Raw genomic sequence first — 144,179 nt, 5'->3', positions numbered from 1 at the left:
ATGAAAATAAAAAAGTAAAAAAATAAAAATATAGGGCCATATTTATACTTTTTGACGCAAAACTGCGCTATCGCAGTTTTGCGCCCAAAAAATTAGCGCCGGCTAACGCCATTCTGAAGCGCCATGCGGGCGCCGTATTTATTGAATGGCGTTAGCCGGCGCTAGCAGACCGGCGCTGCCTGGTGTGCGTGGAAAAAAACCACGTACACCAGGCAGCGCCGGCGTTGGGGAAAATGGCGTTAGGGTGTCTTAAAATGGGGCAAGTCAGGTTGCGGCAAAAAAATCGCCTCCACCCGATTTGCGCCATTTTTAACGACGCCCAGACGCCATTTACATGACTCCTGTCTTAGTAAAGACAGGAGTCATGCCCCCTTGCCCAATGGCCATGCCCAGGGGACTTATGTCCCCTGGGCATGGTCATTGGGCATTGTGGCATGTAGGGGGGCACAAATCAGGCCCCCCTATGCCAAAAAAGAAAAAAAAAAAAAAAAAATTATACTTACCTGAACTTACCTGAATGTCCCTGGGATGGGTCCCTCCATCCTTGGGTGTCCTCCTGGGGTGGGCAAGGGTGGCAGGGGGGGTCCCTGGGGGCATGGGAGGGCAGCTGTGGGCTCATTTTGATCCCACAGGTCCCTTAACGCCTGCCCTGACCCAGGCGTTAAAAAGAGGCGCAAATGCGGGTTTTTTTGCCCCGCCCACTCCCGGGCGTGATTTTTGCCCGGGAGTATAAATACGACGCATTTGCGTCGCAGTCATTTTTTTAGACGGGAACGCCTACCTTGCATCTCATTAACGCAAGGAAGGCGTTCACGCAAAAAAATGACGCTCATTCCTCATACTTTGGCGCTAGACGCGTCTAACGCCAAAGTATAAATATGGCGTTAGTTTTGCGCCGAAATTGCGTCGAAAAAAACGACGCAAATTCGGCGCAAACGGAGTATAAATATGCCCCATAATGTCCATGGAGAACAAAGAACACATGCAAACCTAAGGCAAGGGACACTGGCTGGATGGACAAATTGGCTGCCAGCCACATGGTCAAACAACAGCACGGAGCAAGGAGGCACTGAGTTTTAAAATCATATACCACTGAAACATTTATTTCATGCACTGATGTCTACTAGTACTGGGCCTACTGGCTAAATGGCCCTTTAGAGCCACAATGTAAAATAATATTACAAATGTTACAAACATGTAGAAAAAGACAGGAACTGAGGGGTGTCACAATTTATCTTCACAAAAGATGAAAAATCAATAAAATGCAAAATAAACAACTAGGCCCATACTTTTTGGAACTTACATTTGTGATTTCACAAAAACAATGGTGGACATTGCGAGTTTAGCGGTCCCAGGAGCGCCATGTTGCCGGCGGCAATAGCATCGCCAACGGCCTGGCGGTGAAGACTGCCAAATTATGACCATCGAGGTTTTTCCCAATGGAACACAGCCATTCTACCGCCAGTACCGCCAGTACCGCCAGTGCGGTCAGGCCACCACAGACGGCAGAAGGCACCTTCAGACCAGTGGGGACCAATCTTCTGCCTGACACATTACAAGGCTGCACACAGCCAAAGTTTCCAATGTGGTCACGCCACCACCAAAACCCTGGTGGAAACAAACTCAATATAAGGAGACACACAACTTCAGCCATGGAACTAGAACTCGAAGACCTCTCACAGCTCCTGCTCACACTATGACCCCGGAACTAGCGCCGACTAAGACAACAACCGTAACTACACCTACCTAGCACACAAAGAAGGGAAAGTCATTAGAACACATGCACACACAACACACACAGCAGGGACGGCCAGTGACTGCCACACACAACCACACACCAATATAAACACACACACAGAGCTACATACAGACACGCACACACAAACCACACACACGTACACCAAAAATACTCATACCATAGCCACACACATACTAACCACACACCACACACCACACACACATCACCGCCACTGGCTAGCACACACAACACCACCAAGTCACACAACGATATCACAACCGAAACTACACAAACACGCTGGCAAGCCATTGCACTGCATACCTACACATGAAAACATATCCTGACAACAACATGGAATGACAACTCACAACCAATCAACATGATCACACATCCATACAATGTACCAAATGTCATACCATGCCCACACAACACACAACACATATGACATAGCCATCACCACACACACAGACGCATACACAACAACCACACAATGGCACACAACACCACCAGAACATGTCGCACCATAAACAATACACAATATAGCTACACACATGCATGTAACTACGCAATCATTTTCCACACACAATACACACACATCACAGCTGGACTCATGGCAGGGCCTGCCACACACATGCAGGCCATGCACAACAGCACACACAATCAACACACATCGCACACACACAAACTAAGGACCATAAACATAAATCCAACATGGAGAAAGAAAGGTAGGACAAGCAGTGTTCGATGGATGCCAACATCGTGGCCCATATGTGTTAAATTGTGAAAATAAATAAATAAATAATAACTACGTAACATAAAAGGCCATAAGCCAGTCCAATGTCAGAGGTGCCAAAGGAAATTAGGCACCTCACTGTACACCAATTTGACTTCTGGCTGCAAAATGACCTCCACAGGTTAGGGGCATCAAGGGGGCAGGCAGGCACCTCAGTGGTGAGGGAGGAGTTGGAGGGGGTTTGGGCTTGGGGGGGGTCCTTGGGGGTTGAGTTTAGGCTTGGAAGGGGGGTCTTTGGGATTGGGTTTCGGAGGGGATGCTTGGGTCTGGGCTTAGGAGGGGGGGTCCTTAGCCTTGAGGGGTGTTATTGGCAGTGGGAGGGGCATGGGCACTATCAGGGGTTGCAGGAGAGGACTTGGGAGGGACACAGAGCACTTTGGGGTCACACAAGGTTGGAGAGGGTTAGGGAACAGGGAAAACTCATAGAGGAATTTTTTCCTGGCACACAGGGGCGGTCATGGCAAAAGAGTTTGGAAATGGAGGGAGAGGGGGCGGTGGTAAGATGTGTCCTTGTGGGTGTCGTAGGTGCAGGTGCGTGATTGGAATGCTTGTGTGTGCTGGGTGAGTGCAGATGTTTGGTGTCTTAGGAGGAGGGAGGAAGAGGAGGTGCTGGGATCTGCCATGCTGCATGGTCAACTGCCTGTTGCGGTGGTGTCAGCAAGTATGGTACATGTCCTGTATGTGGGGGTGTCAGTGGTTGTGGTGAGTGCAGATGTGGTGACTGAGGTGGATGTCTGAGGGTCGAATATTGCTGTGACTGTGGGTAAGATGGGACTGGTAGATGGATCTGCAAATTATGATGTGCTGGCTGCAGGAGAGTCCGGTGTAGTGTCTGGGAAGGAGGAGGTGGTGGGGGAGTCTGTGCAGGGAGTAGATGTTGTTATGTCTGCAGGTGGGGGTTGTCTACGTGCATGTCAGTTGTGGGTCTTGTGGTGATTGTGTTTTTCAGTGCCAACCGTGTCTGTTGAGGTGGATGCATGCCAATGTGAATGTGTGCTCTGGATGGGTGTGGGCAGAGGGGTTTGGGATTGAGAAAAGGTAGGTGGAGGGGGGACGGTAGACAAAGGGACACTGGGTGCCATCAGTGAGGAGGCCTAAGCCTGAAAAGATCTCTGGAGGCCAGCCAGGGCAGCGTGAATGCCTTCCAGGAATGCATTGCTCTGTTGGACTTGAGCTGCCTGTCCCTGGATGGCATTCACAATATTGGACTGACCCACAGAGATGGACCTCAGGAGGTCAATAGCCGCCTCAATGAGGGTAGGAGGGCTCACTGGGGCAGGGGCAGAGGTCCTGCAGCGAAGGAGATGCCCACCCTCCTGGGTGAGCAGGCATGGGCAAATGGGTGGGGAGCTACAGGAAGGGTGGTGCTAGTAAGGCGGGTTGTAAACAATGATGGTGCTGGGGTAGTCCCAGATGGGTCTGTCACCAACAGAGAGTGTCCACTGGAGGAGGATTCAAAAGATGATCTGGTAGATCCGATCTACCCCATGGCACTACCCTCGCCCGCCGTCCTCCTGGGTCCCTCGGCCTCACTGTTACCAGCTTCATGGGTCCCTTGGGCTGCTGCTTCCCCACTCACCTTTGCCCCTTTTCCTTTGTCTGGTGATGCTGATACACATGAAGAGAGATAAAGAGAGGGAGAGAGAGAGAGAAAGATAGGGTGGGAAAGGGTCGAACCCTACATCCCATAGACACATATAAACCTCTGCATCTCTTACATTACAGATCATGGCTAGGCAATTGCATATGGCAATACACATAACCAACATCATGTCATTACATGTTACTACTACCAACATCTTTGTGCTAACACCACACCTATTACAATACCTAAGTAGGACTGTACTATTAGAGTCATCCCCACGATGTCAACTAAAGGCATTTTAGCTGCCACAAAATGCCCTGGATGTTGTATCTATAGTATGTCTGAATACAGATGTCACCTCTCTGTTTCACCTTTCACCCATTAGATGGACAGCTGAAAGAACACAACACTTCTGACCTCTACAGTTACAACACCTGATTACTCCATGTCCACTGTAACATGTCAATTACACTGTAGAAAACTCCACTCACAGACCACACAGCATCTAGCTGCAATATTGCTTACCTGCCCAGTCTGTACAGTGATGGCAAAATGGAGTACTACTTGGATCCTGCCAATACAAGTCACACAACCAAGCAGTTCACATCTGAGGTGTACCATGTGAATCTCTGGCATACCCATATGACCAGGCAAACCCTATGACATAGTCAGAACAGCTGACCCCCAAAACATACATCCGTACTCAGCATACTGCTCACTGCATCAACCATGGGCCATGTTCCACATATCACACGTCCACTGAGTGGAGTGTGGAGTATGACAACTTATGTACCCCTGGAACACACATTCCACATCCTGGACCAATTCCAACGCCACCACACATGCAGGAAAAGTAGTTGGACTACTCACCATGACAAAAACAGCCACATACAAACACCATTTGACAAATGGCAAACCCTGTAACTGAGCTCAGACAACACACATCTTAGAGGGGAATATTGTGCTTTCATGTGGCACACATGGACAAATACCACAGCTTGTACTACAACTACACATCCCACTACCAAATAAGCCAGCCTGAGAAGCCTGGATTGGAAATTATAATCACATGAACATGCAATGTGTCATGGCATACCAATACCACTCCATTTCTGACACTAATTATTGCCCAAGCCAAGCTGTAATAGTCATAGGATATCAGATGTGCTCCCAATTTAACATATTGACATGATGAAGGCAGTTACTCTGCATTGCAGCATAAGAATTGCTAGGGCTTTGTTATTCATGATGAAATACGCAATGGTGAAACATAAAGAATCCGCCCCACCCCCCAGGGTACTTACCACATATGGTGTAATCCCATTGTTGAAAGGCCAAATCCCCACAATAACAGCTCCACTGACTGCATTATCTGTGCAATCTACCCTCATAAAATATAATTTATCAGTATCCCATGGTTCGTTCCCTAAACATACCCTACACTCTGTAGATTACCAATATATGCAGAGTCAGCTATCAGGGCAATACTCCTGTCCCATTGAGATTGAGGCCCTTCATGTGGTGGAACTGTAATGCCAGCCTGTAGGAAAGTACCCTCTTTCCAGCTTGGTTATCCCCACTGTTGGCCTGTTTGTCAGTTTGTTTGACTGTGTCTACTGGGATCCTGCTAACCAGGACCCCAGTAGTTATGCTCTCTCCCTTAAATTATGGTGGTTGCATACTGGCAACCCAATATTTCACCCAAACTTGGCACAATGGTGCCCCCTTATAAATCCCTAGTATATGGTACCTAGGTACCCAGGGCATTGGGGTTCCGGATGATCCCTATGGGCTACAGCATATCTTTTGTCACCCATAGGGAGCCCATGCAAAGGCTTCTACAGAAGTGCCATTGCAGCCTGTGTGAGAAGGTGCATGCATCCTTTCACTGCTATTTACACTGCACCAGGTCACTTATAAGTCACCCCTATTGCAGGCACTCCAGCCCTGAGGGCAGGGTGCAGAGTACCTGTGTGTGAGGGCACCCCTGCATGAGCAGAGGTACCCTCACAACCTCCAGGACTATTGTGCAGGACTTTGTGAGTGGGGATACAAGTTTACGCGTGTACTGGACAGAGGGCACTATCTACGTCCAGTGACATAATGTAAATTCTGAACATAGGCATGTTTGGTATCAAACATGTTGGAATTATACTCCAATGTTTTTGCAAGCATTGCTTGTATGATTTGATGTACTCTGAGGGCTCCTTAGAGGACCCCCTGTGTTGCCATTCCAGCCTTCTGAGGTTTTCCAGGCAACCCCAGCTGCTGCCACCTCTCAGAAAGGTTTCTGCCCTCCTGTTGCTTGAGCAACTCAAACCCAGGAAGGCAGAACAAGGGGTTTTCTTCAGGAGAGGGGTGTTACACTCTCTCCCTTTGGAAATAGGTGTTACAGGCTTGGGAGGGGTAGCCTCCCTAAGCCACTGGAAATGGTTTGAAGGGCACATCTGGTGCCCTCCTTGCATAATCTGGTCTACACCGGTTTGGGGACCCCCAGTCCCTGCTCTGGTGCGAAACTGGACAAAGTAAAGGGGAGTGACCACTCCCCTGTTAATCACCACCCGGAGGTGGTGGTCAGAGCTCCTCCGGAGGGACCGTGGGTTTTGCCATCCTAGATTTCAAGTTGGCAGGGAACTCTGGGAGCATCTGAGTGGCCAGTGCCAGCAGGTGATGTCAGAGCCCTCCCCTGATAGATGCTTACCAATTTAGCTGAACAATCCTCCTTTCACGGCTATTTAGGGTTTCTCTCTTGGGTCGTTCTTCAGATTCGTATTGCAAGACTCTAGCAGGGATCTTCTGCATCCTTTACTTCACCTTCTCACTGGAGAAACTGCATCTTGACCCTCCAGGAACTCTACAAACTGCAACAAAGAAGAAAATATGATTTCTGCAACATTGTATCTTCAGCTCCTGTCAGAAACTGCAACTGTTTCCCAGTCGTTCATCCTCAGAGGAAAGCCTGTCTTCAGTCTGCACCTGAATATCAAAGCAATCTCTCTTGGTGTGAAGGAGTCACTCCCTTGCTTCAGTAAGCACCTCTCTGCATCGACGACCGGTGGCGTGACAAGTTGCATGGATCCAGCATCACAGGTGGTGGTCTGAAGTGGTTCCGACGGTCCTGACGTCCTACTGTCCAACTTTGGTGGAGGTAAGAGCTTGCCTCCCCACCCAAGACAGTACCCTTGTGAAATGTGTGTTTTGCAGTTGCCAAGGCTTGTTGGGATCCTTCCATGAAGTTCTTCATGCACCCTGCAGCTCGGGCCCCCAGCACTCTTTTCTGCGATGCACAGCTTCCCGCGTGGTTCTCCAGCGGAGTGGGATCCTTTGTTGTAGTGCTGCATGGGCATCCTATTGCACCTCCTTTGTCCCTGTGCTGTGGGACTCCAGTGTGCGCTGCTGGTCTTCTGAGGGCTCTCTGAGTTGCTGAGAGTCCCCTCTTACTCCTCCTTCTGGGTAGAGTCCACCAGGTCCCTCCTGGTCCCGGGCAATGCCATTTTCCGCTAACCACGAGCTTTGCATGTGCCAGGACTTGTTGGCAGAATCAAGTGGCGCAAACCAGACTGTAATCATCCATCCGGCATGGGACATCCTTTGCACCGACCAGGAACCCGCATCCGTCTTCTTGGGTGCAGTACTGACTGTTGTTCTTCACCGGTGGTTCCTCTTTTGCACCTTCATCTTGGTTAGCAGGAGCTCCTGTTCTCCCTGGACCCTTCTTGGACTTGGTCCCCTTTTTCCACAGGTCTTGAGGTCTAGGAATCCACTGTTGGTGTCTTGCGGTCACTTATGAGTGTTGCATAATTTTCTTTCTCATGTTCTTGTGTGTTCTAGGAAAGTTACTGTGATTTACTCTTGGGCTCTGTGGTGGGTTTTATTACTTACCTTTGGTGTTTTCTAATACTCTCAGAACCCCTCTACACACCACACTTGCCTAGGTGGGAAACCGACATTCGCATTCCACTTTTTACTATATGGTCTATGTTCCCCCTAGGCCCCTTTCTAACTATTGTGATTTTCACTATTTGCACTGTTTCTAACTGTTTTTACAGCTATTTCTGCAGACTAGTGTATATAATTTCTGTATTACTTACCTCCTAATGGAGTATAGCCTCTATGGTATTTTTAGCATTTGTGTCACCAGAATAAAAGTACCTTTATTTTTGTAACACTGACTATTTTCTTTCATGTGTGTGAGTACTGTGGAACTACAGTGGTATTGCATGAGTTTTGTATGTCTCCTAGATAAGCCTTGGCTGCTCAGTTACAGCTACTCCTAGAGAGCCCAGCTTCTAGACACTGCCTACATATCACTAATAAGGGGTAACTGGACCTGGTATAAGGTGTAAGGTGGTCATTACAACCCTGGCGGACGGTGTTAAAGCGGCGGTAAGACCGCCAACAGGCCGGCGGTAAACATTTTGCAATTATGACCGTGGCGGGAACTGCCAACAAAGACAGCCCCTTTAACACTCCGACCGCCACAGCGGTAGAAACAAACAGCGCGGCGGTCACCACCAACAGACCGGCGGAAGACAATGTACCGCCCACAGTATCACAACCTACCAATCCGCCACCTTTTCCGGGGCGGATTCACTGCGGATAAAAACACGGTCGGAAAAACAGCCATTTCAAAGGGAAAACGCTCACCTCTACACACTCCACGAGGAAGGAGGGCACCATGGAGCCAGAACTTCATATTCTTCCAGCGGTAGTGTTCCTGCTCTTCTACGAGGAGCATCAACACCGGCGGCGAAGACCACAGTGAGTACTGCACCTACGACATAGGGGAGGCAAAAACACAGGGACACACACACTCAACACCCAACCCCGACCCTCACCCACTACAACACACTCACCAATGCTTATCTATACATTACAGTAACACCCCCAACCCCCTGGAAGAATGCAAAGACAGAAGGAAATGAGTGCAACCATTGTAATATATCAAAATATAGTAAGCAAATATATACATATATATATATACACAATAAACAAAATATACTCCACGATTAGTAGTGCAGGTATTGCACCATTCATAGCCCGTGGACCACTGGGCCCAAAATGCATGGGCGAGGCACACACAAGATACCCGATCCAAATGGAGAGAACACTGCAGGGGCATCAGATAGAAATACAACAGGCACCTCAGGGGGAAGGGAAGGAGGGGCACCTCGCCAAATCCACGAGGGGGGTCCATGCCCATTGATGTATCCTGGGGAGTGCAAAGCCACAGTCTCTCGAGTCTCTACAGTGTGTGGGTTGCCCACTGTACCATCCTGGGGAGTGCAAAGCCACAGTCTCTCAAGTCTCTACAGTGAGTGGGTTGCCCACTGTTCCATCCTGGGGAGTTCAAAGCCACAGTCTCTCAAGTCTCTACAGTGGGTGGTTTGCCCACTGTACCATCCTGGGGAGTGCAAAGCCACAGTCTCTCAAGTCTCTACAGTGGGTGGGTTGCCCACTGTTCCATCCTGGGGAGTTCAAAGCCACAGTCTCTCAAGTCTCTACAGTGGGTGGTTTGCCCACTGTACCATCCTGGGGAGTGCAAAGCCACAGTCTCTCAAGTCTCTACAGTGGGTGGGTTGCCCACTGTTCCATCCTGGGGAGTGCAAAGCCACAGTCTCTCAAGTCTCTACAGTGGGTGGTTTGCCCACTGTACCATCCTGGGGAGTGCAAAGCCACAGTCTCTCAAGTCTCTACAGTGGGTGGGTTGCCCACTGTTCCATCCTGGGGAGTGCAAAGCCACAGTCTCTCAAGTCTCTACAGTGGGTGGGTTGCCCACTGTGCAATCCTGGGGAGTACAAAGCCACAGTCTCTCAAGTCTCTACAGTGGATGGCTTGCCCACTGTTCCATCCTGGGGAGTGCAAAGTCACAGTCTCTCAAGTGGATGCAGTTCTCCACTGGTTCTGGAGGGGGACTGGTGCCCAGAGTGCTTCATCCTGTGCAGGACAGACGGAGTGGATGCAGGTCTCCACTGGTTCTGAAGGGGGACTGGTAACCAGAGTGCTTCATCCTGCCAAGGACAGACGGAGTGGATGCATGTCTCCACTGGTTCTGGAGGGGGACTGGTGCCCAGAGTGCAGCACTCACCCTGTGACGGTCCCAGTTGCGTCACTGCCCCTGCCGCAAATGGGCTAGCGGTGCTTTCCATGGCGGTCTTTGCCCTGTTCAGCGGTCCTTTGCCTGTTCAGCGGTGCTTTCCATGGCGGTCTTTGCCCTGTTCATCGGTCCTTGCCATGGCGGTCTTTGCCCTGTTCAGCGGTCCTTGGCCTGTTCAGCGGTGCTTGAGTTGCCAGTGTCTGACCTGTTCAGCGGTGCTTTCCATGGCAGTCTTTGCCCTGTTCAGCGGTCCTTGCCATGGCTGTCTTTGCCCTGTTCAGCGGTCCTTGGCCTGTTCAGCGGTCCTTGGCCTGTTCAGCGGTGCTTGAGTTGCCAGTGTCTGACCTGTTCAGTGGTCCTTGCCAAGGCGATCCTTCATTGCCCAGGAGGGCTGTGGCTGGCGGTCCTTGATGGGTCAGCTGGGCTGTGGCTTGTGGGGCCCTCCTGGCCAGCTGGGCTGTGGCTGGCGGTGGCCTCCTGGGCAGTGACTCTGGCGGTGACCTCCTGGGCAGTAACGATGGGGCTGGCGGTGGCCTCCTGGGCAGTGACTCTGGCGGTGGCCTCCTGGGCAGTGACGATGGGTCTGGCGGTGGCCTCTTGGGCAGTGACTCTGGCGGTGGCCTCCTGGGCAGTGACGATGGGGCTGGCAGTGGCCTCCTGGGCAGTGACTCTGGCGGTGGACTCCTGGGCAGTGACGATGGGGCTTGTGGGCCCTCCTGGCCAGCTGGGCTGTGGCTGGCAGTGGCCTCCTGGGCAGTGACTCTGGCGGTGGCCTCCTGGGCAGTGATGATGGGGCTGGCGGTGGCCTCCTTGGCAGTGACTCTGGCGGTGGCCTCCTGGGAAGTGATGATGGGGCTGGCGGTGGCCTCCTGGGCATTGACTCTGGCGGTGGCCTCCTGGGCAGTGATGATGGGTCTGGCGGTGGCCTCCTGGGCAGTGACTCTGGCGGTGGCCTTCTGGGCAGTGATGATGGGGCTGGCGGTGGCCTCCTGGGCAGTGACTCTGGTGGTGGCCTCCTGGGCAGTGACGATGGGGCTGGCGGTGGCCTCCTGGGCAGTGACGATGGGGCTGGCGGTGGCCTCCTGGGCAATGACTCTGGCGGTTGCCTCCTGGGCAGTGACGGTGGGGCTTGCGGGGCCCTTCTGGCCAGCTGGGCTGTGGCTGGCGGTGGCCTCCTGGGCAGTGACTCTGGCTGTGGCCTCCTGGGCAGTGACGATGGGGCTGGAGGTAGCCTCCTGGGCAATGACTCTGGCGGTGGCCTCCTGGGAAGTGACGATGGGGCTGGCGGTGGCCTCCTGGGCAGTGACTCTGGCGGTGGCCTCCTGGGCAGTGACGATGGGGCTGGCGGTGGCCTCCTGGGCAGTGACAATGGGGCTGGCGGAGGCCTCCTGGGCAGCGGGGATGATGGCGGTCTTCTCCGCCGTGCTGCTCCTCCCAGACTTTGGAGATTTCTTCTGCCCCTTCCTCACCTTGGGAGTCACAGATGAGTCAACACTCCCCCGAGACCCCTGTGAGCGTCTTGGCTGGCTGGAGTCTTCCACCTCTCCCGCCGGGCACTGTCCAACTTCTGGTGCTTCACAGGGGGGGACTGGCTGTGCTGTGGCTCCGTGCCACACTGGCTGGCATGGTGGCCGGTGCACTCCACATACCTGTAACAACAGGCACCACCGGTCCCCGAGAATTTTTGGCTGAGGTGCTAGTACGGGACCTATGAGTTGGACAGGGGGTTGTGGTGGTGGGAAATAGGTTAAGGGTGGACAGGAAATGTTTTTTGGAGACACTGGGACGGGTAGCTGGAGGGGGTTTGGGAGTGGAGGAAGAGGTGGTGGTTGTAGGAGGTGTACGTTTGGTGACTTTGGGTGAAGGTGCATGTGCTGGAGGCTGTTGTGAGGTGGATGGCTGTTGGGTGGGTGTGTACCTGCGTTTGTGTATCTTCGGAGGGGGCGTCACAGACACACTAGGAGAGGACACAGGGGACGTGTAAATGGTAGTGGGGGTGGTGAGTGCACGTGAGCGGGGTGGGGTGGTGGGTGTGCTGGTGCGGGACGTAGTCGCTGTAGTGGTAGTGCATTCAGGTGTGAGTGTAGACGAGACTGGGAGGGAGGAGGGAGACGACGAGGAGGGGGACACAGTGGAGGCAGTGGATGTTGGTGTGTCTGTATGTGTGTGATGCTTGCGTGAGTGCCTGTGGGATGTGTGGTGCTTATGTTTGCCTGAGCTTCCCTTGTGTGTTGAGGTGTGTGCAGGCTGGTCTGATGGTGTGCCTTGGATAGGCAGAGGTACAGGGGATTGGGTCTGGGTGGAGGAAGTTGGAGGGGGGAGGCTAGACACAGGGACAATGGCTGCAATCAGTGTTGAGGCCAGAGTCTGAACGGTTCGATGAAGGGCAGCCTGACCAGAATGAATGTCCTCCAGGAATGAATTTGTGTGTTGCAACTGCCTTTCTACACCCTGGATGGCATTCAAAATGGTAGACTGCCCAACAGTGAGGGACCTGAGGAGGTCAATGGCCTCCTCACTGAGGGCAGCAGAGGTGACTGGGGCAGGGGCTGAGGTGCCTGGGGCGAAGGTGATGCCCACCCTCCTGGGTGAGCGGGTACGGGCGAAGGCTGAGGGGCTGCTGGGAGGGCGGTGCTGGTGGGGGGGTGGCGGCTGTACCTGTAGAAGTGGGGGGCACAGATGTTGCCGCCACCACAAGGGAGCTCCCATCGGAGGATGTCCGTGACCTCCGCCTGATGATGCTAATGCACACAAGAACATGGAGACCACAAAAAGGGGGGGGGGCGACAGAAGAAAGACAGGTTGATTGCATGGCTTACCGCTACCGTTGGTAGACAATACAGACACATCAGCCCCCTGCACTACGTCATGCTGTTGGGCTCTACGGATGCAATTCCCGGAAAATGGCCTACAAGGCTATGGATGACATCTGCACACATAGATGACACAGGGACATGAATACCTGTACTTGGCACTCTTCAGAGGTGGGGTGGGGTGCCACATGGCCTGCCTTATGGAGGGGCCTTGCCTACGGAACTCGCCCTGGCCTAGGGAAACCCACAGCCCTCCTCCCCCACCCAGACACCTTCACTGCGCGCAAAGTCCGCTGAATGAGAGTTTACTCACCCCCTTGTGTCTGCTGTGATGCCCTCAAGTGCCCATCCAACTCAGGGTAGGCCACCGCCAGGATCCTGAACATCAGGTGGGTCATGGTTCGACGGGCACCCCTCCCACATTGGGAGGCCATCCCCAGCTGAGCCTCCGCCGTCTTCTTGCTCCAGCGGGGAATGTCCTCCCATCTTTTACGGCAGTGGGTGCTCCGTCTGTGGTGGACCCCAGGGACCGGACGTACTTGGCGATGGCACGCCAAATATCCTTCTTCTGGTGGGCGCTGACCTACATGACATGTACAGGGGAAGAAGAGAAGTCATTACCAACTGCACCGTCAAAGTGAGTGGCCCACATCCTTACCCTTGCCATGTGGCACATGCATTCACAGTCCTTCATGCACGCAGAACTCTGCCCCCTTCCTTCTTACAACCAGCCCTCTCCACACAGGCATAGCCCATACAACATGCTCCCTGTGTACTTACCTGTTGGTCTGCAGGACCGTTGAGTAGTGTGTACTGGGGGAGGACCCCGTCGACAAGCTTCTCCAACTCCTCTGCAGTGAAGGCAGGGGCCCTTTCCCCAGACGCACGAGCCATTGTCTCTTCCAGACCGAGGTCACAGCAGCACTTGCAGTGTAGGTCCTCTCCTGTTGAAGATCAGGTATCGAGTGATTCAACAGACAGAAAATGGCGGTCACGTCCACGGCGGTCACATCCGCGGCGGTGCGTACCATCACCGCCGGCATACATCATCATTGGCTCCTGGGAACCAATGCAGCATTGCGCCGCGGTCTTCGACCGCCCACCTCGACGGTGTACAACGCCAGCGCAGTTACCTCACATCCCATTGTCCCAGTTTAGAGGTCAGGCAGCCGCCATTTCAGGGGCCCACATGGCCTAATTACCCACTGCGTCACACATACCTAGGCCTTGTCTCACAACACAAATACAGGCCACATTTTGTGTATGAATGGTGTTCTGTGCAGACTGTGGGTACATACCTCTTAGTTGTTTGACTCTGTGGTCGCTGTTGTCCTTCATAGGCACCATCCGCTGCGACAAGTGGAGATGGCGGCATCCTCCGGTGTACCGACCGCTGGTGGACCTGTCGACAATGGAGGAAAGAAGTTTGATCATCACCTACAGGTTTGACCATGCCACAATCCAGGAACTGTGTACACAGTTGGAGCCAGACCTGATGTCAGCAATCCGCCATCCCACAGGAATCCCACCTCAAGTGCAGGTGCTATCAGTACTCCATTTCCTTGCAAGTGGGTCATTTTAAACAACAGTGGCCATGGCATCAGGGATGTCCCAGCCTATGTTTTCCAAAGTGTTGTCCAGAGTGTTGTCTGCCCTGCTGAAACAGATGCAGAGCTATATCGTTTTCCCTCAGGTGGAGGACTTGCCTACAGTGAAAGGTGACTTCTATGCTATGGGACATATCGCCAACATCATAGGTGCCACTGATGGGACGCATGTTGCTTTGGTCCCCCCCCACAGGAGTGAACAGGTGTACAGGAACCGGAAGAGTTATCATTCCATGAATGTACAGATGGTATGTATGGCAGACCAGTACATATCCCAGGTAAATGCTATGTTCCCTGGCTCTGTGCATGAAGCCTACATCCTGCGGAATAGCAGCATCCCTTATGTGATGGGTCAACTCCAGAGGCACCGGGTGTGGCTATTAGGGGACTCTGGTTACCCCAACCCGTCATGGCTACTGACCCCAGTGAGGAACCCCAGGACCAGGGTAGAGGATCGCTACAATGAGGCCCATAGGCGGACTAGGAGGGTGATCGAACGCACCTTCGGCCTCCTGAAGGCCAGGTTCAGGTGCCTCCATATGACAGGTGGATCCCTATTCTACTCACCAAAGAAGGTGTGCCAGATCATTGTGGCCTGCTGTATGCTTCATAACTTGGCTTTGCGATGACAGGTGCCTTTTCTGCAGGAGGATGGTCCAGATGGCAGTGTTGTGGCAGCTGTGGAGTCTGTGGACAGTGATGAGGAGGAAGCAGAGGAAGAAGACATTGACAACAGGGACTCAGTCATCCAGCAATATTTCCAGTGACACACAGGTGAGAAAACATTCCTGCCGACTACAAGTACTTTAACACTTCTACCTCTATCCTGTCTGTCTATTTCACCCAGTGTATGGTCACTGAGTTGTCATTTTCCCTTACGGTTTCACAGGTATGGTTTCCAACGTGTGTCATCTGCTTAGATTCCTCATGGACTTGAGCTGTGTGACATAGGTATGTTGACATTACATTTGAAAAAGCATTTTGTCACTGTAATTGCTAATACACAATTTCAAAATCACAGACTGACTCCAGATTGTTTTGTGCTTCAAGGGTGTTTATTGAAGTGCATTGCCCATATGGGCATAGGAAGTGGAGCTGGGGCAGTTCCAATATAGACAGGGTTACAAAGTGGGACAGTAGGATGACAATAAGGGTGGTCTCATTTCTTAGCGGGGGTCTTGGCATTGTGCTCTGTCTTGTTCCTGGATCTCAGGGACCGCTTGCGGGGTGGTTCTCCGTCTGCAGGGGGTGGGGTGCTGGTGTGGTGGTCCTGTGGTGGTACCGCCTGTCCACTAGCGTCAGCGGAGGTGGTGGGCAGGAGGTGGTGGTCCATGCTAGTGTGAGGGGCCCCTTGGAGTGCCACAGTGTCCCTCCTGGTGTTAAGTATTTCCTTCAGCACCCCTACGATGGTGCCCAGGGTGGAACTGATGGTTCTGAGTTTCTCCCTGAAGCCCAAATACTGTTCCTCCTGCATGCACTGGGTCTCCTGAAACTTGGCCAGGACCGTTGCCATCGTCTCCTGGGAGTGGTGGTATGCTCCCATGATGGAGGAGAGGGCCTCGTGGAGAGTGGGTTCCCTTTGCCTGTCCGCAGCCCTGTCGCACGGCAGCCCTCCCAGTTCCCCTGTGTTCCTGGGCCTCTGTCCCCTGGACCGTGTGCCCACTGCCACTGCCCCCAGGTCCCTGTTGTTGTCAGGGTGGTGGGTTATCCTGGGTTCCCTGTAGTGGTGGACACACAGCTGATTGACGTGTTCGGGGACGGAGGTATGGGCCCGCTGGGTGGGTGCTGTGCTGGTGTTACCAGAAGGTGGAAGGTCTGTGGTGGGCTGTGCCTGGGTGAGGGGAACCGACTGTCCCGAGGCCCACGATGGTCCGGGCTGGTCATCTGGATCCAGTTGGACAGAGCTGCTGTCATCACTGTGGGCCTCTTCTGTGGGTGGGGTGGAGATGTCTGGACCCTCCTGTCTGGTGACGTTGGGTAGGGGTCCTGCAGGGGTGGAAAAACATGATTATTGCATCTGCGTGTGTCATGGTGTGCAATGGGTGGGTGACCGTGTACCCCAGTGCTAGCATTCCTGTGTGGGGGCTTGTGTGATGATGGTTGGGGGGTGTTATGGGTATGTGCAGTGGGCATGCTTTAGTGATGGGTGTCCATGCTTTGTTGTGTCATGCAGGGCTTGGTGTTTGGATGTGTGGTTTGTGTTATTGGTACATTTGTGAGGAGTTGGAGTGATAGGGGAGGGGGTGAGGGTGGGGGTCTGTGATAGCATGCAGGTAGGGTGAGGGATATGGTAGTTAAAGCTTTGACCTACCAGAGTCCATTCCTCCACCGACTCCTGCGAGGCCCTCAGGATGCAGAATTGGCAAGACCTGCTCCTCCCATGTTGTTAGTTGTGGGGGAGGAGGTGGGGGCCGGCCGCCAGTCCGCTGTACCGCCAGGTGGTATCTGGAGACCACGGAACACACCTTCCCCCGTAGGTCATTCCACCTCTTCCTGATGTTGTCCCGATTTCTTGGGTGCTGTCCCACTGCGTTGAACCTGTCGACTATTCTTCGCCATAGCTCCATCTTCCTTGCAATTGAGGTGTGCTGCACCTGTGATCTGAATAGCTGTGGCTCTAGCCGGACGATTTCCTCCACCATGACCCTGAGCTCCTCCTCCGAGAACCTGGGGTGTCTTTGCCGTGTCATAGGGTGGTGTGGGTGATGTGTGGGGTGGTGTGTGTGGTGATATGTAGTGGTGTGTGGTGTTTTGTGCGTGGAAGTTGTGTGGGTAATGGTGTTGAGTGCCTCTTGCTGCTAGTTTGTGGATGGTGGTGTCTCTCTCTGGCATTCTTTCAGAATTTTTGGTAGTAGGGGTTTGTGGGTGATGTGGGTGTGTGTTTTATATTGTATTGGGTGTGTGGGAGTGGTGTGTGTATGTGTATCAGGTGTGTGTATTTTGAATTGTCAAATGTGGCAGTGTTTTGTAGAAATGTGTGTATTTTGAGGGCGGCTGTGTGTCCCACCAATGGAATACCGCGGTTGAAAGACCGCCGCGTGGATTCGTGTATCATGATAGTGTGGGCGTATTTCTTTTGGCGTGACAGTGGAGGTTTTGTTTTCGCCAGTTTATCACTGACCTTTGGTGTGGCGGACTTGTGTGGGTGTCTGAATTTTGTCGGATTTCGAGATGTGGGTCATAATAGCTGTGCCGGAATTCCGCGGCTGTGTGTTGGCGGTCTTCTGCACGGTGGTAAGCAGCTTTTACCGCCAATGTTGTAATGACCCCCTAAGTACCATAGGTACCCACTACAAACCAGGCCAGCCTCCTATACAGCCCCACAATCAATCTATGCCGGCTTTAGTACAAGATGTAGATTGCCTCAGTAATTAGAGGAGATAACACAGTAGCACATACAGGACAGCTCACAGATGGGATTGGACTTACACCTCAGATACACTACTGCAGATGGATGGAGCTGGTCACACACAATGCTTAGGACGATCCAAACAGTCACAACTACTGTATGTCTAGGATGGAATCACACATGTGGCCATATCATTGGTGCATACACATTACAGGCATGGAGAGGAATGAAAATGGAAAATGGAAATCCACTGACAGCATGTTCTGCCAGGGTAACTAATACCAATTTCCCATTGTCGATGTGCATGTAGCATTGACCACAATCACATTTTCCTAGCAGTAAGCCACCCAATCCCATTCCCATTTAAGTTTAAGGCTTGTCAAGTTCTAGGATACTAGATACCACCTTGTGGCTGCAGTGCTGCCCTCAAACGCCCGTCTACTTCAGGGTAGGACACTGCCAAAATTTGGGCCAATAGGGGGATCAGGGTCCGACGAGCACCCCTCCCTCGTTGGGAGGACATCCCCAGTTGGGCCTCTGGGGTCTTCCAGGCCCAGCACCTCAGGTCCTCCCATCACTTTCTGCAATGGGTGCTCCACCGGCTATGGAACTCCATGACTCACACTTGCTTTGTCATGCCACGCCAAATCCAGGTCTTCTAATGGGCACTGACCTGGATGGGTGACACAGACGGAAGGAGAAAGTAACGAAGACTGGCACCACATCAAAAGTAGTGGACTACGCACATCGGACGTGTTAACTGCCCACACAAATCAAAATCATATGTCTTAACTCCATGCCCTCTGCATGCATGTACTCCCTTGCCAGTATGCCTACGTCATTCACCCTGACATACACCCCTATCACACAGGACAATGGCATTGGGCTCACCTTCTCCTCTGGTGTCCAATAGAGCTGTCCATACAAGGATAGGGACCCTTCCACCAGCTTTTCAAGCTCTTCTTCGATGAAGGCTGGGGCTCTATCACCTGTAGGACGTAGGATGATGGCTCCTGGAGACAGTACACAGCTGCTCACATCGTGGAGGTCTTACTTGCAGGAGTGTCAGGAGTCAAGTGAGCTAGGCTGCAGTAAATGGCAGTCATGGCTACCGCTTACATAACCGTCAACACATGCGGTGATCATCATTGGGCCCAGTCCCCCACGTGCAGCAATATAGACTAATTAGAAGTTACACAGCAGTTGCGACCTCCTACCGCCATGACGACATACACAGGTGGACTTAGGTAACTTCCATTTGTCCAGAGCAAGCAGGACAGGCGGCTGCCATTTTATGAACAGTTAACAGCTTGTTGGACAAAATAAATGTGTCATGATAGTTATATGCCCAGAATGCTGAACAGACCTATGTTCTGCCATCCTGGTTAGGCTCATTTGTGTGACATTCATGGCACAGTGCTGTTATATGGGTGGGTGTCACATGAAGTGCATTTCCAGCTACTTGGTGCCTCATAGGCAGTGTAATTATATAGGTCACTGGCATTAGTACATACATGGTCTGTGCAGGACCCATCTGCGCACACAACATGGAACATTACACACGTATTGTGTGCCACTAACTATTGTACAGGGCCAGTAATGGGCAGCATGGATAGTGAAGATGGCGCTTCTGCATGCCCAATAAAGTATGTGTCAACTGTGAGGCATGTCTACAGTGTTAGGTGTGTGTCACAAGAAATTGTTCGGATAACGCGTGGAGTGCTTATCACATTGTACATTCTCTCCTCTCTATCTTAGATACCTTGTCATGGGGAGATTGAGAAACGCACCAGTGTACCGTCTGCTAGCCGGCCTTGCCAACCTGGAAGACAGGCACATCATCCAGGCCTATTGTCTGAATCGACTGACCATCAAGGATCTATGTACCCAGTTGGAGCCAGATCTATTGCCTGCCATACATAATCCCATTGCCGTCCCTCCCACAGTTCAAGTCCTGTCAGTGCTACACTTACTTGCCACATGGTCCTTTCAGGTTACATTGGGCTTGGCAGCCGGGATGTCATAGCCCATGTTCAGTCTTGTGTTAAAGGATGTACTGTGTGCTTTTCTGAAACACCTGGACAGCTACATCAGGTGCCGCAACCTGTTGATTTCCCCACTGTGAAGGCATGCTTTTGTGTTATTGGACACCTCCCTCATCTGATAGGGCCCATTGATGGCACCCATATTGTTTTGGTCCATCCCAGTGCAAATGATCAAGTTTATAGGAACAGGAAAAACTATCACTCTATCAATGTTCAGGTGGTGGTTCTGGCAGACCAGTACATTTCCCAAGTGAGATCCAAGTTTCCAGGATCTTTCTTTGACTCCTACAGTCTGAGGAACAGCAATGTCCCACACATGATGGCACAACTACAGAGAGAGAGGGCTTGGCTCATTTGGTATGTGTGCATTTGGACGTGTGCCTCTGTTGTGGCACCTGTCACCACAATCTTCCCTGTGGCTGTACCTGCATGGTAACAGGTCCTACCTTTATTCACACAGGTGACTCAGGCTATCCTACCCTTCCCTGGCTGTTAACACCCATGAGATACCTTGCCACGGATGGGGAACACTGTTTCAATGAGGCCCATGGCAGGATGAGGTGTTTAATAGAAAGGACATTTGTTCTATTGAAGGTAAGTTTCAGTTGTCTGCGTGTCTCTGGAGCCGCCCTCCTCTACACTCTACAAAAGGTATGCCAGATCATAGTTGCCTACTGCATGCTCCACAATCTAGCCCTGAGATGTCAAATCGCATTGCTGGCTGATGAGGAGGAGGCAGCTGGGCCAGTTGCTGGTGATAGTGATCTGCAAAGTGATGAGGAGGCAGATGAGTATGGTGCAGCTGACTCTAGGACTGAGCTGATCAATCAGTACTTCCAGTGACATACAAGTACGTTGTGTGTGTATTAACAGGTGTTATGTTTCCACTTTGGAAAGACAATGCTCCTCCTGGCCAGGTACATCAGTAGAGATGTTCAGTGTACCTATCCCTATCTGTGGGTTGTGGTAGGAGACAGATTGCACTTCAGGAGCAGTGTTACTGGTCTCAACTCTGACATGTGTTCTCAATGCAGATTAACATCTCCTATGGACAGGCCTGTAGTGTGCTATGTGTCCTGCAATCTCCTGTCCAGATGTAATTCCAACAACTAACTGTGTACTGTGAATCTTTCCCTTTCCTACCTGTTGCTTGAGCCATTAATGTACATTAGCCTTTGCTAACAGCTGAAAGGATAGAGTTAGCCCACTACAGCTGTCAGTTACAGCGTATTTGTCATTTATTTCCTGAGATTGTTGATGTAGAAGTGTCATCTGTTGTGTCCTGTTTCCTTGCCAATATTCACTGTGCATGACAAAAATGAACAGCACTGTGCTTTGAGTTTCTCCATGCCTAACATCATGATGTGTTTCCCTGTCTTGGTCTTTTGCAGGTTGGATAAGTGGATCTACTCTAGTGTATGGCTGGACTAGTGGCTCCCTTATAACTGAATTTTGGGACATGTCTGATGTACTGTGTCCCCTGCAGAGGATGCCTCCTGCAACTGTCTATTTCACTGGTTGTTTGTTAAGGGGACTATCCACACATAACAGATTGCTGACCACAAATTTGTACACATAAAAATAAAGACACAAATGTAGTTGCTATGAGCTACAGTGTTTATTGTGCATACATTGTCCAACAGTTGATGACTGGGGTCATGGTGGATGAAATCATCAGAGTAAATGGCCTAGCTGTAAGTAGTAAAGGTCCAGTGTCCAAGGGCCATGGCAATGTGGAGCCATGACATTGAACAGTCTACAGGGTGTCTCAAAGGTACATGAGGAAAAATGTTCAGGAGAGGGTCACTTCCTGGCCGTGGGTTTTGTTCTGGAATCTGCTCCAGCTGGATGTCTGGATGGATTACCACATTTGCGAGGGGTTCCTCAGCTACAGAGGGAGGGGTGCCAGTGGCCTGTGGTACCCCTGGTAGTGCTTCCACTCCACTGGCTGTTGCAGATGTGGATTGCTCAGCACATATGTGGCTAGTAGAAGGGGCCTGCTGGTGGGTGGAGGAAGCACACAGGATGGTGGCATTGTGGGCCTGTCACTGCTGCATGGCCTCCTGGTGGTATTCCCTCTGCAGCCTTTGGTTTTCCAAGATGGTGAAAATTTGGCCCATATTGTCCTGGCATTGCTGGCATGCTCTCGGGACCTGGAAGATGGCCACCTGGGCAGTTGACTCCCTTGACTGCCCCATCCTCTGGTCCACAGGTGCCCTCCTACAGCCCCAGCCCCCTGTGCATGTGCCCCTGGCATAGTGTGCCACTCTTAGGGGCATATTTATACTCCGTTTGCGCCGGATTTACGTCGTTTTTTTTTACGCAAATTAGACGCAAAACTAACTCCATATTTATACTCTGGCGTTAGACGCGTCTAGCGCCAAAGTCCATGGAGTTTGCGTCACTTTTTAGCGTGGACACCTACTTTGCGTTAATGATATGCAAGGTAGGCGTTCCCGTCTAAAAAATTGACTCCGAGGCATGTGTGCCGTATTTACACTCCCGGGCAAAAATCACGCCCGGGAGTGGGCGGGTCAAAAAAAATGACGTCCAGCCGCTTTTGCGTTGTTTTTTAGCGCCTGGTCAGGGCAGGCGTTAAGGGACCTGTGGGCTCGAAAGGAGCCCAGAGGTGCCTTCCCATGCCCCCAGGGACCCCCCCTGTCACCCTTGCCCACCCCAGGAGGACGCCTAAGGATGGAGGGACCCATCCCAGGGAACATAAGGTAAGTTCAGGTAAGTAATTTTTTTTTTTTTTTTGTGGCATAGGGGGGCCTGATGTGTGCCCCCCTACATGCCACTATGCCCAATGACCATGCCCAGGGGACAGAAGTCCCCTGGGCATGGCCATTGGGCAAGGGGGCATGACTCCTGTCTTTGCTAAGACAGGAGTCATTTCAATGGGGTTTGGGAGTTTAAAAAAATGGCGCAAATCAGGTTGAGGCGAAAATTTTGCCTCAGCCTGACTTGCCCCATTTTTTGGCACCCAAGCTCCATATTCCCCTACGCCAGCGCTGCCTGGTGTACGTCATTTTTTTTCACGCACACCAGGCAGCTCCGCCGGCTAACGCCGGCTAACGTCATTGAATAAATATGGCGCCCGCATGGCGCTTCAGAATGGCGTTAGCCGGCGTTAGATTTTTTGACGCACAACTGCGTTGGCGCAGTTGTGCGTCGAAAAGTATAAATATGGCCCTTAGTGTTACCAGGACCTTCTATATCTTGGGTGTGAAGGGTCGACTCTGGTCCCTGTACTGTGGGGCACACTATTGATTGTAAAACCTTGGGACACAGGTTTGGGAATGAGTGGTTGGCAGGGCTGTTGATGCCACTGAGTGGGGAGGGGGGGTGAATGTGGGCAGGGTGAGGCTGGGAGTGGTGGACTGACCAGGTGTCTCCGATGTGCCAGGTAAGGCGTGAATGCTCAGACATCCAAAGGCGTTGTCTTCAATGGGGCTTTCATCCTGGAGAGGGCTGTCTGTCTCTGGCAACCTCTTCATGGTGGCAGAAGCAGGGGTATCTGTGGATGGGGTGGAAGAGGGTTACATGGTGGAAGTGTGATTGGCTGCCTGTTTGTTGGATGCATAGAGTGGCTTGACTTGATTCCCAGCTATGGCAATGACAGATGTAGCACTGCAGACATTGTTTGTGGGTAGTGGATTGTGACATAAGTACCATATTCCACTGAGGGTTTAGGAATGAGGATTGCATTGTTGTCACTGCCATGTAGTGGTCCTCAGTTGAAGCATCCAGTTGGTGTAGCAGGTGCCAAATTCATACATGCAGGAGTTGAACATAGAAGGTTTTGATTTAGATGGGCTGGTGCATTTTGGGAGTTGTAGTGATAGTTATTGGCAGTGCTAGCTGTACAGAGGACTGGCAGTTCCCACCTCCTCCCCCACAACTAACAACATGGGAGGAGCATGTCTTGGCAATATTGCATCCTGATGGCCTGGCAGGAGTAGCAGGAGGACTGGACTCTGGTAAGTTAATTCTCTATTGCTATCACCCCCTTACCTGCATGCCACCACATCACCCCACCCCACCCCTACCCTCACCCCCATCCCCCTTCCACCTCACATATACCCCACCATCACATGCCACCCATCCCAATACCCAGCACTGCATGCACCACCAATGCATAGACACCACTCACAGCCCTGCATGGGCACCCATCACCACAGCATGAACACAGAGAGAGTCATCTAGCTCACAAAATAACTACTCACACAAGGCAAATCTGACAGGGCACTCACAACCATAGAGGCCAACACATCCATGCACAAGAGGTCACACGCAGGAATAATAACACTGCATTTACATCCCCACAGGTCCCACACCCAATGCCACCGGAAAGGAGGTACCAGCAACAACCCCCCCCACCCAGAAGAGGTCCACAGTGATGACAGCAGCTCTGCTCACCTGGATCTGGATGACCAACATGGTCCATAATGGATCTCTGGACAGTCAGTTTGACAGGCACAGTCACCCACCACCACAGAGCCTTCCCACTCAGGAAACACCACCATAACACCCACCCAGCGGGCCCTTCCCTCTGTCCCCAGGACACGTCAATAAGCAGTGTGTCCACCACTACAGGGACCCAGGACACTCCAGGACACCCCACAAACACAGGACGATCAGGGACCTGGGGTCAGTGGCAGTGGGCACACGGTTCAGGGGACAGAGGCACAGGACAACAGGGAAACTGGGAGTACTGCTGTGCGACGGGGAGGACAGGCTCAGGGAACCGACTCTCCACGAGGCACTCACCAATATCCTGGGAGCACACCACCATTCCTAGGAGACGATGGGCCAGATGCTGGACAAGTTGCAGGAGACTCAGCGACAGCAGGAGGGACAGTACCTGGGGATCAGGGAGGACCTGAGAGACATCCACACCACCCTGGTCACCATTGCAGGGGTGCTGTCAGACATTGCCAACACCATGAGGGTGGCAGTGGCACACCAACGGGTGTCCTGACACTAGCCATACCAATGAACAGCCCTCCACCTCTGCTGTTGCTAGTGGACCGGAGGCCCCGCCACAGGAACAACAGGCCACCAGCACCCCTCCCCCTGCAGCAGGAGAACCACCATGCAAACGGTCCCTGCGATCCAGGCAGAAGCCATAGACTATTGCCAAGACCCCTGCCAGGAAATTAGACTTTCCTTATTGTCACCCTTAATTCCCACCCTGTCACCCTGTCCACCTTGAACTGCCATTGGTCCCCTTCATATGCCCCTTTGGACAATACACCTGTGATACAAATAGACTGGACTCTATCCTGGACTATCCTCCATCATCACCCAAGCCCATTGCATATCCCCATTTACTTCTCAGCAATTAAATAAACACCCTTTGAAAAAATAAAAGTTTGTAGTATGTCAAATGATTTAAGTATGTATTCCTCAAACAATTTGTAGACATTGCAATTAGACTATACAGTAATGTATACATAGGGATGACCTGTATTGTGCTGCAGTTAATACACCAGGAGCCAGAGTAGGGCACAGATATCTGTGAATAGACATGTGAAAGGGTACTGTAAGTAGCCCTAGTAGTGGGAACAGCAAACTGCCAGTGGAAATTTATAACACAAAACTGCAATGGAAGGTGAAGTTACAGTGTCTTACCTGTGTGTCACTGGAAGTACAGTCGAATGATAGATGTTCTGTTGTCCACATGCTCATCCTCTGCCTCCTCTTTGTCACTGTCCACAGGCTCCAACGCTGCCACACACCCATCTCTAGGCTCATCCTTCTGCAGAAAAGGCACCTGGTGACGAAATGCAAGGTTGTGCAACATGCAACATGCCACGATGATCTGGCACACCTTCTTGGGTGATTAGCACAGGGAACCACCTGTTAGATGGAGGCTCCGAAACCTGTCCTTCAGGAGGCCAAAGGTTTGCTCTATAATTCTTCTTGTTTGCCCATGTGCCTCATTGTAAAGTTCCTCTGCCCTTGTCCTGGGATTCCTCACTGGGGTCAGTAGCCATGAGAGGTTGAGGTAACCAGAGTCACCTGCAAATACCGAGGGATACCTGTTAGCCAGACACTAACCCTTAGGGCCAACCCCACACCCATGTACCAACATACACTCAGTGGGGACCATGGGCTCACCTATTAGCCACACCCGGTGTCTCTGGAGTTGAGCCATTTCATATGGGATGCTGCTATTCCTCAGGATAAAGGCATCATGCACAAACCCAGGATCTCTTGCATTCACATGGGAGGTGTACTGGTCCGCCAGGCACACTATCTGCACATTCATCAAGTGAAAGCTCTTTCGATTTCTGAACACCTGTTCATTTCTCCTGGGGGGGGACAAAGGCAATATGTGCACCATCAATAGCCGCAACAATGTTGCAATGTTGGGGATATGTCCCCCTGCATAGAAGTCAGCTTTCATTGTGGCCAAATCCTCCACATGGGAGAATACGATGTAGCTGCGCATGCGTTTTATCAGGGCAGGCAACACTTTGGTCAGCCCTATTGAGAACATTGGCTGTGACGTTCCTGCTGCCAAGGCCACTGTCACTTAGAAGGAGCCAGTTGCCAAGAAATGGAGCACAGATAGGACTTGCACAAGAGGGGGGATCACAGTTGGCTGACGGTTAGAAAAGATCACGTCTGGCTCCAATTGGGCACACAACTCTTGGACTGTGGCCCTATCAAGTCTGTAGGTGAGGATAATGTGCCAGTTCTCCATTGTTGTCAAGTCCACCAGGGGTGTGTACATGGGGGGATGTCTCCATCTCCTATTCATCCTCAGTGGTTGTAACCAGGGGGCAAAACGATGAGCAACTGGTCAGTTTCCGACATTTCCTAAATGTACAATGCATTGCATGTTGGGACAGAAACAGTATGTTGATGTTTAGTCCCAAAATGTGCTTATGTCTGCTGTGACGCAGTTAGGTGCCATGGCCTGTCCCCCCATGAAATGGCAGATGCCTGTCCTGTGTGGATGTGCAGGTGGAAATGAGGTAATGCCGCTGATGTTTTGCGCCGTTCGGGGAGGCGGTTGAGTACTGCAGCGCAACTGCTCATTGGTTATCATTGGGCCCTATGGTTTTCAGTAGCCAATGGTGATATACGCCGGCGGTGACGGTCCGCACCGCCGGGGACCTGACCGCCATTTTCTATCTGTTCACTGACTTGCTACCTGACCTTCAACAGGAGAGGACCTACACTGCAATTTCTGCTGTGACCTGTGTCTGGAACCGACCATGCGTCGAGTCACTGGGGAAAGGGCCCTTGTCTTCACCGCTGCAGAGTTGGAGAGACTGGTGGATGGGGTCCTTCCCCAGTACCGAATCCTGTATGGGCCTCCAGACCAACAGGTGAGTACACTGAGAGCATGATGCATGGGGCATGAATGCATGGAGTGCTGTGTGTGAAGGCCTCATGTGGGGGGGGTGGTTGAAGGGTCCTGGGCAGCGTGATGCATGTATGGTGGGCAATGTATGTGCATAAGGGGATGGGAGGTATATGGTGGGCCAGGAAGACAGCAGAGGCCCAGCTGGGGATGGCCTCCCAACGAGGAAGGGGTGTCTGTCGAACCCTGACCCCCTGATGTTCCACATACCGGCGGTGGCTTATCCGGAGCTGGATGGGCGCTTGAGGGCATCACAGCAGCCAAAAGGGAGTAAGTACAGTTCCCAATAGACTACTTGCGCCTGGAAGGGTGTTCTCTGAGTGGGGGATGTGCGCCTGTTGGTGCCCCTAGGCCAGGTCTGACATTTCAGGGTAGGTTCCATGTTGGGCAGGGGCTGATGCACTCCACCCCCAAAACAAGCTATTGGGTATCCCATACTGGGCCGGGCTCTGTGGGTCTCAGGTATGCTGCAACTGACATAGATATTACTGTCCATGGCCTGGTGACTAGCATTGGGACTGGTAGTGCACCATCTAGTGCATCATCTAGTGCGTAGGACTGTCCCTTGTGTGTTGTGTATGCCAACAGTGGTGTTGTTGCTGGCTTTGACCAAGTGTATCCTCTGTCTCTTCCCCCCCTTTTTGTTTTGTCCCCTGTCCTTCTGTTTATTAGCATCCTCTGGCGGAGGAGCAGAGGCATCCAACAGGGCCAAGGAAGCCAAATCCACCGCCGGTGGATCCATCTCTGTTGGGCAGTCAACCATAGGGAATGCCATCCAGGGCCTAGCAGTGCATTTGCAACGTACAATTGCACTCCTGCAGGGTATTCACTCTGGCATGGCTGTCCAACATAGATCATTCCAGGCTCTGGCCTCCTCCCTGATGGCAGCAATTGTCCCTGTCTCTAGTCTCCCCCCTCCGAATTCCTCTACCCCTGTCCCATTACCCTGAACCCCATCCTATCCCAAGCACACATTCATACCAGCATGCACCCGTGACAACACACAGGAGTGGCTCAGGCAAACACTAGCACCACACATCATCTGACAGGCACTCACACAAACCCCATCCAGATGCAGATGTACCAACATCCACTGCCTCCACTGTGTCCCCCTCCTCCTTGTTGCCCACCTACCCCCAGTAGTGTCTACACTTGCATGCCCTACATCCACACCCACTGCCTCCATCACCATCATGCCATCAGTACACATCCCTCACTGGCAGTCACCTCCCCCGCATCCATGCACATGTCCCCTGTGTCCTCTTCCACTGTGTCTGAGCCACCTCCTCCTAAAGTACACAAACGCAAGCACTCAGACAGCCAACAGCTATCCACCTCATAACAGCATCCAGCCATTGCACTTGCACCCAAACACAGCAGACAGACACTTCCTACAACCACCCCCTCTTCCTCCACTCCCAAACCTTCATCCTCTCCCACCCCAGTGTCCCTAAGAAGCTTTTCCTCTCCACCCTTGACCTCTTCCCTCCCCCCCTCCCCCCACCGTCCTTCAGGTCGGGCCAGGGTGGGCAGAACCCAGGCCAGCAATTCAGTCCACGGCCACTGTAGTTTCACTACTGCAGGTGTGAGAGGCTCCAAGGAGACACCGATCAGCACTGGCAGTGTGCCTGCACCAGCTGCCAAGGGGAAAGGCAAGGAGGCACCACCAGCTGCCGAGGGCAAGGAGGCACCACCACACGGCAAGGGCAGGGAGGCACCACCACACGGCAAGGAGGCACCACCAGCTGTCAAGGGCAAGGGCTAGGAGGCATCACCAGCTGCCAATGGCAAGGGCAAAGGGCCTGCAGGCAGGAGGGACAGGAGGCCTGGTGCTGTGACAGGATCTGGGCCCCACCACCAACCATGGCGCTTCAGCCATCCAAGACTGCAGGGGAAGGGCTAGAGCCTCCTCTTACCACTGCCAGCACCGCCACCTGCACCGCCATCAGCACCGCCACATGCACCACCACCAGCACCGCAGGGAGCAGCAGCAACCCGAGTTGGCAGCCGTCCGAGGCTGCAGGGGAAGGGCTGGAGCCTCCCCCCACCACTGGCAGCACCGACACCAGCACTGGCACTGCCACCACTGTGCAGCCGTCGCGGCCGGCGGATGGACTATAGTCCTGCCTCCATGGATTATTATGCATCCTGTCCACTGCAAATCTTGTGGGTATGACACCCAGGTGAGAGACTGTGACATTTCACTCCCCAAGTGCTGTATCTCAGGGCACAAAGACCCCTCCAGAGCCAATGGAAGAAGGCATCCACTCAACCCCCCCCCCTTGCCAGGATGAAGCACACTGGGCACAAGGCACCCTCCAGAACCAGTGGAAGAATGCATCCACTCAACCCCTCCTTGCCAGGATGAAGCACACTGGGCACAAGGGCCCTTCCAGAACCAGTGGAGAAGCCATCCGCTAGAGAGACTGTGGCCTTGCACTCCCCAGCACCAAGCAGTGGGCAGACCACCCACTAGAAAGACTGTGGCCTTGCACTCCCCAGGACCAAGCAGTGGGCCAACCACCCACTAGAGAGACTGTGACCTTGCACTCCCCAGGACCAAGCAGTGGGCAAACCACCCACTAGAGACACTGTGGCCTTGCACTCCCCAGGATATCGCACCGGGCATGTAGCCCCTCCAGGACCAGTGGTGCTATACCATCTGCCGGCTGAGGTGCCCACCCATTCCCTTACCACTGAAGTGCCTGTGTATTTTCAACCTGATGCCCCAGCAGTGTTCTCTCCGTGTTGATGCAGGAGTAAAGTGGGGCCTTGGCCTATGTGATGTGGCCCTGCGGCCCACGGACATTATGGACTGGGCAGTGTCCCTCCATTTGTATATATGTAAATACTGTTTTGAATTTTGAGGATGCATTTCTAGTTTTTTTAATCTTATTACTCTCACTTCCTTTTGTCCTTGCATTATTCGTGAGGGGTACGGGGTGGATGTGTAATGTTGTTGCATTTGTTTGTGTGTATTGTGTTGGGGGTGGGGGTGGAGGTGTTGTGTGTTGCATGTGTGTGTCACTCTCTTTTTCCTCCACCCTCCCCTGTGTGCTAGGCGGCAGTACTCACCGTGGTTGTCAACACTGGCATTGGTATTCCTGGTGTAGGAGGAGGTAGACCAGCATGGGGAAGATCTGCAGTTCGAGCTCCATGGCGTCGTGGTTCTTCCATAAGTCTCCAGAGGTGAGTCCTTTGCCTTCTGTGTACTGTTTTCGCCATGCTTTTGTTGTCGTTGGTACCGCCCCGGAAAAGGTGGCAGATAGGCCGGTCATAATAGAGTGGGCGGTACATTGTCTTCCGCCTGGCTGCTGGCGGTTACCGCCCCAGTGCTTGTTGCTACAACCGTGGCGGTCGGTGTGTTAACATGGCTGTCTGTGTTGGCGGTTTCTGCCGTGGTCATAATTCCATTTGTTTTACCGCTGGCTTGTTGGAGGTAATACCGCCGCTTTATCACTGACCGCCAGGGTTGTAATGAGGGCCTTAGTCCCAAGCACTATGCAGAACTTCCCCTGGTCACAGGATAAAATGCACTAGGAGTGGACTAACATTTCTGACAAGCCGCTCCATGAGAAAGCAGTAATGGTGGCTGGATAGCTCCCACCTGGAAAAGGGTGTTGTTATGTCCTCTCCTCTCCCAATAACAGTCATTACAGATACCAGTAGTGTGGGTTAGAGTGCATTAATGGGGGGAGGGCGGTGTCACTCATCTCAGGGCCTTTGGTCAAGAGAAGAGTAGGTCAGCTCTTCCAATCGAAATGAACTTGTATCAGTTCCAAGGACCTGCTAACCTTCGCTTAATTTTTCCAGAACCTGATTTGTATGTATATTCAGAACAACAAGATCTATGTTAACCATTTGGGAAGCACCAGAGTGCTGCATATAACTCACCTGGCAAAGATTGTTGAAACATGGGCAGGGGAATATGTAATCTCTCTGACAGTAATTTATCTGCTTGGGATGGAGAATGAGCATGTAAACATTCTGAAGTGCATTTTCCCATCCTCAGTTCCATGACTCTTTGTCCTCTCTCATTTCAAAACATATAGAAGGGAATGGAGTGGCTTTAGTTAGACCTAGTTGCTTCCCCTCATGACATATTCCCTCTCTTATTTCAGACAATTTAGAGTAGGATGGGTAGCCTTAGTTGGACCAATTTCATCCCATCAGAATGCTCTTCCCAAGAAATGTTGTGCCCTTCTTTCAATTCATTAGGCACATGCTTTAGATGCAATAAGCTTCAGGTGGCCCCAGGGTCTTCTCTTTGAAGTTCCTCCTTTTCTGATAGTAAGTGAAGTTACGTGCAAAATCAAGGAGGAAAGGGTGAAGGTTCTAGGCCTATATTTAAACTTGTTTGCGCTGTATTTGCATCATTTTTTCATGCAAAAGTGGCAGAAACTTACAAAATACAATTGTTTTTTGTAAGTTTGCACCGCTTTAGCATCAAAGGTCTGCGCAAATGCAGTGCTAAAAAGGTATAAATATTGGCCATAGTTTCTTCTATTTCTTCTATTTTGTCAACTGGAAATCCAGCCTCCCTGGATTGTTCCAACTCCTCCATCTTCACAGAAAGTTCTGATCCTTTCAGAGAAGACTCTTTGTTGCCTCTCTTTGGAGGTTTGGAGGTTGAGAGGCAAAGACTTAAAGCATTGAGTTGTTTATCTGATGGAGCTACGTCAATTCAGAATTCTAGAAAGCAGAGTACATCTTTCTTTGGGCGCTGCACCCGCTTTTTGCTCTTATAATCTCTCTTACCTATTCTTTCTGTCTTTTTTCTTTTTTCTTGTTTTCTCTTTCTTTATGGTTTTCTACTTAGCCATCTTTTCTTCTTCCCAGGAGTCTGTGTTTTCTTCTCTGCATGCTTTGCTTCCTTTTTTACATCATGGCTATTATTCCATTCACTCAAATGTGGCTTTTCCCAATTCAAGATAGTGTCTTCGGAACTTCCTGTATGTCACTTTCTGTTTGCCAGTATATAAGCACAGTTGGTCTTCTGTTCCTTGCATTCCAAACACTTCCATTCTGGTGGTGCGCCTCACTCCTGTATCCGGTTATTTTTTGACTTCTCCTGTTTTTTCTTGTCTGCAGTTTTTGCTGTTTCCAGTTCATATTACACTTCTCTTTTTTCTTGCCTCTTTTTCAGGAGTTCCCTGCTTATGAGATTTTTCCCAGGATTGTGTTTTTTCCTCTGGGACTCCTTCTGGAGGTCACAGTCTGCCTGGTGTTACTCTATCAGCAGCACTGTGGCTACTGGAAAGGGTCGCCCTTACCTTGGTCAGTCCAGAACCAGCAAGAGACCAGGTGACAGACAATTGCGGTAAGAAGCATTCAGATCGTGACATATAGCACACAGAATACACCACACAGTGTTTAGAAAAAAATATAGTATTTACCTAGTAAGATGCAGGTCAAAATGATCAAGATTCAAGTATACATTGAAATATCACTGTACAAAAGATATAAAGTGTCTTTAGTCTTTTAAAAAGCAACAAGTGTCTCTTGCAAGCATAATGTACCTGGTTTGCGTTTAAACTCTCTTCAAGGGGCCGCAGAGGTGGAGATGCGTGGAAAACAGTGAGGTGTGCGTTGGTTTTTCCGGCCCACACAGACGATGTGTCGTTGAGTTTTCATGCAGGGCAGGCTTTGCGTCAATTTCCCGCACGTAGACTGGGATCCTCTTCGGGTTTCAGAGTTTTTGGACGACCCGGGGATGATGCGTCGAAATCCTGGCCATGCAGGATGAAGCCACAGGGGCTGCGTCGCTCTGGTGGGCGATGTGTGGAAATTTCTGCGGCAGGAAGTCGTGCTGCGTCGTTATGGCTCAGCTTTGTGTCAATCCAGTGGGCCGTGCTTCAAATTTCAGGTCGCAACTCTGGGGCTGCGTCAATCTTCCCCTTGCGAAGTCAGGCTGCGTCGTTCCAGTTCGGCATGCCTGTTAGACTTTTCATCCTTGGCGTGGTCTCCCTTAACTTTTTGCCTCTGTTCCCCAGGTTGGTGATGTGTGCTGGACTCTGATTTTACTGTTTTAGTTACTCTGGGCACTTTACCGCTGCTAACCAGTGCTAAAGTGCAAGTGCTCCTGTTTAAAATGTGTACGTAATTGGTTCTCCCAGATTGGCATATTTGTTTTACTGTTAGGTCCCTAGTAAAGTGCACTAGAGGTGCCCAGGGGCCTGTAAATCAAATGTTACTAGTGGGCCTGCAGCACTGGTTGTGACCAACCAAAGATCCCATTTCTAACAATGCCTAAATACCCAAATGTGCCTTTGAAGAGGGGGAGACTTCAAAGAGTGGCTTAGAAGTGCACAAGGTCCCATTTCAGTTCCATCCTGTCTGCCAGGGTCCCAGTAGGGGGTGTGGCAGTCCTTTTTGTGAGGGCAGGCTACTGTCCTTTGACATGTAAGTGTCAGGCCCTCCACCCTTCCAGCCCAGGAAAACCCATTAAATATGTAGATGTGTGCAAGTGTGACTAAACATCCTGTGTTTGAGGTTTGTCTGAGTGAATGCACAAGGGAGCTGTCTACTAAACCTACCCAGATGTGGATTGGAAGGCACAGAAGGATTTGAGTGTAGAGAAATGCTAACTTTCTAAAAGTAGCATTTCAAAAATAGTAATAAAAAATCCAACTTCACCATTAAGCAGGATTTTGTATCACCATTCTTGGCATACTAAATATGACCTGGCTACTCCTTTCAGATCAGGATCTACCACTCAAACAGTATATGAGGGTAGCCCTAATGCTATCCTATGAAAGGAACAGGACTCACAGCAGTGTAAAAGAATTTAGGAGTTTTATAGTACTAGGAAATATAGATCACACATGTTCATGTCATGCCTTTTACCTACATAGCACCCTGCCCTATGGGCTACCTAGGTCCTACCTTTGGGGTGACTTATATGTAGAAAAAAGGAAGTTTAAGGCTTGGCAATTACTTTTAAATGTCAAGTAGAAGTGGCAGTGAAACTGCACACACAGGCCCTGCAATGGCAGGCCTGAGACATGGTTAAGGGGCTACTTATGTGGGTGGAACAACCAGTGCTGCAGCTCACTAGTAGCATTTGATTTACAGGCCCTGGGCACATTTAGTGCACTTGACTAGGTACTTACAAGTAAATTAAATAATCCAATCGGGTATGAGCCAATGTCACCATATTTTAAGTAGAGAGCATATGCGGTTTAGCACTGATTAGCAGTGGTAAAGTGTGCAGAGTCCTAAAGCCAGCAAAAATGAGGTCAGAAAAAGAGAAGAAGGAAGAAAAAAAGTTTGGGGGTGACCCTGCACAAAGGCCATTTCCAACATGCAGCTAGAAATCTTCCAGCTTTCTCTTCATGGTCATACATGTGCCTCTTTAGTTTAACCACTTGCACGTGCAGGATGGCTCTAAGCCGTCCATATACAGTGTGCTCATGTGCACAGGATGGCTTCAAACCATCCTGGCACACAAGGCAGGAAATCCCTCAGGTAAGGGCACCAGAGAGATTTCCTGTTGCTAAAAATAGCCCCCCCCGCCAGCTTCCCCAGCTCCTGAGGATGTCTTTTGGTTTTCAGTGAAATGACAATCAGCTTCCATGGTGGGATGACATCATTCCAATGAAAACAAAAGTGAAATGAGTCAATTGGCTCATTTCACTTTCACTGCATCAGTGCTCAGTCAGGGGCTATCTCAACCCCTTGAGCACCGATGAAGTTGGGAGCGGTAGCATTGGAAAGGGGAGAAACTGCTTTCAATGGCGCCCTTCCCTAGTGGATCCCTGCTTTAGGATCGCCACAGGAGGGCGATCACCAAGCAGAAATTCACCAGTAGACAGCAATGAGGGGGAAGCAACCCCTTGGGCAGGGCTTTGGCTTTGGCTTTGGCAATTTATTGGTGAAAATTCAGTCTTTCTGTCCCCGGGAAGGCAGATGGGGCAAACAGCCAACTAGGGACCAGAGACTTTTTTTGTGATAGTTTATGTGTGAGCTGCCCAAAATGGGCATGCCAATGCCTCTATCGCCCAAAAAACAAATAGTAACAGCCTTTATCCCCCCTGTGGGGCAGAAAGCCCATTAGACACCAGGGATGTATTGTTTTTTGTTTTTTCAAAGAGGGGTTGCCATGCCTCCAAAGCAAATAAAAGAGGACTAAAGTCTTTCGTCCGCCCTGGGGAGCAGATAGGGGTTATTACTCCCGATCTGCCCTCCCGGGCAGGAAGCGCACTAAACATCATGACATTTTTATGTTTTATATTACAGGGGTGGGGGCTGCCCACCATGGACATGGCCATGCCCTCACCCCAAATAAATGGTGAGCGTAGTCTTTATGCCCCCCTTGGAGGGCAGATGAGGCAATAGCCCGTAGTCTGCCACCCTAGGGGTGAAAAGTCCACTAGGAACCAGGGATTTTTTTTTTAGAAAAGTCCCTACCCCCAAAGACTGGGCACCGTATTCCTACTCCTTCTGGTGGTAGATGGGGTAATTACCCCCATCTGCCACCCCTCCATCCCAGGCAAAAAGCCCACTAGAGCCCAGGAAATATTTTTTACAAAAATAGAGGGGTGGGGCTGCCCACCACCATGGGCATTGTTATGCCCTCACCCCAACTGAAGGGGACAACAGTGTTTCTACTCCCCCTGCAGAATAAAGCATCTTATCACAGTGGAAATCAAGAGGCCATTTGTCTCTTTTTGGTGTTGATTTTTCAGAAGGGCCAGGAGTGCTGGGCTAACTCCCTATATCATAAAACTTGCAATGGTGAACAGCTTCACTTTTTGTGCTTGGGTAGGCTGCCAAGTGTAAAATCTACCAGAGCTAGACACTTCTGAAAACTAACGGAGTCCAGGGTGCTGTGCTTCACATACACCCCACACCATTTTCTTACCCACAATGCCCTGAAAACCTCAGATTGCCTGAAGTTACACATTTTCCCTACATTTCTGTATTGGAAACTTCTGGAATCCGTAGGAATCCAAAAAATTCCTGCCACCCAGCATTGCTCCACCTGTGCTGATAATAGCCGTGCCCCACTTGTGTTGCCGGGTCTAGTGCCAGTGACAGGAACAGATCCAACCGAGGTCAATAGCTCCCAATGTCCGTGATTTGATCTATTCCTGTTGCAGCACTAGTCCCAGCCACACAAGTGGGGCAGCATTTTTATCGGCACATGTGGGGCAATAGTCGATTATCAGAAATTATGGATTCCTGTGGATTTCAGAAGTTTCCATCACAGAAATCTAAAGAGCATGTGTGATTTCAGGCACTGTTTGTGGTTTTCAGAGCACTATGGGTAAAAAAGAACTAATGGGATCAATACAAGTCACACCATCCTAGATTCCCTTATGTGTAGAGTTTTAAAAATTCTACAGGTTGGCTAGGTTTCCCTAGGTGGCGGCTTAACTAGGGTCCAAAAACTAGAGCTATCCACATCAGAAAAAGAGGGTTAGTTTTTGGTGAAAAAATGTGCTGTGTCTATTTTGCGTTTTGGACCATTTCCTGTTGTGGGCACTATCTACCCATACAAGTTAGGTGCCAGTTTTATCAGGAGAATTGGGGGAATGCCAGATGGAAATAAGTTTGTGGCTCTCAGTAGATTACATAACTGTTCATCACAGAAATGTGAGGAAAATGTGTTTCATTAGTCAAAGTATACGGTTTGTAAGGGATTCTGGGTGACAAAGTGTGATGAGAGCCATGCAAGTTAACCCACCATGTACACACCTAGCTGTCTTGTTTTCAACATTGGACAGGTTGGCTAGGTTTCCCTAGGTGCTGGCTGAGGTAGGGTCCAAACCCTAGAGCTACCCACATTGGAAAAAGAGGGACAGTTTTCGGTGGAAAAATGTGCTGCATACATGTTGCTTTCTGGGCTGTTTCCTGTCATGAGCACTAGGTCTACTCACACAACTGAGGTGCCATTTTTTATCAGAAGATATGAGGGAATACCAGGTGTAAGGAAATGTGTGTCTCCCTGCATATTCCAGAACTTTCCATTACAGAAATGTGAGGAAAATGTGTTTTTTTAGTCAATGTTGGAGGTTTGTCTAGTTTAAAAATGTACAGGTTGGATAGGTTTCCACAGAGGCCGGCTGAGCTAGGGTCCAAAATGTAGAAATACCCATATTGGAAAAAGAGAGTCAGTTTTGGGGGGAAAAATGTGATGCATCGAAATTGCATTTTGGGCAGTTTCCTGGTGCGAACAATAGGCCTACCCACACAAGTGAGGTACCATTTTTATCGGAAGACTCACAGGAGCATAGAATAACATTTGCTTTTACTAATTAGATTTCACTGCATTGTGCCTTTTAAATGTAAGCCAGTGTATAAGAAAGATGACATTTTGAAAGATACACTGCAAGTTGTACACTAGTACAGGCACCCACAGATTCAGAGATGTAGACATAACCACTGCTTCTTAACTCTATTTGTTGGGTTGATTAGAAATAAATACGTTTCCTTGATAAACTTTTTTCACTCTGCCAATTTCACTACACGAATTGATCTGTACTAGGAACTCAATGGAAAACCATTGTACGGTGTTGTTTGCTCTGGAAACCTTGGGTTCTTAAAGAACCTACAAATCCTAGATATCCCTGCAACCATAAGGGTATAGCAAATGTAATGGTTTATTGCTTTTGTTAATCGGCCTTGTGACAAAAAGTTACAGATAAAAGCATTGTCATAAATGCCTGTTTTTTACTACTCATTTATTTATTTATTTAGTTCAACAGTTATTTTCCTTGGCAAAAGCTTGAAGGAACTACACATATGACTCCTTGGTGAATTTTGAATTTTGTCTACTATTTAGAAATCTACAGCTTTTCTTGGTCACCCATGGGTTTCACACAGGTTTCCACCACAAACTGGAAGTAGGTTGAGAGCATAAAAAATATAGAAAGTAGGCTGTCTCATAGAAAAGTGCCAAAACTGGGATGCAATATTTGTTTTTTAAAATTTATCATGCATGTTCCTGACAGCTGAGAAAATGGTGGCTTTAGTACCACAAACCGTTCATGAATGACATTTTTAGGGGAATAAACAGACACTTTTCTCTGGAGCATTTTTCCCTATTTTTCTAAAAAAACTCAAAATATTGCTAAATTTTGCCTGTTTTCTCAGTCCCCCCAGGGGAATCCTCAAATCCTGGGCAACTTTAGGTTCCCCAGGATGTTTGTAAAAAGGGACACAGATTTGACATGGATAGCTTATATAGACAGAAAATTATGGAGACCCAAGTGAAAACTACCCCAGTTAGCTAGAAAAAGACTTAACACTGGAGGGGAAGGCCTAGCAGCAAAGGGGTTAACTAAGTCCTTCACCACCGCAGTTGTCTAAAATTGATTCACGCAGATATTTGTCAATTTCATCTACTGATATTTTGGATGGCAATATTTTCGTGTTGTGTGATGTAAACAACACAGCAAAAACAAAAATATTGGCATTCAAAATGTCGATAAAGCATAAATAGATTTTATAGGTATTTTGGATGCCAATATTTTTGTTTTTATATATCCACATATTCTATTGATATTTTGGATGGAAATATCTTTGCTTTTGCTCTGTCAGTCCTTTTTCATTGGTTCTAATGTGTTGTTGTTATCACACATGTGAGAAAGTAGATTATTGATAAGAAAGTAGATTATTCATTAAGATAAAACACAGTTTCAATTGTTCAAAACCTGGGTCAAACCACCTGGCAGCTATGACAGACTTAACTTGGCAAATGTGGAAAGTAATCCAGCAGTAACAGTAATAGTTACAAGATATATATATTATAGTTTATATAGAGAGTTTCCATAGGAAGAAAACAATTTTTTTGCCAAAAACTTTGGCTCTGCTGGACGAATCTTCACAAAATGTTTAAAACTTATACTTCAATCGGTTCAGCTGCTGTCTTGAATGTTTTGGGGTGAACCATTAGGCAGGGCTGAGAAAAAGGGGGGGTCTTAAAAGACATTTTCCCCATAGCATTTTTTAACACGGCTGCAGCCCGAACTACTGAATGGAATTACACCAATTTTGGCAGGACGCCAGATGATGGTATGCAGATTGTGCTTTTTGTGGTTTGGTGTAAATCCATTCAGTAGTTTTAGAGATATCAAAGTACAAAAAAATATAGATATTTAGGCACGCAGATACTCAATTTGCGTATTCTCTAGCCAAAGCAAGATTCTGATTGACTGGCTGCAAACTAACAAGGAAGTTGCAGCCGCCTTTCTTTGTTTATATTGGAGTACGGTCCCCGGTGCTGAAATGGGGGCTACAATAGAGATAAAAGGGTCAGGGTAGAGGTTCCCTGACACCATGTGGGTTTGTAAAAGTGTAATGAAACAATAATTATGTAGTTGAAATGGGTTAAAGCAATTTTGTTGTTGTCTGCGGATCCATCAGTGGGACCCAGCACAGCCCCCAGTGAAAATCCTTTTGCAAAATATCCAAAAAATATATAGATACTTTCACACCCACTCTCACACCTAGATACACCCTCTCACACCCACTCTCACAATCAGAAAGACACTCTGACACCCACTCTCACACCAAGACTCACACTCTGACACCCACTCTCACATCCATACAGACACTCTCAAACCTACTCTCACAACCAGGCAGACACTCTTATACCCACTCTCATACCAATACAGACACTCTCAAACCCACTCTCACATCCAGACACATTCACACCAGAAAGAGACTGTCACACTCCCACCCAGACAGATGCTGTCACGCCCAGAGACTCTCACACCCACTCTCACTCCCAGACACTCTCACACCAAGACTGACACCCACTCTGACTTCCAGACACTCTCACACACTCTTGGAGCCACTTACACACCCAGAAGGACACACTCACACCCAATCTCTCACCCATACACACTCTGTTGCACCCACTCTCACAATCAGACAGACACACTCACAGCCACACTGAAAGCAACTCTCACATCCAGTCAGACACCCAGTGACACCCTCTCACACCTACTGTCACACCCATACAATATCACACCCACTCTCGCACTCAGAGACACCCTCTCACAAACACGCTTACACCAGCGAAACACTCTCACATTCACTCTCACACCCAGAGCGCCACTCCCACACCCACTCTCACATCCAGGCAGGCACTCTCACAGACATAGAGACACTCTCACACCCATTCTCACACCCAGACACTCTTACACCTACGCTCACACCCAGAGAGACACACTCACAACCAGTCTGACACCTTGATATTCCCTTAAACACACACTCTCACAGCCACTCAAACCCAAAGAAACACTCTCATACCCACTCTCATACAACGAGAAACACTTTCACACCCACTCCCACACAGAAATACTCTCTGACACTCACTCTTACACCGAGACAGACCCTCTCACAGCCCACTCTTACCTCCAGGCTTGGACTGCAATTTTGTTGTTTCTGTAAAACAGTCCGGGGGTGGGTTAAAGGTATGCTGGAATGCATATGAAGGGATCAGAGTAGAAGTTCCCTGATGCCCATGGGTTGATAGAAATATGGCATAACAATTAATACTGTGTGCAAATTTGATAAAAAATTTGTTTTATTTGGCATTTTTTTCAGGTGAGCAATCTGGTTGGAAAAGGAAGTAGCTCTCAGGACAAAGCTGTAGTTGAATGAGGTAGATTTGAAATGAAACATAGATGAAAATGGAAGCTAGTAGTTAGAATTTGAAAGGACACTTTTTATTGGTTGTTCTAAATATATTGTTGTATAAAGGTAGGTAGTAATTTTTCGAGAAAATAAAATTGTTGTTGCATTGGGTTTTGATAAAGTAGAAAAACTGTTGATGTTTGGGATATGTCCATTATTTAAACTGTTATGAACTTGTGACCCCATTGCACCAACAAAATGTTACAAAGTATCTTACCATTGTAGCAGAGCTACAGGAGCATGGGGGGTGGAGATAAAAAATTACTAGACTGTGACTTTGTGGTTGCAGTTCTACTGAGATAAAATTGTTTTAAAAAGTGCTTTAGTATAAATAAACTTTTTTTTATTGAAAGAGGAATATACATAGCAGTATTTGACAATATTGGGAAAATGAAGTTTGTACTCCCATGCGAATCAGTGGATCCACCACGGAGTTACACGGGGGTTTCCACTGAGTGACTTGGATGACATTTTTTATTGAACTGAGCTATCATTTGGTGAGTGAGTGTTGGAAGGAGTTAAGTAGAAGATCCAGTCAGAAGATGTGTAGCAAAACCTAGATATGAAAGAGAGTTTCTGATTCGCTTTGCAACTGAGAAAACTTGATAACAAAGTTGAAACAGTTGCCATTCAAGGTTGCCTTTGAGTGAGAGTGGTGTACCATTATTCTGCTTGGTTTTTGCACACATTCAATGAGAAGAAATTCTATGTGACACTGAGAGACTAATATACAGACCACCAAACACCAAACGCACTTAAGAGGTATGTGTAGTATAATGCATTTTAATTTACAATTTGTTACTATAAATGAGACTGAATAGAATGTTCATAACAATTAAAAAAGTATACCCATAAAAACTATGTGGTAACAATAAGGAAAGGTAGAATAATCAATAAAGAAAGATTACAGTTCAGTTTTAGCACATAAGACTCAACCCTTAGCTAGGTTATAGATAGGCTATAGAGCAGGGTACTTTGTCATCAAGAGGTGAAACATATGTTTGTCAATTTAACTGAGTTACATATAGTGTTGAAAGTGGTATTCCTATTAACAAAAGTATTGGTTTACCTACACTGCCACTTAGACACTTAGATGGCTAATTATACATTCATACACACACTCAGACAACAGTTATGATTACAACAGTATTAAAGCTACTTGCACCTGTAGTTACATCTGCTTGTACTCACCATATTTACTTAAATATCTGGAAGCACATTCATAAAGGTACTGATATAGTCAGCGACATATGTGGTCAAATACTGACACAAGCTACTAAACATCCACACAAGCAGTCCTTTAAATATGACTCAGGCATACTACTTCAGAGCCTGGGTGTGAAGTGTTACTGCCAGCTCAATTTGACATTCAAAGGGATGCTCACCAATATTTAAACTATCCTTTTACTACACAAAACCGAGCACTCAGAAAGGCTGTAGGTAGACCATAGAGCAGGGTGCCTTGTTTTTAAAAGATGAAACATGTCCTTCTAAGTTTCACTGAGTTAGACATGCAGTTGCAGACTCCTATGCTGATTTATATATGCAGTGCCCCACCCATACATAAAATCAGATACCTATTAACAGAAGGATAGAGCCACTGACATGCCCAGTTAGACACTGAGAGGGCCACCTTAATGTTCATGCACACGCCCAGACAGCAGTTATGTTTTCAGCAGTATTGGAGCCTGTAGTCACTATATTTACTTAGACATCTGGTAGCACACCCCGTAGAGGTACTGATACACTCAGTCAGATATGTAGCCAAATACTGACACAGCCTATGTACCCATTCACGCAAGTACTCCTTTAAATATGTCTCAGACCTACTACTGCAGAACCTGGGTGTGCAGTTTTAATATCAGTCCAATTTGCCATTATAAAAGCTGTTTGACAATCCCTAAACTGTCCTTTTACAACACAATATTGAGTACTCTGCTAGGCTGTAGGTAGGCCATAGAGGACAGAGGTTTGTTGTTAACAGATGAAACATGTTCTTCTAAGTTTCACTGAGTTATACATGCACTTGCAGAGACTTTGCTTACTTATATATTCCGTGTCCCACCCACACTGCAACTCATATACTTATTAACAAAAGGATAGAGCCACTGACACACCCAGCCACACACTGACAGAGCCACCTCTACATTCATGCACACACCAAGACATCAGTTATGTTTCCAGCAGTATTTGAGAAAGTTGCACACACAGTTACATACCCCTGTACTTACTTAAACAACTGGTGGGACACTCAGAGCTACTGATACACGTAGTCAGCTAAGTAGCCAAATACTGACACAACCTACTCACCCAACCCCACAAACAATACTTTAAACAGAGTTGAGGCCTACTGCTGGAGACTCTAGAGGGCTCATTTACACGCACCTTCCGCCACTGTAGCATCATTTTCTTAATGCAACGGTGGAGCAGAACAGTCCCCACCCCGTGCCACATTTACAAACTGGGGCACACGTTTGTAAACCTTTGCTCCACATTATACCTGTGCCGGGTATAGTGTATAAAAGGGAGATGTTTCCTGCTATGAGACCTGTAGGATTGGCGCAGCAAAATCTACAAGATTTCACTGTGTCATTTTAATGTCTTTCTTTACCACCTGTTCAAGGGCAGGAATTAAAGTGACACTAGGCTGTTTTAAATGGGCCTTCCTGAGCTTTCCAGGACTAGTGTCAACATTTTTTACGCTAGTGCAGCAAAGTGCCACAACCGCATCAGAAATTCTGACGCAGCGGTGCTAATGAACCCCACGGTGCACTGTCTTGTAAATACAGTGCTACCATAGTGTCTTTAGGGAGGTGCAGGGTGGCCCAAGCAAACTGGTGCATTGTGATTGATGCACTAGTTTGTTGTAAATGAGGCTCTAAGTGTGCACTTTGATTGTCAGCTTGAGTTCCCATTGCAAGGGCTGCTTGACAATTCTCAAACTATGCTTCTACTACAGAAAACTGGGCACTCAGCTAGTCTGTAGGAAGGTGATAGAGCACTGTACGTTGTGATTAAACAATTAAACATGATCTTCTAAGTTTCACTGAGTTAAAGATGCACTTGCAGACTCCCATGCTCACTTACATAGGCAGTGTCCCACCCATACTCCAACTCATATATTTATTAAGAAAAGGACAGAGCCACTGACACAGCTATGCAGACTCTGAGAAGGCTGCTTATAGATCCCTACACACACCAAGGCAGCAGTTATGTTTCCAATAGTATAGACACAAACTGCTCACCGTTCCACACAAGTGCTACTTTAAACATGTCTCAGGCCTACTGCGGTAAACCATGAGTATGCTGTATTACTGTTAGCAGGACTTGCCATTGGAACAGCTGCTTATCAATCCTTAAACTCTTGATTACTACTGAAAGTTCAGTACTCAGGTCGGCTGGACGTAGCCCATACAGTAGAGTGCTTTATAGTTAAAAAATGAAACATGTCCTTTTAACTTTTACTGAGTTAGACATGCCCTTGCAGACTGCTATGTGCACTTATATATGCAGTGCCCAACTCATACTGCAACTCGTATACCAAATACCAAAAGGAGAAAACCACTGACACAGCCAGTCTGGGCGTGAGATACACACTTCTAAAGTTATGCACATACCCAGACAGTAGTTATGTAGCCAGCAGTAACAAAGCCAGTGGCACATGCAGTTACATACTATTGTAATCACCAACACATCCACTAAGCTATTCATAAATTCTCTAACAGACACATTTACAGATTCATAGATGTAGTAAAAGAGCCAGTGATATACTGTAATATTTACCTAAACATCTGGTGACACACTCAGAGAGACTCATACACTCACTCAGATATGTAGCCAGGTACTGACACAACTGGGCCACCCAAACAGACAAGTACTCCTTTACACATGGCTTGAGCTTACTACTACAGAGCCAGAATGTGCCATTTTACTGTTACCTCGAGTTGCCAGTAAAAATCAATTTGTTAAGCTTTAAAGTCTACTTTTAGTACAAATAACTTGCACCTCACTTAGACAATCAGTGACACACAGCAGTCAGACTTAGAGAGGGCCACTTATACATTCATGTATACACCGAGATAGCAGTTATGTATTCCGCAGTATTAGTGGCAGCTGCACACACAGTTACATACCCCTTTACTCACCATATATTCTTAAACATCTGGTGGGATACTTATAGAGGTACTGACCCACTCAGTCAGATATGCACCAAATACTAACACAACCTGCTCACCTATCCACACGAGTACTACTTTTAATATGCCTCAGGCCTAATACTGTAGACCCTAGGTAAGCAGTGTTACTGTCAGCAAGACTTGCCATTAGAAAGGCTGTGTGTTGGTCCTTAAATTGCCATTTTAGTGGTGAAAGTTGAGTACTCAGGTAGGCTGTAGGTAGGCCATAGAGCAGGTAGCTCCATATTTAAAAGATAATGTGAGAAAACAGGGCTGATTGCAGAGGCCCCCTAACTTTTTGCCCCCATTTTCCACTTTTTGCCGGTGTTTTCCTGACTCTGAAGGTGCCCTGGGTACTGCTAACCAGTCCCAGGGCCTGTGCTCTGTGTAAAATGGATATGCAAATTAGGCTAATTATAATTGGCTAAGTTAACCTACCTATTATATGGTAGGGCATGTAGGTTTAGGGACCACAGCATAGGTAGTGTACCCATAGGTGTACTGCTGAGGTGCCCAGTGTCATTTTAAAGGCAGGCCTGCCTTGCTGGCTGCTTTTAAATTAAATGTATATGCAAATTCGACTTTGGAATTAAAAGTAGTTCCAAGGTCTTAAACCACCTTATTTTTACATATAAGTCACCCCTAACGTGTGCCCTATGTGCCCCTAGGGCTGGGTGCCATCTAACTATAAGCAGGGACCTCATAAACATTGTTTTATAAGCCCTGGTGAGGTAAAAACAGCCAAATTTGTTTTTCCCTCATTGTAGTAAATGGCCTTCATAGGCTAGAATGGGGAGACTTTATTTAAATGTTTAAAGTCTCCTTAAATGATGCATACCAAGAGTTTGGTATCAAATTAATTGTTGTAATAAATCCCACAACTTCCAGTTGTGGGATTTAATATAACTTGTTCAGGTAAAGAGTTTTCAACTTTACCTGAAAAGTTGCCAATTTCAGCCCTGCATTATTTTTGCTGCTGTGCTCTGATTGGCCAGCCTCTAGCAGCTTGACCAAGCTGCCTTGATGAGGTGTGAAGTGGCCTGGCTTCACACAAAGGAATGTGCCTGTGGGAAGGAATCTCCCCTCAGCAGATGGTGCGGCAGGAAGGGGGAGGGCTGCCAAACTGGTCTTCAAAGGCAGAAAAGGACATTTGGAGCAACCAGCAACACCCCCACATCCTGCAACCCCAGACAACTAGGTGCCCCCTTGATTGGATTAGGAGAGGGCAGGAGAAGGGTGTGTTTATGACTTTTGGCCACACCAGTGGGTGGGCTCAGCCAGATGTAACCTCCAAAAATCAGATTCAGCAATGATGGATTTTTAGAGAATGTTGCCTCCTGGGATTGATTTTTGCCACACTTCCCAGGACGTGGTCATCACAGGGGGAAGGACCCTGCACCTGATTGGAGAACCAGGACCCCCCTGCTTTTCACCCAGGAGCAAGGATAAAACTGGCAGACCTGCACCCACACCTCAGTTCCCTATCACATCCAACAAGGAAGAACTACAGAAGAAGAAGGACTGCCCTGCTGGACCCCTGGCCTGCACCTGGAACCTGCACTCAGAAGGACTGCACCAGCTGCACACTTGGGCTTCACCACAAGAAGGACTTTGCCTGGCTTCAACTGGTTCAAGGAGGGACTCCCTGTTTGCTACAGGTGAAAAATTGCTAACCAGAGTCCCCTGCACCAACTCCTGAAGAAAGCGACCAGCTGACCACTGTCCAGTGGCCAAAAAGGAGTTTGTGCCAGGTGTATTCTGGGAGTTGTAGTCTGCACCCCCCCAAGGACCATCTCAGAACTTCTGGACCCTTGGGGTGAGCTGTGGACCTCAAAAGAACCTTAAAAGGACATCTGGGAGAAGCCCCAGAAGTTTGGAGAAGTTTGGAGAACTTTTGAAAAAAAGCTCCATAGAGGGACCGACCCGCCGCGGCAACTCTAGCCGGCTTGCCTCAACCACGACCCGGCCTGATTTGCTGGTTCGTCCCGGTAAAGAAAATCTCCAAAAAAGAGACTAAGGGGGTCATTCCAACCCTGGCGGTCAATGACCGCCGGGTTTGAGGACCGCGGGAGCACCGCCGACAGGCCGGCGGTGCTCCCAAGGGCATTCCGACCGCGGCGGTAAAGCCGCGGTCGGACCAGCAACACTGGCGGTCTCCCGCCAGTGTACTGCCGCCCTTTGGAATCCTCCAAGGCGGCGCAGCTAGCTGCGCCGCCGAGGGGATTCCGACCCCCCTACCGCCATCCAGTTCCCGGCGGTTCCGCAAGGTCACAGTCTCTCTAATAGGTGGTTTGCCTACTGCTTGGTCCTGGGGAGAATGCAAAGCCACAGTCTCTCAAGTGGGTGGTTTGCCCACTGCTTGGTCCTGGGGAATGCAAGGCCACAGTCTCTCTAGTGGGTGGTATGCCCACTGCTTGGTCCTGGGGAGTGCAAGGCCACAGTCTCTCTAGTCGGTGGTTTGCCCACTGCTTGGTCCTGCGGAGTGCAAGGCCACAGTCTCTCTAGTGGATACATATCTCCACTGGTTCTGAAGGGGGCTTTGTGCCCAGTGTGCTTCATCCTGCCAAGGATAGGGTGAGTGGATGCCTTCTTCCATTGGTTCTGGAGGGGGCTTTGTGCCCAGTGTGCTTCATCCTGCCAAGGGTAGGGTGAGTGGATGCATATCTCCACTGGTTCTGGAGGGGACATTTTGCCCAGTGTGCTTCATCCTGCCAAGGATAGGGTGAGTGGATGCCTTCTTCCACTGGTTCTAGAGGGGGCTTTGTGCCCAGTGTGCTTCATCATGCCAAGGCTAGGGTGAATGGATGCATATCTCCACTGGTTCTGGAGGGGGCTTTGTGCCCAGTGTGCTTCATCCTGCCAAGGATAGGGTGAGTGGATGCCTTCTTCCACTGGTTCTGGAGGGGGCTTTGTGCCCAGTATGCTTCATCCTGCCAAGGACAGGGTGAGTGGATGCCTTCTTCCAACGGTTCTGGAGGGGGCTTTGTGTCCAGTGTGCTTCATCTTGCCAAGGATAGGGTGAGTGGATGCCTTCTTCCACTGGTTCTGGAGGGAGTTTTGTGCCCACTGATGCAACACTTGGGGTGTGGCAGTTCACAGTCCCTCACCAGGGTGTCGGAGGCACGAGATTTGCAGGGACCAGGTGCATGATAGTCCATGGAGGCAGGGCTAGACTCTATCTGGCGACGGCTACGGCTGCAAACTGGTGGTAGTGCAGGTACTGGTGGGGGTGCTGCCATCAGTGGAGGGAGGCTCCAGCCCTTCTCCTGCAGCCTCGAACAGCTGCCCACTGGGGCTGTTGCTGCTGGTAGTGGTGCTACTGTCAGCGGTGCAGGTGGCGGTGCTGTGCTTGCAGCGGTGCCTGCGGCCGTGCTGGCGGCCATGCAGGTGGTGGTTCTGGCCGTGGTGCAGGTGCTGGTGCTGCAAATAGTGGAGGGAGGCTCCAGTCCTTCTCCTGCAGCCTCGGATGGCTGCCCACTGGGGCTGCTGCTGCTGACAGTAGTGGTGCCTGCGGCGGTGCAGGTGGCAGTGCTAGCGGTAGTGCTGCTGGTGGTGCTGGCCGCTGTGCAGGTGGCGGTGCTGGCGGTTGTGCTCGTAGTCACCAGGCCTTCACCTGCAGCCTCGGATGGCTGAAGTGCCTTGCCTGGTGTTTTGTGCCCCTTCCTCACCTTGTCAGATGGTGGTGTGACCTTGGGTCTGGCAGCTGGAGTCTTTGAGGTCGCCTTGCTGGGTGCTTGTGGCTCCTTCCCCTTTTCTCGATGTCTTTACCTTGCCAGATGGCAGAATGGGTTTGGCCTTGGAAGGGGATGGTGGCTCACTGGCTGGCCTGACAGGTGCCCCCTTTGAGCCTCTGATAGCTGCAGGAACCACAGCGGACGTCGACTTTGTGGCTGAGGTGCTGGGCTGGGCTCTGGCCACTCTGGCCCGTGGGGAAGGACCGGGGAGGGATAGGGAAGAGGTCAATGTTTGCCAGAAAAATCTTCTTAGGGACACTGACGCGGAATAGGGAGAGGGTTTGGGAGTGGAGGAAAAGGGAGTGGTTGTAGGAGGTGTTTGTCTGCTGAGTTTGGGTGCAGGTGCATGGGCTGGATGCTATTGTGAGATGGATGGCTGTTTGGTGGGTGGGTGCTTGCTTTTGTCTACTTTAGGAGGAGGGGTCACAGACACACTGGGAGAGGACACTCGGGACGTGCGCATGGATGTGGGGGTGGTGACTGCCAGTGAGGAGTGTGTTGTGATGGGCTTGCTGGTGATGGAGGTAGTGGATGAGGATGTAGTGCATGCAGGTGTGAGTGGAGATGCTACGGGGAGGGCCGTGGATGACGAGGAGGAGGGGGACACAGTGGAGGCAGTGGATGTTGGTGTGTCTGCATGGGGATGGTACTTGTGTGATTGCCTGTGAGATGAAGTGTGGTGCTTGTGTTTGCCTGAGCCACTTTTGTTTGTTGATTTGGGTGAATACTAGATTAAGGTGTGCTTGGGATAAGATGGGTATGAGGGGATTAGGACTGGGTAGAGGAAGTTGCAGGGGGGAGGCTGGACACAGGGACAATGGCTGCCATCAGTGCGGAGGCCAGAGCCTAAAATGCTATCTGTTGGGCCGCCATGCCAGAGTGAATGCCCTCCAGGTATGCATTTGTTTGTTGCAAATGCCTCTCAACACCCTGGATGGCATTCAGAATGGTTGACTGCCCAAAAGTGAGGGATCTCAGGAGGTCAATAGCCTCCTCACTGAGGGCAGCAGGGCTGACTGGGGCAGAGCCTGAGGTGCCTGGGGTGAAGGAGATGCCCACCCTCCTGGGTGAGCGGGCACGGGAAACACGCTGAGGGGCTGCTGGGAGAGCGGTGCTGGTTTGGAGGTTCGTGGCTGTACCTGTTGTTGGGTTTGGCACAGAGGTGTCCGCCATCACCAGGGAGCTTCCATCGGAGGAAGAGTCACTGTCTGTGGTGTCCCCTCCTGTCCCCGTCATGGTTCTCCCCTCACCTTCCTTCCCACTGGTGCCCTCACCGTCGTGGATTCGGCCTCCAGGCCCATGTGTGATGCAGCTCCCTTCGTCGATGGTGCCTCTGCTCCTGCGCCATATGATGCTAATGCACACCAGGACAGGGTGACAAAACAAAAAGAGAGGGGAGAGACAGAGGATACACTTGGTCAATGCCAGCAACACCACTACCGTTGGCGTACACAGCACACAGGGAGCAGCCCTATGCACTAGGCCATGCACTACAAGTTACTAAGATAGTCACCAGCCCATGGGGTACAATGCCTAATGTCATTAGCTGCACACCTGAAACTCACAGGACTCTGCCCGGTAGTATATGCCCACTAACACTATTGGGGTAGGAGTGCTTCAGAGCCTGCCCACCAAGGGACCTACCCTGCCATGTTCACCCTGGCCTAGGGGCACCCACAGCCCACATCTCCCACCCAGGTAAACCTTAACGCGCGCACAGTCATGATTCAGAATCTGTACTCACCCCCTTGTGGCTGCTGTTATGCCTTGAAGCACCCATCCAACTCTGGATAGACCACCGCCAGGATGCACAACATCAGGGGGTCAGGGTACAACGGGCACACCTTCCTCGTTGGGTGGCCAGCCCCAGCTGGACCTCCGCCATCTTCCTTGCCAAGCGGCGCAGGTCCCCCCACCGTTTGCCGCAGTGGGTGCTCCGCCTTTCAAAGACCTCCAGGGTCCACACCTCCTTGACAATGGCACGCCAAATACCCTTTTTCTGATGGGCGCTGACCTGCATAGAAAAGACAGCAGAAAAGGGAATTAGTTAACCATCCAGACCGTCACACCCATGGCCCAACAGATCCTTCCCATCCCCTGACGCACATACATTGATCACCATACATGCAGCACACTAGCCAGGATGCCTCTGCCCCCCCTCATGTGGCTTACACACACAGCAATCCATACATTCATGACCCACACATCATGATCACAGTGTGCTCACCTGTTGGTCTGGAGGACCATAGAGTAACGTGTACTGGGGTAGGGCCCTATCCACCAGTTTCTCCAACTCTTCCGCAGTGAAGCCAGGGGCCCTTTCCCCAGACACATGAGCCATTGTCACTTCCAGACACAGGTCACAGCAGCACTTGCAGCGTAGGTCCTCTCCTGTTCAAGGTCAGGTAGCAAGTGAATGAATAGATAGAAAATGGCGGTCACGTCCACCGTGGTGCGTACTGTCACTGCCGGCGTACATCGCCATTGGCTCCTGGAACCCATAGGGCCCAATGATAACCAATGCGAAGTTGCGCGGCGGTCGTCAACCACCTACTGCAACGGCGCTAAATGCCTGCGGAATTACCTCATTTCCACTTGTCCCTCCTCACAGGTCAGGCAGCCACCATCTCAGGGGGGCACAGGCCATGGCACCTAACTGTGTCACAGCAGACATTGGCACAGCAACTGACTGTTGGATTCACATACAGGTTCTGTAAAGGAAACAATGCATCGTTATTTCAAATGATATGTGAATATGACCCTCTGCTCACCGTTTTCCTTCATGAGCTTCAACCGCTGAGGATGACTATGAGATGGCGACATCCTCCGGTGTACAGACCACTGGTGGACCTTGCGACAATGGAGGACAGACACATTATCATAACAAACAGAATTGATCAGGCCACAATCCAAAAACTGTGTGCCCAATTGGAGCCAGACCTGATGTCTGCTATCCGCCAGCCCACAGGTATCCCCCCACTAGTGCAGGTCCTGTCAGTGCTCCATTTCCTGGCCAGTGGTTCCTTCCAAACAACAGTGACCATGGCATCAGGGATGTCTCAGCCAATGTTCTTCAAAGTGTTGACCAGAGTGTTGTCAGCCCTGCTGAAACACATGTGCAGCTACATCGTATTCCCCCAGGTGGAGGATTTGGCCACAGTGAAAACTATGCCCTGGGACATATCCCCAACATCATTGGTGCCATTGATGGTAAACATGTAGCATTTGTTTTCCCCGGAGAAATGAACAAGTGTTCAGGAATAGTAAAAGCTATCACGCTATGAAGGTGCAGATGGTGTGTTTGGCGGACCAGTACATCTCCCATGTGAATGCCAAGTATCCTTGCTCTGTGCATGATACCTTTATCTTGAGGAATAGCAGCCTCCCATATGTGATGGGCCAACTCCAGAGGCACCGGGTGTTGCTAACTTGGTAAGCCCAAGGTCCCCACCCAGTATGTGTTGGTGTCTGGGTATGGGGTTGTCCCTAAGGGTTAGTGTGTGTCTAACAGGTATCCCTCGATATTTTAAGGTGACTCTGGATACCCCATCCTCTCCTGGATACTGACCCCAGTGAGGAATGCCAGGACAAGGGCAGAGGAGCATTACAATGTGGCACATGGGCAAACAATAAGGATAATTCAAAGAACCTTTGGCCTCCTGAAGGCCAGATTCCGGTGCCTCCGTCTGATAGGTGGACCCCTGTACTACTCACCCAAGAAGGTGTGCCAGATCATTGTTGCATGTTGCATCTTGCATGTTGCACAACCTGGCCTTGAGACGCCAGGTGCCTTTTCTGCAGGAGGATGAGCCTGGAGATGGTCTTGTGGCAGCGGTGGAGCCTGTGGACAGTGAGGAAGAGGAGGAAGAGCAAGAAGATGTGGACAACAGAAGTAATATAATACAGCAGTACTTCCAATGACACACAGGTAAGACACTGTAACTTCACTTTACATTTCAGTTTTCTGTTGGACATTGTACATGGCAGCCTGATTTCCCTATGTCTATGTCCACTTACTGTACCCTTTGGCATCTCTATTTTCAGATCTCTGTGGCCCACTCTGGCTCCTGGTATGTTTACTGCTGCCCACTAAAGGTCATACCAATATATATATATAACTGTACATATGACTTGCAATGTTTTCAGAATGTTGAACTAATACATATTTCAATCATTTGACAGACTCAAGATTTGTATTTGTTCTAAGGGTGTTTATTTAAGTGCCCTACGTAGAGAGGGATGTGCAATGGACTGGGGTGATGGTGGAGGAATGTCCAGTTAGAGTCCAGTCTCTTGGTATCACAGCTACATTGTCCAATGGGGCATAGGAAGGGGAGTAATGGCAGTTCAAGGTGGACAGGGTGACAGAGAGGGACAGAAGGGTGACAATCAGAAGAGTCTTATTTCCTGGCGGGGGTCTTGGCAATGTCTTCTGGCTTCTGCCTGGATCGCAGGGACCATTTGCAGGGTGGTTCTCCTTCTGTAGGGGGTGGGGTGCTGGTGGCCTGTTGGTCCTGTGGTGGGGCCTCCTGTCCACTAGCACCGGAGGAGATGGAGGGCTATTCTTCCGTGTGGCTAGTGTCAGGGGCCCGTTGTTGTGCCACTGCCTCCCTCATGGTCTTCCCCATGTCAGCCAGCACCCCTGCAATGGTGACCAGGATGGTGTAGATGTTTTTGAGGTCCTCCCAGATCCCCAGGTACTGTCCCTCCTGCAGCCGCTGGGTATCCTGCAACCTTACAGTATCTGGCCCATGGTCTCCTGGGAATGATGGTATGCCCCCAGGATGTTGGTGAGTGCCTCCTGGAGAATCGGCTCCCTGGGCCTGTCCTCCCCCTATCGCACAGCAGTCCTCCCAGTTTCCATGTTGTCCTGTGCCTTTGTGCCCACTGCCACTGACCCCAGGTCCCTGATTGTCCTGTGTTTGTGGGGTTGCCTGTTGTCCCTGTAGTGGTGGACACACTGCTGATAGACGTGTCCATGGGACAGTGGCATGGGCCCGCTGGGTGGGTGCTGTGCTGGTGTTTCCTGAGGTGGGAGGCTCTGTGTTGTGTTGGGACTGTGGCAGGGTAACCAACTGTCCAGAGGTCCCTGATTGGCCAGGTTGATCATCGTGATGCATGCGTGCAGAGCTGCTGTCATCACTGTGGGCCTCCTCTGGGGGGGACTGGACGTTGCTGGCAACTCCTCTCCGGTGAAGTAGAGTAGGGGTCCTGTGGGGATGAAAATGCGATTTTATTGTATCTGCATGTGCCATCTTGTGCATGGGTGTGTTTCCCTGTATGGTTGGGATAGCCCTATCAGCTTGGCCTTGTGTGCGTGGTGATTTTGTGGGCTAGGTGATTCTCTCTAATGGGCATGCTGTGGTGATGGGTGTCCATGCAGGTCTGTGATGGGGGGTCCATGGATTGGTGTTACATGCAGGGCTTGGTTTTGGGATGAGGGATGTGATAGTGAGGTATATGTGAGGTGGTGGAGTGATTGGGGTGAGGTTAGGGGTAGAAGTTTGTGATGGCATGCTTGTAGGGTGGGGGATATAATAGTAAGGATATGACTTACCAGAGTCCATCCTCCTGCTACTCCTGAAAGGCCCTCAGGATGAATTACTGCCAAGACTTCCTCCTCCCATGTTGTTAGTTGTGGGGGAGGAGGTGGGGGTCCACCACCAGTCCTCTGTAGAGCTACCTGGTGTCTTGCAACAACGGAACGCACCTTCCCCCGTAGGTCATTCCACCTCTTCCTGATGTCATCCCTTGTTCTTGGATGCTGTCCCACGGCATTGACCCTGTTCATGATTTTCCACCATAGCTCCATCTTCCTGTCATGGACGTCTGCTGCACCTCTGATCCGAATAGCTGTGGCTCTACCCAGATGATTTCCTCCACCATGACCCTTAGCTCTTCCTCTGAAAACCTGAGGTGTCTTTGGGGTGCCATAGATGTGGTGTGAGTGATATGTGTGAGGATGTGTGGGGTGATGTGTTATGGTGTGTGCTGTGAGGTGCGTGGATGGTGTATGGGTGATGGTGTTCTCTGGCTCAGATTGAGTGGGTGCTCCAGGCTTTTGTCTCTTTCTGTTGGCAATCTTTTTTTCCATTGAAAGGATTGTGGTTAATGTGGGTGTGTGTTTTATAGTGGTCTGAGTGTGTGGGTGTGGTGTGTGTATGAGTGTCAGGTGTATGTAGTTTGAATTGTCTAATGTGGTGTAGTTTTGCAAGTGTGTGTGTATTTTGAGCGCAGCGGTGTGTACCGCCAATAGTTTACCGTGGTTGAAAGACCGCTGGAATGATTTATGGGTCCTGATACTGTGGGCGTATTCCTGTTGGTGTAACGGTGTGGGTTTTGCTACCGCCAATTTATCACTGACCTTTGGTATGGCGGACTTGTGTGGGAGTCTGTATTGTGGCAGATTTCTCAGTGTGGGTCATAATACCTGTAGCGAATACCGCCGCGGTCACAGTATGTTGGCGGCTGTCAGCACGGCGGTAGGCAGCATTTACCACCAGGGTTGTCATGAGGGCCTATGTTACATGCAACATTCCGGAATAATAACAACATCGTACAACAGCATAATCTGCACTTCCAAACACATAGCTGTGACAAGTATTGCAGCCAAAGATACAAATGTGAAGGAAAGTGTTATACAAGGTGTTGCTTTGGATTTCTGAGACCTGCCATTTCCAGAGGAACAGTGAACAGCTTTTGGTGTACAGTCATGCAGACACTGACTAGAAAATTACCAAAAATTACATTTAAACTAAGGAGATCAGAGGCCTCTAAATATATTCATGATTATAATCATGTAATTCTGAAATTATGGAATGCAAATATGGGCAAGGAGTTTGTTGCAGAATACTCCATTGCTGTTGTTAGCTATGTCACTTCATATGTGGAAGTATTTCCCAGAAATTCAGTACCTAGCAAATTTCGATCCAGAGAGTACAGATATTGTAAAAACAAATATTTTGGATACCTTCAATCCAAGAAGAAGACCACACAACAAATTGTGTGACTTTCCGAAATGCTGAAGGAGTAAAGGTACGGAAACAATGTGATGGAAAAAAAGCAAATATGCTTTAGTTGGTTCAGACAGTTGCTTGGTTCAGCATACTAAAGGTACCTTAATAAACCATAGAAAACTGACTTGTCAAACTGCTGAGAAAAAATATTTTTTCTATTTAGCACGTCTCCAGCTATTCAAACCTTGGTGTTCTGCAACAGAGTTACTTGGACAATAGGAATGTTAGGAAGATTCTTTCAATGCTATAAAAAACAGCATTGAGTGTCCAATATTTCCCAACCACCTGAAAATGTTAAAAGAAGAAACAAGAGAAAGCAATTGCTACTGAGAAAGCAAAAGATAATTCACAGAGCAGCCAAGATTCTAAACCTCTCAGTCAAGAACCTCTGATACAGTAGATAATGACAAATGGAGCTGCCATAGTGATGAATGAGGTGGAGGCAGCAAAGCAACAAGCAAGACAAGAAAATGTTGACTTGGAACAATTAGTAGAACAACTGCATGATGAGCAGAAAAAATATATATGGAAGTCAAAGAAAAAACAGAGGCAGTCATTACAACATTGGTGGTAAAAGCCGCTTACCGCCGTGCAGAAGACCGCCAACACACCGCCGCGGAATTTCACCACAGCTATTATGACCCACAGCTCAGAATCCGCCAAAATTCAGACACCCACACAAATCCGCCACACCAAAGGTCAGTGATAAACTGGTGAAAACAAAACCTCCACCGTCACGCCAACAGAAATACGCCCACGCTATCATGACACACGAATCCACGCGGCGCTCTTTCAACTGCGGTATTCCATTGGCGGTACACACTGCCGCGCTCAAAATACACACACTCTTACAAAACACACACACATTGGACAATTACAAATACACACACCTGATACACATACACACACCACTCCCACACACCCAATACAATATAAAACACACACCCACATCACCCACAAACCCCCAGGACAAAAAGTTCTGAAAGAAGGCCAGAGAGAGAGCACCAGCAAGAACAACAGCATCCACAGGCACACAACACCATCACCCACAGAACTTCCACGCACCTCATACAACACACCACTACATATCAGCACACTTATCACCACACACTCCACCCCACACATCACCTACACCACCCCATGGCATGGCAAAGACACCCCAGGTTCTCGGAGGAGGAGCTCAGGGTCTTGGTGGAGGAAATCGTATGGGTGGAGCCACAGCTATTCGGATCACAGGTGCAGCACACCTCAATTGCAAGGAAGATGGAGCTATGGCGAAGAATAGTGGACAGGGTCAACGCAGTGGGACAGCCCCCAAGAAATCGGGAAGACATCAGGAAGAGGTGGAACGACCTACGGGGGAAGGTGCATTCCGTGGTCTCAAGACACCACCTGCCAGTTCAGAGGACTGGCGGCGGACCCCCACCTCTTCCCCCACAACTTGGGAGGAGCAGGTCTTGGCGATTCTGCATCCTGAGGGCCTCGCAGGAGTAGCTGGAGGAATGGACGCTGGTAAGACAAATCTTAATTGTTACATCCCCCACCCTACCTGCATGCCATCACATACCCCCACCCTCACCCTCACCCCCAGTACCCCGACTCCTCACATATGTCCCAACATCACAAACCACCCATCCCAACACCAAGCCCTGCATGCAACAACAAAGCATGGACACCCATCACTAAAGCATTCCCACTGCACATACCCATACAACTCCCTAAACCATCCTCACACAAGGTCCCACACAGGAATGCAAGCACTGGGGTACACGGTCACCCACCCATTGCACACCATGACACGCACAGATGTAATAACCATCCTTTTATACCCCTGCAGTACCCCTACCCAACGTCACCGGACTGGAGGGTTCACACATGTCCACACCACCAACAGAAGAGGCCCACAGTGATGACAGCACCTCTGTCCAACTGGATCTAGATGACCAGCCCGGCCCATCGCAGACCTCGGGACAGTCGGTTCCCCTCACCCAGTCACAGGCAACCACAGAGATTCCCCCCTCTGGAAACACCAGCACAGCACCCACCCAGCGGGCCCATACCTCTGTCCCCAGAACACGTCAATCAGCAGTGTGTCCACCACTACAAGAAACCCAGGATAACCCACCACCCCAACAACAACAGGGACCTGAGGGCAGTGGTAGTGGGCACACGGCCCAGGGGACGGAGGCCCAGGAACACAGGGGAACTGGGAGGGCTGCTGTGCGACATGGGGCGGACAGGCCAAGGGAACCCACTCTCCACGAGGCCCTCTCCTCCATCATGGGAGCATACCACCACTCCCAGGAGACAATGGCAACGGTACTGGCCAAGTTTCAGGAGACCCAGGAGGAACAGTATATGGGTTTCAGGGAGGAACTCAGAACCATCAGCTCCACCCTGGGAACCATCGTAGGGGTGTTGAAGGAAGTACTCAACACCAGGAGGGACACTGTGGCACTACAAGGGGCCCCTGACACTAGCATGGACGATGAACTGCCCACCACCTCCGCCGGTGCTAGTGGACAGGACGCCCTGCCACAGGACCACCACACCAGCACCCCACCCACTGCAGAGGGAGAACCACCCCGCAAACGGTACCTGAGATGCAGGACAAAGACAGAGCACAATGCCAAGACCCCCACCAAGAAATGAGACCACCCTGATTGTCATCCTACTGTCCCACTTTGTCACCCTGTCCACACTTTAACTGCCCCAGGTCCACTTCCTATGCCCATTTGGGCAATGCACCTGTGAGACTAATAGACTGGACTCTGCCATGGACATTCCTCCGCCATCACCCCTCACCATTTCACTACCCCCTCCAATATTGAGCACTTAAATAAACACACTTAAAGCACAAAACAATCTGGAGTCTGTCTGTGATTTCAAAATAGCATATTAGCAATAACAGTGACAAAATGCTCTTTCAATTGTAATGTCAACATATCTATGTCACACAGCTCTAGTCCAAGAGGAATCTAAGCAGATGTCACACAGTGGGACCCACATCTGTGAAATCGTAAGGGAAAGTGACAACTCAGTGACCATACACTGGGTGAAACCGACACACAGTAGAGAGGTAGTAGTGTTAAAGTACATGTAGTAGGCAGGTCTGTACTCTTACCTGTGTTTCACTGGAAATATTGCTGGATCACTGAGTCCCTGTTGTTCATGTCTTCTTCCTCTGCTTTCTCATCTTCACTGTCCACAGGCTCCACAGCTGCAACAACACCGCCATCTGGACCATCCTCCCGCAGAAAAGGCACCTGTCGTCGCAAAGCCAAGTTATGAAGCACACAGCAGGCCACGATGATCTGGCACACCTTCTTTGGTGAGTAGAATAGGGATCCACCTGTCATATGGAGGCACCTGAACCTGGCCTTCAGGAGGCCGAAGGTCCGCTCGATCACCCTCCTAGTTCACCCATGGGCCTCATTGTAGCGTTCCTCTGCCCTTGTCCTGGGATTTCTCACTGGGGTCAGTAGCGATGACAGGTTGGGGTAACCAGAGTCACCTGTAAATGGTGAGGGACAACTGTTAGACACGTACTAACCTGGAGGGATATCCCCAGACCCAGACAACCATTTCCACCGACTTGCCTCCAGGTGCTCACCTAATAGCCACACACGGTGCCTCAGGAGTTGACCCATCACATAAGGGATGCTGCTATTCCACAGGATGTAGGCGTCATGCACTGAGCCAGGGAACTTGGCATTCCCTGGCTCACATACCATCACATACCATTCCCCTTGCCAAACATACCATCTGTACATTCATAGAATGATAACTCTTCTGGTTTCTGTACACCTGTTCACTCCTGTGGGGGGACCAAAGCCACATGGGTCCCATCAATGGCACCTATGATGTTGGGGATGTGTCCCAGGGCATAGAAATCCCCTTTCACTGTAGGAAAATCCTCCACCTGAGGGAAAACGATGTAGCTCTGCATGTGTTTCAGAAGGGCAGACAACACTCTGGACAATACGTTGGAAAACATAGACTGGAACATCCCTGATGCTATGGACACTGTTGTTTGAAAAGACCCACTTGCAAGGAACTGGAGCACTGACAGCACCTGCACTTGAGGGGGGACTCCTGTGGAATGGCGGATTGCTGACATCAGGTCTGGCTCCAACTGGATACACAGTTCCTGGATTGTGGCACAGTCAAGCCTGTATGTGATAATCAAATGTCGCTCCTCCATTGTCGACAGGTCCACCAACGGTCGGTACACCGGAGGATGCCGCCATCTCCTCACATGTCCCAGTGGATGGTGCCTATGAAGGACAACAGCGAGCACATAGTCAAACAACTCAGAGGTACGTACCCACAGTTTACCCAGAACACCAATCATACACAAAAGGTGGCCTGTATGTGTGTTGAGTCTAGGCCTAGGTATGTGTGACGCAGTTGGAAATGAAGCCATGTGGGCCCCTGAAATAGCAGGCTGCCTGACCTGTAAAGTGGGACAATGGGATGTGAGTTAACTGCGCTGGCGTTGTACACCGTCGCGGTAGGCGGTCAAAGACCGCGGCAAATGCTGCATTGGTTAACATTGGACCCTATTGGTCCCAGGAGCCAATGACGATGTATGCCGGCGGTGACGGTACGTACCGCCGCGGACGTGACTGCCATTTTCTATCTGTTCAATCACTCGATACCTGATTTACGACAGGGGAGGACCTACACTGCAAGTGCTGCTGTGACCTCGGTCTGTAGGAGACAATGGTTCGAGAGTCTGGGGAAAGGGCCCCTGCCTTCATATCGGAGGAGTTGGAGAAGCTCGTGGACGCTACTCTACGGTCCTCCAGACAAACAGGTAAGTACACAGGGAGCATGTTGTATTGGCTATGCCTGTGTGGAGAGGGCTGGATGTAAGAAGGAAGGGGGGAGAGTGCTGCGTGCATGAAAGACGGTGAATGCATGTGCCACATGGCAAGGGTAGGGATGGGGGCCAATCACTTTGATGGTGCAGTTGGTAATAACTTCTCTTTTTCCCCTGTACATTTCATGTAAGTCAGCGCCCACCAGAAAAAAGATATTTGGCTTGCCATCGCCAAGGACTTCTGGACCCTGGGGGTCTACCACAGATGGAGCACCCACTGCCGGAAAAGATGGGAGAACATTCGCCGCTGGAGCAACAAGACGGCATAGGCTCAGCTGGGGATGGCCTCCTAACGTGGGAGGGGTGCCCCTTGCACCATGACCCCCCTGATGTTCAGGATCCTGGCGGTGGCCTACCTGGAGTTGGATGGGCGTTTGAGGGCATCACAGCAGCCACAAGGGGGTGAGTACACTCTCATTCTGCTGACTTTATGTGCAGTGGCGGGGTCTGGGTGGGGGAGGTGGGCTGTGGGTTTCCCTAGGCCAGCGCGAGTTCCGTAGGCAAGGCCCCTCCATAAGGCAGGCCATGTGGCACCCCAGCCCACCTCTGTAGAGTGCCAAGTACACCTAGTCATGCCCCTGTGTCATCTATGTGTGCAGATGTCGTCCATAGCCTTGTAGACCATTTCCCAGAAATGTAATAGTGGAGCCCAAGAGCGCGGCGTAGTGCAGGGGGCTTCTCTGTCTGTTGTGTCGGCCAACGGTAGCGGTGATGCATGCACTCAACAAGTCTTTCTTCTGTCTTTCCCCACTTTTTGTGGTCTCCCTGTTCTTGTGTGCATTAGCATCATCAGGCGGAGGAGCAGTGGCACCGGAGCACAAGGGAGCTGCATCCCACATGGCCCTGGAGGGTGACACTACGGAGTCTGAATTCACCAGTGGGACGGAGGGCGAGGGGAGCTCCACGGCAGGGACAGGAGCTGACACCAGCGACACGGACTCGTCCTCTGATGAGAGCTCCCTTGTGGTAGCGGCAACATCTGTGCCCCCCGCATCTACAGGTACAGCTGCCACCCCCCCACCAGCAACACCCTCCCAGCAGCCCCTCAGCCTTTGCCCCGTGCCCGCTCACCCAGGAGGGTCGGCATCACCTTCGTCCCAGGCACCTCAGGCCCTGCCCCAGTCACCCCTGCTGCCCTCAGTGAGGAGGCCATTGACCTCCTCAGGTCCCTCACTGTTGGGCAGTCTACCATTTTGAATGCCATCCAGGGTCTATAGAGGCAGTTGCAACAAACCAATGCATTCCTGGAGGGCATTCATTCTGGTCAGGTGGCCCTTCAGCGAGCTTTTCAGACTCAGGCCTCAGCACTGATGGCAGCCATTGTCCCCGTCTCTAGCCTCCCCCCTCCAACTTCCTCCACCCCGACCCAGTCCCCTGTACCTCAGCCTGTCCCAAGCAAACCTACAGACCAACATGCACACACCTCAACACCCAAGGAAAGCTCAGGCAAACATAAGCACCACACATCCCACAGGCACTCACACAAGCATCACACACATGCAGACACACCAATATCCTCTGCCTCCACTGTGTCCCCCTCCTCCTCGTCTCCCTCCCAGTCTCGTCTACACTCACACCTGCATGCACTACCTCTACAGCCACTACATCCCTCTCCAGCACACCCACCATCACACCCCGCTCACATGCAGTCACCAACCCCACTACCATTCACACGTCCCCTGTGTCCTCTCCAAGTGGGTCTGTGACGCCCCCTCTCAAGATACACAAACGCAGGCACACACCCACTCAACAGTCATCCACCTCACGACAGCCTCCAGCACATGCACCTTCACCCAAAGTCACCAAACTTACACCTCCTATAACCATCGCCTCTTCCTCCACTCCCAAACCACCTCCAGCTACCCGTCCCAGGTGTGTCCCAAAAACTTTTCCTGTCCAACCTTGACCTCTTTCCCACACCTCCCCCACCCTGTCCGTCTCATAGGTCCCGAACTAGCACCTCAGCCACAACATCTCCGGGACCAGTGGTGCCTGTAGTCACCGGAATCTGGAGTGCACCGGCCACCAGGGCAGCCAGTGTGGCACGGAGCCACATCACAGACAGTCCCCCACCTGTGAAGCATCAGAAGTTGGCCAGTGCCCGGCGGGAGAGGGAGAAGACGCCAGCCACCAAAGCTGCTCCCAGGGGTCCCGTTGGGAGTGTGGAGTCAGCTGTGACACCTTCCAAGATGGGGAAGGGCCACAAGAAACCCAGCAAGTCTGGGAAGAGCAGCACAGCGGAGAGGACCGCCATCATCCCCGATGCCCAGGAGGCCACCGCCAGCATCAGCCCAGCTCCCCAGGAGGCCACCGCCAGCATCAGCCCACCTTCCCAGGAGGCCACTGCCAGCATCAGCCCAGCTGCCCAGGAGGCCAGCACCAGCCCCGCTGGGTCATGAAGGACCGCCAGCAAAATCCCCGCTGGGCCATGAAGGACCACCAGCAAAAGCCCCGCTGGGCCATGAAGGACCGCCAGCAGCTGAGACCCTGCAATGGAGACCGCCGTCTCAAGCACCGCTGAACAGGGCACCACCATCTCAAGCACCGCTGAACAGGGCACCGCCGTCTTAAACACCGCTGCAGAGGGCACCGCCGTCTCAAGCACCGCTGCACAGGGCACCCCTGTCTCAAGCACCGCTGAACAGGGCACCGCCGTCTCAAGCACCGCTGCACAGGGCACCGCCGTCTCAAGCACCGCTGAACAGGGCACCGCCATCTCAAGCACCGCTGCACAGGGCACTGCCATCTCAAGCACCGCTGAACAGGGCACCACCGTCTCAAGCACCGCTAGCCCATGAGCAGCAGGGGCACTGACGTAACTGAGTCCGTCACGGGGTGAATGATGCAGTCTGGGCACCATGCCCCCTCCAGAACCAGTGGAGACTGTCATCCACTACCTCTGTCCTTAGCAAGATGAAGCACTCTAGGCACCATGCCCCTTCCAGAACCAGTGGAGACTGTCATCCACTACCTCTGTCCTTAGCAGGATGAAGCACTCTGGGCACCATGCTCCCTCCAGAACCAGTGGAGAGATCCATCCACTACCTCTGTCCTTAGCAGGATGAAGCACTCTGGGCACCATGCCCCCTCCAGAACCAGTGGAGACTGTCATCCACTTGTGAGACTGTGGCTTTGCACTCCCCAGGATTGAACAGTGGGCAACCCATCCACTGTAGAGACTTGTGAGACTGTGGCTTTGCACTCCCCAGGATGGAACAGTGGGCAGCCCACCCACTGTAGAGACTTGTGAGACTGTGGCTTTGCACTCCCCAGGATTGAACAGTGGGCAACCCACCCACTGTAGATACTTGTGAGACTGTGGCTTTGCACTCCCCAGGATGGAACAGTGGGCAACCCACCCACTGTAGAGACTTGTGAGACTGTGGCTTTGCACTTCCGAGGATTGAACAGTGGGCAAGCCACCCACTGTAGAGACTTGAGAGACTGTGGCTTTGCACTCCCCAGGATTGAACAGTGGGCATTTGGCCCCCCTCGTGGATTTGGCGTCATGCACTCAAGCGGCTGAGGTGCCCCCCCTTTCCCTCCCCCTGAGGTGCCTGTTTAGTTGCTTTCTGATGCCCCTGCAGTGTTCTCTCCGTGTGGTCCCAGTGTTCCACGGACTTTCTTAGTGCACTACATGGACTACTATGCTTGGTATGTATTTTGTACATGGTGTATATGTATATGTATGTCACTGTGGTGAGTGTGAGGCCGGCAGATTGGAGGAGGCAGACTCTATGGTTGAGGTAGGTTGGGCCGTCGTTGTGGAGGGATTTGTGCGCATGGATGAGGATTTTGAAGGTGATCCTCTTGTCGATGGGGAGCCAGTGAAGGTATCTGAGGTGTGGTGAGGTGTGTTCATGGCGAGGGAGATCTAGGATGAGGTGTGCGGCTGTGTTCTGGATTCTCTGGAGTTTGCGTTTGAGTGTGATGCCGGCGTACAGGGTGTTACCGTAGTCTAGCCTGCTGTTGATGAGTGCGTGGGTGACGGTCTTCCTGGTCTCTAAGGGAATCCATTTGAAGGTTTTGTTCAGCATGCAGAGGGTGTTGAAACAGGAGGAGGTGACAGCGTTGATCTGCTGGGTCCTGGAGAGGGAGTGGTCAAGGATGATGCCGAGGTTGTGTGTGTGGTTAGCAGGGGTGGGAGCGGGACCTAGGGCGGTGGGCCACCAGGAGTCATCCCATATGGTTTTGTTGTGTCCAAAAATGATTATTTCGGTTTTATTGGAGATGAGCTTGAGGTGGTTGGCTGTCATCCAGGCGGCAGTGTCTAGGAGTGCGACGTGGAGGTTGGTTTTGGTGGTAGTAGGGTTGTGGGTGAGGGAGATGATGAGTTGAGTGTCATCTGCGTAGGAGAGGGTGGTGATTCTGTGCGGTCAAAGGATATTGGTGAGCGGGGTCATGTAAATGTTGAAGAGGGTGGGGCTGACGAAGTCTCCCTGGGGGACACCCCAGATGATTTTGGTGGCGGTGGATTGGAAGGGGGGGAGGCGGACTTTTAGGGTTCTATCGGTGAGGAAGGAGGTGAGCCAGTCTAGGGCTTTGTGTTGAATCCCTGCGTTGTGGAGACGTGGGCGGAGTGTGTGATGGCATACTGTGTCAAAGGCCGCGGAGAGGTCTAGGAGGATGAGTGCGATGCTCTCACCCTTGTCGACTCTGGTTCTGATGTCGTCAGTGAGTGTGATGAGGGCGGTTTCCGTGCTGTGGTTCTTGCGGAAACCGGATTGGGAGGGGTCGAGTGTGTTGTTTTCTTCCAGGAAGTGGGATAGGCGTGTGTTTACTAGTTTTTTGGTTACCTTGGCAGGGAAAGGGAGGAGAGACATGGGGCAGTAGTTGGCGAGGTCGTCTGGGTCAGCTTTTGGCTTTTTTAGGAGTGCAGTGATTTCTGCATGCTTCCAGGGGTCTGGGAAGGTGGCGGTGTCGAATGAGGTGTTGATTATGTCGCGAAGCTTGGGGGCGATGGTGGGGCTGGCTTTGTTGTAGATGCGGGGTCAGGGGTCGGAGGGGGATCCAGAGTGGATGGAGTTCATAGTTGTTTCGGTTTCTATGCCGGTGGTTGGGACCCAGGTGGTGAGTAGGCTGGGGGTGTGTGAGGGTGGTCTGTGTTGGATGGGTGGGGGGTGTGTGCAGTGGATGTGTGTGTTGTGAAACAATTGTGTATGTCTTGGATTTTGCAGTGGAAGTGGTTTGATAGGGAGTCGCAGAGGAGGACTGAGGTATATGTTGCTGGCTTTGGGTTTGGAGAGCTCTTTGTTGATGGTAAAAAGTTCTTTGCTGTTGTGGAAGTTGCTATCTATGCGTTCCTTGTAGTATGCTCTTTTGGTGGTGCGTATGAGGTGAGTGCTAATGGTGGTTTTGAGGGTGGTGAAGTTAGTGATTGAGTGTTCCTGTCTCCAGGCTTTCTCAGCTTTGCGGCATTTGTGTTTGGAGTCGTGGAGTTCAGTGGTGAACCTTGGGGCATTCTTGATGTTGCAGGTGGTGATGTTGTTTATGAGGGGGATGAGTGTGTCTATGCAGGTGATTATCCAATTTGTGAGGTTGTGGGCAGCAGTTTTGGGGTCGTTGGTGTGGGTGGGGGGGTTCTGTGCCAGTTGGGAGTTCAGGTGTTCTGAGGGGATTGTGTCCCACAAGCGGTAGGGCATGGTGTGTTGGTGGTGTGAGGGGGACTTGGCGAAGGAGAAGTGGGCGCAGTGGTGGTCGGTCCAGTGGAGTTCGGTGGTATGGGTGTAGGTTATGTGCTGGCTTGAAGTGAAGATTGTGTCTAGACTGTGTCCTGCTGAGTGGGTGGGTGCTGTGACCAGTTGTTTGAGTCCGAGGTTGGTGAAGTTGTCTAGGAGGGAAGAGTCGTTGTGGTCTTGGGGGTTCTCCAGGTGAAAGTTGAAATCACCGAGGAGGATGTAGTCTGTGGAGATGACTGCGTGAGAGCTGATGGTGTAGGCGATGGTTTCGCAGAAGGGGGGGCGTGGCCCTGGGGGTCTGTGTATGAATGTGCCTCTGAGGGTGGTGTTATTGTTTATGTGGATTAGGAAGTGCATGTGTTCTGCGCTGACGAGGGTGTTGTGTGTGTTGGTAGTGACCTTAATGGTGTCTTTGTTCAGGATGGCGATGCCACCCCCTGTTTGTTTAGGCGGTCTTTGCGTTGGAGTTTGCATCCATCAGGGGTGGCTGTGGCTATGTCAGGCTCAGATGAGTGGTTTGTCAAAGTTTCTGTGAGGAAGATGAAATCAGGTTAGTGTGATGTGATGAGGTCCCAGAGTTCTATGGCGTGCTTGTGTAGGGATCGGGTGTTGAGGAGTAGACAGTTGATATGGTTGTGGTTGCAGGGGGTGTTGTAGTTGTGTTGTGCGGTGGTGTTGGTGTGGGTGCCTGTGGTGTTGTTGTGGGTTTTGAAGGTATTGTAGTGGAGTGTGTTGGGGTTATGGAGTTTTTTGAGGTGGGGCCTGTTGGGGTGTGTGGGGGTTGTGTGTGAGTCTGTTGTATTGAGGTTGTGAGTTTTGGGGTGGGGGGTGGCGTGTGGGTGTCAGAGGTTTGAGAGGTGGAGCAGGAAAAACAGCAGGCATAACAGGTGAAGGGTCCTTGTGTGTGTGTGGGGTTGGTTAGGGTGCATGCGGGGCATGTTCCTGGGTTGAGGGAGTGGAGTGTGTTTGTGGAATAGTGTTGTCTGGGGGGGTCTGGACTGGGGGGGCCAGGGGGACTGGCACTGTGTGAGGTCTGGGCATGGACGGGGTTGGCCTGCCTCACAGCGGCTGCCATTAAGAGGGTGGAGTGGGAGGGCGGAGCAGCTGGGAGGAGGGAGGGAGGGCCAATGGGTGTGTGCGGGGCGGGGCCGCAGGGGAGGCAGCGGCAGAGGGATCGGAGACCGGCCGGAGCCAGAGAGGGAGAAAACGGGTGGGGAGAGAGAGAGGGAGAGGAGCAAGCGCTGAGAGCGGCGGGGGAAGCGGGGCAGAAAGGCATAGAGCAGAGGATCGCAGGAGGAGTGGGGGCTTTGAAAACAGGGCAAATGGCAGAATGCAGAGTACAAAAGGTGGCAATATACAGATTACTAGAAAATACGTACACGGCAACTATAAGAGTACAGAGATGGAAAAACATGGCAAAATACTGAATACAAAAAATACGTACATGGCAACAGCAAAAGTATAGAAATAGAAAACACAAAAGGGTTACTTACTCGGTAACCGGAGCTGCCTACCACTAGGCACCAGGGATGAGGCGCAGGCGGGTGCCTGCGGTTGGAGGAGGGCCTCAAACTGATGTCCAGGCGGCAGTCGGATGGATCAGGGGCACGGGGCAGGCTGGTGGAGCCAAGTGGACTCTTGGCCAGAACCAGGTACTGCTAAACGTATGGTTGAAGGACACCTAAAAAAATATGAAAAGAAATACACCATGGATATACTCTACTCTTGTTTAATGGATGAGCAGATTTTATGACACCATGTGGCCTACAGTCATGTCTTTGTATACCTTTATACCTGCAACAATCATTCATACACAAGAATTGTATTATAAAATTAAAATATACATTATTATATTGTTTAACAAGCGTACGTAAAACAGTTAGGTAAATATTTGTAGTGAGTGTGATGCATAGTAACGTTAATTTGAAATAACGCGCTATGTACTCATATTTTATTTACAATCTATATGATTGCTTTTCCCCTCACTATTCAAGGATGAGTATCTAATCACACTTAGGTGTATGTTTTCAAGGAACTGGCGCATTGGCTTCAATGTACCAGCTTCCTTGCGCTTCCCTGCGCCCCCTAAGAACACCACAGTAGCATTGTATTTACAATATAGTGCACCATGGTGCTCGTTAGCACACAGCACCAAATTTCTGGTGCAGTTGTGGTGCTCTGCTGGACTAGCACCAAACATTTAGGTGCTAGTCCAGCAAAGCTCAGGGAGGCCCATAGGATATAACATTAGTGTCTGTCTAACGCGTTACCTGGCAGGTGTTAAAAATTGAGGCTACAATGGCTCAATGAAATCTTGAAGATTTCACTGCATCATTTTTTGGACCTCCCTGTGTGTGAATGCCTCCCTCCCATACATTATGCCTGGTGCAGTTATAATGTGGCACAAGGGTTTACAAAGTGGCACAAGGGTACCATTGTGACACTTTGTAAATGTGGTGCAGCGTGGGAGCCTGTTTAGCTATTTTGCATAAAAAAATGCACTACAGCAGCACTAAGGGATGCATGGGGCTTATAATTATGTCCCTTAATTTATAGAGTAAATGTATAGAAGCTGAGAACAGTCAAGGAGGGAATAAAACATCAGTAAATAATATGTGTAATTGCTACAGAATGATATACATTTCTTGTGTTCTATTATTAACAATAGCTTTTCCATTACAGATTATGAGCCTTTAATAGAAACATTTATACTATTCAACTTTAACTTCTACTTATGTGTTTTCTCTTTTTTGCAGTAATGTAGGAAAGTAATTACATCTTTCTTTAACCATACACCACTCATACATATACTTCATACACATAATTATAGTACAACACCAATATACACTAATGAAAACACACCTTGGTATACACACATGCATATAGTAAAACATGCAGAGACTAATCCATGCATTCTCTACAACACCCAAACACTCACTTATGTATACACTAACACACCCAGATGCACACTAAGGCATAGACTAACACACCCAGGAACACACTGGTTTACACACTAAGACATCTAACAACAAACACTCAGACTCACTGGCCCACCACACACTGATGTGTACTCTAACAAACCCAGGTCCACAGTGCTAAATACACTGAGACACCCAGGCATATACATAGATATACGTTACCTGAGACAGGCACACACTAATGTACACTGAGACAACCAGGCACACACAGATGCACACGCTGACACACCAAGGTACACACTTATGTATATATTGACACACATAGGCACAAACATATGCATACACTGACATACAGGCACACACAAATACAGACAGTGACACACCCAGTCACACATTGATGCATACACTGATACACACAAGGCAAACATAGACACACCCAGCCTCACATTAATGCACATACTGACACACCCAGGCACTCACTGATGCATATTCTGACATACCCAGGCACACACATATGCACACACTGACGCACCAAGGCACACACTTATATGTATATTGACATACCCAGGCACACACTGAGGCACACACTAAAGTATCTAGGCACTCACTGATGCATACACTGAGACACCTAGGCATACACTGATGCATAAACTGACACACCCAGGCACACACTGATACCTACACTGACATACCCACGCACACACTGATGCATAGAGTGACATACCCAGGCACAACTGAAGCATACATTGACCGACCTAGACACACAGATGCGTACACTGACACCCCCAGGCATACACTAATTTAGACAATGACACACCCAGTTCGCACTGAGGCACACACTGACATACCCAGGCACACACTGATACACACACTGACACATTCAAGCACACACCAATGCATATACTGACACACCTAGGCACACACTGATACATACACTAAGACAGCCAGTCACACACTAATGCATACACTAACACTGCCAGGCACACACTAATACACACACTGACACACCCAGGCACAGGTTTAAGTAGACACTGAGGCACCCAGGCATAGACTCATGCATACTCTAAGACACCCAGTCATAAACTGATGCAAACACTGACAATCCCAATCACAGAATCATGTATAGACTGAGACACCCAGGCACATGCTGATGGATACACTGACACACCCAGGCACACACTGATGCATACACTAACACACCCATGTGCACACTTATACATGCAGTGACACACCCAGGCACACACTGATGCATACACTGACACACCCAGGCACACACTCATGCACAGATGGACACATCCAGCCACACATTTATGCCCACAATGACATACCCAAGCACACACTGATACATACACTGTCACACACAGGCACACACTAATGTATAAACTGAGACACCAGGCACACAATTATACATACACTGACACACCCAGGCACAGGTTTATGCAGACACTGAGGTACCGAGGCACCGACCTGTGCACACACTCAGACACCCAGTCATACACTGATGCAAACACTGACAATCCCAAGCACCTAATCATGTATAGACTGAGACACCCAGGCACACACTGATGAATACACTGACACACCCAGGAGCACACTGATGTATAAATTGACACACCCAGGCAGACACCCAGATATACACTGACATACCCAGGCACACTGATGCACACACTGAGATACCCAGCACACACTGCCATACTCAGGCACAAAATGATACAGACAGTGACACACCCAGTTACACACCAATACATACATTGACACATCCAGGCACATACAAATTAATACACTGACACACCCAGACACACACTGATGACACGCACTGATGCATACATTGCCACACTCAGGCACACACTGATGCACAGACTGACACATCCAGCCACACACTGATGCACACACTGACACACCCAAGCACACCCTGGTGCCTACACGGATGCATACACTGAGATACCAGTCACACACTGATGCATACATTGACACAGCCAGGTAACTCTGAAGCAAACACTGAAACACTCATGCACAGACTCATGCCGACAGTGGGACACACAGACTCATGCATACACTAAGACACCCAGTCATACACTGATGCACGCACTGAGACACCCAGGCACAGACTCATGTATGGACTGAGACACCCAGGTGCACACAGATGCCAACACCGACACAGCCAGGCACATATTGATGCACACACTGACACACACAGGCACACACTGATGCACACACTGAAGCACCCAGGTACATACTGATGCCTACACTGACACACCCAGGCACATACTGATGCACACATTGACACACCCAGGCACATACAGATGCATATACTGACACACCCAGGCACAAACCTATACGTACACTGACACATCCAGTCACACACTGATGCATACACTGATTCACCCAGGCACACCTAGGCATAGATTCAGGCATACAATGACACATTCACACACAAACTAATACATGCACTCATACACCAAGAGATACACTGATTCATACAGTATTACATACAATCAATATTGTACACAGACAAATACACATGCACAAAATAATGTAAACGCAGACACAGCTCTTTTAAAAAATATGGTGGTTCTAAGAACTTTTTAAAAAAAAATCAGAACAAATGGGTTTTTAAACTCATTTGTAGAAACAAACTGTATAATGCAAACAATGCAAACAATGAAACTGTATGCAAAACAGTTGCATACTGTAAAAACACTCAAATGAAAAGGAAAAACACTCAACAGTGATGACTCTTCACCATCTCCAACATGGTTATAATGTCATCATTTCTTTTCATCACAAGCTCTTGCCACTTATCACAGTAAATTACCATTTCTTTCAGTTCACTGCAGGCTGGTGGTATTGAAATCTGTGCAGGTGTTTGCCCAAGGTCAGATGGAGAAGTAGCAGGAGCAGCTGCAACAGTGGCTCTCTCCCACACCCTCCTCAGATATGTACGCTCATGTTTGCTGGTTATGTGCTTCCACATTGTGGATGTGCCATAGCTGTACTTTTTGAGAGTGCCTTTGGAAAGCTGTTTTCCAAACAGCTTATGTTGCACTTATATTGCACACACCCTCTTCTCACCTGATGGTACAGTAAACTACACCCAAACATCACTCTATTTTCTATCAGAAACGTCTTCTTCATGAAGATCATCTCCCTGCTCTGGTGCCTGAGAGACAGTATGAACACAAGCTTCAGCCATTATTTCTCTGCAGCTAAAAGGTTCGCACTTTTCTTCAGCAACAGTCAGTGTATAAGTTGCAGTTGTGGTTGTGCTCTTTTGAAAACTTGGGTGTGTTTCATATTAACCAAAGGAAAGTCAGATTTCATTTTTGTCATGGAGCGACTCTTCAAGTTTCAAATATGCTCACCCTTATTATGAGTTTAATATAGAAGCTCCCATATACACAAAATAATTTAAAACATTTCAGCATATCTGATGACTGTTTACATTATGTGATCGGAACAAAAAACATAGAGTTCGGTCATACGATAATCTCCAGATTTACAGAAAGTCCTTACATTCAAATTGAAAAAAGAAAATAATAATAATACACAAATTACTGTTCTGTGGCCATTGTGTATTCTGTAATATTTATTTACCCATTCAATTTCCTTTCGTTCTTTATATTTTGCCCCAATTGCTCATACTTCCAATTCCAACTTTTTTCCTCTATTACTATATTGTGTACTTCCTTTTCTCACATCATTAGTCCTTCCTTCTTTTTTGGATAACTTAAGATATTATAACTAACATAATTTTTTGTAAAAAAAAAAAAAAAAAAAACATTCATTGAAAAACCAAAGTTACAGAGATTTTAAAGTTATGAAATAGAATTTTTTTTAAACCTTAGAAATTCACTGAAAGAAACAAAGGGTTCAGGGAGATTATAGTTCACTACTGAATTTACTCGTACAAAGCCATAGAAATTCAACAATTATAGTTACCATCTCTAGCTTTAACTTGTACCCCCGCAATGCACTGCTTATGACTTCACATATTATATCACTCATTACATGGTCAGTGACATCACTGATGACATCTCAAATGACATAATTGATGACATAAAAAGGAGGTGATGTATTTCAGGGCTTTTCCTCTGATGCCGCTTTGGTGGAGCCTTCTGAACAGCGTGTGATGGAAGACTGTGTCAAAGGCTGCTAAGAGGTCAAGGAGAATAAGGACAGCTGAGTTTCTTTGGTCGAGGAGGGTTCTTATAGCATCCGTGTTGGCAATCAGGACAGATTTGATGCTATAGTTTAAGCAGAAGCTGGATTGAGAAGTGTCTATGAGATTGTAGCCATCTAAGTATACTGTGAGCTGTTAGTTGATGGCTTTTCTGAGTACTTTTACTGGAAAGGGGAGCAGGGAGAATGGATGGTAGTTTATGAGTTAGTTGGGGTCAGGGAGGGTTTTTTGGGGGAGGGGTTTGAATTCTTTTGGGTATGTGGCTGTGTTGATTAAAGTATTGAGAATGTCTGTGAGTTTGCTACTAATGGTGCTGATGTCAAAGTTGAACATGTGGTGAGGGCATGGATCTGTGGGGAAACCTGAGTGGATGGTTCACCTGTGATCATCAGTGTTTTGTGTGGTAAGTTGGCCCCATTTGGTGATATTGCTATTGGTGGGGGGGGTCTGTTCAGTTCAGCCATCTGACAGTTTCAGGGATGAAAAGCTGGGGTGCAAAGTTTTTTTAAATGGTGGATATTTTTTTGTGAAAGTAGGCAAGGGAGTCACATAGGTCCTGGAATGAGGTGGTGCTGTTTTCCAAAGCTGAAGGGTTGGAGAAGTCTGTGACAATTTTGAATAGTTTCTTGCTGCAGCTGGAGCTGGCTTGTATGCAGGTGGCTAGGGCATGCTCCTAGCGACTTTGAGGCATTTGTGGTAATGGCTAAGTGAGTTCTTGAAGGTGGTTCGGTTGATGGGGTCCTTGGTGGTGTGCCATCTTCTTTTGAGTTACTTGCACTTGTGTTTTGTGCTTCTGAGTTCAGGTATGTACCAGCTGGCTTGATTGGCAGGATTATTTGGTTTGTCTGTTTTGCTGGAGGTGACCATGTCTGCACAGTTTGAGATCCGGGTGGTGATGTTTTTAATGGCTTTTTCTATGTCTGCTGTGAATTCTGGGTGGGGAGAGTTGAGAGCATTGATCCATTGCCTCTTGGATACCACACTTCAGCTTCGGTGGGAGGTGAGTTCTGGTCTGGCAGTGCAGATGGGAGCTGAGGTTAAGATGAAATGTACTATTGAGTGGTCTGCTTAGGTAGGCTCAGTGGTGTGACTCTTTGCCTAGAAGTGAAGATGGAGTCCAGTGTGTGTCCTGCAATGTACGTGGGGTCAGTGACTATTTTGTTGAGTCCGGTGATATTCTTGCTGTCTAAGAGGTTGATGATGTTAGCATTATTGGGGGCATCAGAGTAGGAGTTAAGGTCTCCGAGGAAGTTGGAGTGTTGGTGCTGATGGCTTCGGTGGAGATGATTTTGGGGCCTATGGGTGAGAGTGCCTTTGATGGTGGTTTTTCAGTTTTAGCCAATCAAAAGTTGAGGTGCTCCATGGTTTATGTCTTTTAGTCTGTTGTGGTGGTGTAGTAGGGGGGTATACTAGTGTATTATGGTCATTCTGCCACCAGGCCTCTGGCACTGTTGTGTTAGATGATCATAACCTAACTAACAAACTAACCAACACTTATATGTTGTTGTATAATTTGATTATCATCACTGGAGAACCGCAACAAGGATGAAGACTACAAAATACAGAAAGAGGTAATAAAAATGCCAGAGAAATGTAAATAAGAACAAACAGTCTATGTGATAAAAGTAATGGGATGAATAAATATGATTACCGTATAACATGTTAAACAAATTGAAAAATAAAAATATCAAAGACATGTTACAAAATATTAAAGAATAATCAGATAATCTTTGTATATTCATGTAAATATACATCAAAAATGCTGAAAAATAAAATAAAAGCTACTGACAGTATGTAGTAATGTATGACAAAAATGTAAAGAAGAAAGGTTTCTTAAATATATTACAGAAAATTACTAAATTAAAAAATGTTACTAGTACTATGATATAAATGAATACCTGAATGCAATAAGAAATGAATATGTTTTTAAACATGGGCCTAATTTAGAATTTAGTGGGCAGGCCACTCTCTCCCAAAAGTGACAGATATGAAGGCCTGGACAACATACAAATTATGCCAGCTACATTAGCAAAATTTCAGAATATTTGCATTATGCTTGTTATCCAGAATTCCTGAGATTACACCATTACACAATTCATGTAATTACACACTATTCATAGTAAAACGTTACAGCAAATGTACCATTCACTGCAAAAATAGATGGCTAGTGCACAGAAACACCAGAACACATGAAATACATTCTTATGTGAAAAACTGACAGGAGGTTGTATTTTGCACTAAAATGTAGCACTAAATAAAATATTTACATTTTGCCTAATTTTGCTGAAATTTTTTGTAATTCAGAACAAGAAGAATACACAAGTTTCACACAGCCCTAAATCATACCCTATTGCACATTCACTAAGTTGAACAAGAGATCCGTCACATTTCTCATAGAGGAAGCATCTGCCAAACTCTAAATGAGGCCCTATATATATTATGTTTAATATTACATGTATTGTTTATGGAAAAATATTCTAATACTTTTAAACCAAATCTTATTTACATTGGAGTAAATATTAATGTCTGAAGGAATATATTTACTATTTCTAATTCAAAGTTAACCACTGCAGAAACTGGTGAATTGTGGGGGTGTCAAATTTACTATTCACACTCAGACTTTAACCGCATTGGGAAAAGTGTTGGTTTTGACAGGATTACATTTACTATTGCTGCTCCAAACATAGCCATTCTCTTCCTACTCCAAATCTAGACACAATGGGAACCCTGGGAGCAGTGAATTTACTATTTCCCTCTAATCCGAGACACATTGGAGAAGTGTTTAAGTTTAAGTGGATATAAATATTCCCACTCCAAATATAACCAAGTTGGGTACAGTTCAGGTCGTTAGGGCCTCATTACGAATGTGGTAGTCCGATGACCGCCAAACATGCTTTGATGGTTGGACTGCCACACTCCAGGAGATCTGACCGCCCAAGTACAACCCACCAGGGGACCGCCATGCCCACCAGGCAAATGGTTTCTGATGGCATGAAGGTGGTCAGAGTTGTACTCTGCCAGGGTGGCACTGAACATAGCGCCGACTGGCTGATTACAACTCCCCTCACCACCAACCTTTCCATGGCGGTTTAGCTGACATAGAAAGGCTGGCGAGGAGGGTGTGCTGGGGACCACAGGAGACACCTGCACAGCCCATGCACATGGCATGAACAGTACAGTGGCCCCCATGCCCAGAACTATGGGAATGTGCACTGTATGCTTTGTAGACAGTGTTCATTCCAAAGATGTTGTCAGCTCCCTCTGTGCTACAAGATAGCACTCGGCTCCTCTAACGGAGCCGAGTGCTATCTTGTAGCATTGTTCCTACCGGTCTGACCAGCATGAATGCTCTACTGCAATGTTCCCACAGGTCAGACCGGGGGGAAATTTGTAATAGTTCGGGAGGGACACCACCTCTATGGTGGTGGTGTCCTCCCTGCAAGTTTGGCTGTCTCACGGTGGGACCACCAAACTCATTATGAGGTGGTTAGGTTTATTATTCTCCTTCCAAACTTAGCCTCTCTGAGGAAATGTTTGGACTCTGGGGGAGTTAAATTTATTTTTGCCATTCCACACTTATTCATATTGTGAAAAGTGTTGGACTTTGGAAGTCCTAAATGTACTATTCCCACGGAGAATCTAAACACACATGAAACATGTTAGAATTTGGAGAACTTAGATTTTATAATCACACTCCATCTTTCCCCAAATTGGACAAACTATTGGATTATGGGTGGGGCAGCTTTACTAATCCCTCTTAAAATTTAGCCATATTAAGGAAAGCTTTGGATTTTCAGTAAGTCAGATTTACAAATCCCACTTAAGATGTAGGTCCTGATATAGAACTCGGTGGAGAGGTTACTTCATCACAACAGTCTGCCAAAATCGAAATCCCATTGTAGCCTACGGGATTTAGATTTCAGCAGATGGGACATCCGTCACCGTTGTAACCCACCTGCAGAGTTCTAAATCAGGCCCTCAGGCAGATTAGAAAAGGTTCTCTGGGTGGTTCAGATTAACTATTCGCAACACAAATTTAGCCACACTGAAGGAAAGAGTTGAACTTTGGATGGGGTGTGTGAATGGGTAGATTAACCAATTCTACTCCAAACTTGGTCATATTGTAGAAAATGTTGGATATTAGGGTTTGGTGCAGTTTTCACATTTCTACTCCAAAGCTAGTCACATTGAGAAAAGTGTTGGTTTCTGGGGCATACAATTTACTATTCACATATCCTCATTAGGGAAAGTGTGAAAGTTTTAGCAGCCAGGGTTTTACTTAGAAGCCTCATGCCACATTTAACCACATTTCGAAAAGTGGGGGGATTAGTTACTATTCCCAATTCAAACTTAGGATCTGATTTAGATCTTGGTTGATGGGTTACTTTGTCACAAATGTGACGGTTAATCTGTCTGCGTATTACAATTTCTCATAGGATATAATGGAATCGTATTATGGAGGACGGGATATCCTTCATGTTTGTGACAGAGTAACCCCATCTGACAAGATCCAAATCAGGCCCTTAGTCACATTGCGAAGAGTGTTATACTCTGGGGAGTCACATTTATTGTTCCAGCATGTGTTGTGTTTTGGTGGAGTTACATTTAATACTCACACTACCAATTAAGCCACTTTGGGGAAATGTTTTATCTGTAAATGAATCTTTTTTATTATTCCCTCTCAATAAAATTCACAATATACAAAAACGTATACACTCTGAGGGTGGAGTATTTACGTCAACCATTTAGATAAAACCACATAAAATATAAATAAAAAAAATTAAATGTGATGGAAGCTGTTAAAAAATACTGCAACAAATAATAACACACAATCAGCATACAACTTTATAAAAGCAATCCACATTACACAAGAAATGTAAAAAATGCACTGAATTACACATTTTTAGAACACATACCCACATTTACAATACACTTAAACAAACTATACAACTTTAAAAATAATAGCACAAACTACTAAATCAAGCTTCTCTAAACATGAATTCAAATCTAATATAACAATAATTAAACTATAAAACCACATACCTCAATCTCATTTAAATAACTTTACTCTAAGTATTTTTAATCTTAAATATTCAATATGTAACAAAAAAGTAACAATTGCATTTTAATATAATGTGTTTAAAATTCGCAAATAATTAACATTCATCTTAAAAAACCAACCTTTTAAGTAAAATGTGCTAAAGCAATTGGACTCAAAACTTAAATTACAAAAACAAAAAAAACATAAAACCAAAAAGGTCTAATCAAAACCTATTTCTTTTATTTTATTAAACATTAATCATATTAAAGCAATACATGTTAAAAGTAAAATAAACATTATTTAAACAAACATTATTAGTAGATACACTTAATGAAATTGTTTATAAAGGAATCATTCAACCTAGAAAATATTTATATTTTTCTTTTAATGTAAGGCAGACTATCTTCCCACCAAGCCCTAAACTAATATAAACAACATAAAAAATAATATTCCTAAATAATAATGAAAGCAAAATTACTAACAAATATATAAATATTTCCCAAAAAATGAAAAACACTCAAAATATTGTGTAAAACAAGTCCAAGTTTTAAATTTGTAAAAGCATTTTGAAATAAACACTTTGCAAATTAAAATATAAAAGAATTAAATAATAATTTAAAAAATATATACCACCCTATTCCCCTTAAAAATGCCACAATTTCCTCTTGAAATATGATCACAAAAATGTAATTAAATTATATAAGCTACAAATATGAAAACTTTAAAATCTAATCCAAAGCACAAAAATATAGTACATATTATAAAAACAAATCTAATACACAATGATATTTTTTTAACTTGACAATAATAACAATGACATGAAACACAAAGTAAGACATTATGATCCTCATTACAACCCTGGTGGTAAAATCCACTTACCGCCGTGCCAATGGCTGCCAAGATACCGTACCCACAGTGGTAATCTGCCACGGGTATTATGACCCACACAGAGAATACCGCCACAATACAGACACTCACACAAGTCCGCACACCAATGGTCAGTGATAAACTGGCGATAGCAAAACCCACATCGTTATGCCAACAAGAATACGCCCAAAATATGACGACCCACAAATCAACACAGTGGTCTTTCAACCGCAGTAAACCTTGGGCGGTACACACCGCCGCGCTCAAAATACACACACATTTACAAAACAACACCACATTGGACAATTCAAAATACACACACCTGACACACACATACACACACCACACCCACACACTCACACCACTATAAAACACACACCCACAATACCCACAACCCCTTACAACCAAAAAAAGATAGCAAGCACATAGAGACAAGCAAAGAGCACACACCCAATCAGGTACAGAACACCATCACTCATACACCATCCACGCACATCACAGTATACATCCCAACACATCACCCCACACATTACCTCACACATATCACTCACACCACATTCATGGCACCTCAAAGATACACCAGGTTTTCGGAGGACGAGCTAAGGGTCATGTTGGAAGAAATCATCTGGGTAGAGCCACAGCTATTTGGATCACAGGTGCAGCAGACGTCCATTGCAAGGAAGATGGAGCTATGGCGGAGAATCGTCGACAGGGTCAACGCCGTGGGACAGCATCCAAGAACCAGGGATGATATCAGAAGGAGGTGGAATGACCTATGGGAGAAGGTGCATTCCGTGGTTTCAAGACACCAGATTGCTGTACAGAGGACTGGTGGTGGACCCCACCTCCTCCCCCACAACTAACAACATGGGAGGAGCAAGTCTTGGTAATCATGCATCCTGAGGGCCTCGCAGGAGTAGCAGGAGGACTGGACTCTGGTAAGTAAAATGTTTTACTACTTTATGCCCCCCTACCTGCATACCATCACATACCCCCACCCGTACCCTTACTCCCATCACTCCATCACCTCACATCTTCCCCACCATCACAACCCACACATCCCAGTACAATGCATGGACATCCATCACCACAGAGACTCGCCCAGCCCACACAATCAGCAATCACACAAGGCCAATGCGACAGGGAAACCACAATTATATAAGAGAAACACATCTATTGCACAAGATGGCACAGACAGATATAATAATAATGCATTTGCATCCCAACAGGACCCCTACCCAACGTCACCGGAGAGGAGGTGCCAGCTACATCCAGTCCCCACACAGAAGAGGCCCACAATGATGAAAGCAGCTCTGCACGCCTGGATCACAATGACCAACCTGGCCCATCAGGGACCTAGGGACCATCGGTTACCCTGCCAAGTCCCAACCCACCACAGAGCCTCCCCCCTCAGGAAACACCACCACAGCACCCACCTAGCGGGCCCTGCCACCTACCCCATGACACGTCAATCAGCAGTGTGTCCACCACTACAGGGACCCGAGGCAACCCCACACACCCCGTGTGATCAGGGACCTGGGATCAGTGGCAGTGGGCACACGGTTTAGGGACAGAGGCACAGGACAACAGGGAAGCAGAGAGGACTGCTGTGCGAAAGGGGGAGGACAGGCCAAGGGAACCGACCGTCCATGAGGCCCTCTCAAACATCATGGGAGCATACCACCATTCCCAGGAGACCAGGGGCACGGTACTGGCCAAGTTGCAGGAGACCCAGCAGCTGCAGGAGGGACAGTACCTGGGGATTAGGGAGGACCCCACGAACATCTACAGCATCCTGGTCACTATAGCATGGGTGCTGGCTGACATGGGCAAGAGCATGAGGGAGGAAGTGGCACAACAAAGGACCCATGACACTAGCCAAACTGATGAAGAGCCTTCCACCTCCTCCAGCGCTAGTGGACAGGAGGCCCCACTACAAGACCAACAGGCCACCAGCACCCCACCCCTGCAGAAGGAGAACCACCCCGCAAATGGTCCCGTGATCCAGGCAGAAGTCAGAGAACATTTCCAAAACCCCCGCCAGGAAATAGGACTCTCCTGATTGTCATCCTTCTGTCCCACTCTAACACCCTGTCCACCTTGAACTGCCATTGCTCCCCTTCCTATGCCACATTGGATAATGCACCGGTGATACCAAGAGACTGGATTCTACCGTGGACCTTCCTCCACCATCACCCCAGCCCCTTGCAAGTACCCCCATACTATTTACCACAAAAAATAAACACTTTGAAATATAAACCATACTGTAGTCAGTGTAATGATTCGAAAGATGTATTCTTACTACATCCCCAAAGCATTGCAATCTCTATGTTCTTGAATTATACCAATGTATGACAATTGGTGGGCAGCAGTATACACAGCAGTAGCCAGAATGGTGTACACAAAGGGAACAGTCAGTAGCCATACACAGAGGGTAAGAGGCTGCCATGTACAATGTCGTAAAGTATATTGAAATGTGAAGAGGAGTTACAGTCTCTTACCTGTGTGTCACTGGAAGGACTGCTGGATAATGTTTGTTCTGTTGTCCACATCTTCTTCATCTGCCTCCTCTTCCTCACTGTCCACAGGCTCCACCGCTGCCACAAGACCATCACCAGGCTCATCCTCCAGCAGGAAAGGCACCTGGCGTCTCAATGCCAGGTTGTGCAACATACAGTATGCCACAATGATCTGGCACACCTTCTTGGGTGAGTATTACAGGGATCCACCTGTCAGATGGAGGCACCGGAACCTGGTGTTCAGGAGGCCGAAGATCCTCTCAATAATCCTCCTTGTTCAACCATGTGCCTCATTGTAACATTCCTCTGCCCTTGTCCTGGGATCCCTCACTGGGGTCAGTAGCCATGTCCGGTTGGGGTAACCAGAGTCACCTGTAAATATCGAGGGCCAATTGTGAGACACACACTAACCCTTAGGGACAACCCCATACCCAGACACCTACATATACTGTGTGGGGACCTTGGGCTCACCTATTAGCCACACCCGGTGCCTCTGGAGTTGGCCCATCACATAAGGGATTCTGCTATTTCTCAAGATATATAGGCATCATGCACAGAGCCAGGATATTTGGCATTCACATGGGAGATGTACTGGTCCGCCAAACACACCATTTGCACATTCATCGAATGATAGCTTTTTCTATTCCTGTAGACCTGTTAATTTCTGGGGGTGGGGTAGCAAATGCCACATGTGTACCTTCAGTGGCACCAATGATGTTGGGGTTATGTCCCAGGGCATAGAAGTCAGCTTTCACTGTGGCCAAATCCTCAACCTGGGAGAAGACGATGTAGCTGCGCGCACTCTGGTCAACACGTTGGAGAACATTGGCTGAGACATCCCTGATGCCATGGCCACTGTAGTTTGAAAGGAGCCACTTGCCAGGAAATGGAGCACTGACAGGACCTGCACTAGAGGGGGGATTCCTGTGGGCTGGAGGATAGCTGACATCAGGTCTGGCTCCAATCGGGCACACAGTTCTTGGATTGTGGCACGATCAAGTCTGTATGTGATTATAATGTGTCTGTCCTCCATTGTCGACAGGTCCACCAGTGGTCTGTACACAGAGGATTCCGCCATCTTATATGCTGCCTCAGCGGTTGTAGCCTACGGAGGAGAACGGTGAGCAGAAGGTCATTTACCACATAGATAGCACAACTGTGTTTGCATTAATGTCACAGAAGCAGTGTGTGTAATCAAAAGTCAGTATATGTGCCAATATGTGCTGTGACACAGTTAGGTGCCATGCCATGTGCCCCCCTGAAATGGCATCTGCCTGACCTGTGAGGAGGGACAAGAGGAAATGAGGTAACTGCGCTGGTGTTGTGCAGCGTTGCGGTAGGCGGTCGAAGACCGCCGCGCAACTCCGCATGGGTTATCATTGGGCACTATGGTTTCCAGGAGCCAATGGCGATGTATGCCGGCGGTGACGGTAGGCACCGCCGCAGATGTCACCGCCATTTTCTACCTATTCACTCACTTGCTACCTGACCATTAACAGGAGAGGACCTACACTGCAAGTGCTGCTGTGACCTGAGTCTGGAAGCGACAATGGCTAGAGTGTACGGGGAAAGGTCCCCTGCCTTCACTGTGGAGGAGTTGGAGAAGTTGGTGGATGGGGTCCTCCCCCAGTACACGTTACTCTATGGTCCTCCAGAAAAACAGGTGAGCACACTGTTAGCATGATGCGTGGGCAATGCCTGTTTGGAATGGTGTGGATGTAAGCCACATGTTGTGGGGTGCTAAGGCTTCCTGGCCTGAATGCTGCATGAGAGGTGGTCAGTGTATGTGCATCAGGGCATGGGTGGGAACTGGTGGGCAATGAGTATGATGGTCCGATGGGTGAATAATTACATTTTCCGCTGTCTGTTCCCTCTAGGTCACCACCCACCAGCAGAAGGGTATTTAGCGTGCCATCGCTAAGGAGGTGCGGACCCTGGGGGTCTATCACAGGCGGATCACCCACTGCGCAAGAGATGGGAGGACCTGCGCCGTTGGACCAAAGGATGGCGGAGGCCCAGCTGGGGCTGGCCTCCCAACGTGGAAGGGGTGCCCGTTGCACCATGAACTCCCGGATGTTCCGCATCCTGGCAGTGGCCTATCCAGAGTTGGATGGGCGCTTGAGGGCATCACAGCAGTCACAAGAGGGTGGGTACAGTTTCAGAAAGCTGACTTTGTGCACTTTAGGAACTAGCTGGGTGGGGGAAGTGGGCTGTGGGTGCCCCTAGGCCATGGCGATCATGCCAGGGTAGGTCCCTTGTTTGCAGGCTCCGAAGCACCCCTATACCAATGGTACAAGTGGCCAACTACTACTGGGCAGGGTCCTGTGGGTGTCTGATGTGCAGGTGCTGGCTTTAGGCATTGTACCCCATGGCTGGGTGACTACCTTAGTGAGTGGTTAGGCATGGCCTAGTGCATAGGGCATCTCAGTGTGTGTTGTGTACGCCAACGGTAGTGGTGTTGCTGGCATTGACCATGTGTATCCTCTGCCTATTCCCCCTTCTTGTTTTGTCACCCTGTCCTTGTGTGCATTAGCATAATCTGGCGGAGGAGCAGAGGCACTGGCGACGGAGGGAGCTTCATCCCACATGGCGGGTGAATCCACTGAGGGTGAAGGCACCAGTGGGACGGAGGGCGAGGGGAGCTCCACTATGGGGACAGGAGGGGATACCAGTGACAGCAACTCCTCCTCTGACAGAAGCTCCCTGGTGGTGGTGGACACCTCTGTGCCCACCCCAACAGGTACAGCCGCCACCCCCTACCAGCACCGCCCTCCCAGCAAGCCCTCAGCGTGTTTACCATGCTCGCTCACCCAGGAGGGTGGACATCTCCTTCGCCCCAGGCACCTCAGGCCCTGACCCAGTCAGCCATGCTGCCCTCAGTGAGGAGGCTATTGACCTCCTGAGATTCCTTAATGTTGGGCAGTCAACCATTCTGAATGTCATCCAGGGTGTCGAGCGGCATTTACAACAAACAAATGCATATCTGGAGGGTATTCACTATGGCGTGGCGGCCCAACAGAGAGCATTTCAGGCTCTGGCCCCAACACTGATGGCAGCCATTGTCCCTGTCTCCTGCCTCCCCCCTCTAACTTCCTCTACCCAGTCCCAATCCCCTCTACCCCAGCCTATCCCAAGCACACCTTCGGACCAGCATTCACCCAAATCAACACACAAAAGTGGCTCAGACAAACACAAGCACCACACTTCATCTCACAGGCACTCACACAAGCACCATCCCCATGCACACATACCAACATCCACTTCCTCCACTGTTTCGCCCACCTTCTTTTCATCCACCTCCCTCCCAGTGTATTCTCCACTCACATGTGCATGCACTACATCATCAGCCACTGCCTCCATCACCAGCATGCCTATCACAACACACCCCTCAAAAGCAATCACCACCCCCCAACCATGCACACGTCCCCTGTGTCCTCTCCCAGTGTGACTGTGAGCCCTCCTCCCAAAATACACAAACGCAGGCACACACCTACTCAACAGCCATCCACATCACAACAGCCTCCAGCCCATGCACCTTCACCCAAACTCAGAAGACGTACGCCTCTTACAACCACTATCTCTTCCTCCACTCCCACACCCTCTCCATCTTCCCGTCCCAGTGTGTCAAAAAAACTTTTCCTGGCTAACGTTGACCTCTTCCCTACACCTACCCCAACCCCGTCCTTCCCATAGAGCCAGGATTTCTAGATCCCAGGCCAGCACCTCAGCCACAAAATCGGCGTTGGCTGTGGTCTCTGCTAGTCCGAGAGGATCGAAGGGGGCACCAGTCAGGGCTGCCAGTGTGCCACCTTCTGATGCTAAGGACCACCCGATTCCGCCACCTCCCAAGGTTAAGAAGGGGCCGGCATGCAGCAGGGAAAAGATGCACCACCTACCCAGCAAAGCCTCATCCAAAACCAAAGAGGACAGTGCCAAGGTCCCAGCAGCGACTGCCAAGGTGGGGAAGGGACACAAAAGCAAGGACAAGTCACCTCAGGGCACGGAGCCTCCTGGTGAGGGAATGGTGACCACCATTTCTCCTGACAGGCCAGCAACCTGTATCACAGTAAGCACCGGCGCAATGGCCGCTACCTGCACCGCCACCTGCCCCGCCATCTGCACCATCCCCTGGATCGCGGCTGCCACAACGACAGTCACCAGCATCGTCCCCAGTGGTCAGCCGTCCGAGGCTGCTGAAGACGGCCTGGTGTCTCTCTCCACTAGTACAGACACCTGCACCACAGGCAGCACCGGCAGCATCTCCGCCGCAGACGTCGCCGCAGACACCGCCACCTGCACCGCCATATGCACCGCCACGTGCCCAGCCGGTGCCACTACATCGGACATCAGCAGCATCCCGAGTAGCCAGCCGTACAAGGCTGCAGGAGACGTGGACCCTGCACACACCACAGGAGGCACCAGCACTGGCACTACCAGCAGTTTGTAGCCTAAGTCACCACAGGATGGAGTGTGGCTCTTCCTCCATGGAGTCTCATGCTACCTGTTCCCTGCACATCTCATGCCTCAGACACCGAGGTGAGGGAATGAGAACTGCCACACCCCAGGTGCAGCATCACTGGGCACAAGGCCCCCTCCAGAACCAGTGGAGAGATGCATCCACTCACCCAATCCTTGGCAGGATGAAGCAGACTGGGCACAAAGCCCCCTCCAAAACCAGTGGAGAGTTGCACCCATTCACCCAATCCTTGGCAGGATGAAGCAGACTGGGCACAAAGCCCCCTCCAGAACCAGTGGAGAGATTTATCCACTCAACCCCTCCTTGAAGGATGAAGCACCCTGGGCACAAAGCCCCCTCCAGAACCAGTGGAGAATCCATCCACTTGAGAGACTGTAGCCTTACGCTCCCCAGGACCAAGCAGTGGGCAAACTACCCCCCTTGAGAAACTGTGGCTTTGCACTCCCCAGGACCAAGCAGTGGGCAAACCACCCACTTGAGAGACTGTGGCTTTGCACTCCCCAGGACCAAGCAGTGGGCAAACCACCCACTTGAGAGACTTGAGAGACTGTGGCTTTGCACTCCCCAGGACATCGCTGTGGGCATGATGCCCCCTTGAGGAGCAGTGGCGTAGTACCATCTTTCGGCTGAGGTGCCCCCCACTTCCCCTTGAGGTGTCTGTGTTTTTTTGACCTGATGCCGGTGCAGTGTTCTCTCCATTTTGAGGCAGGAGTCAAGTGTGAGCTTCGCCCATGATGTTTGGGTCCACTATTCCATGGACATTTACAAGGGACAGTAGTGTACGGCCTTCTGTACATAATGTAAATATTTGTATATACTGATTTTTTTAAATTAGTTTGCTATATCTGCATGTTCCAAAATACAACTGATTGAACTCAATTCCTTTTGTCCTTGCGTTCTTCCTGGAGATAACGGGGTGTATCTGTAATGTTGTTGGATATGTTAGTGTGTATGGTGTTGTGGGTAAGGGAGGGGAAGGGGGTTGTTGCATGTTGCGTGTGTGTGGTTTTTCCTCCCCCCGCCCCTGTGTGCTAGGTGCAGTACTCACTGTCGTCATCGTCACCGCTTTCTTTCTATTTCCTGGTGTATTAGAAGATACACCAACATGGGGAGGACCTGCAGTTCGGGCTCCATGGCGTCCTGGTTCTTCATTGAGTGTTGAAAGGTAAGTGGTTCCCCTTTAGTGTACTGTTTCTGCTGTGCTTTTGATGTCATTGGACCGCCCCGGAAAAGCTGGCGGATTGGCCTCTCATAATACAATGGGCGGTACATTGTCTTCCACCTGTCTGTTAGTGGTGACCGCTGCGGTGCTTGTTGCTACCGCCCTGGTGGTCAGAGTGTTAAAGCGACTGTCTATGTTGGTGGTTTCTGCCGTGGTCGCGATCCCATTTTTTTTTACTGCTGGCCTGTTGGAGGTGTTACCACCGCTTTAACACCGACCGACAGGGTTGTAATGAGGGCCTATATTCATACCTGTGATATAATGCCCCAAAATATTGTTTACATCTCAATATTTAATCTATGATATATATCACCAATAATATTTTGCAATATTATTAAGATCAAATACCACAGCAAGCACTGATGTTTGTCAGATCTACTTATCACATGGCCTAAAGCAATTCCCAGAGGTGCACTAGGGGTTGTTCCAACTGAAGCTGTGGGATGTAATATCATGGATTTGGGTGAGGTCTAGTTGGTGAGCATCCGGAAGGTAGAAAAGACTTTGTTTAGACAGAAGAGCATCACTTTTAACCAAAGAATCAATTGGTGTTAAAAATTCAGGCCAATCTTTGTTAGGGCAAACTGTCAGTAACCCTGCATACAGGTCATACAGGTCAAATGTGCTCATGAAATTAGCAGCTCCTAACCAGTAAATCAGCTTCTCAGTTCAAGGTATGAGATATGTATCACTGTTTGAGACTGAGGCAAATTCTCAGTAGTCTACAGGTATCCTAAATTCTGTAAATTCCTCCTTGTGGAGTGACATTTTTTGTGAAAAGATATTTCTTTTTTTGTGATCACACCTAGGTTTGTACTGTTGATTTTTACTGGTATTTGAACTCTGCACACTAGGGCATAGCTGAGCAGGCCCCAGTGCATTTGCTCTGACCACCAAAACATAGTAAAATTGGCCAATCCTCTAATGGAATATTTAACCTTCCAGTAAAATCACAGTACATGGTGAAGGAACATATACTAATGATATGAGAAATTGAATGTCACCCGTGGACTGCAGCACATATGGTGCCATCCAATGAGCTGACAAAGAAAACATGGCTTCAAGACTACCTCTGTGGCTTGGCTGCTGCAGTGTTTAAATCTGCAGGCAAACCTGTTAAAATAACCATTTTCATAGGAGAGAAAACTACTTTTAAATATTAAATAAATAAGTCACAACACCAGAGACCTTGAAGCCCAATATGTTTGCCTTTTTTAACTGAACTACACTGTAGTGGGTTGTTCTTGGTTGTCATCTCAGGAAGGATAAAAGAAGGGACTCAACCACTGTTTACGATATGTGGATGTTATTATTTATTTGAGTTTTATATGCGAAGGTCACTTTTAACCCCTTCTGTGAAGGGGACATAATGGTTATGTCCACCGGGACAGTGCTCCTGTGCTGAGGACGTAACAATTATGTCCTCGACCTGGACCTCGGAGGGAGCGCTAGCGCTCCCTCCATGGACTTTCCTCCCACCCCACCAAGGCAGGGATGGGAGGGGAAGCCCTTCCCCTTCCACCCCGAACCCCACCAGTGATGTCTGATGATGTCAGCACACGATTGCAAGCTGACCTCATAGAGGCAACTTCCCCATCGGAAGAGAAATGCTCAGCATTTCTCTTCCGATCATGTGATGGAGGCCTGAGAGGCTTCAAAGGGAAGGAAAGGAATTTCCTTCCCTTTGAAGTCTCTCAGAGCATTTCAGATCGGGCTTCTGAAATGCCCACTTGACACCAGGGATTATTTTATATTTAGAAATTGGCATAAGGGGAGCGACCCCTTGGGCAAGGGTCGCTCCCCAGGGGGCAATTGTTGTAAGGCCTTTTCAGCACCCCGGGGGCAGATCGGCCTATTGTTATTAGGCTGATCTGCCCCCGGGGGGGTAGAAACCTCTAGGCGCCAGGGATCATTTTAAGGTAAATTCACGCAAGAAGAGCGACCCCTTAGGCAAGGGTCGCTCCCCGGGGGGGGATTTATTTTAGGTTATTTCTGCCCCTCCTGGGGGCAGATCGGCCTATTGTCATTAGGCCAATCTGCCCCCGGGGGGCAGAAACCTCTAGGAGACAGTTGTGTTTTTTGGAGGTGGGGAGCATCCCCTTTGGCAAGGGTCGCTCCCTGGGGGGACGAATTGTATTTAGATAATTTCTGCTCCCCTCGGGGGCAAATTTTTGTTAGGCCAATCTGTCCCTAAGGGGGGCCGAAACCACTAGGCACCGGGGATTTTTTTTATTGCGTCAATTTCACGCAATCATACCGATCCCTCAGGCAAGTGCCGCTCCCCTGGGGGGGGGGAACTTATTTTAGGCCATTTCTGCTCAGCTTTGGGGGCAGATCAGCGTATTTCTATTAGGCCGATCTGCCCCCGGGGGCGGCAGAAACCACTTAGGCACCAGGGATTGTGTGTGTGTATTTTCTTTAGGGGGTCAGCCCCTTGGGTAATGGTCGCTCGCCATGGGGGCACATTACTGTTGGCCATATCTGCCCCCCTTGGGGGCAGATTGGCCTATTTTTGGAAGGCCTATCTGCCCCCATGAGGGGGCAGAAAGCCCACCAGATGCCAGGGATTTTTTTTCCCTAAATAAGAGGATGGGGGTATGGCCATACCCTCACCCCAAATAAATGGGACCAAAGCTGTTCTGCCGACCAGTGGGCAGATGGGGCAATTACCCCTGATCCATGCCCCTGGGGGGCAGAAAGTCTACTAGATGCCAGGGAATTAAAAAAATACAAATAAAATTGTGGGTGGTGGCTACCAACCAGTATGCGCCTGGTTATGCCCCCACCCCAACTGAAGGGGGTAACAGTCTTTCAGCTCTCCCCTGCACACTAAAACATCTTATCCCACGGAAGCAAGAGGACATTTGATTATTTTGGGTTTTGGTTTTACACTTGGGCCATGAGAGCTTGGCTAACTCTCAACATCGTCCCACTTGGAATGGTGAGGGCTGCACTTTATGGACTTTGGGACGTTGCCATGTAGAAAAATCCATAAGACCTAGACACATCTGAAAACAAAACATCTGGGTGATTCCAGGGTGGTGTGTTTCACATGCACCCGCACAATTTTCTTACCCACAATGCCCTGCAAACCTCCTACTTTGCTTGAAATCACACATTTTTCCCACATTTTTGTGATGGAACCTTCCGGAATCTGCATGAATCCACAAAATTTCTACCACCCAGCATTTTCTCATCAATACCGATAAAAATTCTGCTGCATTTGTCAGCCTAAAAATGTTTTTTTTTCAAACTGCCCTTTTGGACACGCTTTGGTTCCCCCTCAATTTCTACATGTTTTTGGCTCTTCCCTGTCACAAGCACTTGGCCCACCTACACAAATGAGGTATCATTTTTACCGGGCGACTGAGGGGAACGTTGGGTGGATTAATATGTCCCGGTGCGGTGATCCCACACAGAAATGTGGGAAAAATTTGATTTTTTAGCTAAATTTGAGGTTTGCTGAGGATTTTGAGTAAGAAAACATTGGGGGATCCACAAGTCACACCTCCATGGACTCCCTCGGGTGTCTAGTTTTCAGAAATGACTGGGTTTGGTAAGTTTCCCTAGATGGCTGCTGAGCCCAGGATCAAAAACGCAGGTGGGTCCCCGAAAAACATGTAGTTTTGTATTTGATAATTTTGATGTGTCCAGATAGTGTTTTGGGGCATTTCCTTTTGCAGGCCTTAGGCCTACCCACAAAAGTGAGGTACCATTTTTATTGGGAGGCTTGGTAGAACACTGGGTGGAAAGAAAGTTGTGGCTCCTCTCAGATTCCAGAACTTTCTGTCACCGAAATGAGAGGACAAAGATTTTTTTGGGCCACATTTTGAGGTTTGCAAAGGATTCTGGGTAATAGAACCGGGTCAGAGCCCCACAAGTCACCCCATTTGGATTCCCCTAGGTGTCTAGTTTCGAAAACTGTGCAGGTTTGCTAGGTTTCCCTACATGCCGGTTGAGGGGGAGGGGTGCGCTAACCTGCTGTGAGCATGGTGGTGTGCCTGACCTGGAACCCGTATGCTGTGCCCAGCAGTCTGCAGAGGGCCCTGAGCGATGGTAGCTCCAAAAGGAGGCAGTGGACGGGACTAAGTAAGCCTTGCCCTGAGGTAAGGCCGCATGCTGAGGACTTATTCTGTCTTTAGGCTTTGCTGCTTGGCAGGTGCTCTGAGCCGGAGTGCCTAGGAGGCAGAGCCTTATGCTCGGGAAGGGGAGGAGCCCTTGGCCTTGTCGCCTGACTGCATCTCTGCATCCTACTCATATGGCAACACTGATTGGCCATGACTCAATGCCACACAAGAGACTGAAAACATATTTTGGGAAACAGATTGTTCTTTCGGTTGTCCATAATTGCGAAATAATGTCAGAATGGGCATGTGCATTTATTGCTTACACACTGTCTAATGTTGGCATAAAGGGGGCTACTCTCTGCCCTTTGATTTGCTGAATTTCCTTACTGGCCCCACACTAAATAGAAAACATCCTGAATGGTTTTATTTCACCTGAAGTGACTGCACAATTTGAAAGCGGCAAGACAGACCATGGCCACCCTCACCTCACTTTTGAGGCAAGGTGCACCATGAAGACCCCAGGGGAAGGCTAAATGCAGAGAGGTTGCAGCAAAACAGAAGCAAATGACAGAGCTATCTAAAGAGAAGGACCTTACTGCAATGTTGCAGGCCATGCAGCAAATCCTAGTTTCCATTGATGACAAAATAGACACACTGAATATGCACATTGACCATATATCAGTAAAACTCAATAAGCCGATCACCTCAGAGGAACAAGGTATATCTGATGCTGAGGATAATCTGAAAATGACATCACTTTCGTTCCAGATTTTACAGTTGCAGTGAAAGCAGCTTGTAGAAAATATTTCCCCATCAAGTAATAACTACAAAAAAAGCAGGTATTGCCATACTATGCTCTACCCAGCACACCATTGCATTGAATATCAGAGCCGACAGAACAAATTCAAGACCCCAAAAGCAGCATCAGCATAGCTGAAAACACTCTTTAAATGGCCAGATGACACACAGGCTTCAGCAATTGATGAAGAAGAGGATTAAGTGGTAGACCACTACAAATTAAGCCTGTGTGTGTGCACCGTACAAGGATGTGAACACCTCTATAACCCAGACTTGGATAATTCTGACCCCACACATAAACAACATTAAAGTGCCATGGATGGACTGCTACCTTCTCTACCTGGTGCCTCCTTTACTAATGAGGTTGAGACTGGGACTGGGGTGACTTTCAATGAGAACACCCCAAATGATGGCTAATGCTAAAGTTAAACATGAGCTACTGCATCCTTTTACTGTGGAGCTTTTGGGAATATGAACTGTCATTGGCATATCGGGTTGCTAATGTGGGAGGTTGTCGGAAAGGGAAAAAGTTGATTGTTAAACCACAGTGATGTGGACCAGTATAAAATAACTCTAAATAATATACACCTGATGCCTTGGCTAATACACTGTGTAGTGATGGTCCATGATAACAGCTACACTCAGTGGTAAAATAGTCCTGTTGACTTGTGGCAAGTCCACTAAGTCCAGAATTGGCAGGCCAAGGCCTTCATTATGAGTTTGGCGGGTAGAAAATGCTGACTGCCAAACTCCCATGTTCAGGAGACCACCAGTGCGGCCCCTATTACGAGTTTCCCCTGGCCCAGCAGGAAACAGCCTACAACATTGACGCCGGCTTGTAATCTAAGTAGACAGTAAAAAGTGTAATGGGGCTGTCCGTGGGGGCCTCTCACTGCCCATACCAATTGCCTGGGCAGAGCAGGGACCCATATGGGGCCCACAGCACCCCACCTCCACCAGCTTTTACATGGCAGTACAACTGCCATGAAACAAGCCGGCAGAGAGGGTACTTGTAACCCCAGGAGCAGCGCTGCTTGCAGTGCTGCCCTGGTGGATTAGGATCGCTGACACTGTTGGCTGGCAAAAAAGTGGTGGTACCGGCAGTCCAAAAGTGACGTATTTGCCACGGTCATAATGTGGAGGCTGGACCGCCGCATTGGTGGTTGTCCGACCGCCACCGCTAGTCTGGCAGTCCTAGGACCACCAGACTCGTAATGATGTCCCAAATGTTGCATCTAATATTTTTTCAGCATTCTCCCCTTCCAGTAGTAATAAGGTTTACAACCTCATCTAGGGCATGAATTAAGGTTCCCCTATGTATCCATGCCCCTGTAGTGCTCTCCACTGCATCTCTGGGGTGGTATCAGTTAATCTATCAGATCTAGTGAACAAGATTTTGATCTCAGGGCACCGTCCTTTAGTCTGGAAGAAGGCAGCGGTTCTTTCCATACTTGAAAAGTCTTCTCTTGACCCCTGAGATGTGAAAAATTATTAACCCATCTCACACTTTCCTTTGCCGGCCAAAATTCTTGTGAAGAACATGAATGTGGAACACATAGGTTTCCTTGATGAACACCATCTTCTCGAGAGCTCTCAGTTTGGATTCATACCCCGATCTACTAAAGAATATTCCAAAATTAAGATCAGTCTCTCAAACTATCATTGACTTTTACTAGCTTCTAGTTTGTGAGCGGGTCAATATTAAGAATCTGTGCATGGCGCACAAAACTCTTCACAATGCTGGCCCTTCTTTTTTTAGAAAGACCTTCCAATGGTATATTTCCAAGCGCACTCTTTGATATACCAGAGCCAAAATGGTACAAATCCCCAGATTAACAAAGCCAGTTGGGGTGGTGAAGCTTCTGCTTTGCCACTTGCATAATGTGGAATTTTTTGCCCTTTAAGCTTAGAGCACAGTCTGAATTGCAACAGTTTACTAAACAGCTAAATCTTGCCTCTTTGCACGCTCTTTATTGCACTAGGTCTTCCATCTTTACTTGTTATCTGACACTGGCATCTTTGGGCATTTGTGCACTTTACAAGTCTTTTTACTTGTTTACTTACGTACCTGGAATATACAGGGCCTAAATCTCCAGAGCAAGACATGGCAGTTACTAGCATATTTAGATCGTCATAACATACATATCACTTTCCTACAGGAGACTCTTTGATGCAATGTACGGAGAAAGGGGTAGGCACAAGATAGGTCATGCACAGAATCGTCTCCTCCTATTCCTCCAATTCAAGGGGTGTTATGTTTCCTGTCACAGAAGGTATCATTTTCCAACATACACATATACAATCAGAGGATCAAGACGATATATAAATATGCATGTGTATTATGTGAGATCCACGTCACCTTGGTTAATACAGACAGCCCAAAGTTTTACATAACACTTCAGAATCAACTTCTCACACTGACAACAACAACCATAATATGGGGAGAAGACCTTAATACATATTTAGGTCCAATTCTGGATAGATCATTGACAAATGACTGGCACGGGTAAACAATCTACAAAAATCCTTAGGATCAAGATGGAAGAACATGAGATGTTAGATCATTCGAGACTTAAATACCCCACTAAAATGAAGAGCACATTCACATATTCTTTACATAGCTCTTGGTCTTGGCTAGACTATTCCTCAGCAACATAATACATCAATGCATAGGTACATGATATTATACACATGCCTAAGACCATATCAGATCATGCACCCATTCAACTTGAGCTGAAAGTTCCCAGTCATGCTCCTACACAATTTATTTGCCACTTACGAGCAACTTCCATGCTAGATTCAGTGTTTTGAGAAGAGCTTTACTCTGACATCATTTCAAAGACAATATGACTTCCTTTAATAATGTAGGCACACTCTGGAAAGCATTCAAGATCACTATCAGGGGGGTTTGCATTAGTAAACAGGCCATTGTACTCAAAGGGCTAAGAGCACAGTTAAGGACCATAGAACAAAAATTACATACACTAAAGCAGTGGTTCCCAAACTTTTAACTTCTGTGGACCCCCACTTTATCAGTACTGGAACCCAGGGACCCCCACTGAATCATTATTGGAATCCAAGGACTCCCCCAATGGGTCATTACTGAAAGCTGGGGACCTAATCTGTTAACATATTTACATTTTCTAAGCAGTTGTGGACCCCCTGAGGAGGCTTCGCAGACCCCCAGGGGTCCCTGGACCACAGGTTGGGAACCACTGCACTAAAGCATAGTTATGAGTCCAGCCCAGAACCCCACACCCAGCTGCCATTAAGAACAGGTCAAAAACTTCAATGATACAGCTAACCAAGAAATGTGCCACATGTCCAAGCAATATGTGGCTCAGGCATATTGATTTCTATGCAAAACTCTATAACACGAGCAGTACTGCATCGGTGGGTATGATAACGGAATATTTAGATAGCATTGCCCTAGCATGGATATCGGCTGACCAATGGGAGTATTTATTGCAGCTCATCATGAAATATAAAATCAAAGAATTCATAGCCACTCTCCTGAATGGCAAAGCCCTAGGCCTAAATGGCCTGACAAGTTTATTTTATAAAAAGATTACCTCAATCCTTGCACTACACCTCCAGGCATGATACAGTGAAGCGTACAGCAGACGAATCTTACCACCCAGTCTCAGGGAAATACTCATTATTGCCCTATTACAACCTGACAAAGGACCAGATTATTGTGAGTCATAACAAGCATTATCTCTTACAAACACTGCTATAAATATTAGCAATTCAACTGTAGCCCCTTCTCCCTAACCTGGTACTGCTAGAGGGGTCTGTGTTAATGCTGACATGATCCACAACACACAACCTGTGCACAGTCTTCGTATTACTTCATTAGCTCAACCTCAGCTTAGATGCAACATTGGTATTTCTAGATGCTGCCAAAGTGTTTGACTCTATCGAATGGGAGTATATGTTCACAATTTTCCATAGAATGGAAATGCCCACAAGTTTTATAATAAATGGATTTGACTGTTGTACACCGAACTGTATGCTTCTGTTTGAGTAAATGAGACCACCTCTGCTACAATACACATTCATAGAGGTACTATGCAGGGATCTCCCCTCTCCCCACTGCTATTTGTGGTTACTCTGGAGCCATTAGCTTGCTTCCTTCGCCAACAACACAATGCCTCAGCTCTGTAATTTACATTACAGGTGTGGGCATCTCAATGCTTGCAGATGATATGTTTGTATATGTGAAAAACCCAGTGACACATTTAGTGCCAGTAATTTGAGCAATATTCGGGATTGAGTATAGATTTGAATAAGTCTATCATTTTTCCTCTGACCCAGAACACCAAACCATGAAAACTGGAATCCGTGTTGCAATGGAGAGAAGACCCCATGAAATATCTAGGTTTCAGGATCCATAGAGATGGTTAGTGTTAGAAATGGGGTTTTTGGTTGGCAGTCAGGTTACCTTCTGTCCAAGCAAAAGCCCTCACTCTAGTCAGGGTAAGTCACACACTATCCAAGATTATCCTGTGCCCACCCTCTGGTAGCTTGGCACGAGCAGTCAGGCTTAACTTAGAAGGCAATGTGTAAAGTATTTGTGCAATAAATCATACAATACCACCATATAGCACCACAAAAATACACCACACAGTGTTTAGAAAAATATATAATATTTATCAGGATAATTGTAGGTCAAAAAGAATAAAGTTGCAATGGAAAATTGTAGAAATATCACAGGGAAGTGATATAGAGTGTCTTAAGTCTTTAGAATGCAATACAGTGTCTTTCAAGCACAAAGTACCTGGTTTCTGGTGGAAAATCTCCTCAGAGGGCCACAGGAGAAGAGATGCGTGGAAAAAGGGGTGTGTGCGTCGATTTCTCCTCAGCACACACAGACTTGCGTCGGTCTTTTCCACGCGGGGAAGTCGGGCGTCGTTCTCCGGCGCGCAGACAGTCTCTTTTTGTGGATCGCGGGGATTACCAGATGTCCCGGGTCTGTGCGTGGATTCTCCTGCTTGTTTTCCGGCTGCGCGTCGTTCTGCGGGGCTGCGCGTCGAAGTTTCGATCTCACGGTAGGCGTCGCGTCGATTTCTCCTTGGAAGTCGGGCGGCGTTGTCCTTGCGAGGCCGTGCGTCGAAAGTTTGGTCTCACGGCAGGCGTCGCGTCGATTTCTCCTTGGAAGTCGGGCGGCGTTGTCAAAGTTTCGCACTCACGGTGGGCGTCGCGTCGATTTCTCCTGGAAAGTCGAGCGGCTTTGTCCTTGCGAGGTTGTGCGTCGAAGTCTCGATCGCCCCGAGGGCGTCGCGTCGATCAGCGTCGGTGTGCGGCGTTTTTCTCGCCGCGAAACAAGCTGTGCGTCGAAAGTTTCGGCGCACGGAGCGTCCAAGTGAAAGGAAGAAGTCTTTTTGGTCCTGAGACTTCAAGGAACAGGAGGCAAGCTCTATCCAAGCCCTTGGAGAGCACTTTCACAGCCAGACAAGAGTTCAGCAAGGCAGCAGGGCAACAGCAAGACAGCAGTCCTTTGTAGAAAGCAGACAGGTGAGTCCTTTGAGCAGCCAGGCAGTTCTTCTTGGCAGGATGTAGTTTCTGGTTCCGGTTTCTTCTCCAGCAAGTGTCTGATGAGGTAGGGCAGAGGCCCTGTTTTATACCCAAATGTGCCTTTGAAGTGGGGGAGACTTCAAAGAGTGGCTAAGAAGTGCACCAGGTCCCCTTTCAGTTCAATCCTGTCTGCCAGGGTCCCAGTAGGGGGTGTGGCAGTCCTTTGTGTGAGGGCAGGCCCTCCACCCTCCCAGCCCAGGAAGACCCATTCAAAATGCAGATGTATGCAAGTGAGGCTGAGTACCCTGTGTTTGGGGTGTGTCTGAGTGAATGCACAAGGAGCTGCCAACTAAACCTAGCCAGACGTGGATTGTAAGGCACAGAAGGATTTAAGTGCAAAGAAATGCTCACTTTCTAAAAGTGGCATTTCTAGAATAGTAATATTAAATCCGACTTCACCAGTCAGTAGGATTTTGTATTACCATTCTGGCCATACTAAATATGACCTCCCTGCTCCTTTCAGATCAGCAGCTGCCACTTCAACAGTGTATGAGGGCAGCCCCAATGTTAGCCTATGAAGGGAGCAGGTCTCCCAGTAGTGCAAAAACGAATTTAGGAGTTTTACACTACCAGGACATATAACTACACAGGTACATGTCCTGTCTTTTACCTACACAGCACCCTGCTCTAGGGGATACCCAGGGCACACATTAAGGGTGACTTATATGCAGAAAAAGGGGAGTTCTAGGCTTGGCAAGTACTTGTAAATGCCAAGTCGAGGTGGCAGTGAAACTGCACACACAGGCCTAGCAATGGTAGGCCTGAGACAAGGAAAAGGGGCTACTTAAGTGGGTGGCACAATCCGTGCTGCAGGTCCACTAGTAGCATTTAATCTATATGCCCGAGGCACCTGGAGTGCACATGACTGGGGACTTATAAGTAGATTAAATAGTTCAATCAGGTATGATCCAAAGTTACCATGTTTACAGAGAGAGAGCATATACACTTTATCACTGGTTAGCAGTGGTAAAGTGCGCAGAGTCTAAAAACCAGCAAGAACAGTATCCAAAACGAGGAGGGAGGCAGGCAAAAAGTTAGGGGTGACTACCCTAAGGCTGTCAGGTCTAACATGTGTCCCCCCCAGCTGAAAGTGGGGAGAGCTACCCGACCTCCTGGGAGCTCTCATCGCTAAGGCGGAAGTACCTGGAGAGACCATCAGCATTGGCGTGGTCAACCCCTGGGCGATGTTCCACCGTAAAGTCCATCCCCTGTAGGGAAATGGACCACCTCAGAAGTTTTGGATTCTCACCCCTCATCTGCATGAGCCATCTGAGGGGCCTGTGGTCTGTCTGAACTAGGAAGTGAGTCCCAAACAGGTAGGGCCTCAGCTTCTTCAGTGCCCAGACCACAGCAAAAGCTTCTCTTTCAATAGCACTCCACCTCTGTTCCCGTGGTAATAGCCTTCTGCTAATAAAGACTACCGGTTGATCTTGGCCCTCCTCATTTAGCTGTGCTAGGACTGCCCCTATGCCATGCTCTGAAGCGTCTGTCTGCACGATAAATTCCTGGGAGTAGTCAGGGGCCTTGAGCACGGGGGCCGTGCACATGGCTTCCTTTAGGGCGTCAAAGGCTTTCTGACAAGCCTCTGTCCAATTCACCAACCTAGGTTGCTTCTTGGACGTGAGTTCTGTCAAGGGGGACACAATGGTACCATAGCCCTTGACAAACCTGCGGTAGTATCCGGTGAGGCCTAAAAAGGCTCTCACCTCAGTCTGGGTTCGAGGTGGTTGCCAGGCCTTGATAGTTTCGATCTTGGCCTGGAGTGGCTGCACCTTGCCACCACCTACTAGGTGTCCCAAGTACACCACGGAACCCTGCCCAATCTGGCACTTACTAGCCTTGATGGTCAGGCCTGCCTGTTGCAGGGCCTGAAGCACCTCCTCGAGGTGGAGCAGGTGTTCCTCCCAGCTGGAACTGTAGACAGCTATGTCATCCAGGTAGGCTGCACAGAAGGCATCCTTGCCAGCCAGGACCCCGTTAACCAACCGTTGGAAGGTAGCGGGGGCATTTTTCAATCCAAACGGCATCACCCGGAACTGGTAATGGCCGTCAGGGGTGGAAAAGGCGGACCTTTCCTTAGCCCCCTCAGTCAGGGCGATCTGCCAGTACCCTGAAGTGAGATCAAACGTACTCAGGAACTTGGCAGCGCCTAGCCTGTCCACGAGCTCATCAGCTCGGGGGATGGGGTGAGCATCAGTCCGTGTGACTGAGTTGAGACCCCGGTAGTCCACGCAGAACCGGAGTTCTGGCTTCGCGCCTGGGGCAGTAGCCTTGGGGACCAACACCACTGGGCTGGCCCAGGGACTACTGGACTTCTCAATAACCCCTAGCGTCAACATCTTGGAGACCTCCTCCTTGATGCTGGCCTTCACCTTATCTGACAACCTGTAAATTTTGTTCTTCACAGGGAGACTGTCACCGGTGTCAATATCATGAACACAGAGGTGGGTCAGTCCCGGAGTAAGGGAGAAGAGGGGGGAGAACTGCTCCAACAGCTCATAGCAGTCTCCTTTCTGGTTTAGAGTCAGGGAGTCAGACAGAATGACCCCGCTTACGGACCCATCACCTTCTTGGGCAGAGAGGAGGTCCGGGAGAGGTTCACTCTCCTCTTCCATTCCTTCATCTGTGACCAGAAGCATGTTGATCTCTGACCTCTCAAAATGAGCTTTTAGTCGGTTCACGTGGAGCACCCTTAGGGGGTTCCTAGGGGTTTGGAGGTCCACTAGGTAAGTGGCCTCCCCTTTCCGCTCCTTTATTTCAAATGGGCCAGACCAGCGGTCCTGGAGAGCTCTGGGCTCTACTGGCTCCATTACCCACACTTTGTCTCCAGGTTGAAACTCTACCAGAGTGGCCTTCTGGTCATACCATTGTTTCATCACCTCTTGACTGGCCTCCAGGTTACTTTGGGCCTCTTTCCAGAAGCGGGTCATCTGATTGCGGAGGGCCAACATGTAGCTGACCACGTCCTGAGGGGGTGTCTTTGGAGCGTTCTCCAATCCCTCCTTGACAATGCTTAAGGGTCCCCTGACGGGGTACCCATAGAGAAGCTCAAAGGGACTGAACCCTACCCCCCTCTGGGGGACCTCTCTGTAAGCAAAGAGAAGGCATGGTAAGAGGACGTCCCATTTACGCCTCATGGCCTCAGGGAGGCCACCAATCATGCCTTTCAGGGTCTTGTTGAATCTCTCCACAAGCCCATTAGACTGGGGGTGATAGGGTGTGGTGAACTTGTAGGTTACACCACACGCATCCCACAGATGCTTCATGTACGCGGACATGAAGTTAGTGCCTCTGTCAGACACTATCTCCTTGGGGAATCCCACACGGGTAAATATCCCCATCAGGGTTCTGGCTACCACCGATGCAGTTACGGTCCTCAGAGGGATTGCCTCTGGGTACCGGGTGGCATGGTCCACCAAAACCAGGATAAACCTGTTGCCTAAGGCAGTTTTGGGGTCCAAGGGGCCAACAATGTCGACGCCCACCCTTTCAAAGGGGGTGCCAACGACAGGAAGTGGAATCAGGGGGGTTTTAACCCTCTTTCCTGCTTTACCACTAGCCTGGCAGGTAGGACAAGCCCTGCAGAATTTGTCTGAGTGTGTCCTCATTTTGGGCCAGTGAAAGTGGGTGACAAGCCTGTTGAAGGTCTTGTCTTGTCCCAAATGTCCTGCCAGGGGAATGTCGTGAGCCAGACCCAGTAGGAAGGCTCGGTAACATTGGGGGACCACCAGCACACGTGCTGCCCCAAAGACCGGAACCCTAAGCTCACTGTAGAGGAGATCATTCTCCCAATATAGGTGGTGAGTGCCAGAGGCGTCACCTGCTGCCTGGTTTAAGGCTTGTTTCCTCAACCCTTCTAGAGTGGGACACTCTTTCTGCGCCTTGCAGAATTCCTCCCTGGTGGGTCCACCCTCAACTTGCCAGCCAGCAAGCTCCGGTAAGTCACCTAGGGTGGCAATGTCTTCCCCAGTTGGCTCGGGAGTCTCCTCCTCAGGAGCCCCGTCAGCCACTGTGGGAACTTCTGGGGCCGGTTTCCCGCGCCCCTCGTCCCTCCTCTTGGCAGCTCCCTGGGCCATCGTTCCAGGCTCCAGATGCCCTTGACTTCCCTCTCGGTCAGCCATGGACCGGGTGGTCATGCAGACCCACTCAGGTAACCCTAACATCTCCAGGTGAGATCTGAGCTCTACTTCTTTCCAAGCAGTATGCTCTAGATCATTGCCTAACAGACAATCTACAGGCATGGCAGGACTCACAGCTACTTTCAGAGTACCAGAGACCCCCCCCCACTCAAAGGGAACCCGAGCCACCGGTAGGTGACTCTCGCGATTGTCAGCGACTATGACCTGGTGGAAGGTATTAGGGATTATCTGCTCTGTGGACACCAGCTGACTCTTGATAGTAGTCATACTGGCTCCTGTGTCACGCAGAGCCTCCACCTTCTGCCCATCAATGAGGACCCACTGCCGGTACTTGGAAGTATTTTTAGGCATGTGGACCTTGGACATCATTTCTCCTTCTCCCAGGGACACTAGGGAAATCTCTACCTGCTCCCCAAAGCTAGTGGGGTCCATCTCCCCCCGAGTGCTACACTAGTCAACCCAGGTGCCTGTCCGGTAGTGGACGGTGCTCTCTTGGGGCACTGTGGATCGCCTTTGTAGTGACCATATTGGTAACACTCCATGCATTTGGGGCTAGATTTTCCTGACCTGTCAAATGTCCCTGGTTTCTTCCCAAATTTGGAAAAGGAAGGGTTGCCACCCCCTCCCTGGGAATTCTTTTGGGGGCCTTTAGAGAGTTCCTTATCTGTAAGTTTATCTCCCCCCTCTTTCTTCTGTTGGGAACCCTGACCACCTTTGTGGGAGTCCCCCCCAGGTACCTTTTTGGACACTCTGGTGCTAACCCAGAGGTCCGCCTCCTCAGCAAGCTTCCTGGGATCAGTCAGCTTACTATCCACTAGGTGCTGGCGCAAATCGGTATAAGTAACATTAAGCATATGCTCTCTCAGGATCAAGTCATATAAACCTTTATAATCTGCTACTTTGTTGCCCCGCACCCATCCATTCAGTGCCTTACTAGAGAAATCAAAGAAATCTACCCATGTTTGTGTGGTTTGTTTGGTGCTGTCCCTGAACCTCTGACGGTATCCCTCAGGGGTCAGCCCAAACTTGGCAAGTAAAGTGGCTTTCTGGAGTGGGTATGTGTTTTGATCCGGTGGATCCAATGTGAGAAGTGTGTCCCTCCCCAATGGCGGCACATAACCCCACATAGCTACCCCCCATTGCCCTTCAGGAACCTCATGAGCCCTTAGTGCAACTTCATAAGCAGCTAACCATTTATCTATGTCATCTCCCACCACAAAACTGGGCACCACATTTTTGGGTATACGAACCTTCTTTTCTCCAGCAGGTCCTGTCTGTATGCTGCCACCATTATTGCTGGATTCAGACTGTCTTGCCTTGATCTCCAGCTCCTTGAGACTCAGTTCATGAGCCAACAATAGTTTCTTTTCAGCCAACGCTCTTTCAGCTTCCACTTGTTTGGCTGTTCTTTCAGCTTCAATCTGTTTGGCTGCTCTTTCAGCCTCAGCTTGTTTGGCTTCTCTTTCTGCCCTCTTCTCCTCCTGTTGTGCCTCAATTTTCAGTTTTGCCATTTGCAATTGGAACTCCCTTTCTTCTCTCCTTTCCTCTGCGGTCAGGCTTTGCATGGAGACACTGCTCCCTGGTCTGGAAGGGTGCACAATTGCAGTGGTAACACCATCCATAGATAGTGGAAATCCTTCTGAGGGGCCATTTTCTGGCTCCTCTTCCTCATCATCCTCTAAATGGGCTTCTGCCCAGGCCCTCAGTGCCACTTGAAAGTCCTCCTTTCTGGAGGCCCCTTGGGTGGGTACCCTTAATGCCCTGCAGAATCCTCTTAGTTGTTTGACCGTGTATGTATCCAACTGGACTAGGTCAAAGTCCCCTGTCTGAGACCCAGTCAGAGACATGTTGAGTGAGGATTTAGTTTTTGAAAATTGTCAGGAAAAAACGGATTTTCAAAAAGAGATAAAAACCAAGTTGACCTTCAACTGTGGGTATGTAGTGAAATACTTAGCTACTGTATGTCACTGCACAAATACAAGTCCTATCCTCACCGCTGATCACCAATGTTAGAAATGGGGTTTTTGGTTGGCAGTCAGGTTACCTTCTGTCCAAGCAAAAGCCCTCACTCTAGTCAGGGTAAGTCACACACTATCCAAGATTATCCTGTGCCCACCCTCTGGTAGCTTGGCACGAGCAGTCAGGCTTAACTTAGAAGGCAATGTGTAAAGTATTTGTGCAATAAATCATACAATACCACCATATAGCACCACAAAAATACACCACACAGTGTTTAGAAAAATATATAATATTTATCAGGATAATTGTAGGTCAAAAAGAATAAAGTTGCAATGGAAAATTGTAGAAATATCACAGGGAAGTGATATAGAGTGTCTTAAGTCTTTAGAATGCAATACAGTGTCTTTCAAGCACAAAGTACCTGGTTTCTGGTGGAAAATCTCCTCAGAGGGCCACAGGAGAAGAGATGCGTGGAAAAAGGGGTGTGTGCGTCGATTTCTCCTCAGCACACACAGACTTGCGTCGGTCTTTTCCACGCGGGGAAGTCGGGCGTCGTTCTCCGGCGCGCAGACAGTCTCTTTTTGTGGATCGCGGGGATTACCAGATGTCCCGGGTCTGTGCGTGGATTCTCCTGCTTGTTTTCCGGCTGCGCGTCGTTCTGCGGGGCTGCGCGTCGAAGTTTCGATCTCACGGTAGGCGTCGCGTCGATTTCTCCTTGGAAGTCGGGCGGCGTTGTCCTTGCGAGGCCGTGCGTCGAAAGTTTGGTCTCACGGCAGGCGTCGCGTCGATTTCTCCTTGGAAGTCGGGCGGCGTTGTCCTTGCGTCAAAGTTTCGCACTCACGGTGGGCGTCGCGTCGATTTCTCCTGGAAAGTCGAGCGGCTTTGTCCTTGCGAGGTTGTGCGTCGAAGTCTCGATCGCCCCGAGGGCGTCGCGTCGATCAGCGTCGGTGTGCGGCGTTTTTCTCGCCGCGAAACAAGCTGTGCGTCGAAAGTTTCGGCGCACGGAGCGTCCAAGTGAAAGGAAGAAGTCTTTTTGGTCCTGAGACTTCAAGGAACAGGAGGCAAGCTCTATCCAAGCCCTTGGAGAGCACTTTCACAGCCAGACAAGAGTTCAGCAAGGCAGCAGGGCAACAGCAAGACAGCAGTCCTTTGTAGAAAGCAGACAGGTGAGTCCTTTGAGCAGCCAGGCAGTTCTTCTTGGCAGGATGTAGTTTCTGGTTCCGGTTTCTTCTCCAGCAAGTGTCTGATGAGGTAGGGCAGAGGCCCTGTTTTATACCCAAATGTGCCTTTGAAGTGGGGGAGACTTCAAAGAGTGGCTAAGAAGTGCACCAGGTCCCCTTTCAGTTCAATCCTGTCTGCCAGGGTCCCAGTAGGGGGTGTGGCAGTCCTTTGTGTGAGGGCAGGCCCTCCACCCTCCCAGCCCAGGAAGACCCATTCAAAATGCAGATGTATGCAAGTGAGGCTGAGTACCCTGTGTTTGGGGTGTGTCTGAGTGAATGCACAAGGAGCTGCCAACTAAACCTAGCCAGACGTGGATTGTAAGGCACCGAAGGATTTAAGTGCAAAGAAATGCTCACTTTCTAAAAGTGGCATTTCTAGAATAGTAATATTAAATCCGACTTCACCAGTCAGTAGGATTTTGTATTACCATTCTGGCCATACTAAATATGACCTCCCTGCTCCTTTCAGATCAGCAGCTGCCACTTCAACAGTGTATGAGGGCAGCCCCAATGTTAGCCTATGAAGGGAGCAGGTCTCCCAGTAGTGCAAAAACGAATTTAGGAGTTTTACACTACCAGGACATATAACTACACAGGTACATGTCCTGTCTTTTACCTACACAGCACCCTGCTCTAGGGGATACCCAGGGCACACATTAAGGGTGACTTATATGCAGAAAAAGGGGAGTTCTAGGCTTGGCAAGTACTTGTAAATGCCAAGTCGAGGTGGCAGTGAAACTGCACACACAGGCCTAGCAATGGTAGGCCTGAGACAAGGAAAAGGGGCTACTTAAGTGGGTGGCACAATCCGTGCTGCAGGTCCACTAGTAGCATTTAATCTATATGCCCGAGGCACCTGGAGTGCACATGACTGGGGACTTATAAGTAGATTAAATAGTTCAATCAGGTATGATCCAAAGTTACCATGTTTACAGAGAGAGAGCATATACACTTTATCACTGGTTAGCAGTGGTAAAGTGCGCAGAGTCTAAAAACCAGCAAGAACAGTATCCAAAACGAGGAGGGAGGCAGGCAAAAAGTTAGGGGTGACTACCCTAAGGCTGTCAGGTCTAACAGTTAGCATTAAGGTAGTCTTCCCCTAAACTTATTTGCCTGCCTGCCTCCAATTTTGCTGAATTTGTTTTTGTTGATCTTAGAACTTTGGGCATTTTACCACCACTAACCCGGTGCTAAAGTGCTTGTGCTCTCTCCCTAAAGCATGGTTTAAGTAGTATATACCCAATTAACATATTTCATTTACTTAAGAGTCTCTAGTAAAGTACACTACATATGTCTGGGGCTTGATACTAAATGCTACTAGTGGGCCTACAGCACTGCTGGTGCCGCCCACATAAGTAGCACTTTAAAACATGTCCCAAGCCCGCCACTGCATCCCAATTGCAGTGTTATATCAAAGTGGCCATTAAAACCACTTCCCAAGTCTGAAATTACCATTTTATTACCTTTAAGTCACCCCTAAGGTAGGTTCTAGGTAGCCCATAGGACAAGGTGCTGTGTAATTCAAAGTAAAGACATGTATGTTTAAGTTTTACATATCCTGGTAGTGAAAACCTGCCAAAGTTGTTCTCCACTACTGTGAAGGCTACCCCTCTCATAGGATAACACCTGGGATTCCTTATTATATTTAATAAGCTGTAATAGAGAAGGAGTAGATATATCATGTTTAGTACCTATGGAATTGTACTAATAAATTATCTTTAATGGTAAAGTCAGATCTATTGTTACACTTTTGAAAATACCATTTTTAAAAAGTTGGCAGGTTCCTGCTCTTAACTCTGTGTGCCTGCAGCCTGTCTTGAATACACATCTAGGGTGGAATAACAGCTGGGCTTTGTGCATTCCCTCTGGACAGCCACACACAAAAGGACCTTTTGTTGGACTGATGGGCCATTCACATCCTGATGGAACAGCCAGACCCTGATGGTCCATCCTGGGCCTGCCACATCCTCATCGGAATAGGCTATGTGTTGTCACCACACAAACAACTTCTTACCTCTGTAGTGAGTCTGCATCTATGGCAAAAAGGGAGGACCTCTGTGCACTTCAAAGTCTTTCTTTAAAGTCTCCCCCACTTCAAAGCCACCACTTGGTATAAGAATTGGACTTCTGACACTACCAAATCAGTTCACTTCTGGACCCGTGGATTGCTAAAAGGACTGCCACTCTTTAAGAACTGATTTCTTGCTGTGCTGTGCTGACCTGCTACCCTTCTTGCCTGGGTGAGAAGGATTGTACCCACATAATTTGAACCCGAAACCCAGAGTGACTCCGAGGGCCGGATTACTGGTCTCTTGTTTTCTGACACAAAAGACTTCCAACTTGCCTGCTACAGCACCTGGACTCTGCCAACTGTGAATCTTGCCCTTCCAAGTGGTGCCAATCTAATCCTGGGCTTTTGGAAGTGGGTATAAAGTGCTATTCCAGCGATTACCAACCCATCACTGCTGTTGTGAGGAACTCTGAGGCATCGCTTTTGGAACCAACGCACCTTGGTACCTCGGCATCACAGCTGCTGCTTGGGGAAAATCGATGCATCTCCTTAACTGCATGGGGAAAATTGATGCATCTTCTCTGCTGTGGGGATCGACATTGGTGCATAGCTTCCTCTGCAGCCAGCGTCTTCACCGACCCAACCAGGATCAAGGTACTTTTGTTTAGCAGGTCTCATTGAGTCTCTGTAGCCAGCTCGCGCTTTTTCTCTGTAGGCCTGAACTCTTGACTTTGTCCTGATCCACCACAACCAGATGTCCCAAATAAGCGCTTATCTTCTCTAAGTGCTGGTTTACATTTATTCTTAAAAATATCATAACTAAAGTTCCACTTATTGGATTTTTGTCATTTTGGTCTTGTTATATTTATTAAATTAAGGTCTAGTTATTTAACCAGATGTGGTATATTTTTGTGTGGTGTTTTCAGTGTTTTACTGTTTGAAGTTTTCAATAAATAATTAACACATTGCCACTTAAATTAATCTCTGACTTCTCTGTACCCTGCTACCAGGGGCTGAGCAGAGGTTAATTTAGGATATGTTTGTGACTTACCCTGACTATGATTGTGGTTCCTGCTTTGACAGGGTGCATACCTCTGACAACCAGAAACTCAATTTCTAACAAAGATCCTGACTTAAAAATAACTATGGCAGAGCCATATAACAACTTGAAGATCAGATGTAATGGTGGTGCAGAATGCCATTAAATATGGTGGATCGAATAGGCATAATGAAAATGGTGGCATTGCCTAAGTTTCTTTATCTCTCTGTTAACATCCCCATTATTCTGTCACAGCATTTTTTTAAACAATTAGAACCCATTTTATAAAAACTGGCATGGGCTAGGAGACAGCCGAGAATAAAAGAGGAGATACGCTTCCTATCATATGCACAGGGCAGGTTTAATGCTTTGACCTGAAGGTAGAGTATGCATGTGCACAAACACACTTTACACAGTACTGGTATCTTCCCCATACCTATAACCTGCACATTGTGATGGAAAATGATGATACCCGATTCCATTAAATGCAATCCTACCACATAAAAGAGACCACTTGTAAGAACACAGTTGGCAATGATACACTGCACCTCCACGACCTGGCACCGACTAGAAGCACAAGCTAATAAAGAGCCCATATTTTGCCGGCACTTCCTCTATTATGCCATCCAGCCATATCAGCAACACATGAACATAAAGCACCAGAGAGTCTTAGTAAGGATGAAGGACATATACCTGGGTGGGACATTCTGAACACTTGAGGACATACCTCAAACATGGAATCACACCCCAATACTGACCTTTATTTACTGCATACATCGCACTGTGGTGAGAGCAACATCTCTTCAATTTCCTAGTGAGCCTCCCACCTTACAAACCCTACACACACTAATGACCAGTGTCACGTGGAGAGGGCTGTTTACTAAATTGTACAACTCCATCTAGAATGATAGATCATCAACCCCTGACATGGCACTAGTGAGATGGAATACAGCTAATTGGGAATTCTGCTGTTCTCAAAAGGTTATGCTCACTTTTAATTGCAAACTATGTATAATACATTTTAAATATCTACATCAAATGTATCATACCCTGGCAAAATTGTAGAGGCTCGGATTACAACAGGATGCTAGTTGTGTGAGATGCTTGGCATCAGACACTGATTTTATACGTTTGGCATGGACCTGCCCTCTGATATGTAAGTAGTAGGCGCAGATCACTGAAGCCCTATCTTACAGGACATTAGAACCTAAGCCACGGCAAACCCAGATATGCCTCCTTGGGTTTGTGTAAGAACTGCAGCCAACATTGCAATGGACTAAAAACAGTGGTACTGTTATTGGCTAAAAGACGGTTAGCGATTTGCTGGGACAAACGGACAACACCACAAAGAAGCAATGGATTTCAGACATGGTCTACTGTAAACAACAATTGGATATATATTCTGGAAGCAGTTGGGACCACACTGCTTTACTCCGGCATGCAGTTTGCCCCATTGCAGTATGATAACTGCAGTACAAATTTGTGCTTACTTCATTTTTAGTCTGTAGTTTTTCACCTTAGTGAGTGCAGCTAGTGCTGTAGTGTTGTTCTGTCTATTTTGCTGCACAACTGTGCAAAGGCAAAGAGACCAAAGCATTAATTGAGATACTCATGAACGATTTCAGTCTGGAAAAATGCTTACTAAGGAACCACTCAAACATCTGTAATGATCTATAAGGTGCCACAAATTCCCTATCAGTCTGAAAATATGGACACTGGAGGGATCAACACACTCACGGTGACTTAGAATAATAGGTTTTTCCTATCAAACTCAAACCTTGAAAAATGTACTGGGTTTTCATTACTAATTTCTGGAATCCCAGTAATCAGAGTGGAATCCTTTCCCTGAAAATTGGGTGAGAGCTGCGAGTACAAATCTAGTACTGCAAGTCTTTTAAGGCAACTAAAAAATACCAAAATTAAAAATAACCTGTATATATGTCCTTTGTTTCTTATAGAAGGCCTTATTTCAAACAACATCGTAGAATATGATTTTTTATCAAATGTAAAGTTTCAATACAATCATAGGTGTCATGTTACTCAAACTTAGTACTGCAACTTTCAGAACTCAAGAACTCTAGTCTGACATTGGAGGTAACTGTGAATCTTTAACCATCAAAGAAAAAAGAGGTCTGATAGGTTGGGCACTAAACTGACTTAAAACACATGTAGTTGTACCCATGCCTAAAAAATAATGGTCTTATCATTTTGTTGCCAACTCTGAAGAGAGAAGGAGATCCAGAGAAGTGCAGCTCAATATCCTTACAAAATATCTCAAGATGGGAGGTAGGAGAGCCAAGACACAATAGGCTCTGCTGAAAGAGGTGGAATGTCTGTGCAGAAGCATGACTGAGAGGATAAAGTGAATGAAGTGCCCACAACTCTGAAACACAGGGCCTTATTCACAAAGATAAACTTACACTTTTTTGTAAATTTGCGATTGTTTGCTATTTACAAAGGTATTTTACCTTAGTATCTTTATTTAAGTGGAGTCTCTGCACATAAAATGATAGAACTGTCCTACCTTTTTTATGTGCGGACACTCTGCAGTCATAAAGGTGTTAACAGTAAAATAATTGAGAACAGTAAACAATCCTAAACTTACACAAAAAAATGTATGCTTTCCTTGGTGATTCAGGCTCAAAGTGTGCAGCCATCAAAGGAATCTGTGCATTGGAAACTCTTCAACCACCCAAGAGCTAAAAAAAAAGTAATTGCTTCCAGGGTGTCTTGCACCCATTGTGAGCAGATTATAAGGAGCGCGTCCATGCATGTACTCCTTAGGGGATACAAAACATCTAAGAGCAATACATAAAGGTGAACTCTACAATGCTGAAGTTCAGAGAAGGATGTAAGAGTAACAAGGGGAGAAGATGCTGCAAGAGAATTTGTACAACACAAAGAAGAAGAATCAGATCCAGAATTGCAGATGTTCACAACGTGTTGCATTTAATTAAAAACAATTATTTATTAAGGCAAGCAAAACGAGTGGGTCATATAGACGGTATGAATATACATCTTAAGAAGACAAGAAGACTTCTATTAAAGCCTGGGAAAAAAATATGAGAATGTTACTAAAAAGATGTTTAATATTAACAGACAGGATAAAGGTAAATACAGCTTTCAATAATACATTTACCTGCAAAATAATGTAAAAAGTCGCTTTAAACAAAGCTTAGAAAAAATGTCTACACGAGTACCAAAAAATAGATGTAATTTTTAGCTGCAAAGTCTCCAGGTTGTATGTAATGGGCATTAGCTGTTGTAGTGAGTTTGGCAAGGGTATTGAATGACCAGGCCCTGCAGTCAACCACCAATGTGCATGGTCGAAGGCAATTTGCAGCAGATTGATTGATTGGTTGTAAATAGTAAATTAGGTATATGGAGCAGTTGGATGTGATGATCAAAAAATAGAAAGTCACAGTAAAAACAAAGGTTAAAATAAAATGATAGTTAGGTGCTGAAATTAGTTAAAAACTAACATTAATAAACCAAAAATAAAAATCGCCATTTATAGTTCAGTGAGATAACTATAAATTGCGCCCCTGCCACTGACTTAACATGTTACATCACTCATGGCATGTTACCTGACATCGCTCATGACATCTCAAATTACATCATTAGAATAATGTGGACAGTAGAACACTGGGGAATCAACTTAGAGGCTGTTGATGCTGTTGCAAGAACATGTCTTACTCAGAATATCATATTTTATTCTCACATGGCTGAGGAAGATAATTTGAGCCTATAAAAACTGTGCTGTCTTTTTAACTTTTGGAGCACATGTAATTGCCTCTTTGAGAAAATCATGAAAGAAAATAATTTTCTCTCAAACATAGGGGCATATTTTTACTTGTTTTGTGCCAAATTTGTGTCATTTTTCTAACGCAAATTCAGTGCAAAACTAACTTCATATTTATACCTTGGTGCTAGACCCGTCTAGAGCCAAATTTATGGAGTTAAAGTAATTTTTTGCACGTGGAAACCTACTTTGTGTCAATGAGATGCAAAGTAGGCATTCCCATGCAAATAATGACTCTATGGCTTTAGCGCCATATTTATCCCCTCGTGCTAAAATAAAAAAAATGGGAGGGGTGAGGTGTCAAATAATGGTGCTAAGCTTGTTTTGCCCCATTATTTAACGCCTGGTTCAGGACTGACGTTAGGGAACCTGTGGGCCCATTTCCATGGTGGAACACCCTCGAATAAGCCCACGGCTGCCCTCCCAAGGCCCCAGGGACACCCCCGCCCACACAAGAGGGACAGCAGAGGATGGGGGACCCCATCCCAGGTAGGTATAGGTAAGTACAGGTGCAAATGTATTTAATTTTTTAAGTGCCACTGGGGGCCCTGAAATGGGCCCCCTACATTGCCCTGGGTGCAATGGCCATGCCCTGGTGAGATTGGTTCTCCTGTGCTGGCCATTGGGGTGGTAGGCATGACTCCTGACTTTTTTAAGACAGGAGTCATCTGGTATGGATGGTTTTGCGTCAGAAAATGACGCTAGGCTGGTTAAAGTCATCTTTTTTTTTACTCTAGCCTGCCTAACGTCATTTTTTGGTGCAAAGCCCCCTTCTTCCATACTGCCAGCCCCACGTGGCTAACGTCATTTTTATTTTACGCTAGCCTACCCTTTGCATCAGCTTGCACCATTTTATAAATATGGTGCCAGGCTGGTACTCTGAAATGGTGTAAGCCAGAGCTAAACTTTTTGGTGCCAAACTGTACTAAAGCAATTTTGCACCAAAAAGTATAAATCAGGGTCCAGGTTCGTTAAACCTCAGCAGATGATAAGCCTTTTTGACAGGCTAAAATCACCTCAGAGCACACCACAATTCTTCAAGTTAGTATGGTCCAACCAATTCATATTATCGCTCCTTAAATGTACTTCCTTTTTGTGAACCTCAAAAGCTAGCGTACAGTAATTTGTAAAGCCCAAAAAGTGTATTTACTTCAATGCCTTCAATTGACATAGCACCACTTTTAAAGTTAGACAGATGCAACTGATAACAGCAAGTCTAGAGTTAGCACAATTTTCGCTAATCTCGAAATCTACCATAGTGCAAACATATAAGAAAATGCACTTTGCACCTACCTATAACCTACACATAGGTTTAAATAATGACATAAATGTACTGCCAATATCTAACAAAACGCTTATGAATGATGTATCTGAAAAATAATATTCAATCTTATGCCATTCTAGATAAAACATGAAACAAAACTTGTTAGGGAGCAAAAGAGTGAAATGATTCACACCAGTAAGCTTTTATGAAAAGCAATCAATGAACACATGTTGGTAACAGCGCTGCCTTTTCAAATGCCAGGTAAGTGAAATTTCAAACAGACCTCATTTCAGGGTTACACATTTCACATCCAGGGGAATGCGGCTAAAACTGTTTATATTCCCTGCATCTTTCCCATTTCTTTACCCTGTGAGAATGTTGAAATCATTATTCTTGCAATGGTTGCATGATAAAACGCATGCTGTAGAAATACGTCAATTACAAGAGATGAAAAAAGTGAAATTTCAGAATTTGCATTGCTTAATGGACTACATTGCGGAATCCTATGTAAAGTGCTAAATAAACATCTGACAGAATTATAAGCATGTTCTGGAGAAGCTGCTGGGCTTCTTGAATTTACATATTTATTGTAATGAACAAGCAAAGAGCCTTTTTCAATTTAGAGGGAATTGTTGTTTTATGCAGTTAGAGCCGGAGTAAGTGCCACAGTATGAACTGAAAATAAATGTTGCTTTAGTGCTTACCAGGGCTGTCAGATGCTGAAAACCTCCTATGCTGCTCGCTGTCATGCATAATTCTTTCACTATCCTTGCAGCATCCAATTACCTATTAGAGGTAAAATGAAATAATCTACAATTATGTCTACTCGCAACTTCTGTAGACGCAGGACTGCACTGCAGCATATTTTGACACGAAGGCCTCTAAGCCATTTTCATATGATAAACATTATTTCATTCGGGCCAGCTTTTTCAAAACGGTGCTCTTTTTTTAGCTATATTTCATTAGGATTTGGAATATTCGTGTATATTTTCCATTCCTAGACAGTCAAGTGTTACTGTATATATTAAGGTATTCGATTTTTGGATTCGGATTTCAGTCATTGGAGGAGCTCTGTTCTCAGTTTGGGGGTGTATTCATTATTTCTCCGTCTGTAGAGGCCGGGGGTAATGCCTCTCATCTGCACGTTGGAAGTCCTGGGATCACACCTTGTATGACTAATTCCTCATTCTAGACCGTGTGTCAAAATGTAAAAAAATCAAGAAAACCAGCACTCACGTTGCATTTAAGCAAAGGCGGAAAAACATTTCCACTCACACAAGACAACACTGACTGCTGTTAAAAGTAGTTAGCAAAATAGCAGAACCTTATGATATAATATGGTGCTAATTAGCACACGCATGGAAATTTGTGTAATTCAAAGGACTTTATTACAAATATAGAGACTCATTTCCGATCCCTGTACAATCCACACGTTTGCACACGAATCGGATTTAAAAGTTGAACTGTGAAACCCTTGTCGTTTTCACCTGACAAAATCTGGCGATTCAAACATGGCGTAATTTATCGGAGGAAAAGGCGTGTAAAAAAGGAAAAACGTGGAATCAAAGTATGTTAAATACCGATTCCGCATATTATGTCTCATTGCAAGTTAAAAAAAGCTGGAAAATAAGGTATTTATTCACGTTTTGGAAACAGTTAAATCTGGGGCAATGACATTTACCACGTGTGATAAATATCTCAGCTATTCCACTTAACTTGCAATGAAGGTCAATGCATTAACAGGCTTGCATCTTCGCAAAGATATTCAACCTTTGCGGAGTGAAAAGCGATAATGCATAGAAATATAATCACTTTGCGAGTCTCAAAAATGTTTGAGTCTTAAAAATGTTCCAGACTCACTCACTGAATTCACTCAGCTCTCCTGAGCTCCTTTCAAATGAAATCGCACACCTATTCTGTTTTGATTATTGCATCCGATTTCTTTTCAATGTATATCAGTGCTCTGTGTCTCTCTAGACATGGAAATTATTGGTTTGTTAGAGAAGTTTTATTTAAATTTTTGAATCTGCAAGCAAAATTAATTGTCATAAATGTCACATCCTGCAACAGAAATTGGCATTCATCAAAATCAGATCAGACGTTACTCATACCATGGGCTGGAATTTATCAGAATCCAAATGCTACATCTTCCAGGTTTGCAAATAAGTTAGCTCGAAATTCAGTTTTGGCCCTAGCTGACATTTTAGGAATGCATTTTATTTCAAAGGTATTCAGATTTTGCTCTATCGTCCTTTATTCAATTGTAGGTTTAGTTTCGACCTTAAAACGGATGAATGGATGTTTTCATGTGTTATATTTAATCGCTTTCTTGAATTTGCACATAAGATAAAAGGGCTTACTGAAGGGAATAGTGGCTTTACTTTTGCCCCACTCATTGTTAGTTTTATTGGTATAATTTCATAACATGGAGAACTTTTGCCTGTTGCTGGATTCTGCCTACAAGTGGTTTGAGCGCTTAACTTTTCTTGTTCAACGAAGGAATAGGTAATTGAAAAAAGTTGCTTATTGATCAGGATAGATGTGAGTCCACCATAATGATTAAGATTGCAAAATTGTTAGGGTAAAAGACAGATTTGATCATTTAAACCTGGGTTTACCACCCTGGTGGCTATGGTACAGAGCAGGTAGGCTTAAATTAGTAGTAACAAAACACAACACAATAAAAATCTCATGCAAGAGATTGCCATCTCTGTGTGATAACTCCCCAGATTTGTGCCGTCTGCTTTGTTGGCTCTCGTACTCTGTGCACTTGGCCCCTACAATACAGTAGTAAAGTGCCTATGCTCCCCCTTCAAACATAGTTGAATTGGCTTACTTCTAATTGGCAGATTTACTATGCTTATAAGCCGCTGGGCGATAGTGTAGAAAGTGCTCTCTGTACCTGTACTTGTGTAAATGCCACTTGTAGACTGTAGCACCCATTTTGCTATCCACAACAGTGGCAGTGCCAACATAAATCTAGGCCTACCCTGTGCAGCTTAACAACTCCAGTGTAAAACCTGCACAGTGACTTGTCAAAATAGAGATAACCTTCTTTTAAAATATTAATTAGTACCCCTTATGTAGACCTTGCTGCCTACAAGGCAGGGTTGCGTGGTATTTGAAAGTACTACATGTGTAAATATGACATTATTATGCCCTTAACTGTAAGAAGGCTTGTGGCTGGCTCAGAGAAAATAAGGTGAAGTAGAATTAAACATTAGTTCTGCTGTCTCTGGATTGGGACCAGCTAGATATTTGATTAAACCATTATTTTAATATTTATTAAAAGCCTAACTTATTGGTGAAATTGGATTTTTGTGAAGTATTTGGGAAGTTTAACTTGTAAAAAGTTATCTTTCTCTGCCTGGAGCTCCTGGAGGCTAATCTGCATTAACACTCTAGCAGTAGCCAGTGGGTGATTAGCCCTGATAAAGTCTGAAAAGCTGCTCCCAGAGCAGAGACAATGACTTTGGTGTGGTGATGTATTTTCTAATCTCCTGGAAGGAGGAACAGTTGGGAGACCGAGGAACTTTAATTACTTCAAGTGGCCCTCTCTATCACAACCAAATGTTAGGTGACACCTAGAAAGGTACCATCTTTTGTCCTACCAGTCAGGCAAGCATCAAACCCAGTGGGGTGTAGACATTTTTTCAGACCTCCGGATGACCGTGATAAACTACCAGAGGCTCTCTGACAAAGACGTTCCCCCACTGGGATGAAAAAATGGGGTACGTTTCTCCTGCTTGGAGCTTCTTTTCAGCAGAAAATCTAATTAAGTGAACACTTGATAAGAAGGTTTCTGATCTTGTGGAACTGTATGTATGATACATTTTCAGCCATACTGCGCTGAAGGATTTTGAGCTTGAATAAACAGGCTGATTTTGAAGGTAAGAATCTTGACTGGGTTAAGGTGCCATAGTGTCTGACCAGTAAATGTTCCCATTCAGAACTTCTTCCATCAAAACCAACAGACTCAGCAGTACCTCGTCCAATGCCTATCCAAATTTGTGTAGACTTACTCAAACATAGCCTTATACCTTGTCTTCCTGAAGGATTTTTACTTTTAGAGAAAAAAAACTAAGCCCCAAGTTAAAACCTCCAACCGGGCCACACCTGGTTAGTGTATGAGACAAAGACTCCATCATGCTTGACCTCAAATCGCACCTAGGTCCTGGTCTACACTGACCATTGGCTACCACTGACACGTTTCTCTTTTTTCTCTATTTTCAACTAAAACTGTAAAAGTTCATATCTTGAGGACCCCTTGTTTGATTTTAGTTATTTTGGTGTAATCTTGTTCATTAACTCTATTTTTCTAATGTGGTTTGGGATTTTTATTGTTTGGTCTTTTTACTTTGTTACTGTGTTGGGACTGCTTAAATACATTACACACTTCTCTAGGTTCAGCCTGTCTACTCTGTGCCATAGCTACGAAGGGGCTGAGTGCCTGTTCATTTAGTGACAGGATTTCGGATTACTCCTTAAGGTAGACAGTTGCCACCTCTGAAAAATACTGCAATTTCTTACATTTCACAAGCAGTTTCCTAAAATAGAGAAATAGTTGATCATCAAAATGACACCAAAACAATAAACATCCAATAAGAGGAGCCAGTGATATGGAATTATATGTGTTTAAAGTAAAACGGGCCAAGACAAAGTAAAGTTTTATTCTGTAGTCACTCTTTGCAGTTGATTGGGAAGTAGGCATGATTTCAGGTTAACCGTGAAGGAGCATGGCCCAGACACACTAAGGGAGTTTGTAGCAGTGAAATATTTCACCTTTGCAATTTGTCTCTGAAATGGAAGCCAAAATTCTCCAGCGGGGCAAGGTTGCAGGCTGTATCAGCTCAAGTCCCCTCAAAGCCAGAGAACTGCTATGTGAGGTTTTGTTGAAGCTGCTGGTTTTGATGGGAAAAGTTAAAAATTAGAGGAATTCAAATGTCATGGCCATCGAAGTCCTCACATTCGGCAAATCCTTTTCAGATCTTTACCCAGTCATGATTGGCCTATCCACAATTGTCATAGTCAATTTACTTGTAAATCCCTGTTAAGGTGCACTATTTGTACCCAGGACCTGTACATTAAACACTATTAGTGAGCCTACAGCAGTTATTGTGCCAACCACTACAGTACCCTTTCAAACATGTCTCAGGCCTGCTACTGCAAAGCCTGTGTGTGCAACTTTAAACTGCCATTCCAGACGTGTACCCACTTGCAAGGCTGATATCTCCCTTTTTATTACATGTATGTCACCCCGAAGGTAGGGACATGTTAACCCCAAGGGCAGGGTGCAGTGTATTTAAAAAGCTCAACATGTACTTTTAAGTTTAACATGTACAGATAGTGAAAAATCTTTTAAATTTGTTTTTCACTATTGCAAGATCTATCTCTTCCATAGGATAACATTGGAATTACCTTAAAACATATTTTAAGTGTAATTTCCAATGGGGAAAATATGGAAATAAGGAGTTTGTTGTCTCTAGACTTACAATTTAAAATAACAACTTATGGTGAAGTTGGATTTTGAATTGTAAGTCTGAAAATGCAGCTTTTAGAAAGTTGGCATTTTCTACTTTGACCGTTCGGTACCTCTCCCTGTTTCTGAATACACGTCTGGGGTGGATGCGGATGGGCTTTGAGCATTCCTAATAGACAGTCAGACACAATGGAAGCTTGGGTGTGACTTAACAGGCCTTAATGTCTTGATGAGGGTGGAGCTTAGCACTGCCTCACTTGCACCTGAATAGGGATGTGCCTCTCCCCACACAAAGGGCTGCATACCCCCCTGTGGAGGGTCTTGAGCCAGGGAAGGAAGGGTAGGGACCTTGTCATCTTCAGAGACTTCTTTCAAGTCTCCCCCACATCAATGGCACATTCGGGTATAAGTAATGGACCACAAACCCCACCAAATCAGATCTCTACTGGAACCAAAGATATTCTGCCATGAAGAAGGACTGCTGTGCTGCCAAGAGGGACAGCCACCCTGCAACTGCATACTGTGTTGGCCTATTGCTTGTTGTGTGCTATGCTGTAGGAGTGACTGCCACTTTGCTACTGGCTTTGCTGTGTTGGCCTTCTGCCTGCTGTTTCTTGCCTGGAGTGAGAAGGACTGTATCTGTTGTCTACATCCTTGAACCCAAAATCCTTCAAGGGCTTGTTGGCTTGCCCCCTGTTCTCGGCAGTCTCAAAAACATCCAAGGCTGCCAGCAAGTCTCCTGGTTCTGCTGGACTCTGCAATCTGTAAATCCTACACTTGTCTTATGGTTATCCAGTGGTTATTATTGGTTATGAGAATTAGTTTAGTGCTCTCAAGGAGACCATCATATGCATTTACTCCAGTGCCTTTGTGGTGGATTAAATTATTGGGAGCTGTCGGTGTTAGTGCAGATAATCTGAGGGATTAATTCACGAGCTAAAGGAGATTAGGCATTCCTCGGTTTCAGGGTATGGGTTTTGAAGAAGTGGCTGTTGTGATCTTTCATATGAGGGACAGGCAATCGGTAGACATATATTAATATATATGAATGCAAACATGCATACGACTTGGAGTAGGCTACTTAGAGAGAGAAAGCATACAAAGGATGGAAAGTAAGGAGAAAAAGTCAAAAGGAGAGGTGACAGAAGAATGTTTTAAATCAAGTCAAATTGTGCCCCCTCCAGTCCTGCACCTCAGAAGTGGGTTCTGCAGCTGATTTCTGCAAAAAACAATGCATCGTGCCCTTAATGTCAATGCTTTGATCCATCAAAGCTACTGTTTCAGTGGACCCTGAGAAGGTTCTGTAGCTGGCTTACCCTCCATCACAGTTGACTTGAACTGTGGATTTGCACCAGTCCCTCGCGACCTCACGTAACCTTTTGACTGCTAGTAACTTCTACGCACTGCCTTCACATTTAGGGGCATATTTATACTTGTTTTGTGCCGAATTTGCATAATTGTTTTTCAGTGCAAAACTAAGTCTATATTTAAACTTTGGCGCTAGACCCATCTAGTGCCAAATTTATGGAGTTAAAGTCATTTTTTGGACGTGGAAACCTACTTTGCGTCAATGAAATGCAGAGTAGGCATTCCCATGCAAAAAATGACTCTATTGCCTTAGCGCCATATTTATCTCCCATGCTAAATCACGCACGGGGGGAGGAGGGGTCAAATAATGGTGCCAAGCTTGCTTTGGACCATTATTTATGCCTGGGTCAGGGGAGGCATTATGGGACCTGTGGGCCTATTTCCATGGTGGAACGCCATGGAATAAGCCAACAGGTGCCTTCCCCAGGCCCTAGGGACACCCCCATTCACACCTGAGGGACAGCGGAGGATGGGGGACCCCATCCCAGGTAAGTATAGGTAAGTACAGGTAAGTATTTTCTTTTTTTAAGTGCCATTGGGGGCCCTGAAATGGGCCCCCTACATGGCACTGGGTGCAATGGCCATGCCCAGGGAACTCTGGTCTTTTAAAGACAGGAGTCATGTGGTATGGATCGTTTTGCCTCAGAAAATGATGCTAGGCTGGTTAGAGTAATTTTTTTTACTCTAACCTGTCTAACGTCATTTTTTGTTGCAAAACTCCCTTCTTCCATATCGCCAGCCACACCTGACTAACCTCACTTATTTTTACGCTAGCCTACCCTTTGCACCTGCTTGCACAATTCCATAAATATAGTGCCCGGCTGGAGCTCAGAAATGGTGCAAGCTGGTGCTAAATTGTTTGGTGCAAAACTGCATTAGTGCAATTTTACACCAAAAAGTAAAAACCAGGGCCTTAATCTTTATCATGTCTCAACTTCTACCTATTGTATTTTTTTTGTTCTGGTCTTGTTTGACTCAGATACATAGTTTTTATTTTTCTAAACTGGTGAGGAGTCTTTTGGTGCTGCCATTCACTCTATTACTGCAATTAAGTGTTGCAAAAATACCGTAAACATTGCCTCTCAAGTGAAGCCTGACTGCTCCGTGCCAAGCTACCATAGGGTGAGCACAGGTTAATTTAGGATGTGTATCTGACTTACCCTGACTATGATAGTAGTTTCTACCTGTACAGAGTGCATACCTCTGCCAACTAGAGACCTACTTTCTAAAAATAGGTATTTCTTGATCCATCTCAAATCTGTTATGATTAGTAAGCCATATGGTCGATGCAGTGAAAGGGACATCTCAACCTTTCAGCCTTCTGAGAATGACTGACAGCACAATTTCACAGGAATTTATGAACACACATTAGCATCAATGTGTCTGCTTTCACACTGACTGAGGCTGATGACTTCCCAAAACATAACTTTTATATATCAACATGCCCCATCATCTTTGATTTCCCCTTACTATCCTTGTGAAATACGTTGTGACACTACCTCTATCGAAGGTATGGATCAGGAGTGTGAGTGTTCGGCTGTTCTCTACCATACCTATTCCTGCTTAGCCTGTTTCAAAGGCAGAGTCTGTGTTGGTTAAACTCCGAATTAACTGACACCCTTTAAAAGAGGAGTGGCAGTACAACATGGCAACTCTTCAGAAAAGCACGTTATGTCAGTGCTCAAAAGACATGACAGACCCTGCATCACACTTGCACATATTCAGTGTGATCAACAATGCAGAAAGTATAACACAGACAAACACCATTTGGCTCATATGCGGCAGGACTGCATGTGAGTATTTAACGCAAATGACAAGTGTGTGTCAGAAGCAGGAAGGCGTGATATCAAATAGACATTTAATAAAAATGATAGACTGATAATTCGGGACAGTGATACACTTTTGTTTTTGGAAATTGAGTATATTTTCCAAGCTGTAGGCATAATCTGAAAAGTTAATGTTTATTGTCAAAAATTTGGAATTTCAAATATAACTTTTAAGCTGATATTAAAATAATAATTTCTTCTGCTGTCTGAGACCCAACGATTGGGGATATAAACTACCCACTGTCGAAACTTTCCTGATTTCTGTAACGTGTGCGATAACACGGATGTATGAGTCTGCAAAATCTATAGCTCTGTTGTATACTGGACTAGATTTGTGTAAATATACAGTTTTAATAATTAAAATCCCTAGGAGATTTTCTTGCACAATACATGGCTGAGAAAATCATTTGAAGGAGCTGAATGGAAAATTGAAGAAAGTTGAAAAGTAAAAATGAAAAAGGATTCGATGAAAAATGTTCTAATATGAAATGCCATTTTCTAGGCTGATTACTCACCTATTACTTTTACGATAGTTACAGTGAAAGTAGGTTTAAAGATGTACCACTAATATATCACAGCGTCCTTCTTGGGAAGATGAACCACCAACACTAGCAGGAGGAGAAAACGTATTTGGCACCCACCATAGAAGTAATTAAATATTCCATAACTGCAGCACCAAAAATCTCTGTCGGGCAAATTTATCATTATTTCAGGCAGAGCAGCAAGCCACCCGGCTGCACTATGAAGGGTGCAGGGCAGGAATGGGCCATACCTAGCATGACATGGGGGATTCTTATTTTTTACTTGCACTGGTGCACCATATGGTGCCTTGAGCCAATGCAGGCAGGATTGTTTTTGTACAGAATGGGACTCCTTCCTGCACAAAAAAAATCATCAGAGATATTTTCCTCTTGCTAGAAAGAGGAAACAACAAGTGGAAATAACAATATTTCTCCTCATTGCGCCTCCTGGGGAAGGCTGAGCATTTTAAACACATTCCCAGGTTTACTAGTGTTGGTAAGTCTGGAAATGTGTGAAAAGCCATGGGTGGATGCATGAGAAGACCCTTGCTCCACCCATGGATGGCTTCCTGGGGCAGAGTAATGCAAGGCAGCAAATTGTGCTGCCTCTCTCAGATATGTTTATCAGGCTGCCTTGGAGACACAGCCTTTGTGTAAAGTGATGTTTCTTGTGGCAGATAACACTGGGGCTAATTCCAAGCTGGAAAACTCACAACAGGGGCACAATTAAGTGTGAGTTTTTCCTGAAGCAACAATCATGGACAGACAAACAACAGGTACGGCCTATAAATTGCCATCCTTGATAAAAAAAAGACTTACCCTCTATATTTTGTCACAATCATTTATCCTGAGGTTCCTACTTCTTTCAAGGGCATTGTCCCTATATGTGTGTCCAGCCATGATTTTACACTTCCAACCGCTGAGCAGATCGACTGTCTTCTATTTTAAATGTGGTCCAGCATAAGCCTAGCAGCAGATAGACTGTTCTCCTATTTCTTGGTCCTATAAAAAAATACAAAATTTTGACCAGACTTAAAACGTTCTAATGTCACCTCTCCTTTTTCCTTAAATGACCCTCTCCTTACTTTCGATCCTTTGTATGACTCCTCTCTCTGACTACAGCCTACTCCAAGTTATATGCATGTTTGCGTTCAAATCCATTACTATACCAATTGCCTGCACCTCATATCAAAGATCACAACCTCCACCTCTTCAAAACCCATACCCTGAAACTGAGCACAGATAACTCGTAATTATTTAATCCACCACAAAGGCACTTGAGTAAAGGCATGTGATGGTCTACTTGAGAGCACTGGACTAATTCTCATAACCAACAATAACCACTGGATAACCACCAAGTTAGGGTTCCAAAGCAATATACCGCCAGGGGTAATGTAGAGTCCGTACCGCCAACAGGCTGGCGGTACGGAGGCCCTTATTACGACCGCGCCGGTAGCGCCGCGGTCGCAACGCCGGGGCCGGCGGTTTCCCGCCGTTTTAGCCCCGGCGGTGATAATCCGCCAGGGCAGCGCTGCCCTGGGGATTATGACACCCCTACCGCCACCCTGTTTCTGGCGGTTTGCACCGCCAGGAAGAGGCTGGCGGTAAGGGGTGTCCTGGGGCCCCTGGGGGTCCCTGCACTGCCCATGCCATGGGCAGTGCAGGGGCCCCCTAACAGGGCCCCGGCCAGCTTTTCACTGTCTGCATAGCTGTTGCACGGCCGCAACACCGCCGGCTCCATTAGGAGCTGGCTCCTATGTTGCGGCCTCATCCCCGCTGGGCCGGCGGGGGCAAACTTGTTTGCGCCCGCCGGCCCAGCGGGAATGTCGTAATGGGGGCCCAATGTCGTAATGACCCCCATGATGTTAGTCATAAAGCACTGCTAAACTTACTTGTGCAAAACCACAGAAATTCAGCATTATAGTTACCTCAGTTAACTATAACTTGCGTCCCCGTAATGTACTGCTTATGACCTCAGAAATTATATCACTCATGACATGGTCAGTGGCATCACTGACGACATCACTGTTGACATCATCCACGAAGAATAATCAAACATCCACTTATACCCTCATACAAACAATTGTACATCCACACACACAACTAGTGGCACACTCACACTCATAAGACTACTGACAGAAACACGTGCACTTACTAACTCACACAGTCACTAACACAAATTCCCTGTAACTTTTGTTTTTTCAGCGAGTTTCTATTTTTTTTTTTTATCAATTTCCTAACTATACTATCCCTGTAACCTTTTTTTGATAGTGAATTTCTGTGGTTTTTAAAATATATTTCCTAAGTATAATGTTACTGTAATTTTTGTTTTTTCAGTGATTTTGTAAGTTTTTTTTTCATGTAAAGTAATTGTTATTAGTACATGTTAATCCAAACACTGCTGTGTATGGCTGCAAACCCACATCACTCATTACCTTTAATGTGTAGTTTGTTGCTTCTACGGGGTAGGAGAAAAGCATGTGTACCACAGGGTTTTGAGCTTAAACATGATTTATCAAAGCTTGGTGTACGTCTAATTGTATGGTTTTGAGAGCATGTATGGGTTACCGGGTAAGTGTATGGGTGATATATGAGTGACTGACTGAGTTTGTTAGTCATGTATGACAGATAGGATGAGTGTACGATTGATTTACATGTGATTTAATGACTATGAGGGTCATTCTGACCTGGGCGGGCGGCGGTCGCGGGGGCCATTCCGACTTTCCTGCGGGGCCGGCGGGCGCCCGCCAAGGGAGCGCCCGCCGGCCCAGCGGGAAAGGGCCTGCAACACAGAAGCTGGCTCCGAATGGAGCCGGCGGTGTTGCAGGTGTGCGACGGGTGCAGTAGCTCCCGTCGCGATTTTCACTGTCTGCTGTGCAGACAGTGAAAATCATGCTGGGGCCCTGTTAGGGGGCCCCTGCAATGCCCATGCTAGTGGCATGGGCAGTGCAGGGGCCCCCAGGGGCCCCATGACACCCGTTCCCGCCATCCTGTTCCTGGTGGTAAAAACCGCCAGAAACAGGCTGGCGGGAAGGGGGTCGGAATCCCCATGGCGGCGCTGCTTGCAGCGCCGCCATGGAGGTTCAGCCCAGCCAGGGGAAATCCGGCGGGAAACCTCCGGATCCCCTTTTCTGACCGCGGCTTTACCAGCACAAAAAAGTATACATCAGGGCCTTGGTGCATGAGTGACATATGAGTGTCTGAAAGAGTGTATAAAGAGTGTATGGGTGAGTGAGTGATAGCATAAGTTCATTATTTTTTGAGTGGATGATTGGAAGTATGGTAAGTGAGAGTGTGCATTAAATGTTGTCCAGTTAGAAAGCTGCACCCACAGGTTCTAAGCTCATTCTCACTGTTACATATTTCCTGCATACTGTCTGGCACCCACTACATGCACTCTGGCACTAGGTCAACTTGTTGTTTGTATTTTTTAATATTTCAAAACGAGTCACATCTTTTTCTGCTGTTGGTTAATTTTCAATGTGGGACTAAGCCTTGAAATCAAATTAAGGGGCATATTTAGGAGCCCCTAGCACCATTCTAACACCCCATTAGCATCATTATTTAGAACCTAAGGGGGCGTTAGGCCAAAAATGCCACACAATATTTACAAAGTGGCACAATGCATAGCCTTTTGCGCTACATTATGCCTGTGCAAGGCATGATTTATGCAGAAAGAGCATTCCCCCATTAAGGGGGCCAAAAAAATGGTGCAAGGAAATCTAACAGATTACATTGTGTTGGACTTCTTTGCTTATGCCGGGTCATCCCCAATCTTTTTGCCTCCTGCCTCCTATTTTTCCTGACCTGTTCCTGTTGGCTTTTAACTCTGAGAACTTTACCACTGCTAACCCGTGCTAAAGTGTACCCACTTGCCAGGCCTAAACCTTCCCTTTACCTACATGTCAGACACCCCTAAGGTAGGCCCTAGGTAGCCCCAAGGGCAGGGTGCAGTGTATGGTTAAGGTAGGACATATAGGGGGTTATTACAACTTTGGAGGAGGTGTTAAGCCGTATTATGAGTTCCATAGGATATAATGGACTCGTAATACGGCTGGTGGTATATCCGTCACTTTACCGTCACTTTTGGGACGGATTAACACCTCCTCCAAAGTTGTAATAACCCTCATAGTAATGTGTTTTATATGTCCTGACAGTGAAATATTGCTAAATTTGTTTTTCACTGTTGCAAGGCCTGTCCCTCTCATAGGTTAACATGGGGGCTACCTTTAAATCTGATTAAAGTGTAGATTCCCTTTGGGAGCGGATGGACATGTGGAGTTTGAGGTCTCTGAGCTCACAATTTAAAAATACATCTTTTAGTAAAGTTGATTTTAAGATTGTGTGTTTGAAAATGCCACTTTTAGAAAGTGAGCATGTTCTTGCTTAGACCATTTCTGTGACTCTGCCTGTTTATGGATTCCCTGTCTGTGTCAGTTTTACAGTTGGGCTGGTTGCACCTCACACTAGACAGTGACACAAAAGGAGCTGGGGTGTAGTGTGCATTCCCTGATGAGCCATCTGTGCTAGGAGGGAGGAGAGGAATGGTCACTTACACCTGAAAGGGCTGTGCCTGTCCTCACACAATGCCGTCTCCAACCCCCTGGTGAGTGTCTGGGGCATGGCCTGGGCAAGGCAGGATTTCACATTCAAAAGAGACTTTACTTTGAAGTAGGCCTACTTAAAAGGAGAAATTGGGTATAACAAAGGCACCCCAAACCACAGAATTTAGATCACTTCTGGAAATCAAGAGGAACCTTTGCCTGGAGAAGAGCTGAAGAGCTGAGGAGAAGTGCTGCCCTGCCTGTGACTGTGATTTGTGGAGATATCCTGCAGTTGCTGCTTCTGCCAGAGTAAGAAGGCAAAGATTGGACTTTGTGTCCCTTCCATCTTGTGAAGAAATCTCCAAGGGCTTGATTTAGAGCTTTCCTCTTGTTGTTTGAAGTCTCAGGGACAGCAAAGACTTCTTTCTGCCAGCACCTGGAGTCTCTGGAGAGACTCCTGCTCTGTCAAGTGGTGGCCTATCCAGTCCCTCGGCTGGTGGAAATTGACTTCAGACAAGTTTGGACCGACGCCGCTGCTGAATCTGGTGACGCCGCCTGCAACCAACTCCGTGATCATCACTGGAACACGACGACCTTCGCAGGCCCGTCGCCGCTGCAGCCCCACTGAAGTCCGCAACTCCGTGGAAGTCGTCGCACCACATCGTGACCAACGCCGCTCGAAGTGCACGGATTCAATGTTTCACACAGACGCCGTGATCCCCGACTTTCCGCATCGACTTGTTTTCACTCTTCACCAAAGGTACTGTACTTGGGGGTCTACGTGACTCCGTGTCCGGTGCCGCTGGTGTCGGCTTGTTGGGAACCACTCCGTCACGACCCCGTGTTAACACCTCATCTAAGCATTTTGTGTTTCTAAGCTCTATTTTTGAGTTCAATCTTTAAAAATTCATAACTTGACTTGTGTATGTCAGATATTTGTCGTTTTGGTCTTGTTTTGTTTAGATAAATATTTCCTATTTTGCTAAACTGGTGTTGTGTCATTTTGTAGTGTTTTCATTAGGTTCTGTGTGTGTTGGTACACATACTTTACACCTAGCACTCTGAAGTTAAGCCTACTGCTCTGCCAAGCTACCAAGGGGGTAAGGTAAGCAGGGGTTAGCTGAGGGTGATTCTCTTTTACCCTGACTAGAGTGAGGGTCCTTGCTTAATCAGGGGGTAACCTGACTGTCAACCAAAGACCCCATTTCTAACACCTTGCATACTTTTTTTCAGAACTTTTAATGTCTGCTCAGAGCAGGCATTAAAAGGGGGCATGCCATTGAATACAATGGGCCCCTATGTTCTCTGCTAGAATAGCGCCACAATTTTGGTGCTGCTACTGCAGAGTACATCAATAGCATAAACGAAAATGGATCTGTTGCCCCCTACCCTGCAACATGGTGCACCAACTTGTAAAGACAGCACACACACGTGTTGGTATAGATGGGCTAAAGGGTGCAAGAAAAGTGGTGCTGCGCTTTCACTATGGGTCCTATTACGACTGCCGAACTCCTGACGGAGTAGTGCCCACCATGCTGGCGACCTCCCCACCGGCCCCGTTAAGACTTTCCTGATAGGCTGACTGGCAGAAACCAAGGTTTCTGCCAGTCAGGCCAGCGTGAAAGTGGCAGCAGCATTGTTGCTGGCTCATATGAGGGCTGGCGGCAATGCTGCCGCACACAGGGGGCACCAGCAGCATAGAAATGGTCACTGTCTGCATGGGCAGAGGGGGGCCCCCTGTTCATGGAAAAGGCTGGCAGAGAAACATTTTGTAATCAGCAGAATGATTGTAACCTGCACTACTGTCAGCCCATCAGGATCTAGGATACTGGCGAGGACGGTGGGCGGTTGGCGGGTCTGCCTGACAACCTCATACTGTGGCAGTCGGACCACCACAACAACAGCGGTCTGACAGCCACAACGACATTGGAAGTCCTATATACCTATTTATAATATAATTAATTAAATTATAATTATTATTTTTTTACTTGAAATTTGTGTTCACGGATTTGTTGGAAAATATAATAGTGTGTTTGTCCGCTTTCGCTATATTCATGTATATAGCGTGCGTGCAATCATAGACAAGAGACTGTGACTTGTTTGATAAGTATAATGTAGCACCGCTATTTTTAAAAATAATGTTTACATTTTAAATTCGGTTACCTTTTTTGTTGGAAAACAGTTTCCCATAAAAGACTGTTAAATCGCAGAGGCTCCAATGTTTGCGATCTCCTCGGCATGCCTACATCCTTCTGCTTTTGAGGATATCATGACAAACGCAATTACAGCGTGTTACAGAAAAAGTATAAAACACATATATAGTCATTTTCTGACAGTGGGTGTTTACAAAAAAATTACAAAACTTTTTATTCCATTATTGTTATAGTTATGAAACACTTTTAAATTGTACTTTCCATTTTCGCGGCGGATTCGGATGTCACAACGACTTTAACTTTGAATGACATGTGGCTCAGTAAAGAGTATTTTGATTAGACAAAACAGTTTTCACTCTACCTATAGGAAGTCTCCACCCATCTTTCAGTTCTTGAATCTTCCATTTGATTGTGGTTTGGATAGAAGACAGGTGTGCTTTTATGGCTCTGCTGCACGCTTTACTTTTTTGCCTATTTTTTATTTAAAAAAATGGCAGCAAATGCAGAACATCAAGAGGACAGAGGAGATAACAATGCCGATAAAGAGTATAAGCTGAGTAAAGAAGCTGAACTGGATGAGGAGCTGTAGAAAAGTAGCCTCTTTCTAGCATGGTTACCCACAACTTTGGCTTGTTTGTCAGTGTGTTTGATTGTGTCTACTGGGATCCTGCTAGCCAGAACCCCAGTAGTTATGCTCTCGACCCCTAAATTTAGTTGTTGGACACTGTTAACACAGGACTCCACTCATAATTGGCATACTGGTGCCCCCTTACAGGTCCCTAGTATATGGTACCTAGGTACCCAGGGCATTGGGGTTCCAGGGGATCCCTATGGGCTTTTGCCACCTATAGGGAGCCCATGCTAAGGCTTCTACAGGACTGTCATTGCAGCCTGTGTGAAATGGTGCATGCACCCTTTCACTGCCATTTACACTGCACCAGGTCACTTATAAGTCACCCATATGTCAGGCCTTCCAACCCTGAAGGCTGGATGCAGAGTACTTGTGTGAGAAGGCACCCTTGCACCAGAGGTTCCCCCACGTCGTCCAGGACCATTTTCCTGGACTTCATGAGTGCGGGGACGCCATTTTATGCGTGCACTATACATAGGTCACACCCTATGTACAGCTTCACAATGGTATCAAACATGTTGGAATCATACCCCAAGGCTTTTGCAAGCATTGGTTGTATGATTCCATGCACTATGGGGGCTCCTTAGAGGACCCCCAGTACTGCCATTACAGCCTTCTGAGGTTTTCCAGGCAGCCCCACCTCCTTCCACCTCACAGACAGGTTTCTTCCCTCCTGTTGCTTGAGCATCTTAAGCCCAGGACGGCAGAACAAAGGATTTACTTTGGGAGAGGGATGTTACATCCTCTCCCCTCATAAATAGGTGTTACAGGCATGGAGGGATAGCTTCTGAGAGCCTCTGGAAATGCTTTAAAGGGCACAGATGATGCCCTCCTTGCATAATCCAGTCTACACCAGTCCAGGGACCACCAGTCCCTGCTCTGGAGTGAAACTGGATAAAGGAAAGGGGAATGACCACTCCTCTATCCATCACCAACCCATGGGTGTTGCTCAGAGCTCCTCCAGTGGGTCCCTGGGTTTTGCCATCCTGGATTCCAAGGTGGTAGGGAACTCTGGGAGCATCAGAGTGCCCAGTGCCAGCAGGTGACGTCAGAGACCTCCCCTGATAGGTGCTTACCAGTGTAGCTTACCAGTCCCCCTTTCAGGGCTATTTAGGGTCTCTCCTGTTGGTGTTTCCTCTGATTCGGATTGCAAGACTCCAGCAGGAATCCTTTGCATCCTTTACTTCACCTTATTACCAGAGAAACTGCATCTGGACTCTTCAGGAACTCTACAAACTGCAACAAAGAAGAAAAGATGACTTCTGCAACATTGTATCTTCAGCTCCTGCCAGCAACTGCAACTGTTTCCAGGTCATGCATCCTCCAAGGACTGCCTGTCTTCAGCCTGCACCAGAAGAACAAAGGAATCTCCCTTGAAGTAAAGGAGTCACTTCCCTGCTTCAGCAGGCACCCCTCTGCAGCGACGGCCGTGGCTTGGGTCCCCTCTCCAGAAGAAGTGCGTGGATCCAACAACACAGGTGGTGGGGTGAAGTGGTCCTGATGGTCCAGACGTCCAACTGTACAACTTTGGTGGAGGAAAGAGCTTCGGCGAAGGCAAGAAATTACCCCTGTGCTCTGCGAGTTTTGCAGTTGCCAAGGTTTTTTGGCATCCTTCCATGAAAATCTTCATGCACCGTGCAGCTCCAGCCCACAGCACTCTATCCTGTGATGCACAGCTTCCTGAGTGGCTCTCCGGCGGTGTGGGATCCCTTTGTGTAGTGGTGCATGGGCTTCCTTTTGCACCTTCTTTGGCCCCATGCTGTGGTACTCCTATGCACACTGCCTGATCTTCTGAGGGCTCTCTGAGTTGCTGAGAGCTCCCTCTATCTCCCCCTCCAGGGTAGAACCACCAGGTCTCTCCTGGTCCTAGGCAGTGCATTTTCTGCTAACTGCGAGCTTTCATGCTCCAAGGCTTGTTGATGGAATCCAGCGATGCGAACCAGACTGCAATCATCCATCCAGCGTGGGACATCATCTGCACCAACCAGGAACCCGCATCCATCTTCTTGGGTGCAGTACTGACTGTTCTTCTTCACCGGTGGTTCTTCTTTAGGACCTTCTTCCAGGTTAGCAGGGGCTCCTGTTCTCCCTGAAGTCTTCAGTGCTTCTTGGGCTTGGTCCCCTTCTTCCACAGGTCTTCAGGTCTAGAAATCCATCGTTGGTGTCTTATAGTCTCTTCTGGTTCTTGTATAATCTTCTTTCTCGTGTTCTTGTGTGTTCTAGGAAAGTTACTGTGATTTACTCCTGCTTTCCTGGGCTCTGGGGTGGGTTCTATTACTTATCTTTGAAGTGTTCTAATACTCTCAGTGCACTTCTACACACTACACTTGCCTAGGTGGGAAACCGACTTTTGCATTCCACTTTCTCCGTATATGGTTTGTGTCCTCCCTAGGCCCATTTCAAACTATTGCGATTTTCACCATTTGCACTGTTTCTAACTGTTTTTACAGCTAATTCTGCATTCTAGCGTATATACTGTGTATATTACTTACCTCCTGAGGGAGGATAGTCTCTAAGGTATTTTGGGCATTTGTGTCACCAAAATAAAGTACCTTAATTTTTGTAACACTGAGTATTTTCTTTCATGTGTGTGAGTATTGTGTGACTACAGTGGATTGCATGAGCTTTGCATGTCTCCTAGTTAGGCTTTGGCTGCTCATCCACACAACCCGTAGAGATCCTGGCTTCTAGACACTGTCTACATTTCACTAATAAGTGATAACTCGATCTGGTATTAGCTGTAAGTACCTTAGGTACCCACTACAAACCAGGCCAGCCTCCTACAGGAGCCTGTGCAGAAAAAACAAAGGGGGTCATTACAACCCTGGCGGATGGTGTTAAAGCGGTGGTAAGACCACAAACAGGCCGGCGGAAAAAAAGGGAATTATGACCGTGGCGGAAACCGCCAACAAAGACAGCCACTTTAACACTCCGATCGCCACGGCGGTACAGACAAACAGAGCGCGGTCACCGCCAACAGACATAGGGGTGGGGGAGGCAAAAGTCAGAGACACACACACGCAACACCCTCACCCCCACCCCGACCCTCACCCACTAAAACACACACACCAATGCATATCCAAACATAACAGTAACAACCCCAAAACCCCCGGGAAGAATGCAAAGACAAAAGGAAATGAGTGCAACCATTGTAATATATCAAAATACAGTAACCAAATATATACAGATATAATTTCACATTCAACAAAATATACATCACGATTAGTAGTGCAGGTAATGCACCATTCAATGTCCGTGGACCACTGGGCCCAAAATGCATGGGCGAGGCCCACACATGATACCTGAGCAAAACGGAGAGAACACTGCTGGGGCATCAGATAGAAATACAACAGGCACCTCAGGGGGAAGGGAAGGGGGGGGCACCTCAGGCGGATGACAGCACCACGCCAGATTCACGAGGGGCTCCATGCCCATTGATGTATCCTGGGGAGTGCAAAGCCACAGTCTCTCAAGTCTCCCAAGTGGGTGGCTTGCCCACTGTTCAATCCTGGGAAGTGCAAAGCCACAGTCTCTCAAGTCTCTACAGTGGGTGGGTTGCCCACTGTTCAATCCTGGGGAGTGCAAAGCCACAGTCTCTCAAGTCGATAACAGTCTCCACTGGTTCTGCTTCATCCTGTTAAGGACAGACGGAGTGGATGCTGTTCTCCACTGGTTCTGGAGGGGGACTGGTGCCCAGAGTGCTTCATCCTGTTAAGGACAGACGGAGTGGATGCTGTTGTCCACTGGTTCTGGAGGGGGACTGGTGCCCAGAGTGCTTCATCCTGTTAAGGACAGACGGAGTGGAAGCTGTTCTCCACTGGTTCTGGAGGGGGACTGGTGCCCAGAGTGCTTCATCCTGTTAAGGACAGACGGATTGGATGCTGTTCTCCACTGGTTCTGGAGGGGGACTGGTGCCCAGAGTGCTTCATCCTGTTAAGGACAGACGGAGTGGATGCTGTTGTCCACTGGTTCTGGAGGGGGACTGGTACCCAGAGTGCTTCATCCTGTTAAGGACAGACGGAGTGGAAGCTGTTCTCCACTGGTTCTGGAGGGGGACTGGTGCCCAGAGTGCTTCATCCTGTTAAGGACAGACGGATTGGATGATGTTCTCCACTGGTTCTGGAGGGGGACTGGTTCCCAGAGTGCTTCATCCTGTTAAGGACAGACGGAGTGGATGCTGTTCTCCACTGGTTCTGGAGGGGGACTGCTGCCCAGAGTGCATCACTGTCCCCGTGACGGTCCCAGTTCCGTCACTGCCCCTGCCGCACATGGGCTAGCAGTGCTTGAGTTGGCGGTGCTTGCCCTGTTCAGCGGTGCTTGCCTTGGCAGTCTTTGCCCTGTTCAGCTGTGCTTGGCCTGTTCAGTGGTGCTTGACTTTGCTGTCGCTGACCTGTTCAGCGGTGCTTGCCATGGCAGTCTTTGCCCTGTTCAGCGGTGCTTGCCCTGTTTAGTGGTGCTTGACTTTGCTGTCTCTGACCTGTTCAGCGGTGCTTGCAATGGCGGTCTTTGCCCTGTTCAGCAGTGCTTGCCCTGTTCAGTGGTGCTTGCCATGGTGGTCTTTGCCCTGTTCAGCAGTGCTTGCCCTGTTCAGCGGTGCTTGACTTTGGAGTCTCTGACTTGTGCATCGGTGTTTGCCATGGCGGTCCCTCATTGCCCAGCGGGGCTGTGGCTGCCGGGGCCCTCCTGGGCAGTGACTCTGGCGGTGGCCTCCTGGTCAGTGACGATGGGACTGCCCTCCTGGGCACTGACTCTGGCGGTGGCCTCCTGGCCAGTGACCATGGGACTGCCCTCCTGGGCACTGACTCTGGCGGTGGCCTCCTGGCCAGTGACGATGGGGCTGGTGGTGACCTCCTGGGCAGCGGGGATGATGGCGGGCTTCTCCGCCGTGCTGCTCTTCCCAGACTTTGGTGCTTTCTTCTGCCCCTTCCCCACCTTGGGAGGAGTCACAGCTGAGTGGACAGTCCCCCCGAGACCCTTGTGAGCGGCTTTGCCGGCTGGAGTCTTCTCCCTATCCCATCGGGCACTGTCCAACTTCTGGTGCTTCACGGGGGGGACTGGCTGTGCTGTGGCTCCGTGTCACACTGGCTGCCCTGGTGCCCGGTGCACTCCACATACCTCTAACAGGCACCACTGGTACCGGAGATTTTTTGGCTGAGGTGCTAGTACGGGACCTATGAATTGGAAGGGGGGGTGGTGGGAAAGAGGTCAAGGTTGCTCAGGAAAATTTTCTTACGATCACTGGGACGGGTAGCTGGAGGGGGTCTGAGAGTGGAGGAAGAGGAGGTGGTTGTAGGAGGTGTAACTTTTGCTGATTTGGGTGCAGGTGCATGCGCTGGAGGCTGTCGTGAGGTGGATGGATGTGGGGTGGGTGTGTGCCCGCGTTTGTGTACTTTGGGAGGGGGCGTCACAGACACACTGGGAGAGGACACAGGGGACGTGTAAATGGTAGTGGGGGTGGTGAGTGCAGGTGAGCGGGGTGTGGTGGTGGGTGTGCTGGTGCGGGACCTAGTGGCTGTAGTGGTAGTGCATGCAGGTGAGAGTGTAGACGACACTGGGAGGAAGGAGGGAGACGAGGAGGAGGTGGACACAGTGGAGGCAGTGGATGTTGCTGTGTCTGTATGTGTGTGATGCTTGTGTGAGTGCCTGTGGGATGTGTGGTGCTTATGTTTGCCTGAGCTTCCCTTGTGTGTTGACGTGTGTGCAGGCTGGTCTGATGGTGTGCTTGGGATAGGCAGAGGTACAGGGGATTGGGTCTGGGTGGAGGAATTTGGAGGGGGAGGCTAGAGACAGGGACAATGGCTGCCATCAGTGCTGAGGGTTCGTTGAAGGGCAGCCTGAACAGAATGAATGCCCTCCAGGAATGCATTACTGTGTTGCAACTCCCTTTCTACACCCTGGATGGCATTCACAATGGTAGACTGCCCAACAGTGAGTGACCTGAGGAGGTCAATGGCCTCCTCACTGAGGGCAGCAGAGGTGACAGGGGCAGGGGCTGAGGTGCCTGGGGTGAAGGTGATGCCCACCCTCCTGGGTGAGCGGGCACGGGGCGAAGGCTGAGGGGCTGCTGGGAGGGCGGTGCTGGTAGGGGGGGTGGCGGCTGTACCTGTAGAAGTGGGGGGCACAGATTTTGCCACCACCACAAGGGAGCTCCCATCGGAGGACGAGTCCGTGTTGCTGGTTGCTGATCCTGTGACCCCCATGAAGCTCCCCTCGCCCTCCGTCCCACTGGTGTATTCAGAGTCCGTGGTGTGGCCCTCCATGGCCATGTGGGATGCAGCTCCCTCGTGCTCCGGTGCCACTGTACCTCTGCCTGATGATGCTGAAGAAGAGGGAGAGCACAAAAAGGGGGGGGGGCGACGACAGAAGAAAGACAGGTTGAGTGCATGGCTTACCGCTACCGTTGGCGGACAATACAGATACAGCAGCCCCCTGCACTACGCCGCGCTATTGGGCTCTACTGATGCAGTTCCTGGGATATGGCCTACATGGCTATGGTGGACATCAGCACACATAGATGACACAGGGACATGTATACTTGTACTTGGCACTCTACAGAGGTGGGGTGGAGTGCCACATGGCCTGCATTACGGAGGGGCATAGCCTACGGAACTCGCCCTGGCCTGGGGAAACCCACAGCCCTCCTCCCCCACCCAGGCACCTTCACTGCGCGCAAAGTCCGCTGAATGAGAGTGTACTCACCCCCATGTGTCTGCTGTGATGCCCTCAAGCGCCCACCCAACTCAGGGTAGGCCACCGCCAGGATCCGGAACATCAGGGGGGTCATGGTGTGACGGGCACACCTCCCACGTTGGGAGGCCATCCCCAGCTGAGCCTCTGCCGTCTTCTTGCTCCAGCGGCGAATGTCCTCCCATCTTTTACGGCAGTGGGTGCTCTGTCTCTGGTGGACCCCCAGGGTCCGGACGTCCTTGGCGATGGCACGCCAAATATCCTTCTTCTGGTGGGCGCTGACCTACATGACATGTACAGGGGAAGAAGAGAAGTCATTACCAACTGCACCGTCGAAGTGAGTGGCCCACATCCCTACCCTTGCCATGTGGCACATGCATTCACAGTCCTTCATGCTCGCAGAACTCTGCCCCCTTCCTTCTTACAACCATCCCTCTCCACTCAGGCATAGCCCATACAACTTGCACCCTATGTACTCACCTGTTGGTCTGGAGGACCGTAGAGTAGCATGTACTGGGGGAGGACCCCGTCCACGAGCTTCTCCAACTCCTGTGCAGTGAAGGCAGGGGCCCTTTCCCCAGACGCATGAACCATTGTCTATTCCAGACCGAGGTCACAGCAGCACTTGCAGTATAGGTCCTCTCCTGTCTAAGATCAGGTATCGAGTGATTCAACAAATAGAAAATGGCGGAGATGTCCACGGCGGTGACGTCCGCGGGGTGCGTATCATCACCACCGGCGCACTTCGTCATTGGCTCCTGGGACCCATAGGGTCCAATGTTAACCAATGCAGCATTGCGCAGCGGTCTTCGACCGCCTACCGCGACGGTGTACAACGCCAGCGCAGTTACCTCACATCCCATTGTCCCAGTTTAGAGGTCAGGCAGCTGCTATTTCAGAGGCCCACATGGCTTCATTTCCAACTGCGTCACACAAACCTAGGCCTAGACTCAACACACATACAGACAACTTTTTGGATTATGTTTCGTGTTCTGTGTAGCTGTGGGTACATACCTCTGAGTTGCTTGACTCTGTTGTCGCTGTTGTCCTTCCTAGGCACCATCAGCTGGGACATGTGAGGAGATGGCAGAATCCTCCGGTGTACCGACCGCTGGTGGACCTGTTGACAATGGAGGAGCGACATATAATCATCAACTACTCCAGGAACTGGGTACCCAGTTGGAGCCTGATCTGATGTCAGCAATCCGCCATCCCATAGGAATCACCCCTCAAGTGCACGTGCTATCAGTGCTCCATTTCCTTGCAAGTGGGTCTTTTCAAACAACAGTGGCCATGGCATCAGGGATGTCCCAGCCTATGTTTTCCAACGTGTTGTCCAGAGTGTTGTCTGCCCTGCTGAAACACATGAGGAGCTACATTGTTTTCCCTCAGGTGGAGGATTTGGCTACTGTTAAAGGTGACTTCTATGCCCTTGGACATACCCCTAACATCATAGGTGCCATTGATGGGACCCATGTAGCTCTGGTCCCCGCCACAGGAGTGAACGGGTGTACAGGAACCGGAAGAGTTATCATTCGATGAATGTACAGATGGTATGTTTGGCAGACCAGTACATCTCCCAGGTAAATGCTATGTTCCCTGGCTCAGTGCATGATGCCTACATCCTGCGGAGTAGCAGCATCCCTTATGTGATGGGTCAACTCCAGAGGCACCGTGTGTGGCTATTAGGTGACTCTGGTTACCCCAACCTGTCATGGCTACTGACCCCAGTGAGGAATCCCAGGACCAGGGCAGAGGAACGCTACAATGAGGCCCATGGGCGGACTAGGAGGGTGATCGAACGCACCTTCGGGCTCCTGAAGGCCAGGTTCAGGTGCCTCCATATGACAGGTGGTTCCCTATTCTACTCACCAAGGAAGGTGTGCCAGATCATCATCGCCTGCTGTATGCTTCACAATCTTGCTTTGCGACGCCAGGTGCCTTTTCTGCTGGAGGATGGTCCAGATGACAGTGTTGTGGCAGCTGTGGAGCCTGTGGACAGTGATGAGGAGGAAACAGAGGTAGAAGACATTGACAACAGGGACTCAGTCATCCAGCAATATTTCCAGTGACACACAGGTGAGAACACTTTCTTGCCTACTACAAGTACTTTCACACTTCTACCTCTATCCGGTCTGTCAATTTCAAGCAGTATTTGGTAACTGAGTTGTACATTTCCATTACTGTTTCACAGGTGTGGTTACCAATGTGTGTCATCTGCTTGAATTCTTCATGGACTCGTGATGTGTGACATAGGTATGTTGACATTACATTTGAGATCGGATTTTGTCACTGTCATAGCTAATATACATTGTCAAAATCACAAACTGACTCCAGATTGTTTTGTGCTTCAAGGGTGTTTATTGAAGTGCTAATTATTGGAGGGGGTGGTAAAATGGTGAGGGGTGATGGTGGAGGAATGTCCATGGCAGAGTCCAGTCTATTAGTCTCACAGGTGCACTGCCCATATGGGCATAGGAAGTGGAGCTGGGGCAGTTCCAATATAGACAGGGTTACAAAGTGGGAAAGTGGGATGACAATCAGGGTGGTCTCATTTCTTGGCGGGGGTCTTGCCATCGTGCTCTGTCCTGTTCCTGGATCTCAGGGACCGCTTGCGGGGTGGTTCTCCGTCTGCAGGGGGTGGGGGGCTGGTGTGGTGGTCCTGTGGCGGGGCGTCTTGTCCACTAGCGCCGGCGGAGGTGGTGGGCAGTTCATCGTCCATGCTAGTGTCAGGGGCCCCTTGGAGTGCCACGGTGTCCCTCATGGTGTTCTGTATGTCCTTCAGCACCCCTACGATGGTGCCCAGGGCGGAGCTGATGGTTCTGAGTTCCTCCCTGAACCCCCAATACTGTTCCTCCTGCAGGCGCTGGGTCTCCTGAAACTTGGCCAGTACCGTAGCCATCGTCTCCTGGGAATGGTGGTATGCTCCCATGATGGAGGAGAGGGCCTCATGGAGAGTGGGATCCCTTGGCCTGTCCTCCCCCTGTTGCACAGCAGCCCTCCCAGTTCCCCTGTGTTCCTGCGCCTCCGTCCCCTGGACTGTGTGCCCACTACCACTGCCCCCAGGTCCCTGTTGTTGTTGGGGTTGTGGGTTATCCTGGGTTCCCTGTAGTGGTGGACACACAGCTGATTGACGTATCCTGGGTACGGCGGTATGGGCCCGCTGGGTGGGTGCTGTGCTGGTGTTTCCAGAGGGTGGAAGGTCTGTGTTGGGCTGTGCCTGTGCGAGGGGAACCGACTGTCCCGAGGCCCACGGTGGTCCGGGCTGATCATCTGGATCCAGATGGCCAGAGCTGCTGTCATCACTGTGGGTCTCTTCTGTGGGTGGGGTACAGATGTCTGGACCCTCTTGTCTGGTGACGTTGGGTAGTGGTCCTGCAGGGGTGTAAAAGCATGATTATTGCATCTGTGTGTGTCATGGTGTGCAATGGGTGGGTGAGCGTGTACCCCAGTGCTAGCATTCCTGTGTGGGGGCTTGTGTGATGATGGTTGGGGGGTGTTAGGGGTATGTGCAGTGGGCATGCTTTAGTGAGGGGTGTCCATGCTTTGTTGTGTCATGCAGGGCTTGGTGTTGGGATGGGTGGTTTGTGTTATTAGTACATTAGTGAGGAGTTGGAGTGATAGAGGAGGGGGTGAGGGTGGGGGTCTGTGATAGCATGCAGGTAGGGTGGGGGATATGATAGTTAAGATTTGACTTACCAGAGTCCATTCCTCCACCGACTCCTCCGAGGCCCTCAGGATGCATAATGGTCAAGACCTGCTCCTCCCATGTTGTTAGTTGTGGGGGAGGAGGTGTTAGGGTTTGACAGGAGGTGGGGGTCCGCCGCCAGTCCGCTGTACCGCGATGTTGTGTCTGGAGACCACGGAACGCACCTTCCCCCATAGGTGGTTCCACCTCTTCCTGATGTCGTCCCGATTTCTTGGGTGCTGTCCCACTGCGTTGACCCTGTCGACTATTCTTCGCCATAGCTCCATCTTCCTAGCTATGGAGGTGTGCTGCACCTGTGATCCAAAAAGCTGTGGCTCTACCCGTACGATTTCCTCCACCATGACCCTGAGCTCCTCCTCGGAGAACCTGGGGTGTCTTTGCCGTGCCATGGGGTGGTGTAGGTGATGTGTGGGGTGGTGTATGTGGTGATGAGTGTGGTGATGTGTAGTGGTGTGTGGTGTTTTGTGCGTGGATGTTGTGTGGGTGATGGTGTTGTGTGTCTCTGTGTGGTGGGGTTGTCTATGCTGTGCTGTCTCTCTGGCCTTCGTCAATAATTTTTGGTCGTAGGGGTTTGTGGGTGATGTGGGTGTGTTTTATATTGTGTTGGGTGTGTGGGAGTGGTGTTTGTATGTGTATCAGGTGGGTGTATTTCGATTTGTCTAATTTGGTGGTGTTTTGGAGATGTGTGTGTATTTTTAGCACGGCGGTGTATACCGCCAATGGAATACCGTGGTTGAAAGACCACCGCGTGGATTCATGGGTCATGATAGCATGGGCGTGTTTCTGTTGGCATGACGGTGGAGGGTTTGTTTTCGCCAGTTTATCACTGACCTTTGGTGTGGCGGACTTGTGTGGGTGTCTGAATTTCGGTAGATTCCGAGATGTGGATCATAATAGCTGTGGTGGATTTCCGCAGCCGCGGCAGTGTATTGGCGGTCTTCTGCACGGCGGTAAGTGGCTTTTACTGCCAATGTTGTAATGACCCCCAAAGTGTTGCATAGGATTTTTTTTTTCCATTCCGTCTGCGGAATCTAAAACAGATGTCAGACTTGCTAAGTGCAACTTGTGCCAAAAAACCCTCTCAAGAGTAGTATTAAAAAATACTCATCTGGTACCACTTCAATGCTATATCATCTTAAAACATACCATGCAATGAGCTTGAGAAGGGCCAGCAGGAAAGGGAAGGAGACGGGCCTTCAACTTTTCATTGAACACCATCTGTCCCTGGGCAAAAAATACCATCTGAGGTGCAGAGGTGTTGTCCTGAATTAATTCTTCAGTTCAGGCGTATTGGCACATACTGCATGGATTGTAATACTTCCCTTACAGCAGGTGAACAATCAGTGGAAACTAATATTGAAGCTGTAGACCAGCACAAATGTACATTTTTGTTCATTTCTAAACATTTTTCAACTCACATTTTTAGAAAATAACTAAAACAAAGAAAACAATAATTCCAGCAAAGAAAAAAATTGCTCTTTTTAGAACCATTTTTCACAGATAAATTAAAAATAAAAACACTGATGTGTGTGTGGTTTATGTATGGGTGGCTGATCGAGTGCATTAGTGAAAGTATGGGCAAGTGAGTAATAAATGAGTGGTGTAGAGATTGATTAACTGCATAGATGAATGTATGGGTGGGTGATTCAGGTATGAGTGGATGTATGGCTGAGTGAGTGAGTGAGTGTATGAGTAATGTATGGGGTTTTGAAAGACTGCAGGTATGGATGAATAAATGAATGTATGACTTGTGTATTGCTGAAAATGAATGTGTTAGTGGTCTTAGGTGAGGTAGTGCATGAACGTTATGTGGGTGATTTATTGTGTGTATGATTGCATGTATGGAAGACTGAGTGAGTACATGAGTAGTACATGGGAAATTGAGTGCATGAGTGTATCTATGAGTGAGTGAGTGAGTGATGGTGAAAGTAGACTATAGGTGAGTTACTGCATGAGTATCGTATGGGTGACTGAATGAATGTATGAATACTATCTCAGTGATTGAGTGAGTGCATGTATGGGTGACTGAGTGAGTGTAGAAATAGTGCATGGGTGTCTGACTGTGTTCATGAGTGCTTGTATGGATGACTGAGTGAGAGGGCGAGTGCAAGAGTGCACCTATGAGTGTCTGAGTGAGTGTGATAGTGGCTTGTGGGTGCCTGAGTGAATGACTGTTGTATGGGTCAGTGATTAGTGGATGAGTGGTGTACAGGTGATTGAGTGATTGCCTGGATGCATGTATGCATGATTGACTGAGAGCATGCATATGTGCATCAGTGAGTAACTGATTGCCTGAGTGTGTTTAATAGTGTGCGAGTGTGAGGTTGCTGCATGGGTGAGTGACAGCATGAGTGCTAAATGGGTGACTGAATGAATTTATAAGTGGTGTATAAGTGAAACAGGAATAGCATGAACACATGTGTGGGTGACTTAGTGAAATTATGACTGATGTGTGGGTAACTCACTCAGTGAATGATTTTGTATATGGGTAAGTGAGTGACTGCATAAGTGATCTCTGAAAATGAGCGAATGTATGAGTGGTGTCTATGTGAGTGACTGAATGTATGAGTGCTATATTAGTGTGTGGGTGAGTCCACAAATGATACACGGCTCACTGACTGTAGGAGGCCTGCTCTCTATATGGTGTACGAAAAAGACGTGTAATGTGCAGACAGTCCAAGCAACCCCACTTTGGTATCCAGAGGTAAAAAGCCAACAACATGATGCTCTCTTTTGTGGTAGTATAGGCAAGCATTAAGGATTATCTTGGAGATGTGCTAAGCATTTATTGTACTTACAGTATCAATAAGGGTGGGCACACACTCTGAAGAATACCTCAAGACCAATTTGCAAAATACTTCAGATTTTTAGACAATATTCAAGACCACTCACATCACTATATGGTAATTACTTCTTTCGTTATGATTTTTCAAAGTTTAGCAAAGATAGTCTTTTTGTGCATAATTACGCACCACAGACATTAAAGGAAAAACTTTATTAATGTATAACAAATCAGGTAAAGCTCTCACAAGTGTCACCTTTAACTTGTAGGTTAAGGTCATTGTGATGTCCTGTCAGCCAGACAAATAAGTTTGAGTTGTTCCTGATTTAGGGGGAGCAGCTGCTGAAAGTCTAGGAGCTGGTGCAAAATGGAGAAGGGGACCAGTTGGAAACACACTGCACAGGTGGATTTAAAGGTAAGTCTGGTGGGTCCCCTGGGAGTGTAGTGGTCCAAAGGGGTTAGGGACACCAAGAACACAACTGGTATGGCTTTTCAGGGGTAAGAGTGGCCGGGTGCAGTGCAGATTGATCAATCAAGAGTTGTGCGTCAGAGTCTTTTGAGCAAGGGGCAAGCCATTTCAAGGATAAATTGCAGGTCATCAGAGCCACTCTGGGGGCTGGTTCTTGGGTGTCCTGAAGTCACTCAACTGGTGCTTGCTTCTGGTCCTTAGAGAGCTTGGAGTGGACTTTTCTTCTGGGTGTCTGATGTTGGGGACAAGTACCCTGGGCAATGGTACTTCACAGACCCTGGAGGTCGCAGGGGCACCAAACTTGGTGCACTTACAGATTTTGTTCTCCAGGTCTTATGGGTGGAATTGGGTATAGCTGCTGGGTCCACTT

The sequence above is a fragment of the Pleurodeles waltl genome, chromosome 8 (assembly GCF_031143425.1).
Source record: "Pleurodeles waltl isolate 20211129_DDA chromosome 8, aPleWal1.hap1.20221129, whole genome shotgun sequence".
Lineage (NCBI taxonomy): Eukaryota > Metazoa > Chordata > Amphibia > Caudata > Salamandridae > Pleurodeles > Pleurodeles waltl.
Note: the sequence above shows the minus strand (reverse complement) of the source record.